Source organism: Rattus norvegicus, chromosome 4 (assembly GCF_021556685.1).
Source record: "Rattus norvegicus strain SHRSP/BbbUtx chromosome 4, alternate assembly SHRSP_T2T, whole genome shotgun sequence".
NCBI lineage: Eukaryota > Metazoa > Chordata > Mammalia > Rodentia > Muridae > Rattus > Rattus norvegicus.
The window spans coordinates 178048186-178192364 of record NC_141537.1 but is presented as its reverse complement, the minus strand read 5'-3'; the positions used below and the strand labels follow the sequence as shown (position 1 = coordinate 178192364).

General features: G+C 44.3%; 1 protein-coding gene across 50 annotated transcripts; it reads left to right on the top strand.

Annotated features, from left to right (window-relative positions):
• The first annotated feature begins 44391 nt into the window (after positions 1 to 44391).
• On the top strand, positions 44392 to 130490 carry C2cd5 (C2 calcium-dependent domain containing 5). Of its 50 annotated transcripts, none has more exons than XM_087658302.1 (30): positions 44392 to 44581; positions 44714 to 44832; positions 54933 to 55019; positions 62555 to 62726; positions 65413 to 65508; positions 66570 to 66725; positions 68159 to 68357; positions 73864 to 74015; positions 77503 to 77688; positions 79112 to 79197; positions 79825 to 79857; positions 84165 to 84273; positions 86595 to 86660; positions 95232 to 95346; positions 98754 to 98849; positions 102043 to 102234; positions 104132 to 104318; positions 106711 to 106875; positions 109226 to 109363; positions 112681 to 112744; positions 112991 to 113052; positions 113254 to 113352; positions 113925 to 114014; positions 114364 to 114451; positions 114564 to 114650; positions 123106 to 123156; positions 124014 to 124115; positions 125314 to 125504; positions 127968 to 128114; positions 129332 to 130490. In XM_087658302.1, exons 2-30 carry the CDS (start codon positions 44743 to 44745, stop codon positions 129455 to 129457), a joined length of 3432 nt encoding a protein of 1143 aa, XP_087514428.1. In that variant the 5' UTR covers positions 44392 to 44581; positions 44714 to 44742; the 3' UTR covers positions 129458 to 130490.
• The last annotated feature ends 13689 nt before the right edge of the window (positions 130491 to 144179 follow it).

Below are 144179 nucleotides of genomic sequence, written 5' to 3'. Positions count from 1 at the left end.
CCAGGCTGGCCTTGAACTCAAAGAGATCCACCTGCCTCTGCATCCTGGGTGCTGAGATCACAGGTGTGTGCTACAACTGCCTGGGTGAGTTTTTTTTTTTTTTTGTTTTGTTTTGTTTTGTTTTTATGTTTAAGGCACTTGACCTACTCAGCCTGTTATACATTGCCCTTATAATCCAACCTGACAGTCTCACTGGAACAGGGAGAGGAAGGAAAGTGGTGAGATGGATGATGATGAAGTTTCTGAGAGCTGGGAGGACTCGGGAGACGGTGCTGGTGTTCATTGCAGGAAATACAGATCTCCCAGAGTGCCTATTATGATTCAAGATGCTAAGCCTTCCCCATAGAGGGAGTATCTTATTGAACAGGAGGCCCAGCAGCAGCTGCAGAGCTCGCCAGCAGGCTCGCTCTTCTAGGGTAACAGGGGACATGGCACTAAAGGCCCAGAGCAGGCTGGCCACTGCCAGCCTAGAAGAGGAGCAGGAGAGATGTATCCTGCACAGGCCAATCAGGATCTAACTATAAGATGGCAGGCAGCCAAGTAATGTGCTCAAGCAGACCTGGGTCCTAGTGGACCCAACGGCTGCCAACAGTGTAGATGACATAGGCAGGAAGATATGCAGCCTCCACTGCCACAGCCGTCACCACCCCTTGGGTAATCTACAATGGGTCGCCCTACAGTGGTGGACTCTGGACTTCTCATCCCCCTTGCTCCTCCCACTGTGATCTTGAAACTCACACACTGTGACCTCTGTCCTCCCCTACTTCCTACTGATCAGCATGTTGAGAAGTGTCCTGAGTCAACAGAAGAGGAAATGGTGGGGATTAGGGGAATGGAGAACTAAGAACTCAGAGTAGAGTGCTGCTCAGCCTCTTGCAGTGAAAGCCAGTGTGTGCAGTGAAAGCCAGTGTGTGCAGTGAAAGCCAGTGTGTGCAGTGAGGGCCAGTGTGTGCAGTGAGGGCCAGTGTGTGCAGTGAAGGCCAGTGTGTGCAGTGAGGGCCAGTGTGTGCAGTGAAGGCCAGTGTGTGCAGTGAGGGCCACTGTGTGCAGTGAAGGCCAGTGTGTGCAGTGAAGGCCAGTGTGTGCAGTGAAGGCCAGTGTGTGCAGTGAGGACCAGTGTGTGCAGTGAAGGCCAGTGTGTGCAGTGAGGGCCAGTGTGTGCAGTGAAGGCCAGTGTGTGCAGTGAGTCAGTGTGTGCAGTGAGGGCCAGTGTGTGCAGTGAAGGCCAGTGTGTGCAGTGAAGGCCAGTGTGTGCAGTGAGGGCCAGTGTGTGCAGTGAGGGCCAGTGTGTGCAGTGAGGGCCAGTGTGTGCAGTGAGGGCCAGTGTGTGCAGTGAGGGCCACTGTGTGCAGTGAAGGCCAGTGTGTGCAGTGAAGGCCAGTGTGTGCAGTGAGGGCCACTGTGTGCAGTGAAGGCCAGTGTGTGCAGTGAGGGCCACTGTGTGCAGTGAAGGCCAGTGTGTGCAGTGAGGGCCATGTGTGCAATGAGGGCCATATGTGCAATGAGGCCAGTGTGTGCAGGGAGGCCAGTATGTGCAGTGAGGGCTAGTGCCTTCAGTGAGGGTCAATGCTTGCAGTGGGATTTCAGAACACGAAGGAGGAGCCATCTACCTAAGCACATGGCTTTAGCAATTAAAAGTAAGTTGTGCTTGACAACTTGAAAATGAGACAGCATAGTAATCAAAGCCTCCTTAAAACACAAAGAGCCAAGCTAGGTGGTGGTGGTTCAGGCCTTTGAATTCCAGCACTTGAGAGGCACTTGTGAGTTCAAGACCAGCCTGGTCTACAGAGCGAGTTGCAGGACAGCCCGGGATATAGACTGTGTCTCAGAAGGAAAAAAAAAACCAACAAAACTCCATAACAACAACAACAACAATAGCAACAACAACAACAAAAGCCATACACAAAGAACCCATAGCCAAAACTACTACAATCTAGAGGGCAAAAAAAAAGCAATTTTCTTTCTTCTTTTGTACCTTCCAGCTTGCTTGCTTGCTCCCTCCTTCCCTTTCTCCCTTTCTTCCTTCCCTCTTCCCTCTCTCTCCTCCTCCCTTCTTCTGCCTTCCTTCTTTCTCTCCCTCCCTTCTCCCTCCCTCCTTCCTTCCTTCCTCTCTCCTTCTTTCTCTCCCTCCCTTCTCCCTCTGTTCCTTCCTTCCTTCCTTCCTTCCTTCCTTCCTTTCTTCTCTTCTTCCTCTCTTTTAAGACAGGGTCTCTCTGTGTGTAATAGTCCCACCTGTCCTGGAACTCTTGTGTACATCAGGCTGACCTTGAACTTAGAGGACCCACTTGCCTCTGCTTCTTGAGTGCTGGGATTAAAGACATGTACCACTACTCCCAGCCCAGTTTTCATTTCTATTTATTCAGTGCTAAGGAACAAAATGCTGGGCATCCTGCCCTTTAGGTAAACGTCATGCCACTTAGGTCCCTGCCACAAAGCCAACACCAGGAACTAAAGCTCTGCAGGTGAATGCAGCTGATTTTCTGTCGGAAGCATTTGCAGGCAGGAGCATGCAGGCAGTGATCATCATGCCCTGCCTTTTGTCCAAGATCAAGTGTAAAAACATTATTAACTGGGAAGTTGCTTCTTGCATTAATGGAGCCAAGATTTTAACTGCCACATCTCCCCTTTTCACCAGAGGATAAGCTTTCAGTAAGACTGAATGATTTCATCAAAGCAGTCCTTAGGTCTAACTTAGTTATGCTTCACAAAGTGGCTTGTAAAGGGATGTGGTGCATCTACTCTTGTCTATCTTTGCCTTCGGGTATAGTCTTTTAAAAATAGCTACACAGCTAGATGTCGTGGTTCACACCTCAAATCTCAGGATTGGCACAAGTTCAATACGATTCTGGGATATAAGGTGAGTACCAGACTAGCCAGGGAAACACTGCAGGCAGGACCCTTCTCAAAACCAACCAAGTAAATATGAATAACTACCGGGGGCTGGGATATAGCTCAGTAGCACGGTCTATCTAGCATGAGGGTAGCCCTGGGGTCTGCCTACAGCACCGGCTCCTGCAAACAGCAACAATAAAAGTCCTCGTACTTGGCTGATTTTTGTCCTGAAGATCTTCAGTAGCGAGTGCTGTCAATGCAGCTCCCATAGCTGATGGAGACAACAGCAAGCCTGTGTGAATACGCTTCTGTCAAGCAGTGCTGTTAAGGAAATACAGAGGTCAGTGTTTCATCAATCATCAGCTGGACGTGGTGGCACATGCCTGTGATTGCTGCACTTCAGAGGCAAAGGCAGGAGGATTGCCATAAGTTCAAGGTCAGGCCGAGTTACACATTGCGTGTACGAGTATGAGTGTGGTTCTCTGACCACTAAGTCCAGCAAGGGAACGGTCCACCTGAGACGAGAAGGTAATTGGTAAGTTCAAACCCTGGAGTCTGACCTCAAGTAGTTTATTTTAGGCATACCTAAGCACAGCACAATTCAGGGGAAAAAATTCCTGGTGATAAATTAGGTCAATCCTGTGTGCACAATCAATCACAAAGCTAAGCAAAGATTAGATGGGTTCGTGTTGAGGCTCTAAAGTGCAGGTGACACCCTCTGTAAAGATGGGTTCTATAGATTGACTACATGTGACACCGTCCATAAAGACAGTATCTAGACTAATTAAGAAAAACAAGGTTACCCTAAGGGTCTGGGGAGGATCTGGTTGGTGTGGTTCTCTGGCCATACAGATAGAGCCAAGTTCACCAGGCAGCTAACCATGTCAGCCCCCAGCCTTCTGGTGGATAACGGGTCGTGCATCTCTGTCTTTGAAGGAACAACATTGAGATATACCTTTGTGTGTGTGTGTGTGTGTGTGTGTGTGTGTGTGTGTGTGTGTGTATGAGTGAGTGAGTATGTGTATGAGTGAGTGTGTGTATGAGTGTGTGTGTGTGCACGTGCTTTTAGTATTCCAAGTTCTGCTACTTATCTGTGCATACAGGACCTCTGTGCCTCCTCTACCCTGTGATTGTATTTAGGTTCCTTGGATTGTAGAATGACATCTTGTCTCAAAATTTAAAAAAAAAAAAATCCTGATTCTCGATTTGATATGTTGAGCACACTTGTGGGTATGTCTGTGATGACATGTCCACGGCTGTTGGCATGGGAGACAGAACTGAGGGGGAAGGCTCACACTGACCAGTTAGCTAGGGCACCAACGGAACAACAGTGAAAGAAAGTAGAAATCATGTGCAAGATGCACTGGAAGCAGGCACATGGATGGCTGCTGCGGTGACCTGTGCTTGCCACGCTCCAGCTTCTCCAGTCTTCCACAGCCGACCCACACCAGGGCCCTCAGGGAGCTCTTAGTCTCAGCTGGAGGCTGGATCACATATTCTTTCTCTTTATGTGTGTATGTGTACGTGTGTATGTGTAGAGTGTGGGCGCACGCACGCATGTGTGGTTTTGTTCCCTCTAGAACCCCTGACTAAAACCCAAGATTTATTAACCATCCATGCTATGACTTGACTCCCCAAATCCACAAAATTCAAGGTTAGCTTCAGTCCGCCAGAGCGGCCCTCACTTGGCAATAGAGTCTCTGCAGGGTTTGTTGAAGATGGGGTGTTACTACGAGAAGGCTCACACGTCTGCTTTCTCTGGGGTCCTTATGAGGAAGGGAGAGATTCGGATTCAGACTCGGACGCAGACGCGCGTGTGAAGAGTGGAGAGTGTCCTGTAAAGACAAAGGTTGGGGTGAAGCTTCTGTAAGCTAAAGGACACCAACTCCTGTCATACACCCAATCCAGAGAAGAGGGATGGACAGACAGATGGTCTCTCACACGCTTCAGAAGGAACCAAGACCACCCATGCTTTTGAGCTTGTAGCCTCCAGAGCGGAGGCTGATAGATTGCTGCTGTGTTAGCTGCCCATTCTGTTACCACAGACTAACGGGGGACATTTCTGTTATTTCAGCTTACTATGAAATAGAAATTTATTACCGAAGAGAGGACCGGTAGCTGTATACTTGAGTTAGGTGGCACAGGGAACGAGAAGAGCAGGAGTTCTCGGACTTCCTGAGAGCGCGCTGTGGCGGGACTATGCCGCCTTGCTTTCTGAAGTTGCCGCCCGTTCTCCTGTGTCTCGCTGGTCTCCAAGACTAGAAGCCTGATCGATATTTGCATCTTGCAAATGGACCAGGCACAGATCAGGACACAAAGAGCTGGTAGGGACAGGACAGTTGGAAGTAACCATGGAGACGCGGTATGCCTTCATTGGTAAGGTAAAACTGCCTCCACACAAGCTCCCTTCACGTGGCCTCAAGACCTGAAAGACTGCAAGGCCTTCCTGACGTGAAGCTTGGGCACACTGCCAGCTCTCGGTGACCGGCCGTGTGGGCAACCATTTTGACTGTCGTTATCCCCTCTGTATCAAAGAATTCATAGATGGTAACGTGTCTTTTCCTTGGTCATCCATGTTGTGGGTTCAGGGTCTGGGTTGGAGGCTCTTGTTCCCATCTCGGTACCAGTTGAGCTCATTTCCCCCTCAGCTTCTATCGGGGCATCCCTCACTGTCTGCGTCTTTAATCTGTTCTCTCTATTTCATATTGTCTGTTTCTTCTGTCTCCCTCTGACGTTGCCCCAAATCTGCCCTTTCTACTACCCACTCACAACATTTTCTCCAGTATCAGCTTTGTTCTTTACTGGTTTTGCTGTAGACTTTCATTCTCATGTCCAGCTTTTCCTTCTTCCTGTGCCTTCTGGTTCTGGTTTCATGAAGATCGTGCTTCTTCTTCGGTAAAATAGTGTGAGTGAATGAATGAATGAATGTACGAACGAATGAACGAACGAACGAACAGAACGTCTCACCATGTGGAGCAGGCCAGCTTCAATGTAGGAGTCTCCTCCTGCATTCGCAACTAAGTGCCGGGATTACAGGTTCAAACTGCTATCCAGAGTGTGGTTTTATTGTTAACAAATGCAGAAGGTAGGAGTCAGGGATTTTAACTCAGAGGTTCAGTGCTTGTGTAGTAAATGGTAGACTCTTGGCTTGTTCGTAAGATTTCCACAATCAATCAATCAAGCAAACAAGAGAACAGATACAAAAGATAAAGTAGCCCAAGAAGATTTGTTTTCTTTTTTAAATGTGTAAAAGCATTTGGCCTGTATGTATGTCTGTCTGCACACCACTTGTGTGCCTGGCGCCCACAGAGGCTAGAAGACGTCATTTGATTCCCTGGAGTTACAGATGGTTGTAAGCCTCCATGTAGTACTGGGAATTGATGTTCCCAGGTCCTTTGGAAGAGCAGCCAGTCCTCTTAAGTGCTGAGCCATCTCTCTAGACCCCAAACATATTTTTTTTTATTGGGGTAAAATATATTTGACATAAAATCACCATCTTTATTTTCTAATGCCTTTTAAAAAAATCATATCACCATCATCGTCCGTCATTGTCATCGTCGTCGTTGTTGTGTGTATGTGTACATGGCGTGCATATGTGAACACTCTGTGGAATCATTTCTCTCTTTTGATCTTTGGCATCTTCTACGGGCCACTTGCACCTCCGGACCTTGCTTTAAGTCTCCCGGGCAGATTCATAATTACTTACTCACTTCCGTGACTGGGCTCTCTGTTTCTGGAGGCTGGTTTTGAGCTCCTGGCCTCCAGTGACTGCTCCTGGGTAGCAGGGATGCTAAGCTGCACTCTGTTTTGGGCTCCATTAATTATGTGCCTCTCTCTTTCAGGTGACAAATGGTTTTCAGTGGTAACCACGAGGAAAAACCAGTCATTGCAATGTGACTGAGGAAGAAACACCATAGAAAATAATCTGGTACTGAATCTCTATGCAATCGTGCTAGCAGGATATGTAAGAAAATAAAAGGTAAGTATTTCTCCATAGAGAAGGCATAAGCCTGGTTATTTACTCAATGACTTTAATAGCCACACAGCCATTTGAACTTTGATCTTCTGTGTGGTGTGCTATAACTAATTGCTTAATAATTGTGAATATTACTAAAAGGAAATGACCACAATGGAGTCATTTGGACAACTACTAAATAACACTAATGTGATGTTTAATTTCCTCAATCTGTTCTTATACACGAAGCAAGAAATCACCCTTTTTTCTTCTTCTTTTGAATCAGGGATTGAACTCATGTCCTAATACATGCATCAGAGGCACACAAATCCCTGTAATTCTAGCTCCAAGGAATCTGGCTCCTCTGGCTCCCAAGAACATACATACACACACACACACACACACCTCACACACACACACCTCACACACACACACCTCACAGACACACACACACAGACACACAGACACACATATACAGACACACACACACCTCACAGACACACACACACAGACACACAGACACACATATACAGACACACACACACCTCACAGACACACACACACAGACACACAGACACACATATACAGACACACACACACACCTCACAGACACACAGACACACCTCATAGACACACACACAGACACACACACATACACACACAGACACACAGACACCTCACAGACATACACACACACACCTCATAGACACACACACACACACACACACCTCACAGACACACACACGATTTTTCTAGATGCGATATTATTAAAAAAACGTACCTGCACCCATAGCAATTGTTAGAACTTGAGCCAACAAGTTTATAAAAAATGTCAGGAATCAGTATGTTGCCAGTGTCATTACTCAGAAGTATTCAGAATTTATCATCGTGGTGCTAATGAAAAATCTTATCATTTCTTAAGAGTCTTTAGTATTGCCTCAAAAATCCTCAGTGACTGGTAGATCCTCTGGGTGCATGCCTCCAGGATAGAGAAGGCTTGGCTCTTGGGGCACCCCTGATCCACACTCATGTGGGGGGCTGTCCCACATGACTCCTGGCTTGGCCTGTGGTTTGCTTTCCCATTTAAAACAAATGTTTTTCTTTTTTTAATTTGTGAGCATACATGCACACGTGTGTGTGTGTGTGTGTGTGTGTGTGCGTGCGTGTGTGCATGAATGAGTGCACATACCTGTGGAAGGCACTGCATCTGTCACTGGAGTTACAGGCAATTATAAGCTACCTAGAGCAGGTGCTGGACACTGTCCCTGCAGTGTTCCTAACGAGTCATCTCCCTGGCCCAGTTTGCTGGTTTTGTTTTTGAGAAGGCCACGGGAAACCTAAGCTAGTTTGTGAATGCTGTAGCTGTGTGACCCAGCCAACTCCAGACCTAAGCACCAAACAAGTGAGCCATCACTGTAGCTCCAGTTAAGTCACCAGGACTTCAGGCGCATGTGTTGCTCCAGGCAAGAAAAGTACATGAATCTTGAAATCGAGCTCAACCCGGATTCCCTGATCCGTTAAATTATGAACCAATAACAGAGATGCGGTCTAAAAGCAATGTTCTGTGAAGCTTGATTTTTATATAACAATATATAATTAGCATACTGCGATATGAATTTTGGCTTTTATCCTAAGTGAGATGGAAAGGTTGTGAAAGACAACAGGAAGCAAAAATGAAAGTTGTGTGCCAAGAAGCGACATGATCTGACCTTTCAAAACCATTGTTTTGATTGTTGTACTGAAAAAAAAGAGCAAGAGAGCCAAGGAGTGATCAGGTGACCCATTAGGAGTCCTTGCAGTGAGCTAGCTAAGACATGCTGTTTCTTAGAACACTTCAAAGACAGATAATAGATATGGCTCCAGTCTGGGTTCTGAATCTAGAATGGCATGTTGATATTTTGAAAGTAAACGTGATTGTTAATATTGATTGGTGAGTTGACTAGTGCCTAGGGGATTGCTAAGCACGTATCTAGAGATGGTTATGTGGCACCACCTGCTTGGTGAAGGGCCTGAATGGAATAAAAAGGGTGTAGAAGGACTCTAGTCCAACAATATGGCTGCTCTGGACAGGGATCACATCCAAACACCTCCTAGGTCTGTGAGATATGGTTGGAATACAGACACAGCTTTAAATCCAAATGATGAAGGCAAACAGTTTGGAGAAGGAAGCAGCCATGTTTGAGAGTGACATCTAATTGAGGGGCAGACAAAGTGATGAATCAAAGAAAGATTTGACAGAATGAGTCAGAGAAAGGATATTCCCAATTCTCACAAGAACAGTGCAGGAATGGTAGGCAACTTAAAGGAGCAGCACAGGGAGAGAGAGAGTCACTCAGTTCAGTTCAGTTTGTTCCTGAGTTCCATTCAGTTTGTGCAGTTCATGCAGTGCAGGTCAGCAGAGGCAGTTGACGCCAGAGAATAAAATGGAGCCAGAAGATTAGAACAAATTGCCAGTTAGTTTGAAGCCAAGCAGAGCAATTCGGTCAGAAGCTGAGAGAAACCAGTTTGAGTCGGTCAGCTTAGAGAAGAGTTGGAACCAGACCAGCTGAGTTGAACCAGCCAGCCAGAGTTCAAAAGAATTACGAGTGAGTTTATTCAACAGTATGCCTCCAAGACTACAATTACATCTGGTGAATAAAAGTCATGTTTACAAAAGAGGAAACCACATGTTACAGCTTCTTCTCTGCCTGTGCACTGGCTGAGTGACATGAACTCTCACACCTTCCTGTGATCAGAAAAACTTCTGAAACCATGGGCTGATTGGGGTTTTGCTCTGCAATTAAGGAATGCAGCAAAGATCGGACCAGAGACCTGACACAACAGATTTATTAGAGGCGGGTGGGGGGCAATGTAAGTGTTTTTGCTTAGTTAGGGTATCCTGGGAATCGGGCACCCAGGAACCATACAGCTCTGAGGTGGGACAGTGTCGCAAGGGAAGGGCATCCTAAGATACGGGAGCCAAGAAACCACATAGCTCTGAGAGAAAGCCTCCTCAGCAGAGGTGTTGCAGTTCTCAGAGGAGGCTATCCCCATCCTTGCTGAGGATAGGGTAGGAAATCTTCCCAGGCTGCCTCGGGCTTTTGCTGAGGCACCATCTCTGTGGGGCTTTTGGGATGTAGGGAGGGCTGGAGATAAGGCGCTACCATTGTGGATAGTTTCTATGAGACAGCTCCTGCAGGGGCTGCAGGCGAGGAGAAGTTGTGGAACCGCCATTTTGACAGGAGCCGCCATTTTGAACAGCCCCTGAGGGACATTTTACTGTGGCTGCCATAGGCTGACGCGGGAAGGTGGGGCCTGCCATGGCTTTGACGGCTTTTGTGGGACAGAAGCTTTCATGGTGTACTGCTCAGTCAGGGACTACAGGAGGTATACAAAAGGTTGTCTCTGACTGAGGACAGGAAAGGAGATAGGCTGTGAAGGCATGAGCCTTATAAAGTGTACGTGACTTGTGGTAACAATGGAAATGGTTCCCATTTGGCCGCTGGCGATGACTTGGTGCTGAGTCACTGAAGACAAGCTAGGGCGGCAGTTGGTTCTAGAGTGTGGGTGGCTTTGGTTTACCAACTTTTCTACCTCTTATTTATTATAAAAGGTGAGGAAACAGGAAGGCGACGGGTGAGGCCACAGTGAGGACACCATGCCCTTTAGATTGCTTCCTGCTGTCTTAGGGTCATCAACATCTTTGGGGATCCAAGAAAAATGGGACGTTGACCATGTCCAGGGAAAGCAGGCTGTTTCACTTGCCATCAAGCTCTTAGGAGCATCTGCGGTTAGGGCAGTGCAGGCAGTGTCTGTAAAGCGAGAATTCCTGGGGCTTACTGTTCTGAAGCTGTCCTGGATGCAAATTTTGAGGAAACGCCTGGAGCTGGAAAATTGCTGGAAGAAGGTAAAGCTAAGGTTTATCTTGGGTGACATTTGAAGCTTCCCAGCCCATAGTCCTGGCAGTTGTGTGAGGGGAGTCAGAAAACCAGGGGAGAGGGAGAGGTCCTACCCTCAGGAATAGACAGTAGACAGGAAAAAGGTTGCTGGTTGACAGGAGTACTTATCCGAAGTCATTTGTCCTGTGAGAGGCGGATGCAAGTTGATTTCTTGAAGCTTACGAAAAAAATTTAAGTTTACAAAAAGAGATACATTTTAGATCTGTTAGCATTATCACTGTAACCCGCACTGAAATCCACACTGTGGAAAAGGCGATAGAATCACAGCTTTGAGTCACAGTAGAAGCTTGGGAACCCGAAAATGATTCTGGGTTAAAACATGAACACTTGGGGTTGGGGATTTAGCTCAGCGGTAGAGCACTTGCCTAGCAAGCTCAAGGCCCTGGGTTCGGTCCCCAGCTCCGAAAAAAAGAAAAAAGAAAAAAAAAAAAAAACATGAACACTCTTTCCAGAGGGCGGGGTATATAGATTGGACAGCAAACAGAACATTTTTAAGTCTGTTCTTAGACGGCAGCCTAAACAAATGCAAAATCTTGAGCTCGTGACTATGATGAATGTAGTCACCGCTTTCCAGAGCTAGACTAATATCTCATCTGAACTCTGTTGATCAATGACTCTGAACTTTTAAAGTCTTACTATAGCAATTGCATAGAGAGGGAAAGAAATCTGAAACAATTTTCAATTTTACATACACTTTAAATTCTGTTCTTATCCTTTCCAAATTGTGTTCACACACCTTAAACCACTTTCTTAGACCTTTATAATTTGCATTTATGTATCATTTTTGAAAGATTTATTTTATGTATATCAATACACTGTCACTATCTTCAGACACACCAGAGGAGGGCATCAGATCTCATTATACATGGTTGTGAGCCACCATGTGGGTGCTGGGAATTGAACTCAGGACCTCTGGAAGAGCAGTCAGTGCTCTTAACCCCTGAGCTGTCTCTCCAGCCCCATCACTTATATATCTTAAAACACTTTTTAGAACTCACTTAAGCTTTCATATCCCATACCTTACACAAACTTTCCTCTTTTTTCTGTGCAGTCTGTGCACCATGAGACACAGGTGGATGATGACTGAGAGCAGCCATTGTAAAGCAATAGAGGGGCAGTAGTACGTTAGATGGAAACATTGGTAAGTTTATCTCTTTTCAGAGTCTGGTAGAAAGGTAAACTGTGGCTAGACCTTCCAGTAGCTCTAGGAAGAAGAGGCCTGAGGAACTTGTTCTTACACATGAAGAGAACTGAGGAAGACTTGGTTGCTCCTGTTAAACTCACAAAGCTATCATCACCACAGTCATCAACCCCATCAGAGATCTGAGAAGGAGAAATATCATCAGAGTAGGCAGAAAGTGCTGACCAAGAAGCTCCAGAGTCTATTGAAAACGACAGACAGTTACTGGCCATCTGGACGGTCATCCTAGGTTCCTCCATGGTCATTTTTAAATCACTGGGGGTAAAGGACCAAGGGTGGTATCAGTCTTTGCTGACAGACCCAGAAGGTCCTGTGGAGTAGGAACTTGGGGACTAGCCTACCTTGTCTAAGCAAGGCAGGGCACTCCACTGCCCAGGGTTCTAGTCCTGGCGATGGTGAAGGGCAGTTTTTCACCCAGTGGCCGGCTTCGCCACATTTGAAACAAGCTCCCAGTGGAGTTCTTTGTACCCCATGATCATCTGTGGAGTTGTAAGGGCCACTTCTCTGTCATTGTAGTCCCTTTCTATTAAACATCTTGAATGCCGTATTCAGCAGATCTCTGAATAGGTTTGAAGACCGTCACCTGTTATATCCAGCTTTGCTTGCTTCCAGTTACTCGTTTTAGGCTTATCTTTGAGAACACATACAGGAGACCACATGAGGCTTATTCCATCATTGACTACAATAGCAAGGCCACCAGTGTAGTTCTGAATACGTCGAGACTTTGGTCATTTATAGTGTGATTAATTCCTGTTATTGACTACAAGAATGTGTAGCAAGACCATCAAGTATAGTTCTGAAATGTTAAGACTTTGGTCATTAATAATTTGCATGTCTTAATTATCTTTAGCAATTTACAGTAAGTTAGTAGTTTTTATGAGTAGGATTTTTTTTTTCTTATAAAGGACAACATTTAATTGGTGCTGGCTCACAGGTTCAAAGGTTCAGTCCATCATCATCATGGCAGGAGGCACAGCAGTGTCCAGACAGGCATGGCACTGGAGGACCTGAGAGTTCTACATGTTGATCTGAATGCCAACAGGAGAAGACTGTCATCCAGGCAGCTAGGAGACAGGTCTCAAATTTCACCCCCACAGTGACACACCTACTCCAATGAGGCCACATGCCCTAATAGTGCCAGTCCCTGGGCCGACAAACCACCGCACCACATTATCTACAGAGTGCAGCAGGTGATGGGTGTCTGACTGGAAGCTCAGAGCCTACGGTCTTATGGCTTTGGCCCTTAGCTCAGCGATGGCTGGCTGGAGTAAAAGACCGCCTGACACACTGCCCTACAAAGCCTCTCTTTAACATTGTTTGTCTGTATTTCTCTAGCCAACAGCTTGTATACGTTAGAACATTTCCTATAAACCATACAGCCAGCATATGCTGAAAACAAGTCACATAAATGCTCTAACCTTTTGAGGATAGGCCCTGGGATTTTATGAGTAAAGGCAGCCCCATTCTGAACTGCTGCCACCGATCTCCGCCTGAATCTCCCGTCCACACCTCATGCTTGGTAGGCATACAGATGTGGACTGACCACTGTCTTCCCACAGCAGCTCTGACCATTAGAATCCCTGATTTCTTAATGATCGTAATACATTCTTTGTCACCTATCTCTAAAAACTGAGGTGTTGTTTAAAACCGATCATTTTCCTTGACCAGTTTCTGAGTCATACTGACCCTTCCTCTGTACATCAGTTAGGTTGTTCCTTCTCGTATGTCCCAAGTCCTGCTGAAGGATGACTCTTCAGAGACAGTTCATGCTGCAGATATTGCTGTGGTAGAGAACTTGCCCAGCACTCCACAAAACAAGTTTGGTGGTCCACACCTATAATCTCAGAACTCAGAAAGTGGAGATTGGAATTTCAAAGTCATTCTGGGCCACATAGCATATGTGAGACTATCTGGGCTATAGGAGACTATTTGGAGAAACCCCCTCCCCCTAAAAAGAGAAACCAAAACAAGCTTAATCTCATTCTACTGTTAATCTCATGTCTCTGTTCAAATATTTTACAGTGATTTCCAACTATTAATTCATCTATAACCTCTGTATCTTTGTCCTGTTTCTATGCTCCTAAAATGTTATAAATCTCAAAATACTATAATTGTTTCCTTGAATATTTAATATCTTTAAAGAAAGAAAAAAATAGTCCTTCATTTTACCTATGTTTTTACTCCTCATTCATTTCTGTAGAAACAAAATTTCAGCTGGACCCAGCAGCATAGCCCAGGCCACATAGTGAGATCCTATCTCAAAAACAATTCGAATATGATCCCTCAGCATTTAAAAATATTTTTTTCAGTTACTACTGTACTTTATTCTGTTCAACCAAATCACCATGTTACAAAAATAGCAAGCTGCCATAATAAAAAATAAGGCTCCTCTATCCAGCACCAGATAGCATCATTTTACTTTCAAGCCTAGAAATTGCACACTTGTATATAAACCAACCAAAGATGAGGATTGAGAGTTCATCTTGGTGGATTTTTCCTTTGATGAATATGAAGTGTCTTTCCTTATTTTTTTGATGACTCTTAATTGAAAATTGATTTTATTTGATATTAGAATGGCTACTCCAGCTTGCTTCTTCTGACCATTTGCTTGGAAAGTTGTTTTCCAGCCTTTCACTCTGAGGTAGTGCTGTCTTTGTCTCTGAGGTGTGTTTCCTGTAGGCAGCAGAATGCAGGGTCCTCATTGCGTATCCAGTTTGTTAATCTATGTCTTTTTATTGGGGAGTTGAGGCCATTGATATTGAGAGATATTAAGGAATAGTGATTATTGCTTCCTGTTATATTCATATTTGGATGTGAGGTTATGTTTGTGTGCTTTTCTTCTCTTTGTTTTGTTGCCAAGACGATTAGTTTCTTGCTTCTTCTAGGGTATAGCTTGCCTCCTTATGTTGGGCTTTACCCTTTATTATCCTTTGTAGTGCTGGATTTGTAGAAAGATATTGTGTAAATTTGGTTTTGTCATGGAATATCTTGGTTTCTCCATCTATGTTAATTGAGAGTTTTGCAGGATACAGTAACCTGGGCTGGCATTTGTGTTCTCTTAGGGTCTGTATGACATCTCCAGGATCTTCTGGCCTTCATAGTTTCTGGCGAAAAGTCTGGTGTGATTCTGATAGGTCTGCCTTTATATGTTACTTGACCTTTTTCCCTTACTGCTTTTAATATTCTTTCTTTATTTTGTGCATTTGGTGTTTTGACTATTATGTGACGGGAGGTATTTCTTTTCTGGTCCAATCTATTTGGAGTTCTGTAGGCTTCTTGTATGCCTATGGGTATCTCTTTTTTAGGTTAGGGAAGTTTTCTTCTGTGATTTTGTTGAAGATATTTACTGGTCCTTTGAGCTGGGAGTCTTCACTCTCTTCTATACCTATTATCCTTAGGTTTGATCTTCTCATTGAGTCCTGGATTTCCTGTATGTTTTGGACCAGTAGCTTTTTCCGCTTTACATTATCTTTGACAGTTGAATCGATGATTTCTATGGAATCTTCTGCTCCCGAGATTCTCTCTTCCATCTCTTGTATTCTGTTGGTGAAGCTTGTATCTACAGCTCCTTGTCTTTTCTTTTGATTTTCTATGTCCAGGGTTGTTTCCATGTGTTCTTTCTTGATTGCTTCTATTTCCATTTTTAATTCCTTCAACTGTTTGATTGTGTTTTCCTGGAATTCTTTCAGGGATTTTTGTGTCTCCTCTCTATGGGTTTCTACTTGTTTATTTATGTTTTCCTGGAATTCTTTCAGGGATTTTTGCGATTCCTCTCTGTAGGCTTCTACTTGTTCTCTAAGGGAGTTCTCCACGTCTTTCTTGAAGTCCTCCAGCATCATGATCAAATACGATTTTGAAACTAGATCTTGCTTTTCTATTGTGTTTGGATATTCCATGTTTATTTTGGTGGGAGAATTGGGCTCCGATGATGCCATGTAGTCTTGGTTTCTGTTGCTTGGGTTCCTGCGCTTGCCTCTCGCCATCAGATTATCTCTAGTGTTACTTTGTTCTGCTATTTCTGACAGTGGCTAGACTGTCCTATAAGCCTGTGTGTCAGGAGTGCTGTAGACCTGTTTTCCTGTTTTCTTTCAGCCAGTTATGGGGACAGAGTGTTCTGCTTTCGGGCGTGTAGTTTTTCCTCTCTACAGGTCTTCAGCTGTTCCTGTGGGCCTGTGTCTTGAGTTCACCAGGCAGGTTTCTTGCAGGGGAAAAGTTGGTCCTACCTGTGGTTCCAAGACTCAAGTTTGCTCGTGGGGTACTGCCTAAGTCCTCTCCGCGGTGGCAGCAACCGGGAAGATCTGCGCCGCTCTTTCCGGGAGCCTCCGTGCACCAGGGTTCCAGATGGCGTGTTTGGTGTTTTCCTCTGGCGTCTGGATGTGCGCAGAGCGCAGTCTCTTCTGGCCTCCCAGGCGCGCCCGCCTCTCTGAAGGTTCAGCTCTCCCTCCCACGGGATTTGGGTGCAGATAACTGTTTATCCGGTCTGTTTCCTTCAGGTTCCGGCGGTGTCTCAGGCGCAGGGGTCCTGCCGCTACTGGGCCCTCCCCTACGGGAGCCCAGAGGCCTTATACAGTTGCCTCTTGGGCCAGGGATGTGGGCAGGGGTGGGCAGTGTTGGTGGTCTCCTCTGCTCTGCAGCCTCAGGAGTGCCCACCTGACCAGGCGGTGAGGTCTCTCTCCCACGGGGTTTGGGAGCAGAGAGCTGCTGCGGGCCGGGATCCGCGGGTGTCAGGATTTTTTTTTTATAGGTTTATCCTTGTTGAGGAGTTTTAAAATTTGAGTTGAAGATTTAATTGAAGACCCCCTAGCATAAAAATAAACCATAAATGCAGTAGACTTTCCATTTATAGTACACCATTATAAAATATTGCACTTTCTTGTATGATTCAGTTTATCCAAATTGCTAGATTTTAACAAAGTGAGCAGAAACAAAGAAGCTAAACAAATATTCCTGTGAACCTGAGTAGACCTTAGATATCTATAAATCTTATTTATCAAATATGCCCTATTTACCAATTCTGTGTTGTTACTTACCTAACTTTTCTAACAGCAAAGACATTCATAGTTAGACATGTGTCTTAATCAAGCCTTTGTCAATCTGAGTAGCTCTTTATAACCTTCAACTTTCATCATCACATACAGTGTATTCTAAACCAGAATCAAATAATGGGTATAGTATGCCTTAGCAAGTATAACCTTAAATTCTTGTCATCATGCAAAAATCCATACCAATACAAATGTTTTGGAGACTTGTTTCCTTAGTCTGAAAAAGAATGATGATGATAAATAGAGAGCTCATTAGGACTAAAGAACTTTTACAATTGTTGTTCTATACCGCGTGGTCATCTGAAGATGTTGGTTAAGTCACATGACATGTGCTCTTTAACCCTAGGAAAGATGGCTGCCAGTCATGTGCTGCTTCGATCTTGATGAGGTCATTAGCCAAGATGGAGGAGAAGCACATGGTTGCTATTTAAAAATATCTGTTTTTCTAGTAGATCTAGTTTTTTTTAAATGAGAGTTGAATCAAAGTTATTTACACACACACACACACACACACACACACACACACATAGAGTTGAACTCCAGTTACATACACAGACATAGAGTATTGAATCCAAGTTACAAACACATGCCTATATATCCTAAACAAGAGTTGAATCATATATAATATGCTACAGCAAATTAAAATGACTTGCATATAGGTTATTAATTATATGTCTTTATCTATAAATTTAAGGCCAATTTTTGTTACAGACTTTATAGATTTTAAACCATACTCAATGGATTTACAAGTCTTTTTTTTAAAGATCTATTTGTTTTATATGTATGAGTTCACTGTAGCTGTCTTCAGACACACCAGAAGAGGGCATCAGATCTCATTACAGATGGTTGTGAGCCACCATGTGGTTGCTGGGAATTGAACTCTGGACCTCTGGAAGAGCAGTCAGTGCTCTAAACTTCTGAGCCATCTCCCCAGCCCCAGATTTACAAGTCTTGAGCTAGAATTTGTAGCATAATATTAAAAGATTTGTTTTTGAGAGCAGAGTGCAGAGAAATAAAAGCAATAGAAGATTTTCAAGGGTAGAAAGTAGAAAAGATGGCGCTGGAAGCCAAAGAAGGAAGCTCCTGCCTCTCCTGAAGCCAAAGCCAAAGGGAAGGCCTTGAAGGATAGGAAGGCAGCGCTGAATGTCCACAGACACAAAAGGAAGATCCACATGGTCACCCACCTTCAGGCAGCCCAAACCCTCTCAAAAGAGTGTACCCAGGAGAAACAAGCTTGACCACAGTGCCATCATCAGATTCCTCCTGACCACCAAGTCAGCCGTAAAGAAGACAGAAGACAACACGCTTGTGCTCACTGTGGATGTCAAGGCCAGATCAAACAGGCCTCGAAGGAACTCTATGACACTGATAAGGCCAGACAGAGAGGAAGCCGACTCCTGACTCTAATACTCTGTATGCAGCCAACAAGATTGGGATCATCTAAACTGAGTCCAGCTGTCTAATTCTCAATACATGCTTTTTCACCATAAAAAAAACAAAACAAACAAACAAACAAACAAACAAAAAACAAAAAACAAACCCTAAAGCTTGGACAGGAGAGGCAGTGTGGATCGGAACAAGTTTAGGTATAAGATGCTTGTGAGTCTTTTGTGCAACGGCAATCGTAAGGATTTGCTAGACTGTGGAAGTCAAGTGCCCCAATTTTTGATCATTGATCTGTACTGAGGCCAAGCTTTTGTAATAAAATCTCAGCCTGTAGAGGAACAGAGAGAGGATCACAAAACAAAATTCCACCGGGGTTGAACTTTTGTGAACTCCACGGAAGCTGAGGGAGCAGAAGATGCCAGATTCAACAGGCAACACCTAGGGGGAGGCAAAGAAACTTGCAGTGCACTGGCCCGGGATGCCACAAAGAGAGAGAGAGAGAGAGCGTGTAGCCAGAAAAAAGGGGAGATGTCCGCATGGGCGTAGCAGGCTACAGAAGCCAGAGAGTGCATAGGTGCTCACATCAAGGGCATAGCAGGCCAGAGCCCACAGAGCAGGGACAGATGGTTTGTTAGAAAGCAGGTGGAGGGAGGCTCAGCTAGAGAGTTCTAGAGTCTGTTCTAGAATTTGGACTCGGTTGTTATGGGTGGCAGAAGCCAGCAGAAACCAATGATCCATAGAAACCAACGATCCGTACAGACTTTAAGGGCGTCAGATGAGCAGCTTAGTTGGGAGTGGATGCTGCAGGGGGACAGAGCGATTCACCCCAGCCAGCCAAGGGCCTGCTTCTTTGATTTCTCCCCCTTCTGCTGGGTCCAGCTCCTGGCTCTCACTTCCTGACAAACATTCAGACCCATCAACTTTAACTTAGAGACAGGACATTTTTGCAGCATGTAGTAGGGACCAGAGAGAGGCTTGGAGCAGAGAAAAGAGGAGTAGGGAATGGAGAATCTCTTCCTTTCCCCTCAGTTGCTCTCAGTGTTTATAAAGGTCCTGATGGTTGTTGGAATCTAGGCTGCTGCTAGCAGGCCACATTTGGATTCGTTCTCCACAGGACATGGAGGCCAGATTTTATTGCAAAAGAAAATAAATTTGAGGCCCTTCAGGTTAAGTGCTAGATGGAAAGTCTGGGGGTTACATAAGAGGCATGGCGTGTGTGTGTGTGTGTGTGTGTGTGTGTGTGTGTGTGTGTAGCTGGAAGCAATGGATGACACTGTTCTATCAGGTCTCAAAGAGGACCAAACAAGGAAGAAGATACAGCCTTTCAGTGGGTTTCTACCTCACTTCATGGGGGTCAGGGAGTCCCAGTACCAGGAGGTTTGGAGCCAAAAGATAAAAACAAAGCTAACAAAAAGCTGAAGGGAAAGGGTCTGGAGTAGAGCAGGTATCTCCACCTCCAGGCTTACCAGAGACTCGGTTGTGGGTCGACTGGAGACTAACAATAGGCCCCGATGCAGCTCAGACCCTAAAGGAAAACCACGGCACCAGGATAAACTACAGAGTCACATGCACCAATACTAGATTTCTTTTTGTTCTTGCATTTATCAGAGAGCCAAGCAAGGATGCAAAGATCACACCATGCAACGTACCTCACACCAGAGATTTATTTTGTGTGTGTGTGTGTGTGTGTGGTGTGGGGGCGGGGGGTATACAAAAGATCGCCTCTTTGTGAGGATGGAAAAAAAGAGCGGTAGCCCTGGTATGGTGGTTTGGCTCAGGGAGTGGCACTATTTGGAGGTGTGGCCTTGTTGGAGTAGGAAATGTGTGACTGTGAATGTGGTATTTAAAACCCTACTCTAGCTGCCTAGAAGTCAGTCTTCCTGTTTGCCTTCGGAACAAGATGTTGAACTCTCAGCTCCTCCAGCACAATGCCTGCCTGGATGCTACCATGCTCCCACCTTAATAAGAATTGCCTAAGTCATGGTGTCTGTTCACAGCAGTAAAACCCTAAGAAAGCCTTGAAGGTGTGAACTTTACATATATAATATTATATATTATATAACATGTTATAAACATTAATATATTATATACATGTTATAAGATATTATATACATAATATAACATATTATAATATAATATGCAGCTCATGACAACAGTGCAAATGTGTCGCGTTGGTAGCTGGTGGTGACATGGCCGCTGGTGCTGAGTCTGACTAGGGGAGCACCTGGTTCTAGAGTGTGGATGGTTCTTGGTTTACCCATATACCCTAAGTAGCTCCCTCAGATCTTTGTCACAGCCACGGCCAGTCAACCAACATAGCCACATGCATTCAGAGTGGCCTGTGAGATGAGATGGAAGGGTCTAGAAGGACACACACACACACACACACACACACACATGAACATGCATACACACACAAATGATAATTTTTTTTAAACAAAAGAATGGCTTAGAGGGTCTTTGGTTTGTTTTCTGAAGTGGACAGATGATGAGATCCGTAAGCGAGGTGGCAAAGGTAGGAGAAATGGCAAGTTGAGAGAAGATGGTAATCTTCGGAATTCTGCAGGGAGTGTTCATTTTGAATACACACAGATATCTCGCCCTTCTGTCTGGATTAGAAGAAAAGCCCACGTTCATATCTCTGGGGGAAAGGGATATGCATGGGCTGCAGTGCACATGTGGAGGTCAGAGGATAACTCTGTGGAGTCTGTTCTCTGCTTTCTACCTTTATGGGGTCTGGATCAGACTCAGGTCCTCAGGCTTGGTCAGCAAGCGCCATTACCTGCTGGGTCATCCCACAGGCCCCTCTGAACAGAGCCTGACTCTATTGACCCTCTTTCATTCTTATGTCACCCATCAACAAGTTGGACTGGTGGCGATCTGAAGGGTCCAGCTAGGCCCTGACCTCACAGGGAAGAAGCGGGGCGGGGGGGGGGGGGGGCTGTTTCAGAAGAGACAATTAGTTAACTTGCTTCTCTCTGCCTTTTAGTTCCTCTTTAGGAACTAAAGAGAATTGGCTGGCACGTGCCCATGTCAGTGAGGGAGGGTGGGCCTTCTTTGCTAGATCTACCGATTTTCATGCTAATCGATCTTAGAGAGCCTTCTCAAAAAAATGCCCCCAAATCATCCTGTATTTGCTATCTGGGTTTTCCTTAAAAAGTAAAGTAACCATCACAGCAGTGGCCAAAGATCTGGCTTTCCAGGTGGAAGAGGCCCGGCTCAGAAGCAGTGGGTAGTAAACAAGGGAAGGAGCCAATGGTAGGCAGATGTGTAGGTGGGCACAGCACAGGAAGCGAGGGCATTGCCAGTCTTTCAGCTTCTATTTTCACTTTGAAGTGGGAGGGAGGCATCTGGGGAGATGGGGAGGAGGTGAGGTGTGTAGAGTGAAAAAGTGAGAGGCTGGGGGCAGGGGCTAGGGAAACTAGAGCTTTCCTGGTCCTGGTGACTCTCCGCGAACTAACTGAGCTGCAATCTCTGGCAAACGTTGACCAATCCAGGGTTGGTACAAAGAAGGCGGAGAATACGCAGGCGTTTCTGTAATGAGCTAGGTAGTTCATCTCGTGCCTTAGAAACATTTTTCTGAGACAAGAGCTTACTTACTGTGTAGCCCAGGCAGGCCTCTAACTCCCTGGGATCTTCCTACCTCAGCCTGTGGAGAGCCGGGGGTACCTGCTTGTGCCATCACTCCTAGCTGATAGTTTATATTCTGCAAGGCCTTACAGTGTGTACAATTGGGTTTTTCTTTGTTTGTTTTTGTTGTTTTTTTTTTGACACAGAAACACAACAGCCTCCATATAATTCATGTTCTAGAACCATGCAGTTAAACTGTGAGGGAAACATGCAAAAAAACTCAGTGTTGTAAGTGAGTTAAGGTTTTTGTGTTGGGCCGTGTTCATACCTCTCCTCAGCTATGTGTTCCCGGGAGGACGTGACATTATTGTGACAAAATACATTCCTACCAACATAACCAACTTCACAGAGGGTTCTTTTCCTCCCTCCTTCCCTCCCTCCCTCCCTCCTTCCTTCCTTTTTCCTTCCTTCCTCCTTCCTTCCTTCCTTCTTTTTCTGTTTTCTTTTTGTGCTGCTTATACTGTACAGTGCATTGTGGTAGGAAGGCGTGGCAGAGAGCTCCCCGTATGTGGCAATGGGTGCAGGCAGCAGCTCCTTCATGCATGGTGATGACCAGGGAGCAGAGAAGGTTCTGACTGAAAGCAAACCAAGATAATGCCCCTCCCCAACCCCACACACACCAAAGCTTGCCCTCCTGTGATGACGCACTTCCTCCAGCTAGGCTCCATCTCCTAAATGGTCTTCAGCTTCTCAGCACAGTGCCGCCAGCTGGACACCTGAAGTCCAAACAGCAAAGCCTACAGGAGCCACTACACCCTCTAAACAATCCCAGGGAGCATGGCCCTTAGCCCACATTCCTCTGGGCTTGTTTTTCTGAGATGATTCCAGAAACAAACTACGGATCATAAGAATAACCTAAGACGAGCTGAAGGCAGGAGAACACCTGACGAGTTTGCTATCCCTGTTCCATATGCTGAGACCAGCCAGCCTCACTCAAACTTCTGGAAAACGCCGATGACCACTTGTGCCATTTGACACTGTCCTTCTATAAATACTCTACATTCAAAGACAGGAGAGGCAGCAGAGACAATGGCCTCCTTCCCAGGTCGCCAGCCTACTGCCTTCTCCCGACACTCATCTCTTGGACATTGGCTTTTCTCTGACCCAATTTTAGTAACAGTAATGAAGAAGAAGCACATACCACTAGACCTTTGTGCGTATCATTTCGTCCTGTACAATGAACTCACACAGATCCCTTTGGCCCCTGATGTATGAGACGGTGCGTGCCTATGCGTGCATGCACACATGTGTGTGTGTGTGTTTTGTTGGGGTGTGGAGAGCACTGAATCTTTTTTTTTTCTTTTTTTTCGGAGCTGGGGATCAAACCCAGGGCCTTGCGCTTGCTAGGCAAGCGCTCTACCGCTGAGCTAAATGCCCAACCCCGAGAGCACTGAATCTTAACCACTAGACAATCAGGAAAGAGGCTGGCTAGAGACAGATCCCAGGGATTTGCCTCGGAGCCTAGGCCAACGTTTCCTACTGAGTCAGACCTCCAACCCCAATAACCCATATCATTTCACAGCAAAGTACTGAGTGGTAAAGTCCCACAATTCCCTTCCTTGGTACCTTGCAGAATCTCCTGAGTTTCTACTGCCAAGAAGACTGCAAGCTCCTCCTTTGGTTACTTCCTGTGTGAGATAGTCCCTTGCCTCAGATGCTATTACCTAAACTCAGTGCCTTACACAGAGAAGGGAATTCGTGGGGATTAGGTTAGGAGCTGGTTTTGTTATGGGATAAAGCTGCGTAATGACCTAGAATATACTATATCATCCAGGCTGGCACTGAATCCATGATGTCCTTCCTGCTGGGATTAGAGGTATTAACCCCAAGCCAAGCAGGTTAGAACTAAGGAGAGGGTGAGAGTCTCCTGAATCATCTGGCCAGGCCCAATGTAATGACAAACCCTGCAGGAGAAAGAGAGGAGGCCAGGTTCACCTCAGACTCGCTGGGATCCTCCGTCCCTGGCCTCCTGTGGGTTGAGAGCCCTTGCTTGACTGCTTCCAGCTAAGAGTTCACAGTTCAAGCTTTGCAATCTTTTGTGGTGGAAACACGATGCATGTTCTAAAACCATGCAGCTGAGCTACAAGAAAAACGTGCCCCTCCCCCCAAAAAGTTCAGTATGTGGCAGGCAGGATGTGATTGGGTGCACAAGCGCAGTCACTACCACCATGGTTCAGCTGTTTTTCTGATGTGAGCTCAGCCACAGAAGGTATCTACACCAATGAGTGTTTCTACAGCACACCTACGTCAGACTTCACTTACCGATGTCGAAATCTAAATTCAATGTAATTTTCATTTTTCACAAAATATTCTTTCCCTTTGATTGACTTTCAAATGTTTGAAAAACATCAAAACTGCCAAGCATAACAGCACACACCTTTAATCCCAGTTCTCAGGAGGTAGAAAGGGCATAATTTCTTGGGTTCAAGGCCAGTGTGGACTATGTAGTGAGTTCCAGGACAGCCAGAGCTACATAATGAAAGCATGTCTCAAACGAATGAACAACAGCAAAAGAAAATACCAAAAACAATGATCTTGTGGATTATACAGTGATAGGTGGAGGGTAAATTTCACTAGTGTGCCTCACAGTTTGGGAACCTCTCTAGCTTAGGTTGTGTGGTAATTAGAAGAAAAGGTGCCTGGGGGAAGCCTGTGCCTCTGCGGGCCCATGCTGAGGCATCCCTTCCCCCAAGGTACTAGCCACACAATGGTATAGTATAGAATAGTTTATTTAGGGCATGGGGAGGGGAGTTGAAGGGGTAGTAGAGACTGAGAAAGGCAGAGAGGGAGAGAGAGAGTAGAGATATTAGAGGAGTAAAGGCCGGCCATGGAGGGATGGAAAAGGAATGGGGAGAGAGGGGGGAAAGGGGAAGAGAGCAAGGGAAGAGGAGAGAGGAGGGGGCAAGCAGCCCCTCTGATAGCAAGTCAGGCACACCTGGCTGTTGCCAGGTAACTATGGGGCGGAGCCTAGGTAACACCACACTGTGTTTGTGGAGGTCACCATAGAGCTAGGGGTGCATCAGATGATGTGACAAGAGAAGATCCAGTAAGATGATTCAGAAAGAAAAGACTTGCTGAGAAACCTGAGAACCGAGTCCGTTCCCTGAACCCAAGTTTGAAAGAGAGAACATACTCAGTTGCGCTCTCACCTCTGCACACACAGACACACACAGACACAAATCAAGTGATAAGGGGACAGACGTGGAAAGGAGCAAGGGCAAAGCTGTGGCTGAGGTGATGTGTCCTTGTGACACAGTCTAGGCAGAGTGGAAGGGAAGGCGGGAATGGCTGATAAGCTTCCTGACGCGCGATCCAGGGCCACAGAGCCGGACTGAGTTCAGAGAACTGCTGTACCAGGAATGTGTCAGGAAGGCCAGGAGGATGAAAGCCCTGACTTGGTGTGTTTGAACCTCAGACATCAGTAAAGAGCTGCAAGTAGGAGTGCCTTGTGTGGTTTGTGTACAGGTCAAAGTCTTTGCCAAGAAAGAAGGGACCAAAGTGTCAGCGATGGAGAGATGAGGTCAGAGTATGAGGTGTGACCCAGAGTAGAGCACTGAGCATGGAAGAGGAGAGCCCGTGGATGGTCCAGGACTCGGGAGAGATCCAGCAGTGTCTCACACGGATGGATGGCGTTTGTTAACTTTCGCTGCCTCCAGCTTTACTTTTCTTCTTCCGGTGTCCAAATGTCTGAGAGAAGAAGACATTTAAGGGGGAAGGGGTTTATTTTGGGGCATAATCCTTCGAACTGAGGAAGACATCACAGCAGCAGTGGGAGGCTGGCCGCTCATACTACATCTGCCCTCAGAAACCAAAACATGAAAGGAAGTGGGGGTCAGGCTGTGACACCTCAAGGCTCCCCTCCACAGAGTCACTTCCTCCAAAGACTCCAGTCTTTCAACACAGTGCCACCAGCTGGAGAGCAAGTGTTCAGACGTGGGAACCTCCCGCAGACATTTCAAAGTCGAACCATACTACTTCCCTTTTTTGAACACCAGCTCTCAACATACACTCCTAGGCCCCTAGGATTTAGGTCCTTCAAGGTCTCTTTCCTCCAGCAAGGAAAAACCAGTTTGAGACTAAAGACTAAAGGGTGGGAATGCTAAAGGTGAGGTTGTGTGTGTGTGTGAGACCTCTCCCTTCCTTCTGATCTCTCTCTCTCTCTCTCTCTCTCTCTCTCTCTCTGTGTGTGTGTGTGTGTGTGTGTGTGTGTGTGTGTGTGTGTGTGTGTGCGCCCAAGGAGGCCAGAAGACAGAAGAGGGTGTTGAATGCCCTGAAGCGACAGGCTTTTGTGGGATGCCCCCATCGTGCAGTTTCTCATTCACTGAGCCATCTCTCCAGACCTTTCTTTCTGTTTAGCCATGGCGTGGCCTCTCCCCACGTGGATGAGTTCAGAGGCTTCTTAAGCTCTTCATTTACAAAACGGAACTTCATTTTCTCCTTGGACACACCACTCTTCTCTTCTATTAATTTCTATCACAAAGGCCCTTCCTCCCCGCCCAGCATGCAAACAACCTCCGCTGTAATTTTCCTCAGCCTATTCAGCTGTCTCAAATCCACTGTCTCTCCTAGCTTTGGTCCTGTATCATCCCCGTGTGGATTGCGGTGCTGTCCTTTCGATGCACTCCCTAATATCCGTAGCTCCTTTCCAAATCTTCACGGCATTCATTGTATTTCCTTGGTCTTTTTTTTTATTTTCTAAAGAAAAATGTTCTAAAATAAGATTCATTTTGATTTGTACATATTTAGCATGGAGTGCCTCATCCTGTGCTCTCTGAGCTGACTTTCATTCTTATCTACCTCAATCTGTTTCTTGTAAGAAATAGTCAACGAAAACACATTTGTGATTATGTTATGGTAATGCTCAAAATTCCTCAATTTATTATGGCACAATGATACACACCTGACACGCCAGTACTCAGACCGTTTGAAGTTTGACTGGGCTGCGTAGTGAGTAAGAAGCTGATGGACACTGGGGTTACATAGCAGACCGTCCAATTTCAGAAACAACGAAACAACAAAATCCAGTTCATCAGTGCATGCTCAGTGGAGTTCATTGAAAGGAGAACTCAGCAAGATCAGACACCTTTCTTCTAGTTAATGGTGTGTGTGTGTGTGTGTGTGTGTGTGTGTGTCTGTGTGTCTGTGCATTTTCCCTTGGAGTCCAGCAGATGGTGTCATGGGTGCTATGCAGGGTTCTCTGGGAGAATAGAGTGCTGGCTTTATAAGAATAGCCCCTGTAGGTTCATACATTTGAAGACTTAGTTGTCAGGTAGTGGCACTACTGTTTGAGAAGGATTTGAAGGTGTGGCCTTGTTGGAGGAAGAACGTCATTGGGGGTGGGCTTTAAGGTTTCAAAGGCCCATGCTGGGCCCAGTTCTTTCTCTTTTGGCCTGTGGATCCCTTGTAGCTCTCAGCACAGCTCTAGTGCCACGAGCCATGAGTGCTGCTGTGTTCCCACCGTGAGGATAAAGGACTGAAGCTCTGAAACTGTAAGCAAGTCCCCAATGAAATGATATGAATATAAATTATATATATATATATATATATATACATACATATTCTTAGTCAGGGTTTCTATTCCTGCACAAACATCATTACCAAGAAGCAAGTTGGGGAGGAAAGGGTCTATTCAGCTTACACTTCCACATTGCTGTTCATCACCAAAGGAAGTCAGGACTGGAACTCAAGCAGGTCAGGAAGCAGGAGCTGATGCAGAGGCCATGGAGAGATGTTTCTTACTGGCTTTCTTCCCCTGGCTTGCTCAGCTTACTCTCTTATATAACCCGGGACCACCAGCCCAGGGACAGCACCAACCACAATGGGCTGGGTGCTCCCACATCGATCACTAGTTGAGAAAATGCCTTACAGCTGGGTCTCACAAAGGCATTTCCACAACTGAGGCTCCTTTTCTGTGGTAACTCCAGCTCGTGTCAAGTTGACACACAAAACTAGCCAGTACTACGTACAAACACACACACACACACACACACACACACACACACACACACACACACACACACACACACAGCCATAATGCCTTTTCATAGCAATAAAACAGTAACTAAGACAGGCAGCAAACCTCTTTGCCACTGAACCATCTCTCTAGCCTCTCTCGCCCCAAGACTAACAACTTTCCCCTTCCTACATTAGCCTCTTTCTTAGGCTTAGTTTCCCTCCTGCAGTATTCATCACCATGGCTAACTTAAGCTGTCAGTGTCACCGCGTTGTCTTCAGTGTCCACCTTACTTTATGTTGTTCCCTGGCTTGTTCCTGGGACACATCTTTCCTCTGCATTCCGTTGATCTTGCTCATTTGTCTGAACTGACTACATTGCTATGGCCAAAGAGCTGACAAAAGGCCAGAAGGAAGGCAGGAAAGAAGGAAGGAAAGAAGCAGGCGGGCAGGAAGGCAGCAGGCAGGCAGGAAGAAGAAAGAAAAGAATGTGGAAGAAAGGAAAGAAGGAAGAAGGAAGAAGGAAGGAAGGAGAAAGGAAGGCAGGCAGGAAGGAAGGGAGGATCTTTGTCTCACAGTTCAGAAAGAGTCCATAGCAGCAGAGCAGATCTGGCAGTGGCTTCTTGAGTGGCATTCCCAGCTGGGGACCAAGTATTCAAACAGGTGGGTCTGGACATTGAGACAATACATTGTCTAAATATATAAACAGATGGGCAGAACACTTCCCATTTAAATATTAACAGCTCAACTCTGGAAGTTTCCCCCACAGCGTTAGGCTCAAGATTGTTCAAGAGTCCAGAGTCTCTTCTGAGAATCAAGAAAAACTGTCATTCCCTACACACTTGTGTATGACCACAGCACGGTGTGAATAAGGACCTCTCCTGGGCTGGGTTCATTTTGCCTTTGTAGCTTTACCAAGAAGACATCCTGTGTTCCTGGCATGTCCAGTATTTTGGAGTCTCCACTATGACTTGGGCTTTGCCTTAACAGCTCCATGTGTTAGTCTCGCAGCCCTAGCTGTGTGTCGGGGATGGGGGTGTCTTCCTTTTTTGCTACACACTGCCAAGGATCAGTGGCTTTTCTCTGAGCCCTGGTACGAGCCTCTGTGAACTCATGACTCTGATGTTCTGCATCAATGATTAAAACAATGAATCCAAGTAAGGTAGCATTGCAACTACGCTGGGCAGATGGCCCCACTGGCTGACGAAGTCACCTAGTTAACTAATTAGCAGGTGCGCAATAGCAAAACGATTTTTTTCTAAACCTAAAACTATGAAGTAAAGATGTGTGTTCTATCATTTCCCAAGATGCTCTCCCATCGGGGACTTGAAGATAACAGGAATATCATGACGAGAGCAGTGTTGAAAAGCTTTTCAAAGTGTAGTTGAAAGGCAAGTAGGAAAGAGGGCTTCTGTCTCTGGCAGCCGCTGTGAGGGTGGAATGTGAACTTGGGCGGCCTCCACGCTTTTAGTGACGGCATCTGGGAGGCCTGCACGCACTTATCCTGTGGGAGAGGCTCAAGATGCACGTGAGGAGGTCGTTAGTCTCTTGTGTCATTGACGTCTCTGATGCAGTGGTCATTTTGTTCTTGTCTTCTCAAAGGAAAGAATTCAGAGGAAAGGTACAGACAGTTTAAGCAGAAGCTTATTTAGCAGAATAAAGCAAAGCACCCCAAAATGAGATTTTATATATAACTCTGGGTTATGAGTTTATATAAGTTATATTTATATATAAATTATATATAAAATATTTTATTTATATATACAATATATATTTATGTATTTATATAAATTTAAATTTTATATGTAAATAAGTCTTTAAATATATATTTATATAAATGTATATAAATAAACATAAATCTTTAAATATATTTACATATATTTAAATATATATGTGTACGTCTTTGTGTTGCTCTGAGCACAGCATCCAATGACCATGGAGGCCAGAGGTATCAGAACACCGCGGCGCTGGGGCCGCAGGCTGTAAAGAGAAGCCAGATGTGGGGACCCAGTCCTCTGCAAGAGCAGCACACACTCTTCAGAATAGAAATGCAAACCAAAATGCTGACCATACTATCATAATCCAGAGAGGCTGGGTCCTCCTGACAACACAGGTCCTTTGTTAGGCATCGAGTGTGGGGAGCTCTCTGTTCTTTTGGTTTTTGCTCTATCCAGAACGACCTGTCTGCAGTCTCTCAGGCATTTACCTACAAAGGGACACTTTGAGCACTAGGAGCCAGTCAACCAGACACCCTTGCAGTCTTCTCACTAATTCCTTTGAGATTGCTCAAGGTTCAGGATTGATCTCACAGCCATTGATAAAGAAAAGTAAGACTTTGCCATGAAGGCCAGGGTAGGTTTACATAGCTGGTTGGAGCCAGGTAGTCACAGTATACGCCTTTAATCTAGTGGTCCACCTCCCAGTGCTGAGACTCTCCCTCCCCACCCCCGCTGCTTTTTTTTTTTTTTTTTTTTTTTTTTTTTGAGATGGGATTTCTCTATGTAGTCCAGATTGGCCTTGAACTCACAGAGATCCTCCTGCTTCTGTCTACCAACTGCTGGGATTAAATGTGTGTGCCACCACTGCCAGATGCTATGACTCTTTAATAGAGTTCCTCATGTTGTGTTGACTCCCTCAACCGTAAAACCATTTTGTCTCTCCTTTATAACTGTAACTTTGCTATTGTTATGAATCATAATGTAAATATCTAATAAGCAGGATATCTGATGTGTGACCCCTAAAGGGGGTGTAAGACCCACAGGCTGGAAACTACTACAGTTAATCTTATCACTCGGGAGGCAGAGGCAGCAGGTCTCTGAGTTTAAAACCAGTCTTGTCTACAGAGTGAGCTTCAGGACATCTAGGACTACACGGAGAAACCCTGTGTCAAAAGCCAAAACAAACAAATAAACAAACAAACAAACAAAAAACAACCCCCCCCCAAAAAAAGCCCAAATCAGACAGGACTTGCACTCTCTTCTGGGACTTCTTTCTCCTAGACCTTCTGCCTGGCATATATTATCTGTATGCACTCTTCGAGGATGCTTTACTTTCTTGTGATTGCATGGTATATTTGTGTGTGTGTGTGTGTGTGTGTGTGTGTGTGTGTGTGTGTATGTGTGTGTGTATGTGTGTGTGTGTGTAGGTACATATGCCTGTGTGTATAGGTACATATGCATATATGTATAGATATGTATGCATATATGCATATAGAGAACAGAGCCAGATATCAATGCCTTTCTGGATTGCTCTCTACTCAGTTGTTTCTCTTGAGAATCTGGGCGTCACGATGGAAAAGTCATCAGCATTGGGAAATGCTGACACTAAACTGAACTCATGCTTTTTAGGCCCTTGGAACTAACTGGCTTGTGAGAAGTATTTGAAAAAGTTCCTGGCTGTAAACTCGAGATACCGTATAATGTTGTCAAATCAGCTTAATGGCTGATTCTGGTGGTGATTAGAAAGCCATAGTGCCAGTGGGATTGTGGACAATGAAAGCCAGGCTCACAACTTTCAGAGGGGAACAGGGACTCCATCAGGAAATGGACTAGAGGGTGTTCACATCACCTGCGGAAATACCATTGTCTACATTTTGTTCATGACCTAAGACTTTGTAGGATACCGAATTTAAAAGTGACAGAGCAATTATCTGGCAGAAGAAAATTTAAGACAGCATAGCATTTAGGCTGCAGCAGGGATTCTGTTGGCTCCGTTTAGACGACTTTGCAATGGAAATCAGAAACCAAAAGCAGACCGGAATGATTGAAAAACATTCTGTAGCCAGGTGGTGGTGGTGCACACCTCTAATCCCAGCACTCTGGAGGGGCAGGTGGATCTCTGGGGTTCAAGGTTCACCCACCTGGTCTACAGATGAGTTCTAGAACAACCAGGGCTATACACATACATACATAAAGTCTGTCTCAAAAACCAAACTAAACCAACCAACCAAACGAACAAAAAACAAGCAGGAGGGGGAGGGGCAGGGGGGAGGAGGAGGAGGAGGAAGAAGAAAGGAAGGAAGGAAGAAAAGAAAGAAAGAAAGAAAAAGAAAGAAAGAAAGAAGGAAAGAAAAGAAAGAAAATGTTCGATTGGCCATAAAAGAAGCGTGTTGTAAACAAGGAAGCTGCAGTTGTTAAAATATTACAGCTATAGGGATGAGATAGGAATGAGGAGGTGCCTGTGTTGGTAAGGCATCTGCTTCACACGCATGAGGAGCATGGTGGCTCACAATCATCTGAGACTCCAGTTCCAGGGAATCTGATGCCTTCTTCTGGTCCTCATGGGCACTGCTTGTACGTGGTATACAGACATATGTGTGTGCAGTAAGCCATACATGTGTATAAATAGATAAATATTAAGATGTCCAATATACATTATGTATTGATATTACATGCCAGAGACCTAGAATCTTGCAGTAGTTTTCTCTTAAGAAATAGTGTGGGGTCAGAGCTGCGGCTGAGCTGTGTAGATCAATTGCCTATGAATAAGTCTCCTTATTAAAAGACAAGCACCAATTGGAGACAGAATAAAATTGGAAGCCCGAGGAGCAGAGACATTCTTGGGTGAGGAATCTCATAATCGTGCTATGGAAGACAAGGAAGCGCTAACCAGCTCCCCTCAGCACATGGGCCTTGCTGGAGCTTTACCTCGCAGGTCAGCTGGTCACCCCTGTTTTGGAATCTGTGCCTGATTCAGAGTAGAAATGCTAAGCCTTTTTTTTTCTTTCCAAAGTCTCCATCAGATTAGGCAGAGAGTAAATATTTTAAGCATCAACAGTGTGACTTTTGTAACCACTAAAAAGAGACTGATTGCAAAAATAGCCCAAGGAGCAAGATGTCTATTTCCTTTAGACATGGTTTCCGTGACTCCTGGCACCCGCCTTGTGACTATGAAAGCCACCACGCTGCTCTTCTCTTGGACTGACTAGGCCCTGGGCAGGGTGGTGAGAGTGCTGTGGTGAGTCCTTGGTTCAGTTTTGCTCTGAGGAGCAGTCAGGACAGTAAAGTAGTCACTGGCAGAGGGCTTGTCTAGCGCGTGCAAGGACCCAGGTTTCAGCCAGAGCACTGCCAAAAGAAAAAATAAAAGCCAGACAGAAATGTTGCATATTTTTCCTCAGATGTGGAATATTTTAAATTATACATATGTGAAGAAATTGAAGGGAATATGAAGGAAGAGGAAGTTCAAAGAGTGGAGTGTGAGAGGATAAGCAGGGTGATCGAATATAAGTGACGGGAAGCTATTTAGGGGACTTGAGGGGACCACAAAAGGGAGGGGAGATGGGATGTGTGTAAGGGCCGGGGAGAGCGCGATGAAGAATGAAGTGTAATGACTGATATGAATGTAGGTGTGCATGTGTATATACGAAAATATGACAGCAAAGCCCATTTCTCTACATGAGAATCAAAAATGAAAGGAAGGAAGAAAGAAGTGCCAGCCATCTGGGGCTGGGGTAGACAGAGCACGTACCCAGGCTGTGCAGGCTGCATACAGGGTGGACATAGACAGAGCACGTACCCAGGCTGTGCAGATTGCGTACAGGGTGGACATCGACAGAGCACGTACCCAGGCTGTGCAGGCTGCGTACAGGGTGGACATAGACAGAGCACGTACCCAGGCTGTGCAGGCTGCGTACAGGGTGGACATAGACAGAGCACGTACCCAGGCTGTGCAGGCTGCATACAGGTTAGACATAGACATAACACATACCCAGCCTGTGCAGAGTTTGGGGTTAATCCTTATCTCTGCAAACTAAACAATCAACTTTTTAATAATAATTATCATGGTGTACATCTGTAGTCCTAGGTCTTGGAAGGAAAAAAAACAAGGGGATCGGGAGCTCAAAGTCATGAGTTCAAGGCCAGCCTAAACCACAAAACCCCATTTCAAATATCAAAGAAAAAGTGCAAACCGCTCTTGCAGAAAACCTGGGTTTTTTGGTCCAGTCCCCACCTGGAGGCTCACAAGCACCTGCAACTACAGTTCCAGGGGACTTGATTTTCTCTTGCATCTGTGGGCACAGCACACACGTGACACACATACATATGGTCAGGCAAAACATCATACATATAAGACAAATAAATCTAAAAAAATATTATAAGAAGAACTGAGGGGTTGATAGAGGACTTTTGTCATTTCGTTTTAGTCTATACCCTAAATAAATTGCAAAAGAAAAACTTTAGTGGATAACCTTTCAGGCCCCATGACTGGGGAAGGTAACGTTGCAAGGCAAGTGTGGGTCTCCCTGCTCTCCTGGATCATCTGCCGATTCGGTTCACGAGGGTAGGGGGAACAGACGTGGAACAAGGGGTTCGGAAGCCCTGTGAGTACATATGGTGAATGGCCACACAGGGACCACTTGTCAGGAGGTAGATCAACTTAACTTAGGTTGATTGAAGGCTTATAAGTTTTGGGGGGACTGAGGGCAGGGACATCCGGGATGGGCAAAGATAGTCGGCTGGGGGCTTTAGGGTACCTGGCATACCTCATTAGTATATGAAACCATTTCTGGAGTCTCAGGTGCTGACTGGAAAGGTTTTGTCGGGAGAAAGGAAATTGATCTTATAAACTACGGAAGCTGCCTGACACTCCTCAGGTAAAGGCGAGTGTGGGGGCTTGGAGTCCCTCAGACGAGGTCAGAGCAGGAGAAATTCTGCCAGAGAAGTGAGGCTCCCATATTGCACAAAGCCTAGTGGTCAGGTTTCTCACAGGCAAGGAGGGACTCTGTCCAGATCTGGGTCAACAAAGAAAGCAAAGTCTACTGGAAGACACCTTCGGACTCAGGCAGCGAAACAAAGGGACAGGAGGCAGAGCAACGGACAAAGCAGTCCACAGGAGCATTGTGCAGGCTGTTAACCTTCTGCATGTTCAAGTGGTCGGGCCAAGTCAGAGGAGTTAGACAACTTCATGGAGCCCAATGTGTTCAGAGCGAGCCTTATTGCTCTGCTGTGTTTCTGAGGTCTGATAGCTCAGTTTGGCCTTGAGATTGCTGTGTAGACAAGGATTGCCTTGAACTCCTGGTCCTCTTGCCTACACCTCTGGAGTACCGTGATTATAGGTGTGCATCACCATGCCCAGTCTATGTGGTACCAGGCACCAATCCCAGCATCTCATGTGTGCCAGGCAAGCACCCTGCCCTCTGAGCCACGTTGCTAGCTCTGGGTTAGCCACCCCGGCTTTCCGACTTCACTCCATTTGAGACAGAGCCCAGTGTTCTTCCTCACCTCTGCACTTTCCTACCCCTCTGTGTGGTACCCAGGTCTCATCAACTCACCCCTTTTCTTTCTCCACCTGATTTTCACCGAGGACAAGGTAGCTCAGCGGTTTCCTTCTCAGCCTTCCATCCGCGTTTGTGCTAAATAGTAATGAAGGAACAATGATGTCCCTTTGTTCTCAGTTTCCAGTTTATCCTGAAATCTCACAGGATGGTCACTGTAAAACACAGTAACTTTACTAGAGGTCCCCCGCCCCCCTGCCTTCTCTGATTTCCATCTTGAATCCCCTCCTTCCCATCTGCCTGTCATGTTCTTTTTCCAGACTTTCCTTTCTTCTGAGTTACCACCTTTCTGCACCAATCCCAATTCTGCCCAAATTAACTTTGTCATTGCTTCTAGTCTAGGCCATTTTACTCTAGATTATTTTAAACTGAATTTTCCCTGTTCAGATTTTTCTGAGATCAAAAATGTCCAACTCAGAGTCTGGAGGGATAATTCAATGGTTAAGAGCACTCACTGCTCTCACAAAGGATCTGGGTTCAGTTCCCACAGACACAATGGATGGCTCACAAGTGCCTGTAACTCCAGTTGCAGGTGATCCAGAGCCCTCTGGCCCCTATTGGAACATGTATATACATAGTGCACATAAACCCATACAGGTGCACATAGAAACATGTAAATATGAGTATTTTCAAAATGTCTAGCTCAAATTCTGTCCTCTTTTCAAGAATCTGGACCTCAACATGCCCCTGTCTCAGCCCTCTGAGTGCTGAGGTGATGGGGGTACAGTTGTATATCCACACCCTGGACTTCTATGACGTGAGAGAGAATTCTACCACAATTATTCTCAGATTATTATTTTTAAATAAATTGTTATTGTTGTTGTTATTATTGTTGTTGTTGTTGTTTTTCTGCTGTGAACAGACAGCATGGCCAAGGCAACTCTTATAAGGACAGCATATAATTGGGGCTGGCTTATAGGTTCAGAGGTTCAGTCCATTATCATCAAGGCAGGAACATGGCAGCGTCCAGGCAGGCATGGTGCAGGAGGAGCTGAGAGTTCTACATCTTCACCTGAAGGCTGCTAGCAGAATACTGACTTCCAGGCAGCTAGGATGAGGGCCTTAAAGCCCACACCCACACTGACACACTTCTTCCAACAAGGCCACACCTCCTAATAGTGCTACTCCCTGGGCTAAGGGTATACAAACCAGCACAATTATTATTTTGAGACAGGCCTTCTCTGTGTAGCCCTGGCTGTCCTGGAATCACTTTGTAGACCAGGCTGGCCTTAAAACACACAGAGATCCACCTGCCTCTGCCTCCCTAGAGCTAGGATTAAAACGTGTGCCACCACAACCAGCTAGAATTTATTTTTTAAGCCATTCAGTTGACGTGTACTTCTCTGTCGTTTACTATGTTATGATTTTCATTCATAAACATTTTACCGGTAAGTTTGTGCTCTTTGACAGCTGGGTGTGACGGTTGTACTCTTAGCGCTTGGGAGACTGAGGGAGGAGGAAACTTAAGGCTAGCCTTGGTTATTTAGTGAGTCTGCAGCCAGTCTGGGCTATGTGAACACTTAGGTCAAAGAAAAAAAAAATCAGGGCTTGCAGGTCCACATGTCTAATTCCAGCACTAGAGATGAGACTGAGGCAGGAAGATTGCTATGACTTTTAGACTAGCCTGGTCCAGACATGATTTCCAAGTCAGTCTATGTGACACAGAGAAACCTTGGCATCCTTTAGACTCTAACTTACAGATCTTGTGCCTTGCACAGTGTGTTAGTATTAAATACTGATATAAGGGAGCAGTCTTAGGGTTTTACTGCTGTGAGCAGACACCTTGACCAAATCACCTCTTATAAGGACATTTAATTGGGGCTGGCTTACAGGGTCAGAGGTTCAGTCCATTATCATCAAGGCAGGAACACGGCGGCATCCTGGCAGGCATGGTACAGGAGGAGCTCAGAGTTCTGCAACTTCATCTAGGCCTCACTTCCAGGCAGCTAAGGTGAGGGTATTAAAGCCCACGCCCACCATGACATGCCTACTTCAACAGGGCCACACCTCCAAATAGTGCTGCTCCCTGGGCTGAGCATATTCAAATCATGACAGGGGCAGTAAAATTTGGGTGAACTTTGAATAGGGCTACCTTAAGGTAGGGGAACCGAGATCATTTTTGTTTTTTTTCTAGAGAAAGATTTCAAACCGTGAGCCCACTTAACTCTTTGGCAACAGTAAGAACAGCAGCGGTGCTGACCGCCAGCTTTTCTCTTGTGCGTGTTTCCCTTCAAGACACAATCACACTCATCTTTTGCCTCCAGAATTTTGTACTTGCAAAAAAAAAAAAAAATCCAATAACTGGAATAGAATGTTAAAATTAGATATTGTTTGTATATTACAGGAAGGAAAGAGGGGGAGTATACACAAAACAGACACATTTCCATGTTAACCTAGTTTCTTAAAATACAAGACCAAGGGGCCTATTTTTGTAATCACAAGCCTGCTGCTCGATTTGCCTTGTGGTCAGGAGGGAGGAAACATCTCAGCACACCCAGAGGTACTAGGGCAAGGTCCGAAAAGGTTTTTTTTTTTTTTTTTTTTTGGTTCTTTTTTTCGGAGCTGGGGACCGAATCCAGGGCCTTGCGCGTCCTAGGCAAGCGCTCTACCACTGAGCTAAATCCCCAACCCCCGTAAAGGGGTGACTAACCTGGGCAGGTTAGTACGCACCAGTGGTCTCAGCTCTTGGGAGGCCGAGGCAGAAAGATCATGAGTTTAGACTAGTTTGGGTCGCACCAAGAATGTGGAGCCATCGTGAGCCACATACTGAGATCATGTCTTGAAAAAAAAAAAAAAGAACAAGATGAGGTGTGTAGGATGATGTCATTGTGCAGGTGAAGGCGGGTGCAGGACAGAACGAGGCCTGTCATTGGACGAGAAGAAAGGATGGGCGGGAGAAAAGTTTTAGAGAGGGGGAAGGCTGGAGGAAGGAGGAGCGAACAGAGAGAACATGGCGGCGGATGTTAAGATTCCTCTCGGGGTTGGGGATTTAGCTCAGTGGTAGAGCGCTTGCCTAGGAAGCGCAAGGCCCTGGGTTCGGTCCCCAGCTCCGGAAAAAAAAAAAAAAAAAGAACCAAAAAAAAAATTCCTCTCTGCACACATTACAGGTTGTTGTGTTACTATTAAGAGATGGATGTGTACAGGATTTTGTGCTGTCTAGATGAGTAAATTATATCTTATGGATTGGATCAGAGGATATTGTGCGATGTGTTCTTTCATGTGACGACTTGATTGAGTTCAAGAGTCTACGGTGGCCGGAGGCACCGGCCCGCCACAGGAGCAGACTGACAGGGTGCTGTGTCAGAGTGGCTCGCAGACAGCAGGTCAGAAAGTCGATGGGGACAATGTGGAGCCGCTGAGATCAATTAGCACTAGTTCCAGTGGCCTGCCAGAGTGAGAACTAGTGAGAGAGCCCAACCGCAACTGCCAGGGTACCTGTGGGAACTGGTCCCACCCCTTTTTTATTTTTACTGCAACAGAGGTGAATATTTGAAGGGGTCAAAGGGTGGTCAAATAACACATTGAGAAATAACCATCTGGATGAAACTTTCTCTTTCATTTTCAAATTCATTCACTCAACGACACAGCTTAGAATAAACAAAACTTGGAAATATCCAATTTTACCAATAGAATTATGCCGTTAGAAGATAGAACTCGGCCTAAGCTTTCTTAATACGGATGAAATGGACTTCAGGGACTGGAGAAACAGCTCAGTGGTTCCAAGCACCTTCTGCTCTTGGAGAGGACTGGAGTTTGCTTCTTAGCACACACGTGACAGCTCGGAACCAGGTGAGGCTCCAGGGACAAGTGTCCAGCACGGTCTTTGGTCTCTGTCAGCACCTCATGTGCACCTTCCCACACAGACATGCATGTGTACACGTAATTAAAAGTAATAATAAAAAAGTAAGGGCCAGGCAGAGTGGTGTGTGCCTATGGTCTCAGCATTTTGGAGGGAAAGGCAATTGGAGCTCGGTAAGTTCCATGCCAGGCTGTTCTACATAGTAGGCTCCAGGACACCAAGGACTACGGAGAGAGAGACCTGGTCTCAAAATAAATAAATAAACGAGTGAATAAAATAAACAAAAATGAAGATCAAATCTTGAAAAAAGACAAATACTGGTAAGGGTCTTTTAAAAAGCCCATGGGCGGGGCTGGAGAGATGGCTCAGTGGTTAAGAGCACTGGCTGCTCTTCCAGAGGTCCTGAGCTCAATTCCCAGCAACCACATGGTGGCTCGCAACCATCTGTAATGAGATCTGATGCCCTCTTCTGGTGTGTCTGAAGACAGCGGACAGTGTACTTATATAGAATAAATAAATCTTTAAAAAAAAAAAAAAAAGCCCATGGGCTTACTTTGTAACAAAAGTCTCAGTGTCAGGAGGATACAGCTATCTTGTTTATGTGGGCTCTGAGTAACAGCTTAATAGCTACAGATGTTACATGTAGAGGAGTGAATAGGTAAATTCACAGCTGTGGTGCGTTCCTGTGGTAAGGTATGTCAGAATTTCGTGTCACTGTGACAAACATCTAACACAAACGACTTGAGGGGAAAACTTGCTCTTAGTTTATGGCTTCCAGGCATGGCTTAGTTCATTGGCTTGAATACCCTGCCAGGGGACCCTGAGGTGGAGGAGGCCCATTGCCTCAGGGTAGATGGGGTGGGGGGAAGGGGCACAGGGAGGAAAAGAAAGGGACCGCAATGCTCTTCAAAAGCATGCTCCTGCTCCTCCTTCATTCCACTGTAAAGCTGTCACTACCTGACAAAATGTTGCCATCCAAGGATGACACATTTGACACTGAGATTACTTTGAATACCTGAGCCTGTGAGGAGGGCATTTCCTAGTCAAACCATAACCAGAAACTAACTTCTTGAACCTCCTCTCCTTGTGCTCTGCATTACCCATTTTTTCAGCTCTAGCTCTTGAGAATTGTTTTTAAGGTAAAAAAACAAAAAACAAAAAACAAAGTTTTTTTTAGGTTTATTATGTATTTGAGCATTTTGCTTGTAGGTATGTATGTGTACCACATGTATGCAATGCTCACAGAAGCCAGAAGAGGGCATCAGAACACTAGGGATTAGAGTTATAGATGGCTGCAAGCCACAATACGGGTAAGGGGAAACCCAACCCAGGTCCTCCGCAAGAATAGCAAGTGCTCTAAACCCCAGTCCTATCCTACAGGGAGGGGTAAGGAACTCATCAGTTTCATGGTTAGTAAGTAACAGATCAATATTTTAACCCTAGGTGTTGGTTATTTACTAATTCCTAGCATTAGTAGTTACACACAGATCTACCCTCCCCCTTCTCTTTCCAAGGCTGGGTGTTGGGTATGAAGGCCTGGCTGGCTTGGTGTTCACTATGCAGCCAAAGCTGTCCTTAGACTAGCCATAAGCGTCCTGCTTTCTTGTTCTGAGTTCCAGGATTACAGGAATGTGTCATGATGTCCACCCAACTCCATCATAAGGCCACATGCAGGGCCTGCCATTTTCCCCTTATAATAAATGTGTGACAAAATATCCCCTTCTATCGTGAGCCAGGGTGCAGACAATGCTGACGTCATGGGTAAGAAACACTTGCCAACTGTCAGTGTTTGGCCACAAGGCTCCTAGCAGCAGAAGGGATAACTTTAGCTAGTTCTTGCACTATATAGCAAGGCAAGCGATCTGAGGCACGAATAGAAATTACTTAGCGAGAGACAGGCAGAAAGGGCGGGAAGGGGTTAGGGCTCTTCCAGACACACAGGTGAGGAAGAGAAATGCACGTTGTGTTTTCAGACAGGGTCTCACGTAGCCCAGACCAGCTTCAAACTCCCCGTGTCACTAAGGATGACTTAGCATCTTCCAGCCTCCACTTCTCGGGTGCTGGGATCACTGACACATGCCGTCGTTCCTGACTAGAGGAACTTTATACCCTGGGGAAGAACAAAATTCATAATCTGAAGTTGGTGTCCATTGACTGTATATGGATTTCTTATTGTCGCAAAACAAAATTAAAACAATTAAAAAAAAAAAAACAGGTAGGGGGATGTTTGCCCGGAAACCGGGAAAGGGAATAACATTCGAAATGTAAATAAGAAATACTCAAGTTAATAAAAAAAAAAAAAGAAAAGAAAAGAAATATTTAAATAAAAAAAAAAAACAGGGCTGGAAAGATGGCTCAGTGGTGAAGAGCGCTGACTTCTCTTCTTAGAGGTCCTGAGTTCAAATCCCAGCAACCACATGGTGGCTCGCAACCATCTGTGATGGGATCTGATGCCTTCCTCTGGTGTGTCTGAGGACAGCTACAGTGTACTTAGTATATAATAAATAAAATAAACCTTTAAAAACAAAAATAAAAGTAAAGCCTGAAAGGGTTTCAGTAAAACAGGAGAAGGGGTCCAGTTCTGAATTTGGTGTCTAGCATGCAGGAAACACACAACCTTTTAGCTTTCCTTTAAAAACTAATCTGCAAGAAGAGGGGGCAGCCTATGAGGCTGAGGATGCTAATCAGAGGTCATCTCATGATTTATTTGTCAGGGAAGTAAGCACTGTTCCCAGCGTTAATTAAAACAAACGATTACAATTACTAGGAACCGGTTAAGCTGAAGCCAGGCTTAAGTCTTCAGGAAGCATCTTAATTATAATCTCCTGTTGATGATGCCTCAGGCAGCAGGTACGCTCAAGAACTTTATTAGGAGGCCCGCTAATTAGGAGGCTGAGCCTGCTAACCTCTAATTGTGCAATTTGCAAATATTTTCTACATCACAACATCTTGTAACTCTGTGAATTATGTTCCATTAAAAGTTATCGCTCAGCCTCGGTTTTCTTGCATTTTCCTGCATCTCTTTTTGGTTTCTTGTTGTTTGTGGCTCTGCAGATTGAACCCAAAGGCTCCCGTACTAAGCAAGCGCTTGGTCATGGAGCTCCATCCCCAGATTCTTCTTCCTTTCTGAGACATAGTCTCACTCTGTAGGCCAGGTTGGGCCTTAAGTTTCAGCAATCCTCCTTCCTGCCTTTGCTCTTACATTTTAAATGAGGAACTGGTAACAAGGCAATATATTTTAATTGGAAACACCATCTCATTCCTGTCATCCAGTAATAAAAAGGCTCCTGTCTTGGGGGACCATTACTGTGGAGGACTGTCAAATGGAAGGACTTTTGTAAATTTCTTTTCTTGTGGGCAGGGGGCTGCAGGGAGGGACAGATAGTCTCTCACCCAGTAACTCTGACTGACATGGAACTTGCAACGTAGACCAGACTAGCTTTGAACCCAGAGATCTCCCTTCCTCTGCCTTTCTGGTGCTGGGAATTAAAGACACGTGCCACAATCCTCAGCTCTTTCTAACTGGAGCAAGGTAAAGGGGATGTCAATGTCCCTATCCCCTTTTCCAAAGATCTGAGGCAGGGGCTTGATCTCTGTGTATCCAAAAGGATGAAGTTCAGGTTGTGTGAGGACACTTTAAAGGTCAGCTAATTGGCAAGACAGCCCGGCTTTACAGGAAATGTCATCCACAATGACCAGGGACAGCAGAAAAGGCCGGTGGCACACATGACCATGTGGGCATTTACCCCACCAAGGAGTTTAACATCAGACCAAAAACTACACCAAGACTGCCAAAATCTCACCAAGCAGGATGAGGAAGAGACGAGTGAGAATGTGGGCAAGGAGCAATCCTAGTATAGATTTCATTTAAAAATGGCTCAGTGAGGGGGAACAATGTAAAGGAACTGATGCATTAGTAGTGGACCTTTGAATTCAGCAAGGATATTTTAAGTGCTTAGAAAAAAGCTACAGGTGGATCCAAGGAAATCATGTGAGATTGTGTTCTTCTTGTTTTAGACAGGGACAGAAGTTTCTCTAGTCCAAAAAGTCTGCAACAATGTATCTTTTAATTTTTTTTCTTATTTTGAGCAGAACATTCTCTTTTCTTTGGAAGAATTCAGCTTTGCCCACGGCCAAAATTCCTTTACCAGGAGGACTTTTTTGAAAAGGCATTTCTGGTTCATTACTACTTGAAGTAATTTTTCTATCCCATTTTAGTATTTTTGAAGTTAAAAAGATCATGTTGATATCTTCATTTAGGAATTTTCCATCTCTAATAAAATTCAGTGCTGTAATTTTTCCACTGGAATTTTCAGTGTTGATTTTGGTATTTGCTATGGAGTATATTGGTAATGCTGGGTTTGCCGTATCGTAGGAAGTGATCTTGTTAGATTCTGTGTGTGTACTTCAACCCCAATCATCTTCTGATAGTCTGAAGCTGTATCTAATGCCCCACTTTGGCAGGCTCATGCTATATATATAGAGAGTAGGGTCAGTGCACAAAGATACCACTGTTCTTCCGGTTCATTTCTCACACTGACTACACGTACTGCTGGAGGTTCATTATTTGCAGACTTTTAGCCAGCAGTGTCGACCTTCCCTCAGGCTTCATACTTAGAGAGCTGGATGTGCAGGCACAAACCCCCAGCACCTGTGACAATACAGCAAGGAAGACTGCCACATTCAGTCAGCTTGGTCTGCAGACCAAGGAGAGGCTAGCAGGCAAGACCTTGCTCAAAATATCAAGTCCATACTGGCTCGTCAAGGAGTCTAAGGAAAGCTCTTTCAAGTGTGAAGTGACATCTATATCCCAGTACACCGTACAATTGCCTGTGACTGAAATACGTCTTTAAGGAAATACTTATTTTTACTATCTGAGACGTGTGTGTGTGTGTGTGTGTGTGTGTGTGTCTGTGTGTGTATGTAATTTCTTTTTTCCTTTTTTTGAGCCAGGCTCTCAGTCTGACTTCCAAGTTCTCGGTTGACAGGCATGCACCCCCACACCTGGCTCTAGCTGGATGATTACTACTGGAATTCATAGAAAACCGCCACTAACAGCAGTACCCCATCCTGGTGGCCGTTTTAGGAAACACTAACTGCAGACTCCTCTAGAGTGCTCAGCAGCAGCAGTCCGTCCAGGAGCCAGCAAAATGAGGCGTGGCTGGGCTGTCACCAGCACCCGGTTCCCAGAACGCCGGAGCTTGTCCTCCGCAAAGCTTGGGCACCTATCCGAAGGGAGGCCAGGTGGATGATGCAGGGCTCGACCCGTTAACCTGCTCTTCAGCTCAGCCCCGCCCCTCTCTTCGGGCCCCCGCGAATTCAAATCGGCTCCGCCGAAGGGCAGAGCACCGAGCGATCGATCGCTCCGGCCCCGCGAGCCGCCATTTTTGGAAGGTGGGAGGAGAAAGGCGGGTGGGCGCGGCGCTTGCTCCGCGGGATGCTAACTGGATTTGGCGGCTCTCTGCAGTACGCCGGGGCTAGGGCTGCACGCTTGGCCGGCGCCCTTCCTTCGGCTGCTTCTCCGGAATGAGGCCTCGGCGCCCGCGCGGGACATCTCGGTTCCTCCTTAGAGCGTGAGTGCGGCGCGCGCGCCCTCGGCTGTCAGTTGGCGCGCGCTCCCGTCGTCCCTCCGCACGCCCCCGCCGCTCCCCCCCACCCCCTTCCCGGTGCTCGCTCGGCGCAGACTCGCTTGTTTGTTTCTGCAGGAATCCTAGGAGAGGCCGAAGCCGCCGCGATGCCGGGGAAGCTGAAGGTGAAAATCGTGGCCGGTCGCCATTTGCCGGTGATGGACCGTGCCAGTGATCTGACGGACGCCTTCGTGGAGGTTGGTTCCTGGTGCTGCCCCTCAGAGCACGGGGTGCGGAACACTGCCCTTCCCGCAGTCCCCGGCTCGGTGGAGGGATGCCCGCCCGCCCGCAGCCCGTGGGATGTGGCCATTCGTCCAGGACAGGTCCCGCCGCCAGGCTCAGGGTGTCCCCGGAGGTCAGGGCGTCAGTCCGACCACCTGCCGGTTCGAGGCGTGGCCGCGGATGTGCTCACACGACCTCGTTTGCGACTAGGAGGTTAAGGGCCAATGCTGCAGTAAGTCCCTCTGGGGGCACCCGCAGTCCCATGGTGCGACTGCATCCAGCCCCTACCCCAACACTGTCTGCATCATCAGTGCAAGTCACACACAACAGCGGCACTTCAGCTGCCCTTGTGTAGACTGGTAGGGAGATGAGCTGTCTCGGGGTAATTTATTGCCTTGAGGTAGGAAGTCAGTTAAGTGCCGTGGATTTCAATTGCAAAATTGCTATTTAAGTCTAATGATTAGTTTAAAAGTCATGCAAATTAGCGCAGGCCTACTGTCCGGAAGTTAATAACTCAGAACCTGAAAGAAGCCAAGGAGAAATTGTAATAAAAGTTGACATGATGAGGTAGACCATTAGAGCAATAATCATTTGGGCTATTAATACTTAGGTTCAAAGACATAATCACACTATACTTCTACTCAGTATATTCCCAAACGTTCTAGAACCTAATTAACTGCAATTCACTCTGCTTTTTAAATTTTTACTTTTATGGCATTTGTTGAATTCAACTTCATTTTTTTATTGGAAAAAAAAAAAACAAACCAACAACAGAAAAACCAAACCAGTTTGCTCTTGGCCAGATGTTAACAGAGATTTAAAGATATCTGACATTGTATTGCCTTTTGGGCAGCCTGGAGAGTGATCCACACAGCTGATACTCATCGCTAATATGTGCTGAGCTTCATGATTGCCACGTTTATGTTATGGACTTTTAAATCCTTAGTCCTCACAACAGAGCTGCTAAGAGACACCCCCTTCTAGCAAGTTAGGCGGTGTAGTTCTAGGGGTGGGAATACTGTGCCTAAGATTACCTTGTAATCTCCACAGCCTAGCAGCAGTCTCTTCTATTCTACGATCCCTGCTTCTAGACAACATGCCGAATGTTTTGTTTGAATGAGGGAACTTAGTTTGGTGGCAGAGTTTTAAGAAAACTTTCTAAGGTAGTAACAGATGAGCTGAGCCATGAGGAGCATTCAGGATTTTTCAGACAAAAGAAATGGCAAAGGCACAGACTTTGGTAAATGGAATGAATGTCCATTAAGCCATTGCAGTGTAAGGTGTACCTGGAGTAAAATGTGGGAAGTGGGGTTTGGAGACGAAGCTGGGAAGGTGGGCTGGAGCCAAGCCTCCTGTTGTTCTATATTCCCTTTGTAAGTGGGAGGGGGCTTTCAGCAGAAAAGAGATTTTACTTTATTAGGTTGTCCATAACGAGTCTGGCCATGATGTCCTGAATGATACTTATTTATTCTGAATGAGCATGATATTTTATCCTGAGTGAGCATGATATTTATTTTGTTCTGGAGGTAGAGTTTCACTAAATCATCCTACCTTCTGTTGAGATTAAAATCCTAGGTCAAGCCAGGCATAGTATACACACTTAATCCTAGTGTTCAGGAGGCAGAGGCAGGTGGATCTCTGAGTTTGAAGTCAGTGTGTTCTATAGAGTTCTAAGGTCAGCAATGGATATATAGAGTCTATGTCAAAATGAAATAAAAACCATAAATAAACCCTTTCTGCCTCCATGTTCTGAGTAGCTGGGATTACAGACACATGCCATCAAACACAGCCCTTTTCCATAGGTTCTGATGGTTGTTTGCTGGGCCTTGTGCTGTTTTGGTCTAGCTGGTGTATGTATGAAGATGAACAAGGTGAATTTGGTTTCTGATTTTAAGGAACTTTTTTATTTTGGTGACCAAGATAGACATTTAAAAAAGTAAAGCATTTACAAAGTATATGTTACAGATTAGGAAACAATTGTTATAGGTGCCATAAGAAAATACAGTGGAGAATGATAAGGATTATCAATTTTAGGTTGTGAGGTCAGTGTCAATCAAGCAAACACCTGTTGGAGGAGAGGCATTAGCTACTGAGAGACTGTAGCTTGTGTTTGTGTGAGAGGATGAGGGCAGGAGAGAAGCTGGAGGAGCCTGGTGTGCTGCGGGGGTGGAGGAGCATGTAGGTGGATGTCTTTTAGCCAAGGGAAGGGAGAGCAGTGTGAGCCACATTTGGGGAAATGACCAAGTGGCTGATGGTGCAAGGCTTGAGAAGCCATGGCTAAGACTTGAACTTTATAACTCCGCTGGTAGCTCTCATTGAATGGTACTTTAATTGCAGTGTGCTGAATCCAGTCTGTGTAGTTCAAATAACATGCCCGCATGGTGGATTTGGCAATGGAGAGAAGTGGATGTATGCCAGAGCTATTCTGAAAGTAGATGAGAGCATTTGTTGGTAGACTTGAGCCAGGGACCAGGCACAGGAGAACTAAAGGGAAACCCTAACTTTCTGGAGTAGTCAGGTCATTTTCTGGAACTGCAGGAGGATAGGGATCGACTGAAAAGACTCACTTTTTACTTGGACATGTTAGACTTGAGATGCCTTTTAACAGCATTTATCAAAGAGGCAGTGGATTTGTGGCTATGATGTTAAAAGAACACCTTGAGTTTAAGGTGGGGCCAACTTGCTCAATCCTGTGAGATCAACTACCCTTTCATTATGTTTTATGGTTGAGCTTGGGTTAAAAGTGCTTCAATTCTATTAAAACCCTTTAATAGAACATACTTTTTTTCTTTCCTTTCCCTCCCTCCCTCCCCCTTCTCCCCCCCACCTTCTTTCCTTTTTTTCTTGAGACATCATTTCTTTGTGTAGCTTGCCTGTTCTGGAACTCACTGTGTAGACCACTGGCTTCAAACTCTTGCCTCTGCTTCTCAAGTGCTGGGAGTAAATGTGTGCACCACCATACTTGGCTCTATATTTTGCTTTTTTAACGTAATCTTTGTGTAAGTGTATTGTGATGCGTGTGTGTGTGTGTGTGTGTGTGCGCGCGCACGCGTGTGTCTGTCTGTCTGTGTTTGTGTGTGCACAGCTGTACGCATGCCACAACATGAGTGAATATAGAGGTCAGAGGATAATTTCTAAGAGTTGATTTTTCTCCTGTCAATTTCAGGGTTCAAATTCAGGTTGTAAGGCTGTGTGGCAAGATCTTTACCACACACTGTGTGACCCTGTATCACATATTTTGAAATCTATCTTGAGACATAAGCATAGAAAATATAATTTATCTATACTGTTGATAAAATGGGCACAGAGCTCAAATAGGACACCAGTTTTGTTTTGTGTGTGTGTGTGTGTGTGTGTGTGTGTGTGTGTGTGTGTGTGTTGAGGTACTTGTTCATTAGTAGAAAATGGGAACTCCTCAGGTTGAGTCATTGGCTAGTTACTGAACTCTGGTATAAGACAGTGCAGTAGATGCCAAGGGTATAGTGATGAAGACAAGAATCTCTGTAGGTAGGAGAGATAATGTATATGTAGTATAATTTAATAGTGAGGTAGATGGTTATACGGACTAGGGAATGTCTCTTGGGGATAAGAATTTCACATGGAAAGACAGTTGCATGGTTTTGAGCTTTGACATTTCAGATTCTGCATTGCTATTGGCCATCTGGTTTTCCAAAACAAGCTGTTGTAGAAAATATTTAATCTAAATCGGGGCCTTTTACCCCACCTTTGATCATTCAGTTCTCAGGTAAAGACACACACACCCTTTATCTTTATAATAAGGCTTGGTCAGCACTTTAAAGCTGGGCAGACGTCTCCCCTCTGAGCTATCATGTCTACTTCCCTGCCAGTAGCGCACAAAATGTTTTGCTAGTTCCATCTGGCTGTTCATGGCTGCAGCTGGCCAGCTCTTATGTCAAGGTTCTTACCCCATGGCATCTTCTCCTCCCCACCATTTTCTCCCCCACATTCTCCTTGTAGTCTCTCCTCAGACCCCAAGCCTGGGAACCAAACCCTGCCTATTTCCTGCCCATCTCTGGGCTGTGGGCATCTTTATTTAACCAGTTGTTTTAAATTAAGGAGCAAGGTCATATTGTACACGCAGATTCCTTCATCCCTGGGGCAGCCAGGCTTTAGGGACCAGTATTTAGCATTACAATGCACAGCAGAAACCAAAGCTCAGCAACTGGCAGCTCACTGCTGCAAGCAAACCTCAGTGACTGGCAGCTCATGCAGCAAGCAAATCTCAGTGACTGGCAGCTCATGCAGCAAGCAAAGCTCAGCGACTGCAGCTCACTGCTGCAAGCAAAGCTCAGCGACTGCAGCTCACTGCTGCAAGCAAAGCTCAGCGACTGGCAGCTCATGCAGCAAGCATAGCTCAGTGACTGCAGCTCATGCAGCAAGCAAAGCTCAGTGACTGCAGCTCATGCAGCAAGCAAAGCAGTGCTCGTTTGATGTCATGGTTGTAGTCCGTCCGTCTGTTGTTGTTGTAGATAATCGGTCAGTGTGTAGTCCTGCGCCTCAAACTTGAGGCTGGCCTGTTTCGGTCATGAAGGTAGGAATTACAGATATCTGCCTGTGTGTCTAAGTTACTTTCCTATTGCTGTGATGATATACCATGACCAAGGCAACTTATAGAAGAGACTGTTTATTGTGACTTACACTTTCAGAGGGTGAGTCCAAGATGGTAATGGAGAAGTAGCTGAAATCTCCCATCTGACCTACAAACCTGAGGCAGAGAGAGACTAACTACAGTGGTGTCACACCCAGTGACATACTCTTACAACAAAACCTTAGCTCCCAATCCTTCCCAAACAGTTCCAACCTTCAAATATAGAAGCCTATTATGGACATTTTCTCTCAAACCATCCGATCATGCCTGGCAATAGCTGTGGATTGTGAAAGTTATAAGGATATTAAAACCTATTACAAGGCTGGAGAGGTTGCTCAGTGGTTAAGAGCCTTAAATATTTTTCCAGAGAACCCTGGCTCAGTTCCTAGTACCAATATGTCACTCACCAATGTAATTTCAGTTCCAGGGAATCTGACACCTTCTCTTGTCTCCAGACACTAGATATTGCTCGTGGTGTGTAGATATCCATGCACACACAACACACACACACACACACACACACACACACACACACACACACCCCTTATTACAAAACTTTGATCTATAAAACTGCCTTAGAGTCTAGGTATATTTCCTTTGAGACAAAGTCTTGCTGTGTAGCCCAGGCTGGCTTTGAATTCTCTGGATCTCTAAGAGCTGGGATTACAGACTTGTGTCCCCTTGCCTGGCTTCTCCTGTGACTGTTGGGCTATTCAGAAGCCGTAACACGGTGGAAATGAGGCGTGTGGGGATTTTGCATTGCAGGGCACCTAGTATTTCTGAGTCTTCTTATAAAGCAGGGGTGGACACTCTCACACGTGCTGTGAGGCTGGTGAGAGGGCTCAGCAGGTAATGATGCCAGGCCTGGCTACCTGAGATCTGTCCCCAACATTGTACGGCGGAAGGAGAGAATTGACTTCCAAAGAATCCTCTGACCTTCATAGGTGCCAGACACACACAAACATACATATATACATAAGGAAATAAATCAGTTAACTCATGCAAAAAAGAAATTTCTAATACTCAGTTAGGGGCTGGCCCTGTCCTGTAACTTGTTAGTGCACTGGGATGTGTCCTTGAAAGAACTTGATGTGAAGAGGACATTTGAAGATGGGGTATGGTGATTTACTTCTTTAGTCCCCAGAGGCAGAGCCAGGTGGATCTGACTTTGAGGCCAGCCTGGTCTATGTAGGGAACCTGTGCCAGCTCGAGTTACATAGTGAGACTCTGTTTCAAAAAGGTCATCTGAGTAGGAGGCTAAAGGAAGGAAACTGTTATGGGTATGTGAAAAATAAGGAAAATAATGAATGTAGGTTGGAGAGGAAGTTTCTAGAAAAGGAAGCCCTCAGTTTTTAAAAGTCATCTGTTTTATTTGATGTGTACAGTGCTTTGCTTGAATGCATATGCGTGTACCACATGCTTGACTGGTGTCCAGGGAGGTTGGAAGAGAACACTGAATCCTCTGGAACTGGAATTGAGGGCAGTTGTTAGCTGCTGTTAAGTCCTAGGTGTCAGACCCGGGTCCTCTGCAAGAACTGAGCCATCTCTCCAGCCCCCACCCTCAAGTGTTGACATAGCAGTGAGAGAGAAGAAATTAAAACATGAAAATGGCACGATGGGTGAGTCTAAAGTGTTACCGAGCTCGTTTGTGAAGTCTCACTGAGGGGCTTGCAGAGAATTAGGATGCTTGAGTGGGAAAGAGGCATGAGCAGGTAGCTAGTGCACAGAGAGAAGTCTGTGCTCCTTGAGGTGCACATGGTGCACATAGCTTTTAGCAATTAGGGAAATAAGATTCTAGGACATGTTGTCTAATAAGAATAATCCTGCAGGAAGGAGAAAATTAGAGCAGGAAACAGAGGCTAATGAAGGATCACAGTGAGATAAGCTGTGATGTAGACGAAGGGAGCTAAGGGAGCCTAGGCCTCCATCTCCTAATGAGAAGCCCACCTCCTTCACTCCCTCCAGCCTTGCCAGTGACAGGCTTTCGTGAGCACTGTCATGCCTGGAGGGAGTGAGGACGTGGCTACTGTCTGTCTCTGGAGGGTAATTAAACGTCTGCAGGGAGATGGAAAAGTCTTTTCACAAGAGTACGACCTGGGCGAGGGCAACGCCAGGGATAGAACAGATGTAATGAGAAGGAGAGTTGGTGGTGAAAACCTAGGGTTCAGACTGCTGAGTAGTCTTGAACTTGGGCCGAGAGCCTGTTGAGCAGCCTCTTAGCCAATTCCTGTGACCCACTGAGCCGCAGTTGTAGTGGTCTGCGTGCTCCCGTGCTGCGGACTGCTGTCCAGGTCCTTGTCTGACAGAGTGCACTAGGAGGCTCGAGCATCAGCCCCAGAGAGGTAGAGAGGTACGCATGCGGCTGTGCAGGTGCTTGTGAGCCCTGCGCATATGTGCAGCTCAGGGCTCTGAGGAAGACACTCACGAACTCAGACCTGCAACTCGTTTTCCATACTGCACTTAAACGTTTGGTGAGTCTGTGACCAACCACATTTTCTTGACTAACCCATCAAGTATTGGTCCAAGTTGTATTGGCTGAGGGAGTTTCTCGTCTATTATGTGAAGACCAAGTCATAAAGATGGTTATTTTTGAGCAGAGGATGGCGCTCCGTGGTGAAATGTGCAAGACCCCGGCCTAGTTGCCAATACGGACAAAACCGAAACATTCTTTTGCAAAAGTCTCGAGGATGAATAAGACAAGGATCCTTAATAAATAGATCTTCATATTAGTGTAATGTTCATGCTACAAACTGGCTAAACTGTGCTGTCCTTTTCTGTTTAAGAGTCTGAGGGAGCAAGGAGAGAAAAATAAATATTTAATCAATATTTCCATTACACCAGATGTTTTCATGGGTAATGCATAATCATGAAATGTCCCGAAAACCTTTTTTTTTTTTTTTTTTTTTTTTGGAGGAAAAAGCAGATTTGAACAAGGTTAAGTAACTTAAGTAGAAAAATGCTCTACTCCACTGTGGGACTTTCAGTTAAAATCCCTGCTGCTCTAAAGGAAGTTGTAAGATGTTCATTTAACTGCTGAGTAATGAAGTAAACAAGATTGAAGAAACTGGTTTTCTGTAGAAGGGTCACATACAGCGGCCATCTGTGATCTAACTTTTTTTTCCATTTTGTTTATTGAAATGTGGGGATGGTAGACCTTTAGAACTGAGTTGACAGTTGACAAAGAGAAAAGGTAAACTATCAGCACAACCACTTGTCTGGTCCCAAGAAATCCCTTTCCCAAAGTGACATGTAGACAAAAGCCGGCAGCAGCACCGTGCCGGCCCAGGGGCTGGGGAATAGCTTCTACCTGCTATAAGGAAGTATTCTTATCTGTGGCAAAAGCGACCTCTGGCTTGTCCATTGACGTATGTCTGGTGTCTACCATAGCAAGTTCTTTGCCAACTTCTAGATTCCTTCAAGCTCTATTCAACAAGTACCCCAGTTTACAAACTTCCCTTTTTCCAGGTCCCTTAAAGCCCTGGAAATGTTTTCTGCATTGCTTCTCTCTGCTTCCCTAGAGACAGGCAGACAGACAGACAGCCTTGGCGGTTTGGAATAAACTTTGCCCTTTTCCTCCCTGAGTGGCTATTTTGGTTTCTTTCCTGTGCCCATTTCATTCACTACTGTTATGGAAAAAAGAGAGCTATAAACTTAAAATTAAAACATTGTGAGCTCTCTTTGCCATGAGTCAGAGCAATTCAATATATTTGGTATTTGAGTGGTTTTGTAATTCTAACAAACATTTTACCTCAAATACAGCAGTTTTAGGTAAATTAAACAACAGTGTATCTGAACTACTTAGAAGAACTTCTGTTCCTTGATGGCCATGGTGTCCTGTTTGGATCAGGCTTCCATCTACCGTGGTGAGCAGAAAACAAAAGCTGAAGATACCCTTAAAGTTGTGAGGAGCAGCTGCCCCTGCAGTCCAAGCCACAAGCAAAAGCCATGGGTTGTATTTTTTAAAACATTTTAATTTTTAATTTATTAACTTTTTAAAATGCAGGAGTGCACCTACATGCCAGTAGAGGGCATGGGATTCCTTTATAGATGGTCATAGCATCCAGGTGGTTGCTGGGAATTGAACTCAGGACCTCTGGAAGAGCAGTCAGTATTTTTAACTGATGAGCCATCTCTCCAGCCTAACTGTGTCGTATACACATAGTTTTTAAATGCTTCCATTAGTTAAAAACACTTGAATGTTTTTAACCAGTGTTAAAGATTGTCAGATGAACTATTTATGCTTTTAAAGTGTATTTCGTTACTTAAGTTTAAGTTTCATAGCTGTAAATAAGAGTGACAAAGTCCGCTTCCGAGTGTTGAATGCTCCTTTAAGCATTTCCTTAGTGGTATATTGAGATGCCAGTCGTTAGAACTTGTGCTTTGTAAGGTAGTATTAGTCAGTTATTTTAGGACAGTAGTGGTTATAGAGAATGTCAACTTGTAAAATTTATGTTTGTTTGTTAGGTTTTTTTCTTTTTTAAAACATGTTAATTTCATTTGATAGCTTGTTGTACTAACACCTGTAACCACCTTTGTTGAAGAAATTTTAGGTTCATATTTGGTATTCTGTAAGATTGTAGGTTCAAGATGCTGTTTTTAAAGAAATTTATTATTAATATGTTTGATTTTGTTTAGAATTAATTTCTTTCCTTGAACGTTGCCGACTCTTAAAGTAGCCTTGTCTTTGTGTTCTGTACTATTGGTAATGGTGGCAGACCTAGAGGTGAAAATCATTATGACTGCTCGCGCACACGTTCTTTCTTCCTTTCTTCTTTTCTTTATTTTTTTTTTGGGGGGGGGGCTGGAATTTACTCTGTAAGACAGGCTGGCCTCAAACTCTTGGCAAGCCTCCTGCCTCATCCTTGTAAGTACTGTGGTTATAGGCATGTGCTACCTGTCCTGGCTAATTGTGACAAATTGGGAACTTAGTTCTTTATTTGGCAAATGTCTTTCTCAGTTTCTTATTTATCTTGATTGCTTAGGTGAGGAGATGGTGTCCTCTTTACCATCTGATTTTGTTGTAGCTGTTCTCCTTCAAGTGGACATACCGAATGCTCCCTCAGTGCTGATGTAATGATGTATGTTTTCTGTTCCCTATGGAGCTGCTCAGGTAGACCAGAAGGTGGATCTCTGTGCCTTGTATCCTACTCACTTACCTGGGCAGATCAATCCTTCTTCCTTTTTTTAGGATAATTGTCTTTTTCTCTTCATTTTTTTAATCCTCACTTAGCTGCCACTAACATTTATTAGCCTAGCACCCATTGCCCCATCCCACCACCACCGAATCCCTTTTTTTAGGTAGTCTCTTGCTATGCAGACCAGACTGGCTTTGAATTTAGAGATCTGACCTCTCTTCTCAGTGCTAGAATTAAAGGCATGTGCCACCACTCCCAGCCTAGCATTTATTCTTATTTTTGATGTATATATTTGAATAGTTTCTTCTTCTTCTTCTTTTTTTTTTTTTAGGTAAAGTTTGGTAATACAACCTTTAAGACTGATGTGTACCTCAAGTCACTCAATCCTCAGTGGAACTCGGAGTGGTTTAAATTTGAGGTAAGCTGTTGAATAACTTTGATGTTTGGGTGTGACCCCTTTTCCTGAGAATGATAAAGAACAATTTCTCCTTTAAGTTTGCTAGTTTTTATGCCTGTAAAGTATTTCCACCTCTGTTCATTTGGGAGTATTGGGGTTGTTTTGAAGCATTGAATCACAGTTAACATACATGCCAGTGCAGATGAAAAATGGGTGTGCTCTTAGGCTTTATGTTCCTGTTTTCTTTGGGTTCTAGCATATACCCGATCTGAAGAGCAGTGCAGACGCAGAACAAGCACAGTCTTGTCTTTTTAAACTACTTTGTAGCTGAGGTTGACCCTGAACTCTTGATCCTCCTGTTCCTACTTTGCAAGTGCTAGGGTCATAGGCATTTGACCCCAGACCTGGTTCCAACCACTTCTGCATGTTTAATTTTGAAGCCGAGCCTTGCAGTGTTGTCCATGCTGGCCGTGACCGAGACCCCTCTGCCTCAGCCTCTCCTGCACCTGGTGCGTTCTTGCTCAGTGTCATTAGGTGCACCTCCCTCCCTCCGTCGCACTCAGTACATTCACAGTGTTTGCAAACATTACTACTCTTTCCAAACCTTTGTTACCCTAGACAGAAACTGTGCTGCTTGAGCCGTAATTTCCATCCCCTTTTTCTTAGCCTTGGTGCCTTTGTGTTGTCTCTTTGCGTTTATTAGGATGTAACTCAGCACGCATTTGGGGGGACTCTGAACCTCTGGCTCTTCTGCTTCTATTTCCAGAGTTCTGGGATTGTAGACTTTTTGTTTTTAAATTTTATTCATTTATTTACTTATTCATTCACTCATGTTTTATTTCTGTAGGTGTTTAGCTTGCCTGTATGTGTGAGCACCAGATATGTACGTGGGGCTTGGAGAGGTAAACCTGTGTCCTCTGGAAAAGCAGCCACTGTCCCTATTAATTGCTGAAACTTCCTTTAGCCCCTGGCATTCATTTTTAAATTTAATTATTTATCTTGAGTTATAGAAATTATTTATGTGTATAAATTTACATAGACATTCATATGTATGCATATTTTGCTAGGGATTGAGCTTAGGTCTTTATATGTTTTTTGTATTTTTAATATTTATTCCTATCATATACCACTTGCAGATACTTTCTGATCTTCAGTAGGTTTTACTTTCTTACTTTCTTGTTTGTTTTTTTTAAAGACTGCATTTCTTTGCGTAGCCCTGGCTGTCCTGAAATTCGCTCAGTAGACTCCAGGCTGATGTTGAACGTAGAGATAGACCTGCCCTTCTGATTCTGAGTGCTGGGATCAAAGCCATGTGCCATCATCGACTGGCTTTTTTTGATATATAGATTTTTTTTTTTATGAAGCTCAGTACATACAGATTCATGTTGTTGTTTATGCTTTTGGTATCACAAATCCACTCTCTTTGTTTTCTTCTGAGAATATCATGGTTTAGCTCTTATCTATAGGTCATTGATTAATTTTGAATTAACTTCTTTAATGGTATGATGTAAGAGGCTAGCTAATTACTTTCTTGTGTGTGTAGTAATTTAGGTGTTTGTTAAGAGACTTCATTCTCCATTGACAAGAGCTAAGACTATCTTTTTAGTTTACAAGTTAACCAGGTGCTGGAGAGATGGCTCAGTGGTTAGGAAGACAGGCTGCTTTTTCAGAGAACCATTTTGTACCTGGCTTTCATAGGGGCAGCTCACAAGGGCCTAGAGAGCTTCTGAGGACCCAGTGCAGTTTTCTGGCCTCTATGGGCACTCGTATGCATATATGCATGCATATATAAACACACATACAACATACCACACAAACACACAAAAAACACACACACAAGACATCACACACACATATCTCACAAACACACACCCATACCCACACCCACATGCCACATCCATACAAAAATATTGAAAAAGTCAACAGAAGAAGCTGTATTTGAGACACACCATGACTAGGGTTTAATTCTATTGGCTGTGGTTGTTGTAGGTTATTGAGCGTAGATGTAAGTCTGTGGGGCTGTGTGACTGATCAAGGTTGATCAAGGGTGAGGAGTTGAGAGTGGGCTATGAGGTTCTGGTAGAGAGACAAGCCTGACTCAGTGGCAGGTTCTGAGGTGGAGGAGAAGGTAGATGAGAGGAGTGCTCTGTCCAAGAGGACCTGAACCTGGAATCTTCTCCAAGGCTCGGAGGAGGAGCTTCTCCTCCGCTTATCCCTGCCTGCTTTTTGCCTCCTTTCTCTGTCTGCACTTTGTCTCCCATCCAGGAGGGATCCTTTTGAGGCATCATGGGTTTGATGGCTGTGTGCAGTATTCTCTACCCTATGCTAAGCCATTCTCTCTTGTTATGCCTATGATATGTTCTTCTAGTTCTCTGGCTTCTTTATGGGTGCTTTCTGTAAAAACATTAGGTTCTTGTTGTGCCTAGCTATCTCCTGGTAGTGTCTGCCTTTTTTCTTTGTGTACCTATTCACTTTTAAATGAGTTGTCTCAGTTTCTGACACGCCCAACTCCACTATTGTAAGTTTTGGGGACAGGGTGATGAAGCATTGAAGAAGTTTTCACTTAGAATACAGTTTTGCCATGGTCCTTACATAGTACAGAGAATGATTCCCCTGTCTTCCTCATCTGAGCCTTACTTTGCAGTCATTGTGCAGACAGGGTAAAGGGTAGTTCCGCTGTTCTTTAAGGAAAGAGAATGAAGTGCAGCAGACTGTTGGCTGATCTGAAGGATACTGTGGTCTCGTTGAGAGCCTTCCAAACTACCAGGGAAGGAAGGCAATCGCACTGCTTTGCTCCTGGTCAATGGCACGACTGTGATCTCTCCTTTAGTTTCAGAAAATGTATTCTACAAGAGTCAGGATGCTGTGAACTGCCGAGGTCTGATTGGAGAAAATGGAAGTCCTATTCCTGGAGCTTGCTAACTTATCCATGTCTGCATTCGTGCTGTCCGTTTTGAACTTCATTTTCCTCAGTGTGTATCTTTTCAGAGGTACACCAGGGTGGCTGTAATTCTGTGTTCATCCAGGAAGGTCTTGTGTGAGTTAATATGAGCTGGCAGCAGTGAAGTTGGGTGTTACTCTGAAATCAGTTAGGCATTAGGTCGGTTTGAATATTGGCGTTTTGAGGTACGTGTGTCCTTTAGATAATATACAGGCATGAGTGGTTTAGGCATGTGTCTTAGTCATGGTCTGTGGCTGTGAAGAGACACCATGACCAAGGCAGCACGTGAAGGAAGCATTTAATCCTGGGTTAGCTCCCAGTCTCCGAGCTTTACTCTTTCTTTCATCATCACAGTGGGGCAGATATGGTGCAGGAGCTACATCCCCAGAGAGGGACGGGCCTTGCCTGCCAACCCTTAAAGCCCGCCCCCAGTGACACACTTCCTTCAACAAGCCCACATTTCCTAATCTTGTTAATAGTTACTAATAGGACCACTCCCTAGTGATTAAGTATTCAAATATATGGGCCTCTGGGGCCATTATTCAAAATACCACATTCTACTCCCAGTCCCCTATAGGCTTGTGGCCATATTATAATGTAAAATGTATTCAGTCCAATTTTAAAAGTCCCCATAGATGTTTCAGCTTTTACACTCTTTAAAAGTGCAAAGTTTGAAATCTCTTTTGAAACTCATGGCAGTATATTAACTGTTACCCTGGTAACATCAAAAAGCAGATCTCATGCCTTCAACACACAATGAGACAGATTAGACATCATCACTCCGAAAGGGTGGGCAGGGAGCATGGTGAGGAATACTGGACTAAAGCAGTCGGGTAAACTCCAAACTCTGCATTCGCACGTGTGACCCCAGAACACTCTTCCTGTCTCCAGCTTTCAGCATTGTTGACTGCACCATTCTTCTGTTTCTTGGGCTGGGTCCACACCTAGTCTGTAGCTCTCCTAGGCAGGTACCCCATATTCTTGTTGTTGAATATTTAATCCTAACCCAGGGTTTCTTCCCTGCCTTTGACCACTTAGTTCCCAGGTTAAAGACACACACACCCTTTATATTTATAATAAGCCTTAATCAGTATAAGAACTGGGCAGATATCTATACTGTATGCTATTATGTCTATTTCCCAGCCAGTAATCCCATCATATAATTTGCCATGTTTCCTCTGGGCTCTTAACTCTAATTGGCATCACTTTAGGATTCTTACCTCGTGGCAGCTTCTTCTTTATTCTCTTTCTTCCCGCTCCTCGTGATCTCCTCAGACCCCAAGCCTGGGAACCTAAGGACCCCTCCCCCCATCTCCCGTCTGCCCAACTGTAATCTTTTGTAGTGTGTAATTTTAAAAAAAAGTTCACGCAATTGCCAACTAGGCACCTGCATCGGTGGTCTTGTCCACCCCAGTGGCTGGCTGGCTTTAAGTGGTCTTGCCCTGGTTCCTGTGGCTAGCCTTCCGCCAAGCTGCTCCAGTCAAGAACCGCTCCCAAGCTAGCTTTCTATCCTAGCTCTCTTGGTCCACATGGTCAGCTGTGGGCAAGGCTCTCGCCAGCCTGTGCTCCTGTGCTCTGCTGTGGTTTCCTCTCCCCTGGTTCTCGGTCCAATCTTCCCGTTCCAAAACCTGATTTAATTCTGCTCTGGCTATGTTTTTTTCCCTCCTTCGTTCTTCCCCTCCTGCCAGGAATGGAAAATACGAGACAATCTAAGTTTAAAATCAAGAGATGACACAGCCGTTGGGTGTGAGTCTATCATCCTAAACTCATCAACTATTCTATGTCGGACATCTTCTGGTGGTGGAGGTTGCCACAGGGTCTGCCAGTTCTATATCTTGCATCCTCTCACTCTCTTCTTCTCCTCCCGAGTCCTCTCTGCCTCTCTTGGACATGGAGGCCCTCCTCCTCATTTTGTCCCAGAGATTGGCTTCTTGTCTTTATTAGCCAATCAATTAATTGGGGGAATATTCCCCTACATCTTTAAGCATTATTCACGAATCAGGGATAACTTGGGGGGCAAGTTTACATAGCATCACTTGTCTACATTCAGACTCTCTCGTCCATAGAGGCAATCAGGCCTTGGGGCTAGTATTTAGCATTACAATACAAGCAAAAGACCAAATCTTAACAGACTGGCATCTCTAACATCTTAGAGGTCTCCACCATGATCCAAGCTTCACCTATACAACTTCATGTTATGGCCTCTCTAGGCCTCCGTGGGAGGACACCCTGATACACACCTGGCCTCAGAACTCTTCCTTAGCTGCAGAGGGAGATTCCACAACCCCGTTTTTGTGTCCTTGACTCTAAAGCCTGAATCACATGGTCAAAGTGTGGTTCCCTTAATCAAACACTTTTCATCATCTTTCTGTTTCGATGGTTTTCTTCACTTCTTAAGTGTTTCTGAATTACTTTTCACAAGTTGGGAACTGAGCTGAGGTCACCACTCTCTATTCCATTTAGCATCAGTCTTCTTTTCCTTCTGCCTACCCACAACCGGGTTTCTTTGTGTAGTCTTGGAAGTCCTGGAATTTACTCTGTAGTCTAGGCTGGCTTTGAACTCACAGAGCTCTGCCTGCCTCTGCCTCCTAGGCACCAGGATCAAAGGCATGCACCACCGCTGTCTGACTTGGTTTAAACTTTTATCTCTTTGTGTGGTGAATGTAGCTCCATTACACTTCTTGGTGCTCCTTTTCTCCTCAAGCCATACATTTAAATTTTTTCCTTGTTTAGCTTGCTCCTTCTCATTATCAATATGCATAAGAATGATCACTAGGGGTTGGGGATTTGGCTCAGTGGTAGAGCGCTTGCCTAGGAAGCGCAAGGTCCTGGGTTCGGTCCTCAGCCCTGAAAAGAAAAAAGAATGATCACTAATAACCACAGGACTGAGTCAATACTAGATGGCCTTGAAATCTCCTCTACCAATGCTATTGATCCTCAGGTTAGTCTCTGACAGACTTTTTTTTTCCAACAAGGGGAGAAAGCAGCCACACTCTTTGCCAAGATATCACAAGAGTAGCCTCCAGGTTACTTACTAATATTCTTCTCTGAGACCTCTTGGGCTAGGCCAGCATACTCTACACTGCTCTCAGCACCTCTGTCTTCCTCGCTAATACTAGTACGGCCCATTCCACTTAGTGTTCAGCTGTTTCCTAAGCCAAGGCCTAAAAGCCTACATTCTGCCAACAAGCAGGCATGGTCAGGCCTGTTAGAGCAATACCCTTCTCCCCGGTACCAACTTCTGTCCTAGTCACTGTTCTGTTTCCGTAAGAGACACCATGACCAAGGCAGAACTTATAAAAGAAAGCATTCAACTGGGCGCTCTTGCTTACAGTTGCAGAAGTTTAGTCCGTTATTATCACAGTGGAAGCAGTCATGGTTCTGGAAAAGTAGTGGAGAGGTACATCTAGATTCACAGGCAGAGGTCGGGGAGAGGGAGGGGAACCACGCAGAGAGACGAGATAGACAGACTGCACCTGGCATGGACTTTTGACATCTCAGAGCCCACCCTATCACTGCCACTCCTGGTTATCTACTCACACTTCCTCCAAAATGGCCACACCTCTTAATCCTTTTAAATAGTGTCACTCCCTGGTGACTAAACATTCAGATATATGGGGCCATCCTTATTCAAACCACCACATATACTAAGGAAACAAAACTGCAAGTTGAAAAGCTGCTAAGCTGGGCAGTGGTGGCACATGCCTTTAATCCCAGTGCTTGGGAGGCAGAGGCAAGAGGATCTCTGTGAGTTTGAGGCCAGCCTGGTCTGCAGAGCAAGTTCCAGGACAGCCAGAACTACAATGAAACCCTGTCTCAAATAATAAAACAAAACAAGCTGCTGCCATACTTGTGCCTCAGCTCATAGCCAATAAAGGGTCCCCTGAGACGTGGCCTAGTGGACAGTAGCTGCCATTCCTAATGATCTTCCTGTGGGGTGTGTTCGTGCTTCTCCCGAGAACCACTTCCGAGTAGCTTGGCTGCGTCTGGGCTTTCTACTGAGGGACGCGGCTGTAGACGCTTCTTCCTGGAAGTGCTTTTCTCCAAAGCTTCCCAAGGGACGGCTCCCTTAGGAGGTTTTCCAGCTCTGGGTACTGGTTGCACTGATAACTTGTCACTTGCTAGAGAGTCTGGTAAATGTAGTCTTTTAATGGGGCATATTGTATGCAGTTGATATATCTCAATATTTAAAATATTTCTGAGAAGCCAGGCACATGTCTTTAATCTTACCACTGGGGAAGCTGAGGTAGAGGCCATCTTGGCCTATCTATTGAGTTCCAGGATAGCCTGGACTCATAGAAAGACCCCGTCCCCCTCCCCCTCCATTTGTTTTACAGACATGCACGCACACACACATGCACACACAAATGCACACAGTTGCACACACTCACATACACATATTTCGTGCCATTGCGGAATTGTGTCCAAGGCCTTGTGCTGCAGGTGCTCTGCCACTATTTATATGTAGTGCTTGGCTGAGTTACCAGGCTGTGTTAGCTAATCTCTTCCCTCTGTCCTTAGAGATAGTCCCTGAGACCCGTATGGTCCAGCAGTGTATAACTTATGATGCTTAAAGTTGCCAAGCTTTAAGGTTTAATTTCAGGTGTGGTTTCAGGTGGATGATGAGGACTTACAGGACGAACCTCTGCAGATCACGGTGCTTGACCACGATACGTACAGTGCAAACGATGCTATCGGCAAGGTGTACATTGACATCGACCCTTTACTGTATAGTGAAGCTGCCACAGTCATCTCAGGGTGGTTCCCAATTTATGACACCATACATGGTAAGGAGCAACGCTGGAAGGAATTGAAGTGTAGCTTGATACCTGTTTGCCTGGAGGACATTTGTACTACACTGTCCTTTTTAAAATCCTAGTTCTAAAAGAAATCTTGGGAACTAGACAAGTAACCAAATGTTGCTAGGAGAACCACTGTTTCTCTGAGCAGTTAAAGTGCCTGCTGTCCCCATGTGACAGACAAGGAAATGTGTCGTTTAGAAGCTGTCTCAGGGTAGGGTGGGTCTGGGGGAGCATTTCCTAGCCAGCATTATACTCTGGGATGGTCTCTAGCACTGACAAATGAAAGAAACGAAAAAGTGAAATGCAGAATAATGATGTATTGGTAGTCTATATTTTTAAAATTTATTTTCTAACTGATTAATTTTGTAATTGAAAGCTGGATTCTTATCCAGAGATGATGGTACTTGCTTTTAGTCCCAGTATTTGGGCGAAAAGTAGTAAGACTGAGTTTGAGGCTAGGCTGTGGTATGAAGCCCTGCACTGCAGGTGTGTGTTTTGTGAGTTGAGAGCTGTTTTCTTCACAGTGTTTGTGTCATTCATGGTTTTATTCAGTTTCTCCTGAGTTTTAGAGGAGTTATGATGTATAGAGCAGAAGTGAGACAGAGATTTGCAAAAAGGTCACAGTGACTCTCGTCACCATTTTTCTGTTTTAGAAACTAGCTATTTTTGTAAAAAGTTCAAGATCATTTGTTACGAGTAAAGAAAGCAATGATCACATTTTTAAAAATTGGTAACCTTACTTTTATTATGGTACATATCAGTAAAATTTATAAAAATTCCTTGAAGTCCTTGATAATTTTTAGAATATAAGGGTCCTGCGACCAAAAACCTCTGAGACTGGCTAATCTAACTGGATGTTAATTTGAGGACATGTCTCCACCCAGGACTGGCACAGATGTCAGGTTGTTTTCTGACCTGGCTGTCCCACTGATAAAGGAAGGACAATAAGAAGTGAGATGTTTTCAGTGGAGCAGGACATTTGCTGAGGACTGTGTGTACATTCATCAGGACTTATATCTGTTATTTACAAACATTCAAAATGATAAATCAGATTGAAAAATGGGATTTCAAAATCGATTCGCCCCTGTTCATAGTCCCTGTTTTTCAGTTGAAGAAAATGAGGAAGTTCCCTGAAAACAGTGAGACAGGTAGACCATGTGCTATACTGTGGCTTGCAAAATTCATGGTACAAAATGTGATCATCTCAAAGTTGTTGAAATAAAAGAATTTTAATCTGTATTATCATTAGAAGATTTGGTAGAATGCATAAAATGGTTGTTTGCACAGTTCCATTTCTGGATTATAGCCAGCTCCCTCTCCCCCTTCACCCCCTGTTTTCTACAATGTACCTATTATATATTCATTCTCTCTAGAGTGGGGAAGTAAAGACAATCAGATATTATGTTGCAAGTTAAAAAAATGTAACCCAGAGTGTAAAGAGATGGCTTAGTTGGCAAAGTGCTTCTGGGTAAGCATGAGGACTTGAGTTTGATCCTCAGAAACTACAGCAAGCAGTGTGTACCAGTACTGAGGGGAGGAACAGGAGGACCCTGGGGCTGGCAGGTAGTCTAGCTAAATCAGTGAGTTCAAGGCTCGGTGAGAGACCTGTTTCAAAGAGAGAAGTGGTGGGCAGATGGTTCAGTCACTAAAATGATTGCTATAGAAGGAAAAGAGCATGAGTTTAGCTCCCTAGTGCCCATGTGTAAACATGGCATCTTCTGTAATACCAGAACTAGAGAGGTGGAGACAGGAAACCCCTGGAATTTATTAGCCAGGCTGTGATGCTAAAGAGGTAGTCATGGACCTAGATTAAAGCACTAAACAGTTATATGCATGAAAAAGTTTCCCGACTTTTTTTTTTTTTCTCTTGGTTTTTCGAGACAGGGTTTCTTTGTGTAGCCCTGGCTGTCCTGGAACTTGCTTTGCACCACCACTACCACATGACTAATTTCTTAACATTTAACATATAAGGTTGTTTATAATTGGCTTTATATGGGCTCTGTATTTGAAACATCTCTTCTGGTTTTAGTAAATTCTAAAGGCTTTTCTTAGACATTGTTAAGCTATGCAGATAGTCAGGTAAATGTAGTTAGTAAATGTTTAGCAGCAGGGCTGGGTCATTTCTTTTTATTGCAGCATGTCCTGGAAGCTGCATGGTAAACCTCATGTTACATCAGAGTCCACGTGGCATGTCCTTGGTGTTATCAAGAGCTGACGTTTATTCTTGCCCTTTTGCCTGTTAGTTAGGGCACTATGGAAGCTAGTAAACCTCACTTACACACTGATTTCTTCTTCAAAACGAGGACGGTGCTACTGCAGCAGCATGCTCCCTGGGTTGATGTGAGCACAGTGAGCATTAGTGGGCTGTGGCCTCGGACTCACCAAGTCTTTCCACCACTGCCATCCGTCATCCCTCAAGGGACTTCATGCCTCAGGCCGTCTTGGCTCACGTGGATGAGCTGGGTAACTGTGGACAGTGCTTTTCTCGGGCTGTCTCTGCTCAGCCTCAGTGTCCCGAGGGCCGAGGGGTGGGACTAGCTAGGCAGCACAGCGACCTACCGACCGTGCCTTCATGGCAGCACATTGCCTGAGGAGCAGTAATTGCATCTGTTTGCGTCACGATCGTACATGTTCTCTACTTAGAGACTTGATTTTCTTTTTAAATCTGAAGGTATCCGCGGAGAAATCAATGTTGTTGTCAAAGTAGACCTCTTCAATGATTTAAACAGATTTAGACAGTCATCATGTGGAGTTAAATTCTTTTGCAGTAAGTAAATACATTGTTTTGTTTAACAGAAAAAATTAGTAATTTTTAAATATGGAAAACTAATATTTAGAAGGGTTAGTGGAAAAGTGTTTTAGACTTTGGTTCTGATATAAGAGAAAAATGTTAAACTTCTAGAAATAGTCACTGTACCTCTGTGACTGTTTATTTTGTTTTAGAGTAAATGATGTCTAATTTTTACAAGTTCTTAGAAATTTTTGTTAGAAAAACCCTGAGGCATTTTGCTGTAGTCTAGAATGCTGAGTGAGGGGAGCAGAGCTGGGGTCCAGTCTGGACACGTGATGCCCCAGACAGTGATGTGTGGTGTAGCATACAGCCTGCACCGCTGATCCACAGCACAGGGGTGTGTGTGGGACTGCTCTGGCAGCTCAATACCATCCTCTGTAGTGGACCCAGCATCCCCAAGTAGTTATCATTAGTGCTTGAATACAGTTCTTGAGAGACTGGTATGGATGGTTCACCTTTGAATCTGACTAGATCCTACTTAAATCCAACCATACACTTCTTTCAGTGAGTCTCGAATGCATCTGTGTACTGTGTACTGTGCCTGCTGTACTAGCTGGCTGTGTGACCATGGGTGCTGCTAGGAACAGGGGTCTGAGGGACTCATTAACATGTTCAGAAAGGGGCTGTCGTGTGAGATGGAAAGACATTTTGCCTTCATGTTTGCACCCACTAGCCAACTTTCATTTTATTTTCATAAACTTAAATTTATTTTTAGCTTGTACAGATTCATGTGATACTCTGATACTTTGATTTTCTGTTTAATATCTAGCTATCCTCTGAATCATGAAAGTACAATTTAAATTTATTATTCTTATGTGAGAAAAGTGAGAGGTCTGAAGATAGGAAATTATTTTTAGGATAAGACAGATCTGAAAGCTTCTCGAGAATTCATAATTGCATTGAGGTTTTATAGTAGATTTTCTTGCATTAGATCTAAAACCTAAAAACTGAATGAATACTTTTTTGTTTATATATTTTGTAAATATTTGTTTGGCTTTGTGATTTATTAAATAATAATAACTAATTTATTTTAACAGCAACATCTATTCCAAAGTGCTACAGAGCTGTGGTAATCCATGGATTTGTAGAGGAACTTGTGGTCAATGAGGACCCTGAGTATCAATGGATTGATCGAATCCGTACACCCAGGGCATCGAATGAAGCCAGGCAGAGGCTCATTTCCTTAATGTCAGGTATCTAGTAAGGCACTTCACTGCTGATGGACTAGCCTCTAAATATTACCTTCTTTCTCAGGGCCCTTGACATTTTACAGCAACATCGTGAATTTGAAGTGTCGATTCCTTACCTCAGGCACCATCTCATCGAACCACTGCATACTTTTAACAAGTCTCTTGCTATAAATCAGATGTGCGTGTGCGCGCGCGCGCGCGCGTGTGTGTGTGTGAGAACAGGTGAACATACAGGTATGTGTGTCATTGTGGAGGCCACAGAACAACCTTAAGTATTCCTCAACCACTGTCTTTACTTCTTTTTAAAACATGGTTTTGCCCTGGTTTGGAACTCACAGATTACAAATGTGAGCCACTTTAAAAACAAACAAACAACTCGTGGGCTCTGGGAATTGAACTCAGGTCCTTATTGCAGTACACACACTTTGCAGACTGAGCTGCTCACCTGGCCCCTTGAAAATTCTAACTGGACAGCAAAAGGACGTTGTGTCATAGGTGGTATAAGGTAAGGGATGAATTCTGTGGATTCCGGAAGGAGCTCTGAGCAGGGGCAGTTGTAGGTTCTTCCTTAGCATCGTTTGGACTCACAGCTTAGGCCAGCCGTGTCTCTGCTCACCTGTCACCGTGCAGTCCTTCCTTGAGAACCGACTGCTCGCCTCCTCTTGCCTGGCCAGCAGCAGATGCATGCCAGTACATGTAGGACTTGTTTCTCTTTTTGTGAATGAGTGTATACATGCATGTGTGTGCGCGTGTGTATGTGCATGTGTGTGTGGCTACATATATCCGTGTGTGAGTGTGTGGGCCAGAGGTGAACATATATTCTTTGTTCTTTTTCTTCATCACCTTCTACCTTGTGTTTTTGAGGCTGAGTCTCTCACTGTACTTGGAGCTCACCAAGTGGCCACAGTGACTGGCCAGCAAGCCCCAGGGCTCTACTGCTGGGAGTGTAGGGCTATAATGTCAGAGTTCAGATTTGTTTTTTAGTATATATATTTAATATATGTATTGCACGCACGCGCACACACACACACACACACACACACACACACACACACACACACACGAGGTCCTCATGCTTGCACAGCAGAACTTGGATCATTGAATTGTCTCCCCAATCCTTAGACTTGGAGCCTATCTTTCTTGTTCGTCCAACTCTCTAACACCTACGACATGAGAAGAATGCCAGCATACAGTGCAGAACTCAAACCATGCCCATGGATGAATGAGTGAGCATCTACTCACCATGCTTCAACTTGTAGCCAATAGCATCTTACCTCCCCACCGTGGAGCCTGGACCAGTTAATCTTTTAAGTTCTCATCAAATTCTGAGAGTCCCTGGTTTTTCCACTCCTTTGTTTTTGTATTGCTATTGTATCCTTCCTTTGGAAGGTGTCTACTACAGAGCTGATGTTACATGAGCTCCTTTGTCTCTGTAGGTGAGCTACAGAGGAAGATCGGCCTGAAAGTCCTTGAGATGCGAGGCAATGCCGTTGTTGGCTACTTGCAGTGCTTCGACCTGGAGGGCGAGTCTGGGTTAGTGGTGCGAGCCATAGGAACCGCCTGCACTCTGGATAAATTAAGTAGCCCAGCAGCATTCCTTCCTGCATGCAATTCCCCATCCAAAGAAATGAAGGAGTAAGTATGAGTCAGTGCAAGTCTTCTCAGGGAGACTTCTGTCTTTTATGTGCAAGCTCCGTTTGTTCTCACATTTTGGTAGCAGTCTTCAACATACGGTTTTTACTTGTGTGATTTTTTTCTTAACTATTTCAGATCCTTAGACGTCATCTGTCTAAAGCATAAAATGAATATTTATGTCCTGTGTGGATCTTGCCTTCTTCTCTAGGACATGCTTGACTAACTGTATTCACTGTAGGCGGTGTGTAGAAAGGAGCCTGCAGGCTGTCCGGTGTAGGCCTCTCAGGCTCCGGTGTCTACCATGTGCAGGCAGCTCATGAAAACAGACCGTGGGTCAATAAGGCAAGGTGGGAAAACCTCTCCTCACTCTTCACCTCCCCTCCACCCGACATCCTCCCTCCCTCCCTCTTATCTTTTCCTTCCCTCTTTAGAGATTGGTTCTCACTTTGTTGCCCAGGCTGACCCAAAATTCTTGGCTTCAAGCTGTCCTTAGCTTCATAAGAGCTGGGATGGAGGTGCTCAGCCCTATGCATGCTTAGGCAAACTTTCTTGGAAAGGCCAGGTAGTAAATACTTTAGACACTGGCAGTTTAGACTGTCTTTATTTATAACACACACACACACACACACACACACACACACACACACACACACACACACACACACACAGCCATAAAACAGAACCAAACCCGGAAGGCACCCTCCCACCTAGCACCTGACCAAACAAAACAAAACAAAACAAAACAAAAAAAAACCCAAAGCAGAGTCAATAAGTAGAAGAAATCCCTTCAAAACAGTTCCCAGTCCATAATCTAAGGGCATTTAGACTTAGAGATTGGTTGAAGGCTGTGTGCTCAGTACACATAGTCAGGGTTACTATGGCTATGAAACATCACGACCAAAGGAGCTTGGGGTAGAAAGGGTTATTTGGCTTACACTTTTACAGCACTGTAGGCGCTGATGCAGGGGCCATGGAGGGGCACTGCTCACTGGAATGCTCCTCCTGCTTTCTTATAGAACCCAGGGCTACCAGCCCAGGGACGGCTTTTCTATCCTCAGTAATTAAGAAAATGCCCTGTAGGCTTGCCTACAGCCAGATGTCATGGAAGCCTTTTTCTGAATAGAGGTTCCCTCTTCTCAGAGGACTAGCATGTGTCGAGCTGACATAAAGCTAGCCAGTACCCCCAGTTAGGCCTATCTCTGATGGACTGGTTTCTAAGGCAGGTTCTAAGTATGGTGGGTGGGGATAGCCTGCCCATACCTGCTCAGAAAACACTACATCCCGAATGCTCTAAACTGAGATCAGTGCCAGCCCTCAAGAGCCTTGGGTTTCGAGCTTTAGATTTGGGGTTTTTAGGTTAGAAGTGCTCAGCTCGTAAAGTCTACACTGGTACTCTAACTCCGAGATGCTCAGCGCTCTCGTTCTCAAGTATTTCAGCTAGGCACCCTCTGAACTGTCAGTTGAGGCCGTTTGAATGATGATTGTTTTCTGTTGTAATAATTATGTTGAAAGTCTCGTCGGGGACCAGAGATGCTGACTCATCTATGTAATGGGAACACTGTGCAAGTGAGACTCCAGGCTGGGTGCCATTAGTTCTTCCGTAAGGACCAGGGATTAGAAGTAGTTAGGCTTGGGAAGTTATGTGCTCAGGTAGGACGGACAGACAAGTTAACTTTTGATGGTGCTACTGTGTAACTCTGTGGTTGTAGAATCAGCAGTGCACAAACTAGTCAGTGCTACATAGAGCAGATGGTGGGCGAGTCAGCCTCATCCGATGATGTTTTCCTAGTTTAGAGTATCAGGGGATCAGACTTCTGTAGATGGACAGTCTAACCCATTTCCTAGTTCAGCAGTAATCAGCAGAAAGGAAATAGAAACAATCGCAAATCTCAAGGAAGGTTTTGTTCTGTTACCTTATTGAAAAAGGAGATTTTCGGGGCTGGGGATTTAGCTCAGTGGTAGAGCGCTTATCTAGGAAGCGCAAGGCCCTGGGTTCGGTCCCCAGCTCCGAAAAAAAGAACCAAAAAAAAAAAAAAAAGAAAAAGGAGATTTTCCTTATCTTGAGCATACATGTGTTTAGCCCACTCCTTTGGTGGTCTTTAGTTATTTAGATTAAATTCTGCTCATAAAATTTAGCACAATAGTAGCAACTTTTATTGGAAAGTATCCTTACAAGTGAGATTAATTAAAAAGTTGTAACCTCTGTTTTATGTTCCATTAAAAATGTGTCCTAAGGCTGGAGATATGTAAAGTATTGCCTGACATATATGAGGTTCTAGATGTGTATCACAATACTGTAATAAAAAGGCATACATATAAAATTTGTCCTAAAAAACGTGAACTTTTAACTCACACTTGGAGAATTAGATTGCATATAGATTCAGATACTACCCCCTTTCCCGTAATAAATTTCATTAAAGACTTGATGCTTGAAGCCAGTTACCACAGTACGTGCCTGTAGTCTCAATATTTGGGAGGCTGAGAGGCAGGACGCTCTCAAGTTGGAGGCCAGCCTGGGCTACTTGGTAAGAGTCTGCCTCTTAAGTAGTACACACACACACACACACACACACACACACACTCACTCACACACACATATACTCACACACTCACATACACTCACACACACAAACACACACACTCACACACACTCACACACTTATACACACTTGCTCACACACTCACACACACTCTCTCTCTCTCTCACACACACACACACACACACACACACACACACACACACACATGCACAAGACCTGAGTCCATCAGTTGCCAGTATCTACTTTTACCTACAGGTCAGGAATCCAGGCTTCTGCAGGTTCATGTCTGAAGTAATCTATACACTGAGGTTTTGAGTGAAAAGAAAATGTTTTACCTGACAGACTTCAGAAAGATAGAAGTAACAGAGTTATGTTTTATGTACATTCATGAGGAGGCCTTCAGTGAGCCCTGGTGCCATTGTGTTTCTCCTTTTCCATCACAGCCATTTACTTTAAACTGTGAGTCAGCGAGTTATAGAGTGGACTGTCTACCTTGTATTATCAGGGTATCAGGAAGGCATCTTACAATGTAGGCCTGTTTAGACAACCCCTCAGGATGTAGGCTGCTCTGTTTCAACTGGCTGTCCTGTATTTGTTACAAGGAATCAATCAGTTTATAGGACATTTTAAATTTAATTATGATTTATCTTATCATAACTGATGTCATCTTTGGGTATTGCATAACATTGGTTTCAGCTGGAATTTGGTAAAAGGAAACAGCTTGGATTTAATAGGTTATCTCAATGAATGAATGAGTAGGATAGATTAAACACCAGAAATATGTTCTTTTGAGACAAGTTTCATACAAGGAGAACATACAAGGTTGAACTCAGAATACATCATTGTCGTTTTCCAGTATATGTGAGCTTTGATTTGATATCATACTTCGGAAGTTTGCAGTGTTTGTAATGTTTTACCTACATTAACAACATGGATGCTTTCTGTCAGTTTCTTTTCTCTCTCTTACCTGTTATGTAGCAAAACAGATCCCTTTGATTTTCCTCACCGAGCTCTCATGGTGAAGTTGCATTCCATATGATCTATCACTGCTCTGCGCACAAGATGCTTCCTAAGGGACTAAAGCATGAGCTCTTGTGTGCACGGAACAACCAAGTGGAGGAATTTGAAGGCCCTTCCTCACTTTAGCACTCAGTTGTCTATATAAAAGCAGACTCCCTCTAAGAGCTTTAATGTGCCAGCCATCCTAAGCGCTTAGATTTAGCGTTTTAGATTATTCATGTCATCCACGGCAGCGGAGTCTGTCGGCGTGAGTCTGAAGCTGTGCTCTCCTGCAGGCTGGTGCTCCATTAGCTTGGATGCAGCTCTTGCCCGTCAGAGTCCGGGCTGCACCGCTCATGTGCATCCATGTCCCCTTTCCTTCCTGCTGCCGGGTCTCACGCTCCCCACCACCCTGCTCCTGAAATTCTGGTTATAAAAGCATAAGTCATTACTAAACTTCCTTCTAAGAAAGATATAAGCAATTGTATAAGCAATTTACATCTTAGTTTCATGACAACTCTGTATTTGACTTTTCACTTCCATGGGTGGTCGATCCCTCCCATAAATGTAACAGGAAAATGAAAGCAAGTATGTTAAGAAAACCTTAAAATTCACGACTTAGTTGTCTGTCTTAGTTCCATTGCCAGTTATGCGTGCTGTTTTTCTTACTGACAGTTCTTGATTTACTAATCTAGTTCTTTAAAATTAGATATCCTAACACATAATAGCTGTTCTCTTTTAATTGCAACTTTTTGCATGCTAGGGATTAAAGAGTAAGTTTTCTCCCTTACCAGAAGCTCCTTTGAAATAGTTTTAACACAGCCTTTGCAATCTGTTGTATGCATTGTTTTCTTTTCTTCCACTTTGACCACAAATTCCTTCAGGTCTCCGCTGGTTCATCCTCCAAGCCATGGATGCCGCTCGACTCACAACAGCCCAATTCACACTGCTACTGGCTCACGACTCACTCAGAACTTCTCTGTGTCTGTTCCCACTCTCATCTATACTGGTACGAGACTGCTCAGACGCCAGAGCTGGGGAGAGGCAGGCCACGGGCACAGTGGCTGCAGAGGCAGGCAGGCAGGTAGTGTAGGCAGGTACCATAAGTCTTTGCTTCTTCCCTTTCTTATTTCTAATCCAGCTTCAGTGAAGGACTTCTGTTTAGCTGACATAAAGGCTCTCTGACTGGAAGTCGAGGTGTTTTTCAGCTTCCAGAGTCTCTTCCACAGGTCCTCTCAGAGCCCTATGATTTTATGTTTTGCATTCTGAGAGCCCTCCAATTGTATTTATATGAGCATTTCTGTGTTGTCGGAAGTTGAAATTAATACACTCCCAAGAAGACACCACCACTTTGATTTGCTTATTCTCTTTATGTACAAAGTCTGTAGGGTTGTGAGTCCATAGGGTCTGTTTGAGTCTGTGGAAGAGAGCTATTGGAAAAGCAGGTAAGCAACTGTCGGCATCAAGTGCAGTGTTTCTCTGTAGTTCTCCTGTCCTCTTGGCTGTGTTTTTAGCTGTAGCACTCTGCTGCTATAGGATAAGGAAACAGTCTCTCTGGAGATCCTCCTGTGTGTGTAAATATGAAGATAGTTACAGATATTTCCACACACCATTTGTGGCCATCATTTTCGTTTGTAACTTATAAAAATTTATTTGAAGTATTTTGTCATTTATTTATTCTTTTTGTTTCTCCTTTTAATATATATATTTTAATCCCCATTAGTCTTCCATTTCATGCTTCTTTGCTTTCCCACTTGGCTTATTAACTGTTTCAATGCAGATACTCTTTATCTGGAGGATGATGAGTGGTTAAACAGCAGCTCTTTGTCTTTGGCCTCATTCCCAGCTCCACACTTAAGAAATGACTGCCGGCCCCACCCCCTCTTCCCTGATGTTTGGATCATGCTGCCAGCTGTCACGCCCTTTGGCACATGATTGCTTAATATGTTTCCACCTTCTTCTGGCAGGATTCCCTTCAATGAAGATCCCAACCCCAATACTCACTCATCAGGACCCTCAACCCCTCTGAAAAACCAAACTTATTCCTTTTCACCTTCCAAGTCCTACAGTCGGCAGTCCTCTTCTTCTGACACAGATTTGAGTTTGACACCCAAGACTGGTAAGGCGCTTCCACCCACCTTTTGTGTTTCCTCGTAAGAACTTGTTTCTGTTCCCTGTTAGCTGCCCATCCAAACCTTTCCTCCTGTTTCTGCATTTAAGTTAAAGTTAATGGAATGCTGATCATTGCGGTTATTAAAGTTAATTTTTTTTGTAGAGATACTATTTTGTTTGGACAGTGATATTTTAATTAATTTAGTTATTGTTGATATCAAGTCCAGAGTTTATTTTTGGGTGTTGCCATTCTTCATTTCATGTTGAAGTCAAGAGGAATGCTATCTTAAAACATTTGCATAGTAACCCTAGAAGTCTGCACTCAAATTGCAGTTTTGAACCATAATTCCTCTTAAGCATATGATTAATTTATTTCTTATTCATTTTCATTTTAGAATTTAGTTCTGTGTTTCTATTATGGGAGTAGTTCAGAACTGGAATGGTTGTATAGCAGTTCATCTGCTTTTTGGCTTAAGGTTAGCTCAGTGTAGAGTACTGCCTTGCGTTTAACTAGAAAACAGAAAACAAAACCCAAAGAGGAAATGATATTGGTCATGTCTACGTGTTAATTTGCTTACAGGCTAACTTAGAAGGCAGTAGAAACACTGATCACTGCAGTTATTCCAATGATGATCGTAGAGGAAGTGTTTTGTTTGGAAAGTCACATGTGACCTGTCGAGTCACCGTGATATCCGCCCGCAGGGTCAGGGCGCTCCGCGTTCCTATGCTTGCTCTCCAGGTTGAAACTGCAGTTGAAATTTCCACATCCTTGAATATTTTTTAATTTATTAAATTTATAATTATTCCTTTCTTTGTTTTATGAACGATTTCTGGGTTTGTGTTAATTTTTTTTGATAAAAAGTTGTTAAATATTAAATTGGCTTTATGGGAGAATTCAATTATTTAAACAATTTTTAAAGAAAGTTGAAAATTTAAAGATTTACTATTTCTAGTATTTTTTTTTTTTTTTGGTCCTTTTTTTCCGGAGCTGGGGACCGAACCCAGGGCCTTGCGCTTCCTAGGTAAGCGCTCTACCACTGAGCTAAATCCCCAGCCCCTATTTCTAGTATTTTAAGTACTAGAACTAATTTTCATATCAGATCGACTAAAACTTTATTTGTATTATTTTGAATTTATCATCTTTAATAACCTTTAATGTTTTATTTTAGTGTTAGAAGAATTTATAAAATGGATCCAGAGTTTTTGAAAACAAAACAAAATTTTACTTATTATAGATTAATTTCTTTCTTTTTTTTATAAGTATGATCACAGAATATAAACACTATAAACACCCATTTCTGTGTTTTTATTACCATTCCTGTCACACTTCTCAAACACAATTTATTCTGAAAGCTACTTTACTTTTAAGTATATGCTCAGCCTTAGCCTATTAAACCAATTGCAAATCAGAAATCCTTGAGAAAAGATTGTATCATCCCAGTGCACGCAGACTTCTCTCTTCCCTTTTGCCTAGACGATAGATAATGCATTAGAGCCGCCCTGGCTTAGCATGTGCACAGTACTAGGTATTGTAAGTAATGTGAAGAGGATTTAAGATAGGCAGCAGGATATGCAAAGGTTATTTGTAGAGAATACTCCATTTTGTATAAGAAACTGTAGTATTTGTGAATTTTGTTCTTGGGATGGTGGTCATTGTGGCCTCAGCACCATTCCCTACAGATGCTGAAGCCTTACTATATATAATTATGAGTAACAATTAAAAATATGATAGCATCTTATAGTAATGGGTGCTTTGGAATGTGGCATTTTAACTGTCTTTGTGGCATAAAAACTGAACCATTCAAGTTGTGAGCAATAGCCATAAAGGAATAAGAGACTTAACTGAGTTTACGCCACTCAGCAGAAGATAGACCTAGGATGCTGTCTGTCTGCTCCTCTGTGCCTTTCCATAGGCGCCGGAGATGAGAGCCAGCCCCTTATGCACTGGGCAAGCACCCCACCTCTGCTCCTCCTCAGTTCCTGCTACTTTTAGAGGTCGGATCTTGTTAAGGTGCTGAGGCTGGTGTCTGCCATGTGAGCTGGAGCAGCCTGGTCCCAGTGTAGTCGGACTCTGGGTGTGCTCCATGAACAAGGAGGTTCCGTAGCTGCGAGGCCTCGCTCTGCTCATGGGCTGTAAGGTTTTCAGTAAGCTTGCTCATTAGATTTTGTCACCACAGATGACAAAGTTAGTTCAGAAAGGCTTTTTTTTTTTTTTTTGCTTTTTTGTTTCATTTTCATAAAAGGGCAAACCTAAAGATTGTACAGTCCTAAGTGACGGAAGCAGATCTCTCAAGCTTCCTGGTTGGCATCAGATGTGCTAACAAGGACTCCTGTAGTACTGGTTCTTAAAACCCCTTTATGAATGGTGCACTACTCCGACAGCACCTATGCGTATGCCGAGTGCGGTGTTTCCTGTGCCCGCCTTAGCTTGTTGAGAGCCCTTCCCCTCCTCGCATGGTCCTTCCCAAGCGGGGGTTCAGTGAGCATCCTGTTCTGCCTCTGTCAGTCTCTGATTCTAAGTGACTGTTGGTAACTGAGAAGGCAGAGGTATTAAAGGGTGGCCTGAGAAAGTTAGTTTTCTGTTTATGAGTGGGTTTTTGTTAGTTTTCTTAATTTTTTTTTACTTTATTAGAATATAATTTATAAAAATGAGATTTTAAAAATGTTTTCCCCAAGTTCTTGATTAACAGGATTTACACACTTGATTTGGGTTGATTTTACATTTGTAGGCAGGGTGGCTGTATATATTTCTTACAATATACAGGGTATTTGGTCTTTATATGCAAATCTCTGTAAATAGTACTACTATGGTCAGATTAAAGTACGAAACAGTTTAGAGGAGGTAAAAGGATTAATGTAAATCTCAAAACTGGAGAGCAAAAACCTAGCTATTTTGAATTCACAACACAGTACTCTGATTTTTTTAATGAGTATCCTATTAGCACAAAAATATGCAGTATTTTAGCTAGTAACATTTTGAAGTACCAAAATTTACTACTTTAAAAAGTGTGTTGAGGATTGAAGCAACAAGTTTCTCACTGTAACGGAGAGTGGTGGTTTTCAGGCAGACAAGTTTTTAAAAAACAGCCAACCAACCAACCAAAATAAATTGGTGGGCAATTTAAGTATTTGAAGAAGTCAGTTAAAAGTGATGTAATGGCTTAACATCTTGCTAATGATTTAAATTTTTTAGTGACTGCAGAGTTTGAAAGGGCTCTGTTAATTTAGAAGATGTGCTTGTTTTGCACTATGTTGTCCAGGGCTCTGGGCTCTGGGCTCTGGGCTCTGGGCTCTGGGCTCTGGGCTCTGGGCTCTGGGCTCTGGGCTCTGGGCTCTGGGCTCTGGCGGGAGGGAGGGAGGGCGGGCTCTAAGCTCGGTGCTGATTGTCTGCATTGGAATCCATTTGATTGTTCTGTTTTGCCTCGTCACTGCTTTCCTTCCCTGCATCTTCTGATCATCTTCTGAACCTGCATCTCTGCTACTTTCCTCCACAGCACCTTACCCACAGGGGCCGGGGGTCTACCTGTGTCCCAGCTCCACCCCCCTCTCTTGTGGTTCCCTTCACCTTAAGTCCCGCCTCCTCTCGGAATCTAGCCTTACCCCTCATCACTCTAGCCTTGTCAGCCCCGTTCTGAGGAAAAGTGTTTCTTTCAGTGAAGAGCTGTTCCTGGCTGCTTCTGGTAGGATCACATTATGTCAGCTTTTTTAATAATCCCTTTACTTTAAATCATCTTTGAAAACATTATTTTATACCATAAAGAATGATTGTGTGTTTTATGTCTATTAGTGATTTTACTGACAGTTAATCAGATTACAGATGTCGTTAAGGTTACTTGATGGGTAATTATGAGTATTCGCTACATTTTATATTTAACAAAAACTATGTCTCAGGACGTGGATGTGGATGCACTGTAACTCTCAGTCCTAGGTTCTCACTCAGGTGTCCACGTAGACGCTCCGCCCCCTCCATACCTGCTCCATCCACATCAGACCTGTGCCATCCTGTTGCTAAACCATGAAGCTACATGAGAAAACGATTCTGTTTGAACCAGTTTAAGTCTCATTTTGGTGCTATTCTTTTGTTACACATTTGTTTTCTTTCCACTACATTAATCAAGTTATTCTGCTATGTTTTCTGGCACTTTATTTATCACTGCAAACTTACCTTTTATTTTGTGATTTTTAATATGCTTCATATAAAGATCTCGGTTTTATTTCCAGTTAGCGTTGTGTAGTCTCTAAAAACTTTAAGACTACTATAAGAAAAACTTTTGTTTTCAAAGAACAGAATGGGACTACACACACGCTAACCCTTGTTTCCTTATCCAAGAACAGCTAAAAATGTAAACATGAGTTAATCCTTCCTGAGGCACCGCAGTGAACTGGACTGCACAGATCTTTAGCTCTGAGAGGGTGGGTTCATCCGGTGCTAGCTTGAGCCGTCCCATCCCCATACAAGTCATGGGTTGTATGTGTCCTTGTGTTATTGTCAAACAACAACAACGACAAGGACAAATGCTAGGGAAAATGTAACATTAGCTGTAAAACACTTGTGAGAGTGAGGCAGGGGAATTCTTTCATTCATGACTATGCATTGTGATGTTTGCACCTGTGTGTTGGTTTTTGTTAATGGACACATTCCATGTTCAGAGGAGGGCATCAGCCGAGCGTAAACCGCATTCTGCAGGCTGAGCCACTCTTTAGCTCTCCTGTAGTTTTTACTTAAGCAGTTAGTGTGTTTCTCCCCATATTCCACCAGATACTTGATGTGTTTAAATTGTCAGCATAGTAAGGGTTATTCTATTGATTATTTTTATTACAATTATCAACTTTTAAATATTGAATATTACCAAAGATTTGTTACCTTGTTTTAATATTCTTGTTAGAATAAATTGATTCTAAAACTAGCTGTGACCATAACTTTGATATCTTACTTTAAAGAAAGGTATAGAATAATAGAGTAAAATAATGTGTTAGTTACTATCTCAAATATGTTCAATATGTGGATGAGTTTCTTGCATTTTGACACACTGTGAAGACGAATGCAGTTGAGCTGCTGTGTCGTAGTTACTTGGTTGTTCTTTACGTGCTCATGTCCTATAGGAATGGGCAGCGGCAGTGCTGGAAAAGAAGGGGGGCCCTTTAAGGCTCTTTTACGACAACAGACCCAGTCCGCCTTGGAACAGCGGGTAAGCGTCCATTTTCTCGTCTTGCTCCGTCACTGTGCTTTGTGTGTGTGTGCTCCTGGGTGCTAAGCTTCTGAAAGGGATTGTTGACCATTGTCTGGAATGTTGGGAGTTTTAAAGTTCAAATGTGTTTAAGACATCAAAGTGATTTATTCACCAATATTTACTTTTAGTTTGGAAAGATTCTGTAACTTTTCTATTTTATAACTCTTTAATTTAAAGTATTTAAATTGAATTTTAATTTTTCCAATCTTTGATGTAAAATATTTCTTCTGAAAATACTCATTGAATGCTGAAATCTTTTCTAGTTTTCACTAAAGTTGCAATATAGAGAAGAAAACGGTTACTATTTTTGCAGAAAACCATCTCAGTAATGATACGTTAAGTTGGCACTGTGGTCAGTATGTTTAACATTTACCTGTCGGCCTCACTTTTGTCACTGGCCTGTTTATTAGATGTGAGACATATATTCTATTCTCTGTAGATTCAAGTTAAGTGTGACTGTCTAGTATAATATGTTTTAATTATCATGTATAGTGTTTACTTAATGCATGGGAAACTGAATCAAGTGTTTGGATGATCTCTCTCTCTCTCTCTCTCTCTCTCTCTCTCTCAATCATCCTTGCTAAGGGAGGATCGCCTCCTAGGTTCTGTAGAAGGCGGGTAGGTTTCTAAACGCATGGGGGCCTCCTGCTAGAAGCTTTTCTACTTTTAGTCTTGTTCTTTGAGTTTTATTTAAGCTTTTAACACATGTTGCTGGCATTTTCTGAACTTGGTACTGTGAGGCTCATGCTCTTTGCTGCTAGCGCAGTGCATGGTCAGTTCATGTGTCCTGTCCTGCTCCAGACAGAGCCTGCAGCTTCCCTGTGTCTGCTTCGGAAGCTGTGAGCACTTAGAGCGATTCATTTGTATGTTCATTTGACACCAGCGTTTGGGAGAGAACGAAGGTGAGGCATAGTGAACCCTGTAAAAGGCACACCTTCTTCTGCAGTTTGTTTCTGAGAATAGTCTGTTTTTTCTGATTCTATGACTGTAGACAGTAAATTTTTTTTCTTATACTGTGTGTGTGTGTGTGTGTGTGTGTGTTGGCCTAGTAAGAAGTTGAGCTCTACCCAGGTCCCGTTTTCTCCAGGTACTTGGGATTGAACCAAAGGCCTTATTAGGTCTTATCACTAGGCAAGCAAGCATCTTCTCACTGAGCCATATCCAACACCATGCCCTAGCCCAGTTCTTTGTTTTATTCCCACTTTTCAGCTACTCTTACATTTTCAACATACCAGTCATTATGGATGAAACCCAAAGAACTAAAGATTAGAGCTGTGGAGAGGAGGGTTGGAGTGGAGGTGTGGGTGTCCACTTACCATGCTTTTGGCCCGAGTAGCTCTATCTTTACCTTCTTCCATTTTTGATCTGATTGATTGATGAATTGAGTGTCCTGGAAATGTGGCCACGTGAAGTACTGGTGACTTTACTGTACACTACAGACTTTTGCAGCCATTTTATAAGGAAAATACAAAACTTATTTTGGATAGAGTTTGATAAAATTTGTGGATTTTATTTTGTTTGTTTTTTGAGATGGCATCTAATCTGAAACCAGACTAACATGGATCACTATGTAGTTCAGGCTAGCCCTGATATCATAATCATGTTGCCTTGCAAATGCTGGAATTATAAGCCCATGTAAAAGTTGTGTGTGTGTGTTAATATGTTTTAAAATGAAATAGAATGACCTCACTTTTCCTCCCTTTTCCTCCCTCAGCTCTTCCCATGGCTACCCACATTCAAGTTGCTAGCCTCTTTTTAAAAGTTATTATTCCATATATATTTATATGCAAAGTATGTAAGTACAGTCCATTAAGTTTGTTTTAGTTATTCGTATGCAGATGGTTTCAGGGTTGGCTACTCGGGTTGGACAACCAATAAACTGGCTCATCCCTGGAAAAGCTAAGTCCTTTAGTTGCTTGTCGTTCTTTGTCACGGAGTAGGACCCCATGAGATTTTACCCTTCTGTGTAGGCTTGTCCACTGATGTCACTGTTGTTCTGGCCTGTATGTAGCCATTTCTAGTAGAGAATGTTTCAGCAGATTTGTTGGGCTCTTACAGTTTTCTGTCCCCTTCCCCTAGGGTTCTCTGTGTCATAGATGCAGGAGCTGTGATATAGATGTTTCTTTTGGCATCGGGCTCCCCACGATCCCTGCATGTCCACTGTAGTTTTGGTAATGGTCTCCGCTTGCTGTAAAGAGAGACTTCCTTGCTGAGGAGTGTAGCTGCACTTAGCTGCGTGTCTATGGATCAGATCTGTAATTGAAGAATTGTGCTGGTTTAGTAATGTGGCCGTGGTATTGTTTTCTATTGTCTATGACCTCACTAGGTGGGAAGTGTTGATTCAAATACGATTTCCCTCCTGTGAGTGGGCTTTAAGTCCATGTAGACAACTGTTGGTTACCACAGCCATTTGAGTGTCACGTGGAGGGCCTTTAGGATATCTTGCGCACTGTTCATTGTTATGATCATAGGTGTTGGAGCTGTGTAGGACTGTTCAATTCCATCTCTGTTAGCAGCTCGTATAGTATTTTCTGTTCTGGTACTGTGAAGGCTAGATTGCAGAAAAACAGAGGCTTTCAGATGCAGCTCAAATCGTGTGGAGTTCTAAGTGCGTGGGGGTCCTCCATAATAGAGGGCCATGGTTGACCTCTGAGAGACAGCAAGGTCTCATTGATAGCTCATATTGCTTCAGGAGTCACTTGGACTACCCTGACCAACTGTTAGAAAGGTTTTTCATGTCTGGTACTGGGGGTTTTGTTCGTCTATGCTTCTTGTAGGGGAGCATTGTCAGGCTAAATGCTTTAACATCTTTAGACTATTTGTGTGTGTGTGTGTGTGTGTGTGTGTGTGTGTGTGTGTGTGTGTGTGTGTGTACATGTATACGCTTATATGTATTACTTTTAACTTTAAGTATAAAATGTGATTCCTTGTAGGTCTGTCAAACAGCCGTGGTAGTCTTGGTGTGATTTGCTTCTTCTTTCCTTTTCCGTGTGTTCTGACCTTCATTCTTCTACAGTTGCAGCCCATTCCCTGGGCTTTCTGTTTCTCACCTCATATTCCCTACTCCCTCCCATTGCTACCCCTACCCCCACACCTGTGCTCTTTACACTTTCTTGGTTTCTGTGGTTACTCTTTGTTGTATATTCACGGGATAGCATCTGAGGGCTTGAGGCCGGGGATGTCAGGTGAGTGAGACCACATAGGGATCCTTGGTGTGCATATGGAGGCCAGAGGATCCTCAAAGGAGCGCTGCTTCTCCATCCCCTGTGCCAGTCGACTGAACTCAGGTTGGCAGGCTTGGCAGCAAGCACCTTCACCTGCAGGTCCTCTTGCTGGTCTCTAATGTGCTTTTAAACAGTCTAAAGCCTTGGGCATGTTAGCACATTGGACATACATCACTAGAAGATCTTCATAGGATCAAAAGAACTGTAGCTTTTGTGTACACGGATGTAAAGCCTACTGTGTCGCTGTCATGGTTTACATCTGCCACTCTTCCCGCACTGAGCTTCCCTGTGCTGAGAAGCAACAACACAGCAGTCAGTGCTCAAGGCTTTTCCAGTCACTGCTGGCTGCTCTTGGTGCCGTCCATCTCCACCCTTGCTTCAGTCTGGGTCACTTAGAGACAGGTCTGTGCACAGGCTTTTACTCTTCTTAAACAGTTTGTCTGCTCTTGCCTTTGTCGAGGGAAAGGTTACTCCATGCTCTAACCGGGTTTAATGTGTGGATGTGTGTGCACACATGTGTGCCTTTAACTTTATGCTTCCTGAGGATGCAGGGCTGCTCCTCTGCTGGTGATTGCAAATTGATCGGCCTTACACATGGTGCTTCAGCCGTTTCTGTATTCCTGCTTTAAAGCAGCCAGCCGGTGGCCTTGCTGCTTTTGTATGTGCCTGCTTTTAGCCATAGCACTTTCCTTTTATTTGTTGCATTTGATCTGCTGTGGCCTAGAACATGCAATAATGATGAATTTTTAAAGTGACAAGCATTTTAGTATGTGTAGCGACTTTATACCAGTGTGAACATCCCCTGTGGAGATGGTGTGGGACGCAGTACATGAGCTGTAGCACTTATGGCCCTTGGACAGCTCTCTCGGGCTCTTTCCAAGCTCTCCCTATGTTGTGAGTAGCTGGTCTTCCGGGTCAGAGCTACGTTCATCTCCCAGCCAGGCAGGTCAGATAGCAGTCACCCTTCCTTGCGTCCACTTCATCTACCGCAAATGGCTGGCGTTAGGGCAACACAGACATTCCCCTCTCCTTCTGGTGCTCTTGCGGTTTTCTTTTGGGGTTTTCATGTCATTCTATGGCAGAAGGAGCCACAGATGGGAAGAACCGGCACGGGTCGCACAGCATCCTCCCTCTTACCATGTTCCTCTCTCTTCCGCCTCACATGCAGTGTGCACTTCTATTTGCTCCTCACCACACAGTGGTTAGCTCACATGTCACCTACATGCTTACCTTCTCTCTTACCGACACACAGCCTGTCTTTCCCTCCATGACCTGTCCTCTGTTTCTCTAGGTCTCCTGTTGCATGCTGGCCTTGGGACTATTTACCAATAACCTGTACTGCCTCTGTGTGTGAGAGACAGCTTTCTGAGACATGCAAAGGGGTCGCCAGGCTGTCCAGGCGTGTACCTCACTGGGAAATGGTGTTGAATCGGAGTTTGAGAAGAGAGGAGTGTGTTCTGATATCTCAGCTGGGAACTCTTGGATATTTCCCTCAGTCAGAGTGGATAAGGCAGCTGGAGTTTGAATTCCACTGAGCATGTAGGGAAACAGACTTGGATCTGTGAATGGCTGAGGAATTTGAATGAAAAATCGTGTCTAGGGTATTTATTTTAGGCCATGCATTTCCGATGTAGGATCTGACTGAGCAGAGCCTTCTACTGTGCACTTGGCCATCTCTGTCTTGTCTCTTGTCTTCACCAGGAGTTCCCCTTCCTCACCTTGACGGCCTTTCCCCCTGGACTTCTTGTGCACGTTGGCGGTGTTGTCAGTGCACGCTCTGTGAAGCTTTTAGACCGGATCCACAACCCTGGTATGTTTTCTAAAAAGTTTTATTTTACTGCTTTTATTTAAGGTGTGATTGTAAAATTGATTTTTTTATTAATATTGAAAGCAAATTTAACCCAAAAAGAGAAATGAAAACAGATTATAGACTGGTATAAGTTACTCTGAGATATTTTCAGTAATCAACAGATGAACACATTTTGATTTATTTTTGGTTGAGTTGTCCTTTTGAGGGGATCATTAATTAATGTTTGATTTAGCTGTTTTATTTGCGTAGGGAGATGAGGGATTTTACTGCGTGACCTTCACGGTCATTGCATTAGGCTCATGCGGCCACAGAAGGAAGAACAGTAGCCTGGGTCTTTAAAGCCCAGGATGACGCAGAACGCAGGCAGCCAAATCCTGCCACATTTTGAGGCTTGGATTACTAACACTTAGGTGTGGGGACTGAAAAGATGGCTTAGTGGTTAAGAGCACTGACTGTTTTTCCAGAGGACCCAGGTTCAGTTCCCAGAGCCCACATGGCAGCTCACAACTGTCTATATCTCCAATATTTGACAACCTCACACGAAAATACATGCAGGCAAAGCACCAGTGTACATAAAATAAAAATAAATGCTTGAGTGAGTTTTTCAGCCTACAACAAAGAATGATCGACAATGGGAGCTGCCTGCAGTCTTCATGACGTTTGCTGACACAGACCTGCAGTGGTGTGATGCCCAAACTTCCCACGCCTGGGAGACTCTAACCCAACCCTTCCGGCAGCTTCTTTGTGACAGTAGGGCAAGAAGAGATTGTCCTGAAATACTGGATGGGAAACATTGCCAATAGTGCTTTTAAGTATAACAAAGTATTACTAATTTTCACACTTAAATTTAATCAGTACTCTGTGACTTAATTTTATTTAAGAATCAGAGTGGAATTATTCTGACTGCAAATGAGACTTGGGAAAGTCAATGCTAGTCGTGTTTTTTTTAGCTCTGTAATAAGCAAATACATAATTTTAAGTCCAGTATTTGTTTTGATTTGGTTTATTTTCCCCATTCCTTTATTTTTATAGTCAGTTTAGGATCTCATTTACCCTATGGTGTTTGTACTCTCTGTAGCACATTAAATTCATATAGATGCCAAATTATGGCTTTCTGTAGGAAATTTAGTTATGAGATGGGTAGGGAAAGGCTGATCAGTGAAACCTGAGGGACACTGTGCTTTCCGTGGGTGAGTGACTTATGTTTGATGGTCCCTACTGACATGCTACTGTGAAAAGTAGTTTAGAAATGTATTTAAGTGATGTGCTCTTTCATTGGTGCTTCTATATAGTTAGATAAACTCTAAAGCCTGGGAAGACAAACAAACTGTTCAAATTAGCTTTAAATGGAGATAAATATCTAAAAATGTTCTTTACTTTTACAAACTCTTCTGTTTGAGAGTTTCTTATACTTACCAGTTCATTGCAGCCCTGCAAGAACCCTAAGAGCCCAGGAGAGAGGGGGTGTCCTCACAGAATGAGTTCCGTGTACTGTGCTGTAACTGGCAGCTCCCCAGTTTCCTCCTCCCTTTCAGCAGAGTTGTCCATCCTGCATGGCAAGCCTCAGACACTGTCCCCCAGGAACACATGGACACTCGGGATGCTATGGAGTACACTTTTACTTTGCCTTGTTTTCCGTCAAGTCCTTACCATGTGTATATCCTGTGGTTTCAATAACTTATTCTGATTTAAATATATGCTTTTTGGATCCTTTTGTGTATAAATTAAACTAAATGCCCAACAACTTCTCCAAGTCCCTTGAGTAATTGTCATGGAAAAAAGATAAATTTGTTGAGAAAAGCTGGATATTAGCCCTATGCGTAGGAGAGCCTGGAGAGCCTGGAGAGCCTGTCAGCACACGGGCTCAGCACTGCTACTGTGCCGAGGGTTGCTCAGACTCGTGTGCATTGTGTTTCCCAGCAGCTCCTTTACTAGTGAATATGAAATGATTAATTTTGTTTTCAGTGGAAAAAAGACATTCTTATTTTAAAACCATTGCACTAGTTTTAACTACGGGTGATTATTTCAGAACTCTGAGCTCTTCTTCCTTTGCTGAATCCCAGGCCAACAGGAGCAGGAACAGGGAGAGACAGGAGGGGTTCACACATACAGAGACCGACTAGCAGAGGAGCTAATGCGAGTTACTGTACCTACCCCTCCTGCCTCTGTCTCTAGCTCTTATTAACTCTGCCGTCTCTGTCTTCCAGTTCCTGTCAAGTGCTGCTGTCAGTTGTGTTCTTGTCTGTAGTTTTCTTTTGTTTGTTTTATTCCTTCTATTCTGCACCTAAAACTGATCAACTAATTTGCTGTTTTGAACTCAGCCTTTGTCGGAATTATGGGTAACACAAGATCTTACAAACTGCTAGACTGGAATAGTTTCAATTCAGGTATTTTAATGGTCATTCAGTATTACATATGCTGACGGAAATTATGGCAGCTCAGTGAGGTTTTAGAGGCTTTCTAGATTAACTAGATTATTCTGTAATGGTTATGTCACAGCTTATAATTTGCATGGAAATTATATAAAATAAAAATGTATGAGCTAAAACAAATCAAAAACATACTATAAATTATGAATGACTGTGCTCATGTGACTAACTTTCAGAATATAATTTATTGTACTTATGCAATTGGCCAGTGTTTTCACATCTGGTAAGTGATACAGGTATTAGCTTTATCATTAAGCAGCATTTGTCAGATCTGTTAACAGCCAGCCTGGTAAACCTTAAAGCTTGCTTAAACTGCTCGGCCAGACTTAATAGAATGCATTTACTGCTTCATAAATCACCAGGAAACGTGACTCAGCATTCCTATGTATAATGCTAGAAATGTTCCAAAATTTCACAGCAGGACAGATTTTTCAGGGAGATTAACAATATCTATGAGCTTTCCTCCTTCCACATGAGATTTCCAGTTTTTCCTTATAAGTAATTTGAATATAGTCTGTAGCTGTTTAAAAGAAACAAACTAAAACTTAACAGCTGATGATGTGTTTTAGTAATGCCCACTAATTTCTTTTGGAAAAGCCTATTCTTACTATACATATCTAAATTATTTTTGGAATTAAACTTTGGAATTATTTTAATTAAACACTAAAGTAGATATTTAAAGGATTTTTTTGGTTCCTTGTCTCAGTGTTTCTTACAGTGAAACAGAAGCAGCAGAGGGCTCAGCGTTTTAGGTCATGCTTTCAGTACTTGTATGGATCAAAGATCTAAGCCCTGGTGTACACTGCCTATGACGGGCGTCATGTTCCCGATCTGGCTTTGTCAGCATGTGCAGATGTAGAACATCTCAGTTCCCGACACCTTATGGAAATGACCTGTTTTCTAGACAGGGTTTTACCATCGTGCTGACATTTGTTCAAATGAAAATGATTGTGTTTTATTTATTATTTAGTGAGAAAGTGAAATATACCCTACTAGATTTGCTTTATAAAGTAAGACTATATTCCAATGCATGGTTAGCTTGGTACAATTAGAAAAATAGGTTGTGCATAAAAATTATTGATCAGTAACAACTGAAGGAAGTGAAATCTTGTAATCAGCTAGTTTTAGAGTGTGGTAGTTGGCCAGATGACAGAAATGTTTTATAAAAGCAAAGTGCAAAAGTTAAATCTCCCAGACACAAGAGCACTGTCCTAGGCAAGCAGGGCAGCAGTTTGGCCAGGACAGACATGGTTGAGGAAGCAGTATATCTTGCCATCACTGAAAGTAATGTCAGATGGGAAGTGTGCAAAAGAGGAGTGGTACAGAGCCACGTGCAGGAGAGCGAGAGAGGAGGAGTGAAAGTCTGACGGCGGACTGGCTGTGTAAGCAGTCTCAGGGCCAACCTAAGCTTCTCAGGTGAGCCTTCTTGGGAGTGACCAATCAGTTACAGAGCAGCTGAAGAGTATGATGTCACTTAAGTTTAATGCTTCACAGTGCCATCCTGTGGTTGAAGTAAGACTGAGCTCGGTAGTAGTTTAGAAAAAAGACTTGAAAATTCTGAAGAAAATGTGATATGTTTGGCAAACATATTCAGATAGATCCTCTGAATTTGGAAATATTCTGCCATTGCTGTCCCATAATATCAAAATGTCAAGAATTGCCCATGCTTAGAGCTGGAGAGCTGACTCTGGTTATGAGCACTGACTGCTCTTCCACAGGACCCACGCACAATAGCTGTTTCTAACCCCACCTCTGGTGGTCCAGTGCCTTCTTCTGCCCTTCACAGGTACTGCATGCACATGGTGTAGCCAGAAATACGGGCAGACATCTAAACAAAAAGAACCTAGGCAAACAAAGATTTGACCCTTTTTAGTAAGAAAAATAATCATTAATGTAAACTCTAAAATTGTTCATACTTAATTTCTTGAGTTCTTTGACACCATTAGTAATAAGAGGCCTTAGTCAATCTGACAATAGTCATCCCAGAGTGGGGTAAAAACAGAGAGAGAGAGAGAGAGAGAGAGAGAGAGAGAGAGAGAGGGAGGGAGAGGGAGGGAGGGAGAGAGGGAGGAGGAAGAAGAAGAGGAGGAGGAGGAGAACAACTCGTAATGAGAAACACTTGTTAATGGCTAGCCTTTCCTATTTCAGCAGTGTTACTGAAGGAAACTCCACCACACCGCGCTCAGTTTTGGTCGGTGGTGAATCCTGTATTGTGGGTGTTGCCATCAGACACCACTGCTTCTCTGCGTCATTGTGTGCCAGGACGCTTTCACAGCAGTGCACACGGCTCTGGCATTGAGTGAGAACATGAGCAAATTGGAATTTATTTTGTGCTGTACAGTTCGTTAGGCACTAGAGGACAAAGATTGCCAATTGTCCTGTCTTCTTGAGACTTGTGTTCTTAGATGGTAAAAGTGTTACTATGTAGTGTGGTATACAGTGTGGAAGCAGGCATGATTAACCGTGCTGGTGTCTGTTCTGATACCTAAGCTCGTGTGTGAAGGCTGTGCATATCAGATTTTCACAGGCTCCTGCTCTTTCAGTAAGATTCTAACGCTGTATGAGTGCGGACTCTGTGTCCCCTAAACCTCCAGCACCTGTGAGTCAGTCTGAGCCAGCACTTCTCTGATAGTTGGACAGTTACTTTATAGACCGCAAAGGGTCCTGTGGCTGAGCCTTTCTGTCATTGCTTTTGTCTTAGCCATCTTGTCCTATGTTAAGCACAGTGATGGGACATTTTATGCACTGGGAGGAGGTGAACCTTTCCCATGAACCTGAGAATTTATTATGATGTTACTTTTCATTTCTTCCTTTTTCTGTTCTGAGAACAGAACTCGAGAAAAGTACATGAATATTAACATCTGGAAAGGACCCTGAGATGTCACTGTTCTTTGTGTGATACCCAGGGCTGTGATGAGATCACAGTAATGAGATCGGGACAACATGCCTTGGGTCTTCCTGGCAGACACTGTCTCTCCACAGACCTGGAGATGAACTGAAGAGGCTGGAACATTTGCTACACGCTAGGCCACATCCAGTGTTTCCCAGAGCTGGGCATTTGAGTCAGGAGATCTTTGAGGGAGACTCCATCCTATTGTGTGGTTTCCTTGGGGTCTGAGAAGAGCATAACCACATGGCAGTCACAGCCTAATTGACCTGGCTTTGGGGCTTATACTCAGTCATGGACGATAGATTGGCGTTGCTGGTGAACGTGGCAAGAATACTTTAAATGAATCTTGCGTTTTACAACCTATAACTTTTTTTCCCCTTCAATCGTAATAGACTTGAGTTATAAGGCAACCTTTAGTGGTTTGAAGTTAGAAAATGCTGTGTTTTTTTAATCACAGTTATGTGTTTTAGGAAGCTCTTTTTGAGAGCAAAATCTCAGTTAAAATCTTGATAAATAAATTTATTATTTTGCAAAATATTTAATTATAAGAAAGTGTGAAGAACCAGGCGGTGGCCACACACGGTTTTAATCCCAGTCCATGGGAGGCAGAGGCAGGCGGCCTCTGAGTCTGAGGTCGGCCTGACTGACGCAGTGAGCTTAGGACAGCCAGGGCTGTGTAGAAGAGACCCAGTCTAAAACCAGGGAAAGAAAATGTGAGCTCCTGATGTGTCAGGAAATGACATCTGAATTTGATTCATTTGTTTGTTTGTTGTTTTGTTTTAACAATCCGCAAACATGAAGTCTGGAGCTGTGAGTGAGTGTTTGGCATCCTCAAGTGAGTTGAACACTGCACTGGTGCCGGGAGCACCATTAAGCCAGGCGGGCGTCCTGTCCGTTCTTGCTTAGTCAGTCAGAAGGCAGGCTCCCTGGGAGTGGGAATTCTGCCAAGCATCTCAGCCGTCCTTTTCTGGGGATGCTGATGCTCAGGTAAGAATTAACGTGATGTAGACAGCTTTTGATTCTCAACTGTAGTCAGTTTTCAGGAAGTGACAAAGTCAAGCATGGGTGGCATCTGGATAAGGAATGTTAAGTTACAGCGTGGATGTGGATGTCTGGCTTTAAAGAGTAGCAGCATTCTGTTAGATGCAGAATGGTTTGTAGCCAGCTAACGTACTGACTGACATCCAGGCTTTGATTTTCTCACTGTCCATCCATATCACTTTCAGTACAGTGAGGACTTGTTCTTAGTCTGGTTCTAATCTCTACTCAGTTTGAGGCTGTGTACTCTGTAGAACCTGAACTCTTCGATGTCTGTTCCTCTACGGGAAGTCCCTTTCCAGTGTTTGGGAATGCAACTTCCCTGTGTCCCTCAGCAGCCAGATTACCATATCCAAAACCTTTGCTTGGTCCAGACAAACACCTTTGTCTCCTCCTGTTCATTTTTAAGTTAGCTTGAGCAAGATGATGGCTCATACTCATAACCATGACCCATTTGAAACTGAGACAGGAGGATTGTGAGTTTGGGGCTAGTTTAAGCTGCATGCTGAACCCCATTTCAGCAAAAACCAGAATAATTATGTTGGGTAAACATAAACAGAATGATTTTGAACACTTTGGGTGGGTGGTGGGTATGTTTTAGTTACAAATATGCAATTGCCTCAAATCACTAGAGGGTTGAGTTAATAAAGGAAGGCATTTTGTGTTGAGCATGATTTTGTCTTACTTCCTGAGCTGTGCATTGGCATTTAAAAAATCTCTAGTAGTTTCACCCACACTTCTGAAGCAAAAAGATGGCAAGATATCAGGCTGTGACCATGCTCTAGAACAGCAACAGTAGGAAGATATCAGGCTGTGACCATGCTCTAGGACAGCAAGAGTAGGAAGATATCAGGCTGTGACCATGCTCTAGGACAGCAACAGTAGGAAGATGCATTCTAGTGCCAGCCACAGGGTAGCATTGCTAAGAACCAGTGCTGTGCTGACTGTAGAACCCAGTGCATGCCAGCTACCACAAGGAGAAAGACGTCCAGAGAGCTGTATAAACTATAAAAAGTTTGGCCCATAGGGAAAAAAGCTTTAAAAATAGTGTGAAATATAATTCGAATACTTAAAATTTAGTTTTTCCTAAAATGTATTTTAATTAGAAATAATTGTATAGATGATAAGAATATGGTATTTAGTGTAGAAATCATTGTCTTAACACGTTTGGAATGCGTGTTAAACGAGGACACATCTCAGCTGATTTTCCTAAGAGGACGAATGCCCATATTCCACATGGACAACTGCTGTACACTTTAAAGCTAACCTCGTCTGCTTTTTTGTAAAAGCATGGTAGAACTTCAAATGTATGCTTTGGACCTTAAATAAAATAAGTAGGTTCAGTAGTGTGTTTCCTATTAAAATGTAGTTAGCAGTTTTTAAACTTTAAAAGATTCATAGGGATTAAATAATATGATGTACCTTTTTATTGCTAATAAGACCATGCTAATTATTAGTACTCTGAGTCTGTGGCCCATCTTTGGCATGATTGTAGTGTAGCTTTCAAAATAAATAGAATCTTTCTTAATGCTAAATAAACCGAGTAGTCTGAGTTTCTCTGTAGTGAAATAACACTCATCCCTTGCTCTTGCTTCCAGTGTAGCGGCCAGGTGGCCAGAGTGACTAGTGATGAAGCGCTCCTCCTGTACGCTTGCCTTGCTCTCACCCAGAGGCTAGGGCCATTCCTTTCTGTGACCATTTCAGTGAGCTGCCATAGTTTTCAGTCTGTGCTGTCACCTGACCCGAGCATGCGCCAAAGCATCACGTTCCGCCCCCGTCCGCCAAGTCTGCTTTGCAAACCCTTTGTTCCTTAGCTTCTGCTTTAGCCCAAGCCACCAGACCAAACTCAACATTTCAAGAGTGTGGACACGTGCCATCTGCTTCCCTGGTGCCCATGTCATGTGACTAGCTTCTCACACTCGTCAGTACTTTGCTGAGTACAGTTCTGGCATCTCATGCACTTGTGTGGCTGTGTCAGAATGAAGGCTGCTTGTGAGCTTCATGAGGGGTGTGAATGCTGCACTTGCACTCAGTCAGCTCGCTCTTGCTCTCGCTAAGGTTTAATCAGCCATACTCTTCCATGGCTTTGGTGTAACTGTCTGTTGTTCTATGTTCTATCAAGGTAAGTCTGATGTGGAGTAACTCCGTGGTCACACACACCTCAAGGGCGTGACATTTCTCCATTTGAGTATGCTCGGCATTTCTAAACCAACACATTCCAAGCTTAAAACATGGGGCTCCCTCCATTTCTTCATTAGTTTAAATGGTGTTGTGGATTGCTGCTAATAAGACCCATTTTTAAAAGCAGGGAATCAACCACATGTTACTTGTGGTACAGGTAAGGTGAGTCTACTGTGAGAAAACTTTTGACATGCCGTACAATGAGTGCCTTAGAAATATTTTAAACTTCCAGAATAGTTCAAAAAGTAAATAGCAAATTCACTTATGACTTTAAGAAAAGTTAAACATAACAGTGTTTTAGTAAAACAGTTATTTTTTAGACTGAAAGTTATTTCTGTTTGTGATACTTATTTTTATAGAACTATAATTTGATAGACAAGGATACTATATAAGCAATAGCTTGTTCTCTGCTATAGTTTCCTTTTGGGAAAGGATGAGTTTACATGGATGTTTAAATCGGCATACAAGCATGCATGTCCAGCCAGGCATGGTGGCTCACACTTGTAATATTAGCATTGGGGAGGCTGAGACAGGAGGATTGCTGCAAGTTCCAGCACCCTGATCTACATAGTGAGCTTGAGGCCAGTTGGGCAAAACCCTATCTCAAAGAAAGTAACAAAGAAGGCACGACTGTCTATTAGCAGAAGTGACTGTGGCTCTGAAGTGTATTTGTCCTCTTAACGTCGACATCTCAGCCAGGAGTAAGGAACCAGCTTGCAGTGGGCTGTAGATGCCAGTGTCCACTTGGATGGTCACACTATGGGGTGCAGCCTTTCCTTTCTCTTTCCTCTTTATCTTGTGCTTTCCTCTTTCCTCAGTTTTCTCCAGCCTATGCTTCTTTCTTCTCCTCTGAAGGAACATATTTTAGGGTAGTTCTTCCTCCAACCCCAGACTTACTCAAGAGCTGGCTGACATTTACCTCCTCATTTCCCCTTGTCACCTCCTCCTTGCCGAGGAGACGCCCATCACAGGAATGTGAGCTCTAATGAGCATCTTAAGCTTTCCTTGCTTGCTCTCTCACTCCTTTACTAGTGAGATACTGCTACTTCATTGATTCTGAAAAGCTATGCCGAGAATCCGATATAACTGCTGTGTGAAAAGAGAAAGGCGTATTTGCTGGTTTTCTGTGCTAGAGCCTTTTGTGTGGAAAATGTACAGTAAGAGCTTAGCATTGACTCTAGAGGTAAGCATTCAGAGGCCTCCCAAACCTGCACAAACCACAAAAAGAAGCAAGTAACAGACCAGTCTTGGTTCTAACACCTTTGCCCGTGAAGAGTTAAGTCTCCCTTGCCTCGGTTGCTCACTGGCTAGGTACAGGTGATTAAGAAGTGCATGGCCACTGCTCCATTTGCACTGCCCTCTTTCAAGGATGCTAGAGTTCCTTGTGACACAGTACAGGTCTGCAATCTGAGCATTATTATGACCACACACCGGGATGAGCCCATTGCCTCTACATGCTGCTGGGCCACCTAGCTCATCTCTTGTCCCTACACAGTCTTTGCTATGGTGAGACAGGAACTCAAGTTGGTTGATGACCAGGCTATGTTTAAAAACTCACGGGCCAGTTTTCTACTTACCCAGGACTTCAGGCATGGGTTACCATGCCCATAAGCCGTCCTTTGAAGTTACAGGCCATGTATGGAGTTAATAATTTTGTGTTTGAAATTTACCCTTCTATATTAACCAAGTTATTTGTGTTAATCCTTTAAATGTATTTTTTCTTTTTCTGCCCCTTTCCTCCCCCCCTTTTTTGATTGGCTAGTCCTTTTATACCCTGTTATTCTGCCCTAGGACTTACATCTTTATTAAAGCATGACAAAAAAAGGTTTTTAATACCATTTATAAAGATTGATAAATCTTTACCTTGGAAGAACTCAGAATGTAGTAGATTATAAAGATAGGTGACAGAATACAAAATCAGAATTTAAATTAAATTTATGGATAGGACACATAAGCGTGCTCACTCAGTGAGGTGAGACACAGCGTGTTCTGTCTGTTGAGACTCGGAGCAGAGCGTGGTGCACACCTCACGCTACAGTGAACGCATTCAGAACTGCAAGCAGAGGGTCAGTCGCGGCCATCCTCAGCCTCATGAGTCCTGTCCCCCAAATTAGTCAAACAAATAAGGCAGATTGGAATGTGGAAAGTTGAGGTTTCCGTTTTAAATGATAGTGACTAAAATCTAAGCCCTCACACTAGAATCTGCACTGCACTTCCCATGAAGATACAAAGGCAGTAGAGCAGGGTGGTCTCCCAGTCAGGTTCGGCCCTCAGTCTTGATTCCTGTGTGAAACCGGCACTCTAATCAACGGGCAGTGTGTGGGGAGCGCTTCAGCTCCCAGGGTCAGGCTTACTGCAGACCTTCAGGCTAATGTGTACCGTGCTGTTGAGAGTCAGCTGACTCAAACTTTATTTTTCAGATGAACCAGAAACACGAGATGCGTGGTGGGCAGAAATCAGACAAGAGATAAAGTCACATGCTAAAGCCTTAGGCTGCCATGCTGTCGTGGGCTACAGTGAGTCAACAAGCATCTGGTAAATGACAACTTGGATTTCTTGACTTGACATTGTGGTTTGGCTTGTGTGAGTTGGGAGAAATACAATTTAAATCCTGGAAGAGAGGCACAGTGGGAAGCTCAAGTGGGTTGAGCAAATCAGATCAAGTTCAAGATGCCTTCTGCTCACTTGATTTCTATAAACGTGAGAGCCTCAGTTTATCTGTTAAAATGATGATTTGCACAAACTGCACGACGGGCTTGAGGGGTAATGCGAGTGTATCACAGCCAGCATGCCCAGTTACTAGTCCTTGGCTTGTAGCCTTCCTTCAGTAGGACATGTGAATGGAGTGCTAGGTGTTTATAAATGAACTGCCAAGTGTCTCTAATGTTTGTCCTCAACCATCCTTAATCCCAACTCTTGGGAGGCAGAGCTTTCTCTGAGTTCAAGGCCAGCCTGGTCAACATAGTGAATTCTAGGATAGCCAAGAGCTACATAGACCCTGTATTAAAGAAAGAAAAAAGAAAGAAACCACGGCCGCACGCACGCAGGCACACACAGGCACAGCACCACTGTACTTACTACATTTATAAGAACTACTTTTTTTGCTAACAAAATATTCCTCTCTAAGTTAGGGAGAACCTTCCATAGTTTTGGTTTGTTCCTCCTACCTTTCATCTGAGCCATCTCTATGTGCCCAAAGTTGTGCTCTTTGCAAGTTTCTCACTCCAGTCATCCTTCTGCCACGGCCCCTTATCTGCTGTCGTCCTCGTAGCCACTGGGTCAGGCCTTCCTGTTATCAAGTCCTCTATTACCACATGACTTTTGAGTGTGTTTTGGACTCGTTGATCTATTGAAACCATTTAAAAAATTTGAAGCTATGAGATTTTACTTTTAGATCACATACAACCTGTTTTTCTACCAATATGGTTTGCTCCTTTATACCAGTTTTGGCCCTATTATCTTAGGCATATATATTTTTCTCTTTTTAAAATTGTGATTTATTTATTTTATGTGCATTGGTGGTTTGCATGCCTCTATGTCTGTGAGGGTGTTGGATCTCCCGGAACAGGAGTTACAGACAGTTGTAAGCTGCCATGTGGGAACTGGAAATTGAACTCAGGTCTTTTGGAAGAGCAGTCAGTGCTCTGAACTTCTGACCTGTCTCTCCAGCCCCATATCTTTTTCTTCGGTTTTTGTTATTTTATCTTCCTGGAACCCAATCTCCAAACCCTTCTAGAAAGCTGAAAATTGCTATCATTCAGAGGCCATTAGACCCTGTGCTGTCTTACCTCTCCACTGTGTATTGCATAGTTCTTACTGCCCAATTCTCTGCTCATCTGCTGGTCCTTACTGTCAGAGAAAGGTCATTAACATACAGTAAATATGAGTGTTACTGAGCTTGGCCATTTATTGTTCTGTGATTTTATTGTTCCAGACCATATATTTGAACCATTCTAGTAACATAGAATAAGTAGATTTTTTGTTTTGTTTTAGGTTGTTTGTTTTTTTTTTTTTTTACTTTATGTAGAGGCATGATTTAACTGCATGCATGCATGTATACCACATGTGTGACTTTAGGTGGCCTGGAATTGGAATTATGGATGGTTGTCCACCACCATGAGAGTCCTGGGACTCAAACCTGGGTCCTCTGCAAGAACAAACCTTGCGCTCTTAGCTACTGAACCATTATCTCTCCAGCTCCCATGCTCACCTGTCCTCTCTTGTTAAGCATCGCCTAGTTAGCACCTAGTTAGCACCTTACTAACAACTGCTCTGCCTCATTCTCTGGTAAGTAGCCCTGCCTTGTGCCAGATGCTTTTCTGTCTGAAGGATTTGATGTGTCAGACGTGGTTCTTGCCATGAAATTAATACTGTGTGGGAAAACAATGAGTCTATGAGGTCTTTCTGTTGAGATACTCTAGCATGCCTCAGGATCCCAGAGGACCAGAAGTCTGAAGTAGGATGGGGTGCTAGTGGAAATGGAGTGTGAGTAGATTGTCGTTCAGAAGTGCGGTAATGGACTGATGTGCGAGTTCCAGCATGGAGAGTGATGTGAATGGCAGCAGTGCAGAGAAGAGGCTTGTATGCAACTGGAGAGCGCATGCGCGCGTGAACGTGTGCCGGAAGAAGCCCGTGAATTTAAGGCTGTATCACTGGCACAAGGCCTCTAAGTCCTTCGAATTTACTTCAGTCTGGATTCATATGCCAGAAGCTACTGCTCTCAAAACATGCTTGCATTCAAATCTCATCTTCGATAATTTTTTTCCTGTTCCAACCTGTCCTTCCTAGTGCTACTGATGGAGTTTTTGAAGCACACTTACTGCTGCATTGAACTCTGGTTGTCCCTCAGGTGCTCACAGCCCATCTGCCTTGAACCTGACCTGTGCTCAGATGTCACATGACTGATCTTGTCTCACTCTGGCTTCTGTCCACTTAACTCCCTGGTTCTCCCTGCTCTCTCCTCATCCGTACTGTCCCAGTGTCTCAGGTGCTGTGGGCAAGGTTCAGCAGATGCAGCAACCGCCTAACTCCTGTTGCCTTCACACACTCACACACACACTCACACACACACACTCACACACATACACTCAACACACATACACACATACACACTCATACACACACATACACACACACTCACACACACACACTCACACACATACACACACATACACACACTCACACACATACACACACATACACACTCACACATGCACACACACATACACAGTCACACACTCACACATGCACACACACATACACAGTCACACATACACAGTCACACACTCACACACACTCACACACATACACACACACTCACACACATACACACATACACACTCACACTCACACACACTCACACACACTCACACATACACACACATACACAAACATACACACTCACACTCACACACACATACACACTCACGCACACTCACTCACACACACACTCACACACATACACACTCACACACACTCACTCACACACACTCACACACTGATACATTTTAAGTTTTGTTTAGTATGTTTTGGTACGATTTTAGATATGTCTAATTCTGATTCAGATTATGCTGTAGCACTCTAGATTCCTTACATAGTTGTGCTTATAGAATAATTTTTATAAGGCTTTATAGATATTTAGAGTAATAGTTTGGTAGCTTTTTACTAGATTTATAGTTTGAACTATTTAACATTTCAGGAAGCTATTACTATTAATTTCTCTCTTTCAGGTCCTCATTTGCAGCAGCTCTTGCCTTTGCATTTGATGCCTGCTTAGCTTGTGTCTCCCGCCTAGGTTTAGGGACAGTGTTTGCGCACTGATGAACACACAGGACAGAACACACAGGGCTTCAGTTTATCACTCCTGATATTTAGTGTTTCCAGAAGGTTTATTGTTGGGATGCTAACCTGTTTTGTTGTTGTGTGTTGTTTTGTTTTTCTAGTGAAGAAGTCTGTATTTTATCAGCGTCTGGCACAGCAGCTGTACTGAGCCCTCGGTTTCTCCAGGAAGGCACTGTGGAGGGCTGCTTGGAACAAAGGTTGTCCTGGCTTGCTTTTCTGAGGGGGGAGAGCCTGGTGTTTTTTTTTTTTTTTTTTTTTTGTTTTGTTTTTTTTGGTTCTTTTTTTCGGAGCTGGGGACCGAACCCAGGGCCTTGCGCTTCCTAGGAGCCTGGTGTTTTACAGTCTCAGAGTCAGGTAGTTTTCTGTAGGATTGGCTGATAGTGGGCTATTGTCCCAGCAGTACCAGGTACATGGCTGCTTCCTGTCAGCTGACCTGTGCTAACTGCTGTGCAGGGTCCTGTCCTACACACATGAAGGCTCATGCATGACTAACACACATGAAGGCTCATGCATGACTAACACACATGCAGGGTCATGCATGACTAACATACATGAAGGCTCATGCATAACTAACACTCATGCAGACTCAGGCATGACTAACACACCTGCAGGCTCAGGCATGACTAACACACATGCAGGCACATGCATGACTAACACACATGCAGGCTCAGGCATGACTAACAAACACACATGCAGGCTCATGCATGACTAACACACATGCAGGCTCAGGCATGACCAACACACATGCAGGCTCAGGCATGACTAACACATGCAGGCTCAGGCATGACTAACACACATGCAGGCTCAGGCATGACTAACAAACACACATGCAGGCTCATGCATGACCAACACACATGCAGGCTCATGCATGACCAACACACATGCAGGCTCATGCATGACTAACACACATGCGGGCTCAGGCATGACTAACACACATGCGGGCTCAGGCATGACTAACACACATGCGGGCTCAGGCATGACTAACACACATGCGGGCTTAGGCACGACCAACAGCTGGAGAATGTCAGATATGCCTTTCCCTTTTAGCACTGTCATAAAATTGACCTCATTTCTTTTACTCTCAGATTACACCCTCAGTGTTCCTGTCTGATACAATTCACTCCTTCACACCAGCTTCGACCCTTCATCTTAGGCACACATAGTTTTCTATTCTTTTTTAAATTAGGATTTGGTTTTATCTCATGTACATCGGTGGGGTTTGTCATCATTGTTAATTTGTCTCTTTCAAGTCTGAGTTTGCAGCAGCTCTTGCCTCTGCCTTTGCTGCCAGCTTAGCTTGTGTCTCCTGCCTAGGTTTAGGGCAGTGTTTGCGCACTGTCTGATATATAAGACGGTCTCATCCCCTCAGCAGAATGTTATTCTCATAAATTCCCATTTCACAAAACAGTCAAAGCACTTAGTGTATTGTACTAAACTGCTCAGAGCTTCTGTGAAGAATGGCTTTAAGCATGTGGAATGGAAAGTGAAATATTAGGTAAAGTCAGCCTATGTTAACCTACTTCATTGTTGGCTTCTTTAAACCTTTAAAGTGTTAGCTTTTATAAATGTAAAATGTTTCCAATGAACAGATGAGGCTATCCGATGTGTATGTAAATGAGTATATTTAAATCTATTAGAATTATTAACTAGCATCTACCATGCTAACTAAAAGTAACTAAATTATATAAATTAAGGAAGGAAGTATAAAAATTCCCTGTATTCCAATTAAGTGTAATTTTGCAAGAGGATATGATATCGAGTGATAGTCTAGTGTTGCTGAAGAAGGCCTTGAGGCCTTGTTGTTTTATTCTTTTGAGAATATTCAAATGGACATTGTTCATTCCTTATTCTTGAGCCTTCAAAATAGGAGGCATTGGGGAGGAATTGGACTCTACTGAGGGATTTCCCCAGTGCACAGTGTAACTCCTTGGCTGAGGGTGAACTAGAACCTATGCTTGCTGGGCAGGCTTTAGTCAGCCGTACCTGAACCCCAATCTGACTGCATTCTTGTATAAGATAGAAGATTACTGGTGGTTGAATTTAAGAATCTGTTTATGTTGGGCAAGTGCTTTACCACTGACCTACAACATCCCCAGTATCTTAGGAACCTAATTTAGTAATTTTTCCAAGTGTGTGTGTGTGTGTGTGTGTGTGTGTGTGTGTGTGTGTGTGTGTGTGTGTGTGTGTGTGTGTGTGTAAGGTTGTAGTTGCACACATGCCACACATCATGTGGGTGGAAGTTAGAGGAAGTTAGAGGACAACTTTTAGGAGTGATCTCTTTCTTTCCACCATGTGGATTCTGGGATCAAACTCAAGTGATCAAGCCAGGTGATCACACTTGGTGGCAACCACCTTTACCTGCCGACTACTCTGCCAGTTCCCCCTCACTCCCATGGGATTTTCAGTGGTTACTAGAAAGAATTTGGAGAATATAAGAGAGTAGAAAGCAAAATGATTCCCTTACTCTCAGTATTCAGAGAAAGTTCTTCGTGGCCTCCTTGTGTTTCAGATACTTTGATAAATTTTACTGCTCTGAGTTTTAGACCTCATGGTGTTGCTGTAGACACTCAGGCCTGTGCAGAGTGCTTAGTGAACAATGGTTCCACCCTCCTGAGGTTAGATAATGGAAATTAAGCAGGAGGTCAGTTTGCAGTGGCTCACAAGCTGCTGTGTACTCCAGGCTGACACAGGCTAAAGGGACTTGCGTTTGCATCTGTCAGGCAGACATTACGTTTGCTGCAAGGTGGGCAGATTTAGTCGTAGTTTTCTTAATCTTCAAAAACAACAACAAAAGCACCATGAGACAGACGTTGCTAGTCACTCCAGTTTTATTGATGATGCTGTGGTAGCTTAGGTAACCAGTGTGGATTCACACTGTTGAACTGCAAGTCTCAGCTTGCACTGAGTGGGCGGTCATTGGTGCTCATGTTGGTTTATTTGTAATGTGCATGTCTTATGAAGTAGCTCTTTTGGCCCTTCAGGAATGTTGTTACTAGAAATTAGGACTTTCAATGGATACCTTGTTCTAACTTACTGGGTTTTTTTTTTTCCTTGTGTTACAACTTTCTTCCAGTTCCTTTTTAGTCTTTGGTGATTCCACACATGTGTTTTCTGTATGTTGGTCACTTTGCCCTCCAGTACTGTCTCTTCACCCTCTCGCTCCCACTGAAACACTTCTCCCTCACAGGTCCCCCTTCTGCTTTATGGCTTTTTGGGGGACAGAATCCTGAATTTAATTAGGGTTGCATCTGTGAAATGTCCTAAGTATTTTAGAAGTACCTATGACTTTTGTTTGCTCTTTTTTTTTTTTTTTTTTTTTTTTTTTTGAGGGTGAATAGGTATTGGACCCTGAATAGAGTGCCTTCTTACTTTTAAAATGTATTTCTGTAGGATTGAGGAGAATTTGCCCGCAGGCTGCGGGTTCTGCCATATACCATACGATGAACTGAACATGCCGTTCCCAGCTCACCTCACCCACTGCTACAACTGCAGGAGACAAAAAGTCCCTGACGTTCTCTTTACAACTATAGATCTGCCCACAGATGCAGTGGTTGTTGGAAAAGGCTGTCTTATTCAGGCAAGGTATGTTTGTGACAACTGAATATGGTGTCCTTGAAAAAACATGAGGTATGGAGACATAAACTTGAACGATATACATTATTTCTTACATGTTTGATCCTGAACCGACTGGGCAACTCTGCTTGAATCTTGTATTTACCATCCACAGCTGACAGAAAAGCACTCTCTGTATCACTCAAGTTTGTACTACAGAACCTTCTATCATTTCAGTTCTGCTGGAGATGTGTTTGTTACGGGGGGGTTTGTTTACTAGTTTGGAGTATGGCTAAATAGCAGCTGCTTTAGAGACCTCTCAAATGCTGGAATAGGGGAGGTTTTGAGTCTGTGTTTGTTTTCTTTTAAAGTACAGTGCTTCCCTCATGCAAAACTCAGCTGTCACCACTGGAATAGGGCACTGGGAGTGCGACAGTGCAGCAGAGAGCTTCAAGTGTCCAGTTCACCAATAGCCGCCAGGCTTCCTGACCCTCGGGTGTCCTGACCCCTCAGGTGTTTCTGTCTGCACCTTGAAACTTCAGCAGTAGTGACATGCGTGGTCCTTTTCTCCTGAGACTCCTTTGATTCAGTGTCACACAGAGTCTGTTTTTGTTTTTGTTTTCGAGACACAATTTCTCTGTGTAGTCTCGGCTGCCCTGGATCTTGTTCTATAGACCAGGCTGGCCTTGAACTCACAGAGATCCTCTTGCCTTTGCCTCTGGAGTACTGGGATTGAAGGCGACTGCCACCACCTTCCAGCTGAGTTGTTGTGTATTGTCTTAACCTGCACTGGTGTTCCTCCTGCATGTGTGTTTGATGCGAGCGTCAGATCTGCTGGAGTTGAAGTGCCTGCGAGTCTCCTATTTCTAAATCTAGTGTAAAATCCTGTTCCTGAGCTTCAGAGCTGCAGGCCTCTGCTCCACACCCTAATATGATGAGCAGTAGAGGTCTCCTATCGCTCCAGTTGTATCGACAGCCCCCGAATCATGTCTTTGTATGTCAATAGCACCTCTTGCCTGTTCATGTCCTGTCTGTGAATTGTTTATTTTATCCTCTTTTACACATCAGATTAATTCCAAAGTTATATTGAGTTTTGTTCTGAAATACACTTTATTCTATTTAGTGTTTTTCTTCTTCTGTCCTCTGCTTCCATTTGGGATCGCCTCCCCTCCCCAGAAGTATATCCTTGAGTATTTTCCGATGGTCTGTTGATGATAAATATTTGTTTTTGTTTGGAAATGTATTTATTTTTATGTTGGAAACATTTTAGCTGCAGGTGTTTTCTGTTGCACACGTGCTGTGGTGATCTGTGCTCTCAGGAAGCCTTCACTTGCATAACAGGGGTTCCGATAATTTGTGTACTTGAGCTAACATTTCTCTCTGCTTTCACCCATCCTATAGCTCTGGGTGTGGTCTTTTGCCTACATGCATGTATTGTGTACACCATGTTCATACTGGTGACCAAAAGAGGACATCAGATCCCCTAGAACTGGAGTTAGAGATGAGTGTGAGCTGCCATCTGGGTACTGTGACTTGGACTCTGGTTTCTGGAAAAACAGCCAGTGCTCTTAACTGCTGAACCATCTCCAGCCCTGGAACCTAAGATTTTTCATTTGTGTAGTGATTCTGACCAACTAATGCATTTCTAGAGATTCTGAGGTTTTTAATTTCTACTTATTTGAACGTCTAGTAAAGAAACACCTAGGGACAGAAAGGGCAAAGCAACAGGTTCTAGTGTAACAGATCTGTTTGAGCCTAGTGTGTTTCTAAGCGTGCTTTTAGGGAGTCTGTTCTTAGTGGTGCTGAAGATCAGACCCACAACCTCACACATCCTAATGAGAGCTCATCCAGTAAACCATCCCCATCTGGACATTCCTAGGACAGTACCAAGGATACAGTGCACTTACAGAGTGATTCTCCTTCGTAGGTTATGTCGGTTAAAAAAGAAAGCACAGGCAGAAGCCAACGCCACAGCTATCAGTAATCTCTTGCCGTTTATGGAATATGAAGTACACACCCAGCTGATGAACAAGCTCAAACTCAAAGGAATGAATGCTTTGTTTGGACTGAGAATTCAAATCACGGTGGGCGAGAACATGCTGATGGGCTTAGCGGTGAGTAGAGAGGCTGGAGAGCGTTGTGTGGATTCAGAGGGTTATGTAGGAGATAGGATAACCAGATGTGGTCGTGCATCCTCCTTGCCCACACCTAGGATCTGAGACAATGATCAGGAGAGCAAGGCCTGCCTAGACTACAGAGCAAGACCCTGTCTCAAAGGACTGAGTACACAAAAGTAGAAGATTTAGCTACAGACATGAAGCGTTCAACCGCTGGAAGTTTTAGGAAGGAGTCTCGTGGTTTACTTTTACATAGTGTTAAGGGATCTGTCTATCATTCCTAGTTTGTTGAGTTGAAACCACTGATTTGGACTCTATTATTGGGCTATTGACAGTCATAGGATTTTCATCAACGTGTTGGCAGATTTCAAATTGTATTTCATATGTCGTCTTTTCATGACATATAGAGATACTTAATTTATAAAATCTATAGACATTCTAGTCTTTTTCTCTCTATAAATTTATAGTTAAAATGCAAATTTGTTTTCTGTTTTACTTCCTCTTTTTATTAGGCCAAGTATGTAAATTTTATTTAACTTCTTTAGATTTTGAGGCAAGGTTCTTCCTAATGAATGCATGCCTTGAGGTCATGGTCCTTCTGCCTCAGCCTGCTGAGTACTGGATCTGGAGGTATGCACCACCATGCTCAGCTCTATGTTTTTGTATGTAGGAGATAATTCTGTGATTGTGGTGAGTGGAATAGTTTATGGCATTGATGTGACCTCAGGCCTGCTCCAGACAATGTTCTCATGCTCCCTGGTGATGCCGCTTACAGCCACCTGCCATTATCTGTGCCACTGCACTGTGTGTGCCAAAATCTCCGTTCTGAAGGAGAGCTTTTGTGGTAGCTGATAGGAGAGTCCCTTGCTAGGTGTCACTTAAGAGGAGAGGACAGTGCTGCCATGGGTCATTCCAGAGACGGGGTCATATGTGCTGACAGTGGTTTCAAATCCAGACCCATCTGGTTCTGCAGCTCCAGGCTGCTGTGTCATCAGTGTCTTAGCAAAGTTAGCTGATGCTAAGGCTTGTTAGGGCGTCTTAGTTGTTGACATAAGGAGCTGTGTTGTGGCTCTGTTATGAAGTTCTGGAAGTGCTGCCAAGGGCCAGTCTCAGCCACTGTGCAGACGTCATTTTAGAATGTCAAAAACTTGACAGTTGATGGGTTTCACATCAAATATACAAGCAAGCATCCAAGATATTGAGTGCCACCTCCCCTTGGCTCCCATAGCGCCACTCGAATGCTTCTTCTTCTTCTTCTCTTAGTGTTTCACATTTATTTGTAGACATGAATGCACCATGGTGCACAGACTATGGTGCACATGTTGGGACCATAGGGCAGCCTGTGGGAGTCACTTCTCCCCTTTCACCATGTAGGTCCATAGATGGGACTCAGGCCATCAGATTCTGCAGAGGGTCCCTTTATGTGCCACTTTGCCAGCCCTGGGTTTGCTCTTTTTGAGACAGAGTTTCACGTAGCCAGGCTGGTCTTGAACTTGTTATGTAGCTGAGGCTGGTCTTGAATTTCTGATCCTCTTAAGAGTTGGAATTACAGGCATGTGCTGCCACACCACCTTTATGCTTAGGTTTCTTTACATTTTCATTTTGCTCTGCTTGTAGCTTACACACACACACACACACGCACACACACACACACACACATTTTGTCTTGTTTTGTCTTTCCCATAATTTTCCAATACTGATAATGTCTACTGACTGATGCAAAGTGAGAAATTGTCACTGCGTGTCACGTAAATTGTTGGAGCAATGTAGTAAGATGGGTGAATGAGGTGGACAGTTGAGCCTGCCTCTGTCACCACGTCCTTTCCGTACTTGACCGCAGCTGTTTGCCACGGTGGCCCTTCTATAGGCAGACTGCCTACTCATTGGTGGCAAAGCTGTTGTAGCAATTTTCCTTTTGCTAAGGGATCTCTGGTTTCAAGTTAGTTTTATTTATTTAATGTATTCTAAGAGACAGCTTTATCCTCTAGCCCAGGCAGGCCTGGAAGTCACACTGAAGCTCAGGCTCGCCTGGGAGATCACATTCTCCTGGACAGTTCTCAGAATTCACCCTCCCCTCCCCCTTCTTTCTCTCTCTCTTTCTTTCTCACTCTCTTTCTTTCTTCTTCTTGTATAAGTATGAGGTATGGCTTTAGAAGTTATAGCTGGTTGTGCTGTCATGTAGTTAGAGGTCCCCTTTCAGAGCTGTCACCATCACTTAGGAACCCCCAGAGCACATCAACCCTGTTGGCAGAGAGCTTTTGAATGTTCTTGCAGGCGTGGCCTAGCCATGTGTGTTTTGTACAGAGCAAAGTGCACATTTCTAGACAGGAAACGTAAAGCCATTGCTGTTTGGTGTTCTGTCTGATTATATCCCTGTTATTTTCACAAGTCGGCCACAGGGGTCTACTTAGCAGCCTTACCAACGCCTGGTGGTATCCAGATTGCTGGGAAGACCCCTAATGATGGCTCCTATGAGCAGCACATCTCCCATATGCAGAAGAAAATAAACGACACGATTGCAAAAAACAAAGAACTGTATGAGATCAACCCCCCGGTGAGTGCCTGAGGCCTGCACAGGGAGTGCACCAGCTACTGGCGGGGTGGAGGGTATTTGGAGGGTGTTTTCCTTTGAGCATGGGTGCTCTTCACTCCTTACTGTCCTTGTTTAAATGTCTCCTGTTTGAGGAGGCCTTCCCTTACCTAGTGTCCACAGGGCAGGCCTCCTTCCAGGTCTTAACTTCTCACATGTGCACGTGTCTCTCTGTGTGTATGTGTGTGTGCATGTTCACATGTGCATATGTCTGTGTGTGGGCATGTTCACATGTGCATGTGTCTTTTCTGTATGTGTGTGTGTGCATGTTCACTTGTGCATATGTCTGTGTGTGTGCATGGTCACATGTGCACGTGTCTGTGTGTGTGTGTATGTGTGCACATGCTCGCATGTTCATGGGCTTGACTTTATGGGACACTACACACCTGCCCATCGCAGCCTGTAAACCAAAGCTCTACTGCAGCCATTCTTCTTGTTCTAGAAGGGTCTCCCCAGCAGTAAGTAGCCTCTCAGTCTATACTTGTAAAATGGCTATGTAAGTAGTTTAAAATGCTCCCTTTTTTGGCTGGAGTATTGACTTACATCTAGAATCTCAGCTGTTGGGAAGCTGAGGCAGGATTGTTATGGGTTTGAGGCAGTGTGGGATTGGCTGAATGCAGAAGAGAAAGTAATGATGCAGAAGTCTGACTCCGTCATAATGGGAAGACAGCGTGTGGCAGACCATCAGCAGCACTGCGTGCCTGGAGGGCACCGTGAAGGAAGGTGGTCCTGTGGGAGACCAGGATTGAACACTAGAAATCCTTACTGAGCATCTTCATGCCTAGAACTGTTCACACAGCTCCACCTCACGCAGTGTAGAGGTGACTTAACAAACACAGGGAAGTCTGGCCATGTAGCTCAGCCCAGCACAGTGTCGTAGCATGTGCTTGGCCCTAGATTTGATCTCTTTTGCTACAGAATAAATAAAGAAGGCACACAGAGCAAATTGTGTGTAAGTTATGTGCAGAGTCTGTGTCATCTTGGGCAACTGGGGCATCCACCTATTTTGATATCCATGGGGTTGTGGAAGCAGCGCCCCATGGACACTGAGGGATGACTTAAGAGCCCCTTGGAAACCAGTACTTAGTAAGAATGCAGACTAAGTTCCTTTTCCCAGTAAACCTGCTTTTCCTTTCATATAAGTCAGGTTTTTGAGGAAGGAGAAAGTGTGTTGTGATTTTAAGAATTCCAACATGTGCAGACTTTGCTCCAATGTCTTCCCTTTACTTCAGACATTAAACTTATTACTATCTTTATCTTAGAAATGGTCTGACAAAGTGCCAAGGATGACTGCTAGGCCACTGGCCCATAACAGTTTCAGGTTTTTATTTTGTACAGCAGTCAGTCTGTGCCCACCTTTCAATATAGAAAGATTAACTATACATTTTATTTTATTTTAATTATGTATTTATAGGGAGGCAGCAGCACAATGTGTATGTGAATGTGTGTACTTGCAGAGAGATGTGCTTGCCCTACGTGGTTTCTTCACTTAGTTTCTAGCTCAGAGCTGCGTCTGTTTCTCACTTTTTGTTAATTGTACTGAACCCCCTCTTGGATGTGTGCAGTGGCTCTGAAAAGAGGTCTCTTTTCTTAGGCACATGCTAGCAGTGACCATTTCACACGGTCTTGGAGACCTCTATTATAACCCTTAAAGGCAGTTCTTGCAGCAGCAGCAGCAGCAGCAGCAGCAGCAGCAGCAGCAGCAGCAGCAGCAGCAGCAGCAGGCTCTCTCTGCCTGTTGTGCTCACACATCATGGCCCAGGTTGACTGTTTAAAACACACATCTGTGCAGTATGACATCATACACTGCTATAGAAGATCAGCTTTGTTGCTGTCGAAGATTATTTAGCATGATGAATTAATTATACAGCCTGTACATGCATTTATTTGTATATGTGTGTATTATCTTGTCATATACACACACTTCTTATTTTCACATTTAACTATCATGAGCCTTGAAGGGCTGCGCTGGGGAAGAGGGGCTGTGAAAGACTAGTGCCCCCTGCTGGAGGGTCTTTGCATCTTTGTAGCCAATGGTACTTCAGATGCTTCCCAGGCACACGTCTGGACAGTCTGTAGAGTACATGTTCCCCATGCTCCCTGGCTGTGCACTACATGTCACCTTGACCTTGTTACACCCTGGGCAGTTAACCTGCTTTTGTAGACAAAAGAAAACATCCATATCTTCTGTGACCCAAAAGACGAGACTGTAGACTCCAGTGAGTTCTCTCACCAGGAAGCTGCGTGTGAGTATAAGTAAGGCTTTAAAGCAAAGCGAAGAATTGAGTGTCTGGAATTACGTCTCTTTCAGGAGGTGTGTGAAGAGATGATAGGATCACCCATCCCAGAGCCCAGACAGCGCTCAAGACTCTTAAGATCGCAGTCGGAAAGTTCTGATGAAGTTACAGAGTTAGACCTCTCACATGGGAAGAAAGATGCTTTTGTTTTAGAGGTAATACTCATTGCAGTAATGTCCTAAAAGTCTGAGAAGACAAATGTTTATAGTTGGATTCTAAACTGATGTGACAGCTTGTGCTGTGTCACAGCCATCAGGGAAGTGGTAGAAATTTAATGTATTGACCATAGCAGCGCTTGGTAACTGGTGCGGTACTGTAACTAGCTCTGAGGCCACGTGTGTTAAAGTAATAGTTAAAATGTGAGTTGAGCAACCCCCATTGTGGTTTGAATCGGTTTGGCCTCTGTAGACATTGTGTTTGAATGCTTGGCCCATAGGGAGCGGCACTAATAGGAAGGATAGCCTTGTTGGGGGAAGTGTTGTCTCTGTGGGGTTGGCTTTGAGGTTTCTCTACTTGAGCTCTGCCCAGTTGGGGAAAGAGTCTCCTCATGGCTGCTTTTGGATCAAAATGTAGAACCCTGTGCTCCTCTAGCACTGCAGTGTCATGCTTCCCACCGTGATAATGGACTGCATCTCTGAAACTGTGAGCCAGCCCCAATTAAATGTCTGCTTTTATAAGAGCTGCCATGGTGTTTCATAATACAGTGAAGCCCAAACTATGATACTCATCAAAAATCTAAAATCGGAATTGCCCAGAAATTCCAAATTTGGGGGCTGGGGCTGTAGCTCGCTTGGTAAAGTGCTTACCTAACGTTCACAAGCCTTGTTCAGGGTCCTCAGCACCATGTGAGCTGGACAAGTTGTTGAAGCCTCTGATCCTGCTCCTCCAGAGGAGGTATCCTTCCCTGTAGAGCGAGTTCAAGGCTGGCTCCCAAACAAAACAATTAGAAAGTTCACCTCTAGATTTTGGTTCTGGAGCATTTTAGTTTCTGGAGTTAAAGAGTAGGCGTGCACAGCTTCTAATATCTGTGTAGACATCAGAGTCTAGAGCGCTGGGAGCTGAAGGAACTGAAATCCCGAAGGGAAAAGACACTCAGTCTGAAATGGTTTTCCACTTGGAGTTGTTTTTGTAAGCCTGCATGACTTCAAACCAGAAAGTGTACTGGTTTTATTTTATCTATGTGTCTGTCTGTCTGTCTGTCTGTCTGCCTGCCTGTCTGTCTTATTTATCTACCTACCTACCTACCTACCTACCTACCTACCTACCTACCTACCTACCTAGTTGGCTTTTCAAGACAGAGTTTCTCTGTGTAGCTGTCCTGGAACCCTCTTTGTAGACCAAACTGGCCTCAAACTCAGCAATCTTGAACATTGTGGTTCAAGTAGGGATTATAGCTGTGTGGCACAGGGCCCAGCTTGACGTACTGTTTTAGCACAGTGTGACTGTCCTCACTTTCATGACTGTATTGACAAGCATTGCTGTATGCACTCCGTAATGCTCTCACTGAGTCCTGAATGCAGTGTGTTCTTGCTGCATGCATGAGGTCTGTTGACACTTGGGACCCTGGAGCTCCTTTTCTGAAGAGTGGCTGTGGCGTGGTCCTCAGCAGCTCACTGTTCTCAGTCAGTGTCCCTCACTCCTCCCTGAGAGCAGCTTAGGAGAGACAGAGGAATGATGCAGGCACATTGCTGAGGAGAATCTGGTGATTTGAACGCAGTGACTCTGGAAGCTGGTCATAGAATTGTTGGAATGAGATGGGAGAGGAGAGTCTGAAACATGGTAAGTGATAAGGGAGACACCCATGTGACAAGCACTTGAGTGAGACAAGAAGGCCTTTTGGTTTTCTATCTGTTTGTTTTTTTAAAGATTTACTCATATTTTTATGCATGTGTGTATGTGTGTGCACCTTCATGAGTTTATTCAGGTTGTCCCTGAGGCCAGAGAGATCCAGATCCCCGCTGTTGGAATTATAGGCATTTGTTATGACCCGCCCAGTATGGGTGCTAGGAACCAAAGCCAGATCCTCTGTAACAACAATATGTGCTCTTAACTGCTGAACTTCCCATCTGGCTCCAAGATGAGTTTTCATTCGCAGAAAACTCAAACTGGTTTGTTTTCCATTGCTCTGTGGTTAAGGATGGGGGAGGAAAGGGAGCTCGGTGGAGCAGCACTGTGGTTCAAGCAGGTGATTGGCTCTGGGCCGTGAGGTCACCACAGCCAGCGGTAACACCAGTGCTTTCTGGAGCTTGTAAGGAATGGGGTTGTTAGGACTCTACTTCAAATCTAGGACAAGGCAGCATCAAGTTGGGGCCCTAGAAATGTCTTAACAAACTCTTCAGGTGGCTAAGCATCCCCTCAAGTTTGATCTGGTGTATGATATCAGGTGATGGGGTCCTGGCTGGGCAGACACACAAAGGAAAAAATATTTCCATTGTGGCCAGAAGATGGGGGCAGGGGACAGACTTATTGAGAAAAGAGAGAGATGGGGAACACTGTGACTCTGTGTCGTGTTTGGGGAGTCATGGCTTGGGTGTGGCCATGACTGGGTATCGAGGCTGAAGTGTGGGGTAATGTGGCCGTGGGATGCTGTAAGAATACTGTTTTTATTTAGGCTTGTTTATATTATATGCAGAGTATTTTCATAAACGTTTTTGAAATGTCTGCATAAAAATAATGTCAGTATACTTTAATGTATAAAAGGTTTTACTTAGAAGTATTTTAAGTTGTTACTATGGGGAAATTTGCTGATGCTTTTACATTTTTATTTGTTTATATGCATGTGTCTGTGTGTGTATGAGCATATGTGTGGGGGTGTCTGCAGAAGCAAGAGAGGATATCTCAGTTACTTTTCTATTGCTATGAAGAGACACCATGACCAAGGCAACTTATAGAAACAAAGAGTTTATTGAGGCTTATGATTCCAGAGGGGTAGAGTCCATGACCATCATGGTGGAGCACAACAGTAGGCAGGTAGATGTGGTAATGGAGAAGTAGCTTAGAGCTTTCGTCCTTATCTGTAAGGAGCAGGCAGAGAGAAGGAGCCAGCTTTGGAAACTTCAGAGCCGACCCCAAATGACACACCTCCTCCAACATGGCTGTGCCTCCAAACCCTTTCCAAACAGTTCTTCCACCTGCAGATCAGGTGCTTGGATCCATGATCCTCTGGGGCCGTTCTTATTCCCACTGTCACACAGGGCATTGGGTCCGCTGAGACTGGAGTTTCAGAGTTGTGAGTCTCTCAGTTTGGGTGCCAGGAACCAAACTCTGGTCCTCAGAAGAGCAGCACACACTCTTAACTCTGAGACACTGTTCAAGCCCCCATGTTAAACGCATTAGCAGGGGAAATGGCTCTGTATTTTCTTAGTTCTTAACGCTTGAGCTTTTCAGAGAATGAAAATAGCTTTTACGGAATCGGGACAACTTCAGTATTTGGGTAGATGGTTACACAGTAGTTTTGTCTTTCTGTTTCTAGATCGATGACACTGATGCCATGGAAGATGTGCACTCCCTCCTCACTGATGTTCCTCCTCCTTCAGGTACGCAGCGAGCCAGCTTTGCAATAAAGCAGGTGTGCGTCGGTGTGAGAGGGCTGGCTTTCTTCTTAGACAGTTAGTCATTTATTGTTTTTGAAATGGGGTCTCAGGTATCTCAGGCTTCATTGAACTCAGTATGTAGTCAAAAGTAATAAAAATTTTATATTTATACTTTATAGTTGAGAAATATTATTTCTAAAAACCAAAATTAGTAAGCTATCATATTTTAATCATAATTTGTTTTGGCAGGTTTTTATAGTTGTAATACAGAAATTATGCCTGGCATAAATAATTGGACATCAGAAATACAGGTAAATTTTTATCAGATTGAAGCAAATACCACATACGTAAGTTTTACTTAAATATCTATTCTTTTTGACCCCCAATAGCAGTTACAAACCCTTTTTTTCTTTTTAATCTCATTAGTTATTCATTATTTGCCAGTTCTGTCAATTTTTAGACTTTAGGAAAGAAATAACAAGGTGTCATGTTGTTCTTTCTCCTGCACCTAGATGTTCACGTCAGTAAGAGTGGTCAGACTGAGTAGCCTCAACCTGACTAACCAAGCTCTCAATAAGAACTTCAACGGCCTCTGTGAGAACTTACTCAAGGTAGGGGCCTGCGGCTTAGAACCCACGTGAACTGGACTGGGCTTCCTTGTCCCTAGTGCCTCACGTGGCTGGGTGTATGCTGTGTCTGTGAGCCTGTCAGTCTCACCTGTGCCGCACGGGGCCACTGGCTTCCTGTTGCTCTTCTAAGGAAAGAAGGTTGAACTTAGCAGCTCAGCTTTCATACAAATGTGGTCATCTGTCGGGTGTTTTCAAGAGCCCGAGTTGTTGACAACTTTAAAGCTTTATTGTGTGTGTGTGTTTGGCTCAGAGTGGTGGGTTGGATAAAGTTGTGTTGACCAATTGCAGTGATAACCTGTGACTGGGCTTCCTCTGTCCCTTGCCTTCCAAGAGTCCCACCTCTTACTTCATGTCCCCTGTGTTTACATGGTCACATTCTACAGACACCCAACCTTCCCGACAGACAGTCGCTGCCACTGCACTCTCAGAGATGAGAAGCCAGTTTAGCTGTCTGCATGGTTCTCACCTTTGGTGGTTGGTGTCTCTGGGCAGTTAACTCTGTGCACCGTTAGCATGCGGGGAAGAGTGGAGTCACCGTCTTCTCCTTTCCGCAGAGCCTGTATTTCAAACTTCGGTCCATGACCCCCTGCTGCCTCTGCCACGTAAACTTCACAGTGTCTCTGCCTGAAGACGAGTTAATCCAGGTAATGCAGGTGCCGCTGACCGCAGAAGACGCTGCTGGCCCTTCATGATCTGCTTTAGTTTAATGTCACCATAGTCAGTAACTTCATACAGTGTTTTAGCTCAGACTATCTGAAGGTATATACTAGCTTGCCTCAGACTGTGTATTTCTTTTGTTTTATTGCTGGTTCTCTGCAGGGGAACCAGAGGAGATGTTGCATGTGTGAATTTATGTAGACTTCTGATTGAGAGTCTTAATCAGGAAGGGAGACCTAGTCAGGTGACACAGGTTGTCCCTTGGTGCTGAAAGAAAATTGTAAGAATTGAATTTTATCGGTGGTTACGTTACCCATCACAGTTGTTTGATTGTAGGTTACAGTCACAGCAGTTGCTATAAGTTTTGACAAACACCAGGCCTTACAGACCACAAAGACCCTCGTGGAGAAGTCACTGCAGAGAGGTGAGCTTGGGCTTCTGGGAAGTAGAGCTCACACCTGCCTGTCACAGCTTTGCGGCAGGCTAGGGTTAAAGCTGGACCAAGACGGTTGTGAGTAACTGCTGTGCTGCCTCAGCCTCCACAGATAATGAAGATGGGCTGCAGTTCCCGCTGGAGCTCTGCTCGGACTCCCTGCCTTCTCATCCTTTCCCGGCAGCTAAAGGTTGGTCCTGTGTGAGGCTGGGAGGCTGGGAGGCTCTCCTCGGATGTCTGTCCTTCACCCCCCATTGTGTGTTGGTAAAGAGTTTCTCTGTAAACAGTGAAGGTCATTTTTCTTATGTTCCCTACAAAATTTTTACTTTTAATTTCTCATGTATATATTTAAATATAGTGTATTTGGTGTTTTATCTGGTAAGTTATTTTCTAGTAGAGGTTTTTATTTGGATTTTCATAAAATCTCCAGGGGGATGCACAGATTTGACAGGAATGTGCTTCTGTCTCTCCCCCCTTCCCCCAAGACAGGGTTTCTCTGGGTAACCCCGTGTGTCCTAGAACTCCGTCTAGACCAGGCTGGCCTTGAACTCTGCCTCCCGTGTGCTGGGATTCAAGGTGTGTGACAGCACTGCCCAGCCCATGCTTCTATCCTATACACGATGGCTGGAATGAAGGACAATGGTTTTATAAGATACTGATAGCTTTTAAAATACAAAATAAGCTCCACTTAATGAGAAAATTCTTAAAAACATGGGAGGACTGCTCTCTTTGTTTTGTATAATTTTTGACTTCTCAAAACGGTTCTGTCTAATTACATTACCTATTCATTAAATGCAGTTTATATGTTTTCTAAAGGTTTTAATTGAGAAATAATTCATTTGTTAACATCAAATTAGTTACTATAATCATTATATTTCATAACAATTGAAATTGTTGCTATCTGAATATTTTTATTTGGTAACAAATTATATGTAAAACAAAATGACTGTGTATGTGTGTGTGTTATGTGTGTGTTGTGTGTGTGTGTTATGTGTGTGTGTTTGTATGTGTGTATGTGTTTGTATGTGTGTTGTGTGTGTGTATGTGTGTGTGTGTTATGTGTGTGTATGTGTGTTGTGTGTGTGTGTATGTGTGAACGTGTGTTGTGTGTGTGTGTGTGTGTTCACTAAACCAGTCATTGCATGGTCTATCTGTCCATGTAGGACACATGTTTATCTCACAGTCCATAGATTTGAAGAGACAGCTATGTTTGGATTCTGAACTGGGAACTTTGCTTATCTTTCTTGTGTCATCAACTACACTCCCATCTAGAACGTGTTCAGAAAATCTTAGCATTCCTTAACTTTCTCGGAAGAATAAAGAGGAAATCCAATTCAAGGGAATCTGGGGTCAGACTTCCGATTAATTTCTAGAGAGGAATATTATTGTTAAGAATCTTCTCGAGGGACTTGCCGAAATGGCTCCGAGGTTATACTGCACTTGCCATTGGGATGGCTTTTAGTTCCCAGTGCACACAACAGTTGCGGCAGCTCACAACCGTCTATAGTTAGTCTCAGGGACCTGATGCCCTCCTGGCCTCTTTGGTTATCAGAAACGCATACTCTGAACAGACGTACATGCATGCAGAACACTCTACACACAAAATAAAAGTAAGTCTTACAAAAGGCTTCCTTGAGTCCCTTAGATACCCCTTATATACCTCTTCAGGGATCATTTGTCCTTCCTCTACAGTGAGAAACCACCCCTAAACCTAGTCAGTAAGGGTTTAATCTGTTGCTAATTTGCAAGAATATGTGTTTGGAATTGGGGTGCATTTTAGCTGGATTGTAGCCATGTTGTCATTACTAACTGGACTCTGCAGAGGATTAGCATGAAGCTTGTAAGTTTGCCGTATCCATAGTGACGCTTCCAAAATGTCGCAGCCAGTTATAACCACTGCTTATGTGGTCAGCATTATGAAATGGTACTGTGAATTTTGTGAGCTGAAGAACAAGGGGGAAACATCTGGCTGGAATGTCTTATGTCTGTGCTGCCTGAAGCGCTTACTGCTGATGTCGGGCGCATCAGGGGCCTGAGGCGGATGGGCACTGAGGAAAGCCTGGTGACAATGCTGTTACAAAGCCGGTGTGCCAGCAAGATGGCTGATGGTAGACCTCTGCCAGCCTCTGCCAGCAAGATGGCTGACGGTAGACCTCTGCCAGCCTCGGCTTCTCACGCCTACAGTCTCAAGTTTTACCCTTCCTCTTAGCCTTTAGATTAAGTTTTAAAAATATTTTTTGTTTCTATGTTTGTGATTGTTAACATGTTTGTATTATTTAAAAAGTAAATGAAAGACTGAATTCATGTCCAGGTTCAGAGAGCTTCCATAATTACCAGTTTTTCCAAGGAGCTCCAGTGAGGTAAAGCAGCGCGTCAGATTCCTCTCTAAGGTCTAGAGTCCTTCCTAGCAGCCTCAGTGTGGGAGGTTAGCTCTGTAGGTCACAGGGTTGGCTCTAGATCTTACTTAAGAAAGGGTTTCCAGAGTTGGAGAAACATTGTCACACCACACCACCTGCACTGCTGTCCTAAAATCAGAATTAGCAGTCATATCTACTAATAGGTAAAATATACTAAAATGTGGGCCACCCAGTGATCTATGCAGAAACTGCTTGCCTGGACCATGAAAACCAACAGTGAGCAGTGTCTCTGTGTCTCTCGAGTAGTTGTGTAAGTTCTGGTTTGTGTCGCATGCATATATTGTCTGTACTTCCTCTCATCCTTTCAGGAGAACACGAGTTAACTATGTCTGTAAAGTTATTTTAAGGTAATTCAGAAGGTTTGAGGATAAGGTGGGTGGGAAAGGTTTGAAGATTAGAGCACCGCTCTTGTAATGGGACTGGACATTGGATAGAATAGAAAGTGCGTGAAAATCTACATTTAGCAGTGAAGAGGAGTCTGGGAGAGGAAGGCAGGAGAGTTGGGAGGAATGCAGAGGGTCTCCCTTCTGTGGCTTTGCTGAGGTGGCCGGCTGAGCAGGCAGAATTGCTTCTTTTAAAAAGTTCTATAAACATTGACTTCTAATTAACAGTCATGTTCTCAAAAAAACAAACAAACAAACAAACAAAATACAAAAGGAATGATTTGCTACCTGTTTAATTCCCATTATGTTGACAAGGAGAATAATCTGAAGAGCCAAGCATGTGTTTATTAACAATTGTGCTTTGCTTAGGATTAACCTTTTGTTGTTATTGATTGATTGGTTGATTGACTGATTGTTAGCAACAAGGGTAAACGTCATGTACTGCGTTCATTCCACAGATCTGTCCTAATCCACCATACAGAGTAAGTCAGGGCCTCCATGTCCAGTTCTCCCTCTCATGGTGCATTGTTCAGTTTTGTTTTTCAAGGTAACGTGTTTATTAGTTTGTCTCCGATTTCTGGTTGACTCCGTGTCATTTAGATAGTTACTGTGATTTGTTTGCTGTGAAATATTAAAAGGTGTTGGTTTCAGTCATTTCTCAAAGGCCGTCAGGATTTCTAGATAAGTCTTAGGAAGAGCATACATGATGTGGTCTCACCATGAAGTGTTTCCTAGGCTTTTCCTAGGCTGTGCTGTAAGAAGGCATGGGTGGCCCATGTTTTACACCACTTTCATAATGGTTCAACCTCATCAGTATCCATGCTTCTGACTTTTTTCTGTTGTTGTTGTTTTAATATACTTTTTAAATGATGCATATAAAAAGGAAGATATAAAATATAGTGTAAGTGAAGATATTTGGGCTAAAAATTTTAACTGAAAATTTTCTCATAGGATGCAGATGAGCACAATAATTTTCTGCATTAATGTATCTAAAAGGTTAACACTGCTTTAAAATCTGGAGGTATAAATTTTGAATATTAGTTATGGTGAGCTTGAACAACTAAAGTTGTTCTATAAGTTATGGTGACTTGAACAACTATAAACCACATACTACTTTAAACATATCTCAAATATGTTATAAATCTAATCTATTATAGAGTGATGGTTTTATTTAGCTCTTCACTGTTTGATACTATCAGAAAGTTTAATAGGATGACGTAGTTTTTATTGGTTAAAAGATGGACCAGGACCTTTCAGTTTCCCCGTTCCTGTCTCTGTGCTGCTTGGCGCTCGCTCGCTCAGTCCTTCCTGCTTAGTGGCAGGTGCTGTGGCCTGGTAGCCATGACTACAGGGGTCAGCATGAAAATCGGCCAACATTAGCTTTTAGTCTCCAACAAACGAAGAATGTTTCTGAATCCTTAACTATATATAGTAGCTCTTTATACTACTACAAATACCTTTATATAGTACCAGTCTCATAGGCATCTGCTGTCTGCCCTTTACAAATTGTATATTTTGATGTTATGATCAAAATGGTGACAGCAATAAAAAGAATTTGTGAATAGTTTTCATGTAGTTGGATGGCCAAAGTGCTGGCAGGGGAGGGATGCTATCGGGTAGGGAATGAGGAGAATGAGAAACGAGAGAGAGAGAGAGAGAGAGAGAGAGAGAGAGAGAGAGAGAGAGAGAGAGAGAGGCATACGAGGTGTAATCCCAGAACTTGTAAGTGTGAGACCTTCTCTCCAAAACAAACAAATAAACAAACAAACAGACAAACGAATGAAGGAATGAAACAAATCTAAAGGTGGGTCTCAGTGTCAGCAGCTCATCCAAGAGATGGGCTGGAAGGGAGGGGCCTAGTCAGCGGAGAAGCAGAGGTGGGGAGGCTCTCCTTCCCTCTGTCTTCAGGGCAGCTCGAGGTCAGTGAGACGCTGCAGAGGCAGAGTGCGCAGCAAGGAGAAAGCCTGGCCTGTAGCAGGCTCTCGAGAGAAGCGGTCTAGCATGGTCCTAAGAAGAATAGATGCCCAGAAGCCACTGCAGAATGTGGTCGCTAGGGAACTAAAGATGGAGAGCGTAGTGTGGGCTGTTTGTCTTCAGTTGAAGATGTGTATATATGATTCGTGTGGGAGTGCATTGTGTATTACCAAATCTATACATTACTGATGCCTTACTTTTGATTTTCCATTATAAACTATTCACATTGAAGCTGCTGTTTCTGTCTTTATGTTAATGATTTACAGTTCCTATGGCAACTGATCAGTTCAGCCACAGCTAAGTAGGCTTATATCAGTCTTTAGATTGAGCACTGACTTAGTCATTAAGCCACTTTTATAGATATATGGTATATTCAGTCATTTATGTTGATAAAAATGCCAGAGAGAGTGTGAAACTCAGTTGTGATTATAGTAACTTAAAACTTTGAATGTTTAAATGGGAAAATAATAAAAATTAAAGACTTTGGACTACATGAGAATATTATTTGTGGGAATTTTTAAGACAGTAACTTTAAAAATACATTCACTTTAAAAACTTTAGAGCAAAGATAATTGGTAAATCCTAATAATAGAAGTACAAGCTCACAGGGGTGAGTGATTAATGTTACAGCAGCCTTTGTCCACTGTGGTACTCAGCAGAAAACAGGGTGACTTAGAAAGTAGAGACTTTTACTGCCTCAGAGTTCTAGAGGCTGAAAAGGCAGGTTCAGTGAGGTTCTGTTAACTTGGAAGGGCCTTCTTACTGGGTTATGGTGTCGGGGAGACCACACTGACCCTTTACAGTGGCACCAATTTCACTGGAGGATGTCAGCGTGTACCTCGGAGGAGCTCGGCGTGCAGGCCATAGCTACAGCTGACAGGTGCATCTCATTGGCTGTCACAGACTCCTGAGAAGAACTTTTGAAGCATGTAAAAGGAGGGAGGCTTGTCGCCACTGTGCTGCTGCAGTGTGGGTCTCTGGTACTCATTTCTGCTAGCCCGGTCTTAGCCTGCGTTTCTTTTATTCTCCATGCTTGTGGACCTGCGACTTGCTAGGTGTTGCTAGAGTGAGCTAAGAAAGTAGTAATCTGAGGCTGTACTTGCTTTGCCTGTTAAATTTCTAGTCTAATGTGATAGAAGAAGGAAGCTTGCTCTGTGCAGGCTGTCGGTTAACTGCTCACATGGGCACACGCACAAGCACACACATACACAGAAATTGTAAGAGAGTGGACTGCTGTGTGCCTTGATCTGCTCTTTGCAGATGGAGTGAGGCTCTCGTGTGTATGCGAAGTGTTTGTCTCACCCTTCCACATAGACATGCACATGAGGTAGAGCTCAGCACATGCTCACATCATTAGTGAAAGCTGTTGTCTTTGGTTACTATTGACCTGGAGATTGCTTACTGCTGTCTGTTAAAGTTGCCAATATGTCAACAAGCCAGACTGCATACAGTTGTAGAGCCTTCTTGTTTTGAGAATCTGTTACCTGGGACGCCCGCCTATGTTGAGAAGGAGCCAGGAGTCTGAGGACTTGTGTGTCTGGCATACACATTGGACTGAAGCGCCAGGGCTCTTGTTCCACACCAGCTGGCCTTGAGCATTTCTGCAAGGGAAGAGTTAAGGTCAGAGCAAGTGTGAGCGATAGATAACGAGTGCATTCAAGAGGCTCCGAGGATGCTGAGGAATGTCTGCGATCCAAGCCTAGTGAAGTAAGTCAGGGGACAAAGAACTCCTCCCCTTTATAAAAATAGGGGGAACACAGTAATTCAGAGAGAAGTTCACACAGTATAAAGATCATGTAGTCTAAAATAAAGCCTCTTTCACCCTTCGTGCCCCTTCTCAAGAGCATGCACTCTTACTAGCTATATAGAAAAAATTGGAATATTTATTGATTATTTCTTTGTTTATTAGTGGTTTTTAGGGACAGGATCTTAGGTAGCCCAGACCAACCAGACTCACTGCGTAGCTGAGGTTGACTCTTAATTCCTGGTCCTCTTCCCACTTCCTTGCAGATGCTGGGTTTAGAAGTGCGCACCTCGGTGCTTGACTCACCATTGTCTTCTTCACAAACACAAACACAAGCACTGCATAGTGCTTTGTACTCTGCCTTTTCCACTTGGCACAGGTTAGGGTATAATGGCACAGTTGCCATTAAATCACATACAACTGAATTACAGAGGAGAATTTCTTCATAGTGGTTTTTAAAATGGTTTGAGTCATTCCTTCTTGATCCTGGGAGGAGAAGTTCACAATCTGAATTATACATTCATTCTCTCTCCCTCTCTCCCTCTCTCCCTCTCTCTTCCTCTCTCTCCCTCTCTCTCCCTCTCTCTCCCTTTCTCCCTCCCTCTCTCTCTCTCCTGTTAGTGGAGGTCAAGTCTCAGAGCCCGTACATGCTAGGCAGGCAGTCTGCCATGAAGCTACTCTACCCTTACTCTTGGTTCGTTAAGATAGCCTGGACTGTCTGTCTGTTCTGCATTGGGAGGTGTTTATCCTGACGCCCAGCTCTCTGTACTCTCTGTAGTGTATACTCATGGAGTCTGCCCTTCTCAGCAGTGACTCCAGAGAACTCTCGAGACCTCTAAGCCTGGACTAGGCTTGTTGTTCTTCATGTATGGATCGAGCCGTTTCCTGTCCTGTGCGGTCTCTAGAGACTTTCAAGCTTTTGAATATATGCCAGGACTATTGTGGCTTCTTCCTGTATTCCCATCTCCATCTGGACTTGCTAAGTCCCTCGGTCTGCTGAATTAGGAAAACTGTCCCCAGTTAGGTGTGTCATCCATGGACATGATTCCAGTGCTTGCTACACGGCACCTTCCCAGTCATCCTATGGCCTGCACGCATTGATCAACTGCACATACAGCGGACTGCAGCCACTTCATGTTCTCCATGTCAGCTACCAGATGCAAGGGCAGTGCCACTTAGGAGAATGTTCTCTACAAGTCCTATTTTGAGTAATTAAATTTTATTAATTTGAAAATATTATCAAAAGACCAATACATTAGAGATGGATAATGTATTTACTTAATTGATACTTTAAAAAATTTGGACTCCCCAAATAATTCTCAGTGTTTCTAATGAGCTATTGTTTTTTCCCCTCCAGTTTTATAATTCCTGAAACAAAATACAAGTGTTCTAGTACAGAGAGAGCATGAACAGCAAAAATACAGGTGTACTAGTACAGAGAGAGCATGAACAGCAAACACAGGTTGGCTTTAGTAGTACTGGACCTTTTCAGAGTATCTTACGTATACACAACAAATCCCTAAAACACCAGAAGCACCTCTGCGTGGATGCTACTCCCACGGTGCTGGGAGGGTGTGATGTGTTTGGATCTTAGCCATCTCTCTGGAGATCTGTCAGTCATTTAGTTTCACCACGTCTTGGTAGCAATAGAGAGAGGTATTGATAGAGTCAGATGGAGAGCTTAGAGGTGAGGAGGGCCACGGCTTGGCAGTGCTGATGATGTGTGTGGCTGGTTTCCTGGTGTGATGTCCCACGGTACTAGCTCTCACTCCTCCCCTAAAACATTGCTCCCGTTTCCCTTCCAGCCCCCCTCCAGCACATTGACCCTGTCTTCTTACCTTGTGCCATGGCTCTATTAGCATGCTACTGTTCGTGATATCTCTAGAAACTCACTTTGTGTTGTAATCAGCAATCATCTTGGCATAGTATTTATTAATGGGGCTAGTTTTCATATAAAGGAACTGCCATTTTAAATCCTAATACTTGTGCTTGGTTTGCTTTTATAATGAAGCCATAAAGATTCACTTGCTCTGTTCTTCTGGTTTACGGAAGAGATTAACAAGCAGCAGAGAAGAGGTGCTGGCTTGTCCTCGTCCCGAGCTAATGTTGTCCGTATTGTCTCATTAGAACACCTGGAGAGTGCGAGCTCTAACTCAGGTATCCCAGCTGCACAGAGAGGTGAGTCTGTCTCCCTAAGCCACAGCCAGAGCAGTACACATGCAGCAGAGGAGTGCACTGGACAGTGGAGTAGACCCCACATGGCTTTGTTGTATTTAGAATGTTTTACAAATTCAAAAGTATTTACTCTGTTATTGCTACTTTTTATTATGTGAGTATTTTTCAAGTTTCTAAAGTAGTTGTTCTTTAGCCTTTTACACACAGTAGCAATGTAAAAGTTACTGTTGGCAGAAGGGGTGCCAGCTGCTCCCCTCCTTCTTGTCAGCCGCCTTGTGGCCAGAAGTCAGACCTGGAACATAGATGTCAGTGACTGTTTGGTTTTCTTGCTGTTTTCAGAGTTGGGTTATTGATGGGTCTTTAGTAAGAGCCAGGTCGTTCATGGGGGTGGGTTTTCTTTCTCCTTTTTGTTGTTGTTTTGGTTTTTTCCCCTTTCAAGCATTTTTCAATACTTTATTATTTTTTAGTTTTAAGTTTTGGCTAAAAGTAGGGAATGGGGTTGCTCATAATGGGTTGGTTATGATTGAATCATAAATTAAAATCAAGTAGAAGCACTAAATCTTACAGTGAGGAGGGTGGGAACTACTGGGCAGACTGAGTCCTCTGCTCCTGCATCAGCCGGGCTGTACTTGTCCAGGCCCCGTGCAGTCAGTCACATGCCCAGCGCTCTGCCAAGCGCACTGGGTTTGGACACTTGGATGTCTAGAGCTCTGTTTGCACCACCTCCTGTCTGAGCTAAAAGGTCACTCTCTGTGAGCTACAGTGAAGCTAAGTTACGTCATCAGAGGAGCATTGTGGCGAGTAAGACACGTCACCCACATTTTTCTTTTGTTTCTTTTGTTTTCTGTCTGTGTCTCCAGCTACGTCAGTTGATTACAGTTCCTTTGCAGACAGATGCAGCAGCTGGATAGAGCTCATTAAACTGAAAGCTCAGACCATAAGGCGCGGATCAATTAAGACAAGTAGGCGGATGTTTCTACCACATTCTGATGGCCTGAGAAGCGTGTCCCTGATTTTGCAGTGGTGAAGGCTAGACCTTACTGCCTAGTAACAACATTGCCAGTCAGTCCTGTGTTTGGGTGTGGAAGCTGTAGGTGCTTGGTCATGTGTGAGGAGTTAGTCCAGAGCCTTTGGCTGGTTACTCTTAGCTGTAGAGTTGTCTTCTAAATTTTACTTTTTATGAAAGCACCCAGATGATATTACATCCCTGTGGAGGAGGACCTGGTCAGCTTTCTTGTTGAAGAGTCACTCTTCCAGGACCCAGGGAAGTGCTGACCGCAAAGCGTCGGCTTCCTAATTCTGAGGGACAGGAACCAAGTGTGTACAGAGACAGTAGACAGTGTATCTTGCTGCTAAACCAGAGAGAGATGTTTTATAACCTGTGTTATGGCAGATTTTGAGGAAACCATATCTGAGTGAGTTCATATTAAAAAGAAAAAAACTACATTTTAAAGGAAAGAATTCAGGATATATCAGAATCATTGTTTTTGTCCTAGAGGTAAATTATTAAGTAGGTGGCCTTGGTCTCCTCCTGAGGTGACAGGGATGGTGTGACCATGTGGCTGGTTGTGAGGTTAGAAACACAGGTGTATGTTTCAGGTTTACTGCAGTTACTTACAACTGGTGGGAACTATTTTACTACTAACTTCCCAAAATGTCTTTTAGACAGCCAAGATTGATTGTTAAGGTTTAAGTTACATGGCTGTTTAATCAAAAAAGTTTGGGAAGAAGTACAGTAGTGTATTACACCTAATGTTACCCGGCTGCCTACAAGCCTACAGTGATGGAGTGCGACACAGGTGGAACTGTACTGCAATGTCACCCTTTCACGCTCTCCTCCTCAGGGATTGTTCCTACAGCAGCTCCTTACTGCTCTGACGCTTTCTTGTCTCCACTCTGTAACCGACCATTGTGTGTCTAGCTGCATCAACTGCATCACCATTTTCCTCTGCAGGAATGCCATTTTCCTCCACAGAGCCCATTCCAGCACCTTCTGCTCATGTCTCTCTAAACTGCATGTGCTGCATGGTAATCTTTCCTTTCATGACATGGCTTAGTCTCACAGACAGCTGAATGTTAGCACCTCTGTTTGGAAGCCCTAGGGGATTATCCAGTCCCCAGTGTCCATTCTTAATGTGTCCTTACTTTCTCCAATCCTAGCTGTGACTGTTGAAAAGGCGAGTGCCATGGGCGATGCGAATTCCCGGAGCCGCTCTGCGCCACCTTGTGCGAGTCCCACCGTGGGTGTTGTTAAGATGACGCCTCTTTCTTTCATCCCTGGAGCAAAGATAACGAAGTACCTGGGCATCATTAACATGTTTTTTATTAGAGAGACCACTTCCCTCCGTGAGGTAACTTTACAAAACTTCCTTAAGTTTTTTTTTTTTAAATAATTAGTACTAAAACCAAGTTTTAAGTTATGTGTTGTAAATAACACACTTACATTTCATTTTCTTCTTTGTGACCTATGTGGCTTTTTATATACTTACCAAATTTCATACAGTAACCCATTTTACAAGAGTTGTATCTGATCTAAGCCCATTTGTCTGTAGAAGTTGTAGATCCTTGTTGTAAAACAGGTAACTTTCTCCTGTGTTTGATTCAGGATTAAAACTGCACTGATAGGACACGCTAAGTTTCTAAGGAGGAGGTCTTGGTTTTATCTTGCGATGTATTTGAATAGCAGTTTTAAGGTTCCACGTGTAGGAATAGTAGATTTCTCTAGTAGATTTATGGTCTAGAGATAACTTTGTTTTAGCTTTCTGGTTTCTTCCGTTTGAAAGAAGAATGAGGCTGCCTGTTGTCACTCCCGACAGTGCACAAGAACTGTCCTGCTGGTTTTTACTGTGTATGGGAAATTGTTACAGTAGTTACAAAATTTTATATGGTAAGATTAAATTTCAAAATCAGTGCCACTCTCTCATGCCATTTGTAACATGGGAATTCAACTTAAGCAAAAAGGAAATTATATTGTGTCTTGTGAGTCAGGCCTACTGAACACATTAGTATTATGGATAGGGAAACTCTGACGTTTCTGAGATGTGAGGCCCTGTCCTGTCTGTTGTTCCGTCTCGGTACCTCATGTTGTGGAAAGTGCGTGTGTCCTAAGAGGACAAGCTCTGCTTGGCTTTGTGTCCCCGGAGGCTCTTGTGCTCTTGCCTTCTCCATGCCACACTTCCTTCTCCGGCACGGAGCCTCCCTGGCATAGCGCAAGTACAACTGTCTTTGTGCAAATGCACGAATAAGGTCTGACAGGATAATTAGCGTCTTCTAAGATAATCTATTTATTTGTACTCTGTGTTGATGTGGAGGATAAACCATGTGGTCTCAGAACCTCTAAATGGAGAATTAAAGTCCATGTAAGTTTGATAGAATAGGTTTGTTTCAAATTTGGCATGGTTTCTCTGTTATTCTCTAGTTGCTCCTAATAGTGCTCCTTTAAGTTTGATTCTGTTGTGAGAGGGGGTGCTGTGTTGTCAGGCGGGGTGCTGTGTTGTTCAGGCTGCTCTTGTGCATTGATCCTGCCTTCTCAGCCTCCCTGACAGTGGAGTCCATGCACAAGCTGCCAGCCACACTGCATCCACCATTTCTCTTCCTTACTCTTGACTGCTGTTGAAGAGTTCTCAGCTGTCGTGTTGCTGCCTGGTTGGTCTCACAGCAGCAGAGACCTGCACTTTTAACTTAAGGCATAGCGCCCATGTGTGTCATTGCCTGGGAGATCTTCTTACAGTAGCTGTGCCTCCTAGAACCCAGCCTCTGCATACACGTGTTCCGGTGTGACTTCATGGGCGGAAGGGGGCTGCGGTGTGCACAGCTGCACTGTGCAGTGCAAGTGGAGGTGGCTGCTACAGTTCCGGAGTTCCAGCAGACAGAGCTTCACGGGATCACTATCTGGGAGTTCTGCTTAAAGTTTTAAAAAGATGCGCTGGAGCCGAGGAGGCAGCTCAGCAGTTCGAGCACTGGCTGCTCTTCCAGAGGACACACACTCAGTCTCTAGACCGACCTGGTGGCTCACTACCATCCGAGACTCCATTTCCAGGGCACGCAGTGCCTTCTTCTATCCTCTCTGGGTGCCAGGCGCGTAGGTGGTGTCTGCGCAGACGTAAACACAGACAGAGCGCCTGTGCACATTTTTTTAAAGATGTACTTAAGAAAGTAATTTTGCTCCTAACAGTAGACTCCAAGTTCTCTTACCTTCAGTATAATCAGAAACTTCTGCTTTGACCATCTAACCTCTAATAGGTTGGTAGGAAAGTTAAGTTGGAAAGCATTTAAGCTATTGACTGGCTTTCCATTTCTGTTTCCCTTGTTTGTTTATACAAGTAGTTTCCCACATCATTCCTTCCGATCCGTAGCAGTGTGCGTGATGCTTCTTTCTGCAGAGTTATTATTAGCATGTAATGTGGGGAACAGTGCAGCAATACCACCAGTGAGCTGCACGGTAGGACACACGTGTGGGCCCAGCTCAGCCGAGGCCTGTGCTGGCAGTGGGACTGGAGCAGAGCTAGTGTAGGTGAGGAGTCTGCATTCCAGGCAGTCCCCCAGTGCCACACGTTCATGAAACATACAGTACGTGTGATAAAAGCTAGTCAAAGGCAAATTACAATGATCTGGGCTTTAAGGAAAGCACTTTAAAATCCTCACACGGATGTGTTATCAGAAGTGTTTGTTCATGAAGAGAACCCTCACACTGAGGAAGTGTGAATAGTTGTCTTTACAGTGAGGTAACTTGGAATGTGTACTGTGAACTTTGACATTTTGTATGTGTCCTACCCTGTGTGTGACATGACGGTCGTGGACATTGTTGTCTGCAGGAAGGCGGAGTCAGTGGCTTTCTCCACGCTTTCATTGCTGAAGTGTTTGCTATGGTCCGAGCTCACGTGGCCGCGCTGGGAGGGAATGCTGTTGTCTCCTACATTATGAAGCAGTGTGTCTTCATGGAGAATCCCAGTAAGAACCAGGTGAGACCCAGCACTGCTGCTGCGAGGAAGTCTGAGAAGGCCCCTCTGGCGTCATCCTCCTCTGTCCTTCCACAAAAACGCCTCCATCATGCTTCACTTGACTTTATTACCTACACACCCCACAGGACATGATGTCGTCCTTAATTAAACATTTCTGGAATTCCTGCCACTTTTTTGGTGAGCGTCTGAAATACGGATCTGACTGTGTCCCCTCTCTGAGGAGACCTGAGGCACTCCTTAGTCTGGGTGTTGTCAGGTCTAGTTTTACCTGCCTTAATGGTGGAGAACAGACTGTGGGACAGACAGCTTACTTCTTTCAATCAAAATATTACTCTGTAAATAGGGGATAGAAGGTCTTGTTAGACTACACCTTAGCATAACATTCTTTTTAAATTTTAACTAAATAGCTCAAAAAACCCTTAAAGGTTTCTTCTAAAATTAATTAATTACTAAGTAACAAGGTATCTTGAAGTATTGTGTCTTGTGAGTCAGGCCTACTGAACACATTAGTATTATGGATAGGGAAACTCTGACGTTTCTGAGATGTGAGGCCTTGTCCTGTCTGTTGTTCCGTCTCGGTACCTCATGTTGTGGAAAGTGCGTGTGTCTAAGAGAACAAGCTCTGCTTGGCTTTGTGTCCCCGGAGGCTCTTGTGCTCTTGCCTTCTCCATGCCACACTTCCTTCTCCGGCACGGAGCCTCCCTGGCATAGCCATATTGGCAGGATTTCATATAATTTTTCACTTCTGTCTAGTGTTTCAGGCATAACTATTCTATATGTTCCCCTTCTTTTAATAGTATGTATATTATTTTTAGTATTTCCCTTTTATAAACATGGTGCAGTAAAAAGTCATGGGCAATCCTTTTGTCTAGGGAAGTACAGACTTCCTGCCGACTGCGGGTGCGTGCCCTCTCTGCAGAGGCACTGACAGAGCTCTTCCCTGAGCATGGGTTTTGTTGCCTTAGTGATATCCGACTCTCACCAGCTTCCCCGTTCTAGGACATGGTCTGCCATGTCCCCTCTAGGTTGTGATGACGGCAGGCTTAACTGTGTCTTCATGGATCCCGGCTCTCATCTCTGCGGGGCCCTTCTTACCCTAGCGCCTGGCTGGCTGTGCTGGGCCTGGTTCCCACCAGAGCCCCGCCCGGCAGGCGTCAGGCCCCCTTGGCCGTGTGCGCCGCGTGCGTGCATCTGAGCTCTGTCTGCTGTCTCCACAGGCACAGTGTCTCATAAACGTCAGTGGGGACGCAGTGGTTTTTGTTCGTGACTCTGACTTAGAAGTCACATCTCAGCAGCCTGCTGCCACCTGCCAGCCATCGTGCACTGGAGAAGTTACAACCTGAAGACAGCCGCTCACCTGAGTGAAGTTCATGTGTCTCCATTGTTTGTCAGCGTCTTCTCAGACCAGAGGGCCCAGCGAGGGCGGAGTCCTGAGGAGGAGGAGGGGAGGCATCTGGTTGGTGTGCGCGCACATCTTGGAGACTTGAGAATTTCTGATCTCGACATTTTGTTTGTCCAGTCTACACTGACAGGCCCCCTGGATTCTAGTACCTTCAGTTATGGGAGTTATTTGTAATTTATGTTGATTTTAATAAAATTATAATTAAAAATGAAATGGAAAGATTTCAGGAGACTAGGATGAGTAGCTTCCATGATTTCGAAAACTAAACTGGAATCCAAATTGCTAATGAGTCCGTAGTTGATTTGAAAATGGAGAAACTTCTGTGTATTTTCAGAAAATGACTGTGTGGATCTCTCAGTGTCTTTTGCTTGAAATGAGGAGTTTGTTAGCTGGATGGATAATGCGTTTCGCCCATCTTAAAAGGAAGCTGCAGTGTGTGTCTGCAGAATTGGCTGACTGCTCTAGGAGCTTCCACCGAGGGGTGTCCTCATCCAGGAGTGGGGGTGCCTCATGACTGGCTGTCACATGAAGGAGGGGGCACCTCATGGCTGGCTCTTGCTTCATATTTAATTGTCTGGAAGAGGCTTGGCTTCCACTGGGGAGCAGGTGCTGTGGAGTGTGTTTAAGGAGAGGAGATACAGGATTCTTTCTAATGATATTCTATTGCACTCTCAGTAAGCTTAGGGATTGGTGGGGTACACTGTTTGGTATAGACATGGAAAGGAGACTTGAATATGCTGTGAAATGTTGAATGTATGTATTACGTCTTACCTATGCCAAGCACCCACTAGTAATGAGATATCAAATTCCTCCTTTGCCCAATAAAATGTCCTTGTAAAACTTAGGATTTTATTCTCTCAAAACAGCAAATTACCCTAAAGATGAAAAAGTCATCTTATTGTTACACAGGTGTCAATATTTTTCGGTATTTTGTTTATAATTTTATTTTTTAAATAAAAAGTTTATAAACAGCACATTCGTAATGCTTTGCCTCTGTGATGTGATGCGGGTGTTGGAGTCATTACTGTCTTTCATCCACTCCCACCATTCCTGAAGTCAGTAAACATCCCTGAGCACCTAGTGTGGTGGATCCCGGTCTTCAGTGTGTGTGTGTGTGTGTGTGTGTGTGTGTGTGTGTGTGTGTTGGGCAGTTAGGTATTCAACACCTGCTGTTGAGTGTCTCTTTATGTCTCTTTAAGTTGCAGGCATATTTGTGGGTTGTGAGCAAACACATGTGAGTCCTTCCATGTGTCAGGCTTGCAGTTCACTGCCTGCCCACTGAAGCATTTGTGAAACCTGAGTGCCTGGACATTCGAGCCGAGCCGGCTGATCAGCTGCTTGCTTAACCCTTTTCTGACCTATCACCACTTTGCTCACATGGAATTCTCGTGCCATGACTTTGCCCCGTTTGTGCAATCCATGCTGACCAGTGTGCCATAGAGCTGCATGGCCACCGCTGTGTGTTGTCTCTTTCTCACAGAACAGCACTGTGCCTAGCAGCAGTTCCACCTTTCATCCTCAGACCCTTCCAGGTCTATGCTGACACTAACCTTCCTATTGCTGTGACCTCTCACTCTGGACGTTTTGTATACCTGCAGTCATAATGTGCTCTGGGTTCACACTCTGTGCTTCGACTCTTCCCTGTCACTCAGGGCATTAAAGGCATGCTTAGTAAGAACAGTGTCATCATACTGAACAAGCCAGGCGCCTTTGCCTTGCTTGATTTCCAGTTTGTTTGTTTATTTCTGTGGTCCATGGAGAAAATGACCTTTCACTTCTAGGTGAGGGGGGCAACTCTGCCTTCCTGGGGGAAACTAATATTTGTGGTGCAGATTGTGGCATTCTCTCACTTCAGCAGAGGTGCCCCTGTGTTGGCACAGCTGTGTCCCAACAGGTTTGGGCTGCTCCCTGGCAGGCTTGACAGATGTGAGGGAGCTGTAGTAGGCGTTTCTAAGGTAACAAAAGCTCTCTGTCTTCCCCAGTGCATCCTAAGTCCCATGTCTGCCCTCAGCTCCTCACAGGACCACCTAGTGCTTCAGGTTCTCCTCCGTGTCATAGTGAGGTAACCCTAGACGGGGACAGGGCTTCCTGGGTGGTCAGTGAAGGAAGGAAGGAAGGAAGAGCTGTGGGACAGAGGTCCTTGGAGGACTCTGCGGGCAAGACCCTTCCTCTTCACTTGGATGTCCTTACCGACTAGGTCTGTGTCTCCTAGCCAGTCTGTCAGACCCTGGGCACTGCTGGAAAAGCCCTCTAAGGTCCTAGACTTCTTAGTGGACAGAGGTGAGACAGCTCCATGCTCCCACCCTCTCGCCTGAGAAGTGCCTGAAGACTTAGAGACTTTGACTCAGGCCAATAGGAGCTCAGAGCTTGGACCCTAAAAAGAATGAGTACTAGCCCGTTTAGTCAGCAGGGTTAGTGGTTTCATTAAAGACATTTTAAATAGGGTTAAGAAAAGAAGCATTTGTTCAGAAGAAAGGCATACCCAAGTTCCTAAAGCAGGGAAATGTCAGAGGGAGTTACTGAGGCCGGCTTCTCTGAGAGGAAGTTGTTGTCTTTACAGCATGAAAGGATTTTTGGAGACTCAAAAGGTTGGGAAGAAACCTTGCTACTCTGGGAAGGAGCCATACAAGAGGTGCCCAGAGATGCCTTGCTTGAAGTCATAGTCTGAGTGTGTGTGTGTGTGTGTGTGTGTGTGTGTGTGTGTGTGTGTGTGTGTGTATGTGTGTGTGTGTGTGTGTGTTGGTGGGGTGGGGGTGGGTTAGGATTCTGCCTTTAGATGGGGTTTCTGCTGAAATTCCTGGCTGGGAAGGGAGAATTAACAAGTGGTTGTTAATTATGATGAAATTCTAAAATTCTAGCTTCTCCCTGCAAAAATGCTTCTACATTGATTCCAGAGCCAAGAGCTTCTCATGTCCCCAGGATTACCGTCGTCGCCTGTCTGTGCTGCCTCAGGCTTCCTTGCCAACCAGCTTCCCAGTCCCTCACGGCACCTTCAGGGTTTCAGCTGTAGCTTTGTGCTGTTGACTGCCCTGGCTTCCATCTCATCTCCCGCATGTTTTTGGTGTGTGGAAAGTTCTTTGGGATTCCAATACAGTGGGTCCCTGTCTTCATGCTTTTTCCTCCATTCCTTCACATAACAGATGGGCTGGGTTTTGTTTGTTTGTTTTTGGGGTTTGTTGTCGTTTGCTTGTTTTTTGTTTTGTTTTGTTTTTTCGTTTTGTATTGTTCTCTATGCACTGAGCTCTTGGTGCTGTCTGGCACTGGCAGCTGGAACTGTCTGTTCTCTCAACACCCCAGGGAAAGACCCTAATGCACTGTAGCCAAAACAGCATCAAGGCCCAACCACTTAGTATCTAGATGCCTCACTATAGCACCAGGGACCAGGGCACAGTGGGGCTGGACCCCCTGAAGGGTAGTCTGCAGCTCAGGGGTGCCCTACTCTCCTGGAGCCCCTCTCCAAGAGAAAACCCAAGAAAACTGCTATGAGAAAAAAGCTTTAGCAAATTCACTCTTTTTTTTGTGTGTATGTTCACCATTTTACTTTTGACCTGGCCGTGTGTGTAAATTCATGTGTGTGTGAATGAGTGTGGAGGTCTGAGGTCCACGGCTGGTGACCTCCCTGTTCCTTACCTTTGTTATTGAGGCCTGGTCTCTCACTGGCTCCAGAGCTGCCTGCCTGGCCAGTGTAGCCCCAGCCACCACCTGTCACAGTCTGGCTGCACTCACTCACCTGGGTGCCTGTTCTGGAGAGCCCAACTCCTGCCCTCATGTTTGCAGATGCCTACAGGACCATCACCTCAGCCTTCCCATGTTTTGTCACAAGGTCCTTATAGTTCAAGTCTGGCCTCAGCTTGCTACTTAGCCAGGCTTGACCTCAAACTCCTAATCCTCCTGCCTGATGCTGGGATTCCAGGTGTGTGCAACTGGAGCCCACTCCTTGTTCACAGTCGTCACCATTCGTCTGCTTTTGTAACCAGCAGCCCTTGGGAACTTCATAGGAGCCGGGAGCCCTTCCTAGGCAAAGGAAGAGCAATGTGAGCAGCGTCAGTGAGTGCCTCTTTTGTGTCCTGTCTGTGAACATACATACCTGCTCGTTCATAAAAACTACGTACAGAATGATCTTGACGGCAGCTCCACTTTACAGGGACAGTTTCTCACTCCACAGTGGTTAAAGCCAGAGTTTCCTGAACCCCTCCGCCCCAGCACTTCAGCTCCCCCACACATTTCACTCAGAACACCTCGGCATAGTTAGCCCCAACTAAACCTGCCTCCTTCCAGAAAGGCTACTCTGTCTTCTGTCTGCTTCTAACTGGCATGTTAGGTCAACCGAAGTGCACATATGCCAGGATTTGCTCTTGCAACACAAGACCCAGTTGTTCACGGAGTTCTTGGTATCTCCATCTTCATGACTGCCCCAACACCAACGTGTGATGTTTCAGTAACAGCATTTTGTTAGATTTGCTAAGCTTGCTGCCCCACCACCTCCACTTCCTGTCTTCTGTAACTCATGACCATCTGATAGCCATCTCCTGCGACTCCTGACTTCAACATGAATTGGGTTGTAGTACTGGGGTTTTTTTAAAAACAAAATTTGTGTACACATAAAAATTTCAGAAATACAATATAGGATTATATATACATTTGAATGTAAATATACGTAATCTTTAGTGTTTTATTTATATTACCACGTACATGGGATGCCTGTGAATCTGTACCACAGCATGCATGTGGAAGTCAGAGGACAATTTCATGGGGTCAGTTCTCTCCACTTTTACATAGGCTCTGAGGATTGGACTTGGACCATCAGATTTTCATGGCAGGTACTTTTACCCTCTCAGCCATCATGTAGACCTTATAAACACAATGGGTAAATAGAGTAAAGAGTTCCATTACCAAGCAGGGTTTTGGATGGCACTGGGAACTGAACCAGGATTCTGTGCACATTATTTAAATGCTCAGTCAAACAAGCTCTCTGCTGCTCTTTGACGGTCCGAGTCCATGTATGTCCTTTCCATGGAAATGGATTCTTCTGTTTGGAAATTAACAATTATGTCAAGATGTGGATACTGTGTTCCAATGAGTACAGATAGAACTATCTTTTAATATAGCTTGCAATTTCTGTGAAAAAGGGAAGTTTCTGTTTGGTGTCGTTTATTTTTTTTTTCTTGACGGTATACATATAATTTGCCATGTATGTGATAAATGTCTCCTTTTTTTTTCTTTCTCTACTTTGTTTTAACTCTTGCCATATCTAGGCTTCCCATTGAATTATAGACAAGTGACCCTCTTCTTTCTTTTTAGATGTTCTAGTTAAGGTGCCTCCAGTTCAACTTGCTTTCTCGGGCCATCTTGAAAGTTCATCACATTTAAACATCCCAAATTCCCACACACAAAAGACTGGCACCAAGCACTCTCCTTTGGTTACTGTGAAGACAGGGTTTCTCATTAGCTTATCCATTTGGCCGACTGGCCAGGAAGCCTTACTTAGGGATCCTGCTGTCCCCCCATTCCTAGTGTAGGGGTTATAGGCATGTGCCTCTGTACCCAACTTTTTTAATGTGAATTTGGGGGATTGAACTCAAGTCCTCCTGCTTGTGCATCTCAGCCCCACATGAATGCGTTTTCCCCACTGCAATCACACAGGAAATTCAAGCTCCTGTGGTACAGGCCAAGCAAGGGATGCAGTAACTGATGTTCAAGGCTCTCACTGCCCCGCCATGCAACACTGTTTCACAGTAAATGCCAAACAATTACAGAATACCCTTTAAAGGAACAGTATACTAATTCCTCAAACCAGTAACATGGCTGTTACAGTTTGAAGGTGCCATGGTTCCCACAGGTGCATGTTTGAACACATGGTCCTCAGCTGGTGGTATTGTTCTGGGAGATGGCGGAACCTTGAGGACTTGGCAGAGGCAGGCCTGTAGAGTTGTAGCTTGAGGGTTATAGCCTAGCTCCATTCCAACCAGACTCTCATCTGTGAGGAAAGATCCACATAGCAAGCCACCAATGGAGCCAAAAGAGCCTTACTTCCCTCTGTCACCTGAGTTGTTTTTGTTGGATTTTCTCTCAGGGTGATAAGAAAACAACCAGTACAGGCGGCGTTTATCACCGTGCACTGCATGTAGTTGGGTGGGATGGTTTTCACACAGCAGCCAGGGCCGTGGATCTCTTGTATCATCATAGCCATGGTTACCTGAGCAACTCTTGTGCTATGACCTTAGGATGACTACAGGAGGGATTCTGGGGCTCCATCAGAACCTATGGGGCCACCGGAATCTGTGAGCTTTGTCAGTGGCCTGGATATTATGTGGCACCTGGCTATTTTTACTGATCCAAGTTCTGGACTTTTTCACTGGAATAAAATTGTGTACAAGACACTTTGTGCTCTATCTCAAGAGATTTATTAAAACCATCTCTTAGGCTCTAAATTGAATGATAAAGTTGGGCTGAAGAAAATGGTGAGAACAACCAGAAAGATGCTATCCTAATGAGTTCAACCCGAGACATTGAGACCTGTGTATTACATATGTATTTAATGGATGTGTTAAAGTTATACTAATTTTTTGAAAAGGAGTTAATATAAATACTCCATGACACCATGCTTAGACATGAATGTTACTTAATGGCTAAATTGACTTAAATAGCTGGTTAACACGTTAATTGCCTCTTGTAGAGAATTTTTCGAATGCATGTTTGCTTTAGTGGTAGGTAAGTATCACTTTAAACAATCATAGTCCAATCTGGGGATGTTGGGCAGCCAGCAGAGTGCTTGAGGAGCGTGGCTCCTCATATTGAACTCACATGGAGCTCTGAGTTCAATCCACCGTGTCCTGTAAACCAGCAGTGCGCTCTCCTTTTTGTTGTTTTGTTTTGTTTAGTTTGTTTGTGAGGCCACTTAAAAACCTCTGAACAAATGGTCAGGGAAATGACTCAATGGTTAGAGTGCTTACTGCCCAAGCTTGGAGACCTGAGTTTGAACCCTTATCGCCAGCATAAACATAGGCTTGGCCAAACATGCCAGCGAGCCTAGCATTAGGGTAAGGGTTGGAGAGGTGGATCCTGGGAAGTTGCTGGCTGGCCAGCCAACCTAGCTGAGATGTTTACCTTCAGGTTTAGTGAGAGAACCACTGTCAGGTAAATAAGGTGGAGGGAGGTAAAGTAAGACACACAGTGTTCTCCTCTGAACACCCAACATGCTGTGCCTGTGCATAACTGCCTACACACACACACACACACACCTACACACACACACACACACACACACACCTACACACACACCTACACACACATACCCCCCACACACACCTACACACACACACACCTACACCTACATACACCTACACCTACATACACACCTACACACACACCCCACACACACACCTACACACACACACCTACACCTACATACACCTACACCTATACACACACCTATACCTACACACACCTACATACACTCACACCTACATCTACACACACACACGTACACACACATACCTACACACTCCCACACACACCTACACACACACCTACATACACTCGCACCTACACACACACCCCTACACACACAGCTACACACACCTACAACACACCTACACACACATACCTACACACACACACACCTACACACACACACACACGATGAGCAATTTAGAGGAAAACTACTAAAATATGCTCACTACATTGTACTTTTTTAAAAAAAGATTTATTTATTATATATAGGTATACTTTATTTATTATATATAGGTACACTGTCGCTGTCTTCAGACACACCAGAAGAGGACATCAGATCCCATTACAGACGGTTGTGAGCCACCATGTGGTTGCTGGGAATTGAACTCCGGAACTCTGGAAGAGCAGTCAGTGCTCTTAACTGCTGAGCCATCTCTCCAGCCCACATTGTACTCTTGAATTTATTCCATGAACCTGAAATTTTGTGCTCAGTGACCAGCACCTTGTAAATACATTGTCTTAGACGTTCCAGTTTTTACATATGGCTGCTTGACCCCAGGCCTAGCTTATTTCACTAAAACAGTGTCTTCCAGGTTCGTTCACCTTGTCACGAATGACAGGGTATTGTTTTTTCAAGACTGGATAATGTAAGACTATGTGTGAATAGACAACCCTTCCTTTATTCGTTCGCCCACCTGCTAATGGACACTCTGGGTGACTCCCTATCTTGGTTGGCTGTGGTGACTAATACTAGATTAAACATGGGAGTTTGAACCGTCTCTTCAACATGTCGTATACTCGTCGGAACACAGTAAAAGAATGACGCATGGTGAACAATACCTTAGGGAACTGAGAGAGGCTTCAAGAAAACAAGTGGAGGACCTTTTACTCCCTGGATTCTAAGTGCCTTTTGCTCCCTGGATTGTTCTAGGATGTGATTTTGTGCCTCCTATGACAATAAACATTTACATTCAATTTATAAGACTTTTTTGGGGGGGTTGTTTTGGTTTTTCCAGACAGGGTTTCTTTGTGTAGCCTAAGCTGTCCTGTATAGAGAATTTCTTGTAAGCATCACCTGTCAATAAAAAAGCACATGGCCAATGGGCGGAGGGAGGAGATAGGAGGTGGGACACTGGCAGGAAGAGAGAGGATTGTGGGAAATAGAGTATAAGAGAGTTGCCCAGGGACTCGATGGAGGTTCAGCGAATGGCTGAACTCGGGATAGAGTGAAGAGAGAGTAGAGCAATGTGAAGAAAAAAGCAGACCGTGACTGAAGAGAGGTAACTAACAAAGTGGTAGACATAGCATCGTTTAAGTGAATTAAGTAAGTTACAAGCTAGTCTGGGAGCAGGAGCTGAAAGAAGAAAACGGATTTTTTTTTTTTTTTTATAACAGTCCTGGAACTCACTCTGTGGACAAGGCTGGCCTCCAACTCAGAGATTCACCTGCCTCTGCCTTCCAAGTGCGGGGCTTAAAGGTGTGCACCACCACCACTCCGCGAGGTTTATTCCTGTTGGATGTCAGAAAGTAGATACAGAGCCCGATCTGGTGACAGGCTATGCTGAGCGCTGTCCTCCGCATGCCCTCAATCTGGAATCTGCAGATGGCCTCTGCCTTGCTTTTGCGCTTGCTCAGATAAAACCTACAGCGCGTGCCAGGCAATTGTATTTAAATTGGTCGGTCCTGAGAAAGTGCCGGGGAAGGGCTGCTCTGCTCCTGCTTAGTACGCCCTTTCTGACATTTAGTTACAGGTTTTTCTGAACTCTAGCAACCTCCCTTGGGTCATTGCTTTCTTTGTTACATTCATGTGTCAAAGTACACTGAAACTGAAGTAAGATTGTCTACAGCATTAGACTGTACCCCCACCCCCTTCTTTCAAAGTCTTCAAATGCCAGGTCCCGCAGATAAATCAGCGTGGGTTGACCAAAGTTGGCATATTCCCAATGATTGCTGGATCATATGGCAGTTACTATTTTTAATTTTTTTGAAAAAACTGTTTCCAGTAGTAGCTGAATTAATTTACATTCTTACCAACAGTGTACAAGGCTTCCCCCCTGTCTTAGTCAGGGTTTCTATTCCTGCACAAACATCATGACTGAGAAGCAAGCTGGGGAGGAAAGGGTTTATTCAGCTCACACTTCCACATTGCTGGTCATCACCAGAGGAAGTCAGGACTGGGACTCACATAGGGTAGGAACTTGGAGGCAGGAGTGGATGCAGAAGCCATGGAGGGTGCTGCTTACTGGCTTGCTTCCCCTGGCTTGTTCAGTTTGCTTTCTTATAGAATCCAAGACCACCAGTCCAGGGACAGCACCACCCACAATGGGCTGGGTCCTCCCCACTTGATCACTAATTGAGAAAGTGCCTTACAGCTGGGTCTCATGGAGGCATTTCCTCTAGGGAGGCTCCTTTCTCTGTGATAACTCCAGCTTGTATCACACAAAACCAACCAGTACACCCTGCCACATCCTTTCCAACCAAACCTACATTTCAAAATTAGTTTTAAAATATAAAGCTGTCCAGAAAGTGGTGGCGCACACCTTTGGCTCCAGCACTAGGGAGGCAGAGGCAGGCCGATTTCTGTAAGTTCAAAGCCAGCCTGGGCTACAGAGACTTCCAGGACACCCAGCTGCAGCATGACCCAAGGGCATCCACACAGACGCCAACGACAGCACAATTGGAGGATCTCAACAAAGTCCCCAACAGCAGCCAAGACCACGGCTGCAGCATGGACCATAGACACCCTGATGGCCTTTGTGGGCAGCACAGGCCATGAACATCAATGTGGATTCAGATGTCTGAACAGTTCACTCACATCAACATAGCCCCTGGTACCAGCACAGACATCAACATATCAACATGGCTTCAGGCTTCATATATATGTATATATATATGATCTCTTTGAGTGTTAGGTCTGTTCATGTACATGCCATTTTAAACAGGTATTAATTCACTAAAATAAAGAAGAAAGCATTTTAAATATTAAAGATCTTCAACATATCCTTGGTAAGCCCAAAACAATGGACTTCATAAAACCGGCTATTTCACTGTGAAGTGCATTAAATCACAAGGGCTTTATGGGTGCGATCGGGGTTAAGAACGTTAAAATGGAGAGAGAATCTGGATGGATTCTAGAACCCAGGAATGTAAGTCTGTTTAGTAGAGAGCATGAGAGGGGCTTAGATCAAGACTGAATTGAGTCTACAGACAAGTTAGGAGGACACTGACCCCTTAATATCCATGTGTGATGGTTTGCATATGCTTGGCCCAGGGAGCGGCACTGTTAGAAGGTATGGCCTTGTTGGAGGAAGTGTGTCACTGTGGGGGTGGGCTCTCAATAACATTATAGAGTTATGACTTCCTCTGCGGCTCCCTTTTTAAAATTCCCACGAGTTTTACACCATGCTTTTGTTTCTTTTAATTCTGAATATTTATAATGTCCTTCTCGATTTCTGCACTTTTGAATTATTTAGAAATATATTTCTAGCCTTCCGGGGGACATTTTTTCACATGCTTTAGTCCTTTCTAATTATGTTGCCTAAAGGACAGAATATTTTGGTCTAAATGACAGATTATTTGGAAATGGTCGATGGATTCCTGGTTGCTTGTTCGGTTTGTATAACTATTTCAGGTGTACGCGAGAAAGTAGTGAATTGTCTGTTTGCTGTGTACACCAATCCGTCTCCCCACCCCCACCCCCACCCCCCAGCTTTAAAACCCAGATTGAATGTTGGTTATTATCGACGGTCAACTTGACAGTATCTAGAGTCACTGAAGGGACAAGTCTCTGCTTGTGCCTGTGAGGAATTTCCAGATTCCTTTCTACCTTTCCTGTTCCAAAATAAAACACCATGACAGGCTCAGCTTAAAGGCGAGGGTTTACTCAGGCTCATAGCCTAAGGATATAATCCACAATTATATAAGGAATCCTGGCACCACAAGCTGGAGGGAGGAGGACCCATTACATCTGCAGTCAGGAAGCAGGAGATGTTATGCTCAGGTCAGATCCTTGCCTGCCGGTGGTATGACGTGGCCCACGTTTAGGCCACACCCCTGGCCCACAGCGCGAAGCTGCCCACTTTTAGGCCACACCTCCAGCCCGTGGTACCACGCTGTTTAGGAACCACCTTCCAGTACCTTTCCTTGCCTCTCATTTTTCTACGAGCTGAAGAGCAAGGGTCCTGATCTGCTTAGGTTTTGGTTGAAGGGAGTGAGTGGCGTGGGTGGCTTGACCTGGAAGGACCGCTGTTCTCTGTGTGAGCCTGTTTGCCTTGTCGTTTGTGCGCTCACTGGAGCACTTCTCAATTCTTCCAGGAATCTCTTGGCTTGCACAGCTCCGCGCGCCGTAGACAGATGAGGCCTAGCTTCTAGCCCATCTCAGTTGCTAACATTCGTTGTCTTCCTCCATTTTTTCCTTCTTACTCTTCGAGGCAGGGTCTCTAACTGAACCTGGCAGCTTACTGACTTGACCAGACTAGCTGGACAGCAAACGCCAGGCTCCTTCTGTCTCCACCTCAGCAGTGCCAGGATTACAGGCGCATTTGCTGTGCCCGTTTTTTAGTTAATTTTTTTTTTTTTTGAAATGTAAGTTCTAAGGATCTTCATGCAGGTCCTCATGCTTTCATAGCAGGCACTTACCTTGAACCATCTCCTGAACCTCTGTCTTTCCCACACATTTATCATTTACGCGTTCTACCTTATAGCCGTGGATTATGTGGCCCACAGTTACAACGGTGGCGTCAAAGATGCTTTTGGATTTCGAGTAGTTGGAGATGTTGTGAGAAGCACCCAGCACGATGCACAGATGTGACACGGGAAAAGGACGCTGGCAGAGGGGAGTGGGCACCAACTTGCACCCCTCGCCAAAGAGCTATTTGCACCTGGTGACTTACGGGAAGGGGAAATCAGTTTTCTTCAATGGTGTGACATTGGGTTTGTCAGTCACACTCCAGGGCAGGGCACACTCAGGCTGGGAGTCATAGGAAACTCAAAACCGACTCCATAGTTTTAGCTTGTTTCTTTGTTTCTCTTCTCTTCTCTTCTCTTCTCTTCTCTTCTCTTCTCTTCTCTTCTCTTCTCTTCTCTTCTCTTCTCTTCTTTCTTTCTTTCTTTATTTCTTTCTCTCCTTTCCTCCCTCCCTCCTTCCCTCTCTCCCTCCCTCCCTCCTTCCCTCTCTCCCTCCCTCCCTCCTTCCTTCCTTCCTTCCTCTCTTCCATTACTTTGTTTTTCTAGATGGTCTCACCCAGCCTAGGCTGGCTGACCTCGAAACCCTAGCTTCCTGCCCCCACCTCCAAACGCTAAGCTTACAGACGGGTGCCACTAACTCTGCTCCCTTTATTTTACCGCAAGACAGAGTCTCAGTTTGCTGCTCCAGCTGGTCTCGAACTTGCTATATCATGCACGTTGGCTTTGAACTCACAGAGCTCTGCCTGCCTCTGCCTCCTGAGTACTGGGATTAAAGCATGCACAACCACAGCCTAGCTTCACCTACTTTCTGTGGTGATGAGGACAAGCACTCTACCAACCGGGAGACATCCCTGTCCTCTCCTCTTTTCGTGTTTTAGTTTCCCGAAGCATGTAAGCTAAGAGTATCTCCGTCCTCCCCATAAGCAAGGGTGTGATGGCATTGCCCGTGATGTGGAATGTTAACATGTTCATATGTGAGCTGTGATTGCTTTTACTTTATAAAGACATATTTGATAACCACTATTATCTTTTCTGGTGTACTCGTCTGATGCCTGCTTAGTATTACTTCTTAAGCTACCATTTCTTTCTCTTGGTGTCATTTTAATCTTGTATCTCATATATATTTGTTAGAGGTTTGTAACTAACCAGGAATAAGTACATCTAAAAGATTGGGTTGAAAATCTTTATTCTACTGTCATCGTGGACATCTATACATATGTTTGGGTTCACAGTACTTTTTCCAGATACCGTGGCTCCTCACAGAATACTAGGCACTCAGTGCTGTGATTTGAAGGTGAAATGTACCCCTGGGCTCATGTGTCCCCAGTGGGAGGCACTGTTTAGGAAGATCGTGGAGCCTTTAAGAGGTGAAATCTCATTGGAGGAAGTGTGCCCCTGGGGGCGGGCCTTGAGATCTTATAGCCTGGCCCACACACATCCTGTTCTCTCTGCTTTATAACTGAAGAACACAATATGACTGGCCACCCCAGGCTTGCCGTCTTGCAGATTCTTGCCGTCAGGCCTTCCTTGTCAGGACGCAGCCTGACCCTCAAGAACTCCAAGCCATGACGGTTTCTCCCTCGTGTTGCTTTGTTTGGGTTTGTTTTTACAGCAACACAAAATGACTCGAGCCCCCAGCATTGAGTGTGTGTGTCTGAGGGAGTGAGTGGGCGGGTGGGTGGGTGGTGGGTGACTGTGTGAGTTAGTGTGAGAATGTATGAGTATGTATGTGAGTGTATGTGTGAGTGAGTGGGTGTCTGAGTGAGAGTGTGAGTGTGTGAGTGTATAAGTGAGTATGTGAGTGTGAGTGGGAACCTTATAGGCTTTGGGGACAGAATAGTAGCTGTGTTGCTGTGATCAGAACATCAATGCAGGCTCCTCCATGAATTGCAGAAGGCTTTTGAAAAACTTCAGTTAAATGTCAGATTCTCCTTTGAACAGGAGAAAAAGAATCTGTGTCCCAAATCCCAGTGAGTTTGGGTCCCAAAGTAAAAGGCACACATAACTTTTTAAGTGCTATTAATTATAAAATTATATAAGTTCTGGACAACCAGTTGAGTTCTATAAGATAGTTCACGTGAGTTGAGAAAAGTTTCTGAGATAGGATTTAAATCTACACCCATTTCTTGAATCTTCGTTAAAGGCCGTTGGTATTTTCCTCCTTAGATAGTACAATCATATTTCACAGACTCTTATCTGAGGAATTACATCTATGAGTAAAAACTGAGAAGTAGACTCTTATCTTGTATATCAAGCACTTGTATATAGTGCTTTTATTTTGATGGCTTTTGAAATAAGGTCACCTGGAAATGGTCACTTGGGAAAGTTGATATTCTGAGAAACCATGCTTCGTTGGCAGAGAACGCTCCCTGGAGTGGATGACGGCTGAAGCGTGGAGTTGGACGGCCATCAGCTCTGGTGCTTAGAGGGACCTTTGTCTGCGCTACACCCAGTCACCAGAAGATGTTCTCTCTGTGAGGCTTTCAGAGAATCTGCAAGAGGGCAGGCCCAGAAAACAGGGTGGA

Excerpts from the sequence above, each read along its gene's own strand:
- C2cd5 (XM_087658301.1), top strand. The coding sequence starts at position 44,743 with ATGCCGGGGAAGCTGAAGGTGAAAATCGTGGCCGGTCGCCATTTGCCG. Across the intron at positions 84,274-86,594 it reads AGACCGGATCCACAACCCTG|CCTTTGTCGGAATTATGGGT; the intron begins GTATGTTTTCTA and ends TTTTGAACTCAG. Across the intron at positions 123,157-124,013 it reads TATCCCAGCTGCACAGAGAG|CTACGTCAGTTGATTACAGT; the intron begins GTGAGTCTGTCT and ends CTGTGTCTCCAG.